The sequence below is a fragment of the Perca fluviatilis genome, chromosome 17 (genome assembly GCF_010015445.1).
Source record: "Perca fluviatilis chromosome 17, GENO_Pfluv_1.0, whole genome shotgun sequence".
NCBI lineage: Eukaryota > Metazoa > Chordata > Actinopteri > Perciformes > Percidae > Perca > Perca fluviatilis.
In genome coordinates, this window is record NC_053128.1 from 22,138,512 (window position 1) to 22,254,143 (window position 115,632).

Consider the following 115,632-nt stretch of genomic DNA (forward strand, 5'->3'; position numbering starts at 1 on the left):
TTCCTCTCCCTCTCTCTTTCTCTCTCCGTCCCTCCATCCCCTCCCTCTCTTCCAGCCAGCTCCACCACAAAGCCCCACCCACAGCATGAGAAGACAGGGAGAGGGATATGATCTAACCACACTCCCAGAGATATTACCTCAGCAGCCACCCCCTACACACAAACATACACTCCTACCTTCCCCTCTGTCATACCCATACACTCCACTCCCCCTCTCCTCCCCCCCCCCCACCCCCACCCAGCCTTCCCTTCCCTTGCCTTGCTCCTGATTTCCTCCTCGTCCTCCACTCCCTACAACACTGCTGCCAGGCCGTAATGTTTTTCTTAGCCTCTCCTACACAGTTTTCACACAGCGTCCCTCTCCCTCAACATACAGCAACATCCCACACATCCTGGGCCCAGCTGACCCACTGAGAGAAGAGGTGGGAGAGCTTTGGGTAGGCAATAACGCCATCATTGAGGGACAGGCAGTGTGGCATTTTCACTAAATAGACTACTGACTAAGATTTTTAATCAGCAGGAAATGTGAACAAGATTCCATGCTTGTTCACTTTGCTTTCAATGAATGAAAAAAAGTGGGCTTTCACTAAGCGTCTTTTCCAGGTTTGGATCCCTATGGTTGTTTTTGCTCTGCTTATTGCGTGCTGTTTTTGCAGCAGTCTCGTCAAGGCCATGATGATGCGGGGTTGACAGGATGTGGTGTAGGATTCATTCCTCTCCATAGAGAGACAGACAGCTTTAAAGGTTAAGGTGTCTGTTTTCAGCAGGCCTCAATATCTGTCATCCGTCTGTTGTAGTTTTCTCAGTAGGGTCCTTTAATCGAAACAGGAACATGTTAGCTAGCTTGCTAGCATTTGCTAATTAGCACAAACACAAAGTACAGCTGAGTCAGTGGACAAAGTGAAACTTTAACTTGATGATTGCGTTATATGAAGTTAAGCTAACTGCGTGTCAATCACTGCTCATGCACATGCATTCATTATCCCTTGTGGGGGGAGGGGCTTAGGAGACCGTTTTGGGTTTTAGCGGAAAGGGGGGAGGGCTGAGAATTTGTCGATGTTCAAATTTTTTGGCTAAGTCCTGGATCTTCACAATCCTACCTACAGCACTTTTAAATCATGGAACTGATCTTGTCTACCTGATTTGTAAATGTACTGCATTTACATAGTGTCTTTCTACCTTACAAAGCGCGTTACAATTTGCCTCTCATTCACCCCTTTACTCACACATTCATGCAGCTGCCATTCAAAGCAGAGCATCGGGAGCAACGAGTTTCAGTGTCTTGCTTAAGGATACGTCGATATGCTGAGCCGGAGATTGAGCCACCAACCTTTGTCTTGACACTGGCAATCCATCCAATTATTGTTGAGATAACTCAGTCTGGACCACCAGGTAGACCAACCAATCAACAAACAGATGGACTTCCATCCATAGCCCCACACTTTAAAATATATTTTTTTTTATCTCGCTACACAAAAGATTGTGGGGTTCCAAGTAAACTGAAACTAATTGAGATGTCACAAATCTGCATTTCTTCCTCTACTGACATATGTTGCCAAGTTTCAACACTGAGTGGTAACATACCAGATCTAATGGAGTTAAAACATGTTGTATAATATTTTCATATTATGCAGCACACAGTGCTGGTTTATCAGAGGTCAGCATCCAACTCAGCTGTCAAATTAACCACTGGCCAAAAACTACAGCCAGGAGTAATGTATTAAAATTATTTTTATTTATATTTAGACTCCAAAAATGTGATGTTTGGCTCTCCAAACAAAAGTGCATGGTGTTGACCTTGGATCCACGAAGCAGCCCATTTGAGAGGCTGATTTTATCAACTTGTTATTCTAAAGTGGGAGCATACCAAACAAAAACAAAAGTCATTATTTGTATTTCTTTCAATGTTTTGTCATTATAAATCACCTTTTTCCTGAATTATTTATTCCCCCATTATTTCAATTTGGTTTTGCACGTATTTGGTGTTTGTGATAGAGTGAGTCACTATCCACACATTCTTTACCTAAAATACTCTGACTGTACTGTACATACTATAGGTAGGGCAACCTCAGGCCCCAGGGGAATGTAACAGAGAGAGAGAGAGAGAGAGAAGGATACAGCACTCCTTCATGATACCTGTTTACTTTTTTAAAGATTGCGCCAGACATGTGGGACAATATAAAAGTATATACAGTGAATGATAATAATCCCCCTGGTCTATCAATATCCACATAATCATTATAGCCAGCAGTAGAGGATTTTGGGTTTTGCAGTTCAGAGCAGCTAAAATAGCCTTGCGTCTGGTGGAGCATCTGACTACAGGGACCAGGGGAGCTCGAGAAGCGTCCTGGCAGGGATGATGAAACCACACGCTGACACAAATGACTGGCCTCGATGCCTTTCATCTCAACAGGGAATCAGAGGCCCTGGTCAGAAACGAGCAGGCCGTTAGAGGCCACAAAAGCACAAGTTATGGGTGTCAAGCCATGCTAGTGAGAAAGAAAAACACACTGCTGAAAGGACAGGAAATGTTTTATTTAAACATCTTCATGGTAGTTTTATTGAAGAAGATACTTGACTTTTATTGGGCAATACTTTGCCTCAGTTGTCCTCAAGTTCATTAAATGGGAGTCCACAAATGAAAATGATTTCATTGTGCATTTCAAATTTTGATTATCTGAATTAGATATGCTGAGAATGAAGGTCGTTATACAAGACATAGTTCAACATTTACACGCATATTTGTTTTCTTGCTTAGTGTTGATGAGAAGATTGATTTGTCTCTAGAATTAAGGTTGAAAAAAAAAGTACTCGATGCTGAAACATGGCCTCAGTTAGTATAATTTATTTTTTTTAAGTTTTAAAGTTATCCCCTTTAAATTTTCCCTGACAGTGTGTGGTCCAACTCTGGAAGCCAGTTTATTGCATGACTGGTGAGAAGTGCAGAGTTAAACAGGACTAACAACTGATAAAGAGGCGATAGTGTGTGTGCAACATGGGAACGTTGTTTGACTTGTGTGCACCCCTGCAGGTGTTTGTGCTTCTGGTATGAGCATGTGCTTTTGCATGTGCACGCTGCCTTGTGCTGGAGCCCCCTCACTGGGCGGCAACAGGGCTGAGGTAACATCACACGCTTCTTTCTTTCTTTTTTTCCCTTTTTTTCTGATAAAATATATATAGCTGGAAGTAAAAAGCTCTCATAACTACTGTGGTTTTTAGTGTTGCCAGGTCAACCTGCCCACTCTACACTCAACAGCACTGGGATGGGATGGGTTGAGCAGGGGAAGAGGTGAGAGAGGAGAAGTGGTAATGATAAAAACAATATGGGGGGAAATGATGGCAGGCAGGTGGTTTAATGGAGAGGGAGGGAGGGAGGGAGGGAGGGAGTGGGATAGAAAGAGAGAGGAAAGATTAGGGGGAAGAGGGATGATGTGATGGGTGTGACGACCCCTGACGAACAGGAGAAATAAAAGGGGGAAAGACACTCAAACAGAGGAAGAGAATCAAAAGAGGAGACAATTGATGCATAAAGGAGAATTATGTTGATGAAGAAGAGACAGAGGATGATAAAGGTTGAGGGGAGATGGATGACGATTAGCTCCTTTTGCTCTTTAACCCTAGTAATTCACTCTGCACTGTAACTGTCAGACAGCGCTGTCCTGGCATACCCTCTATCCACTTATTTTACATGAGATAAAATGTGTGTCACTGTGTGTGTGTCTGTGTGTGTGTGTGTGTAGTTGCCCCGGCCTGCCAGCTGCCAGTGTGTAGCACTCAATCCAGCAAAGGCGAAGCCTAATTACAGACGCATGGCTACAGATTTAGCCGGCATGCTAACCATAACGGAGGAGGCAGCAGGGAGGGGATCGCTTGGAAAAGTCACGGCTGGACGGGAGCTTCACAAGAGCGGACCACAGGGACAAGGGAGGGGGGGTACTCTATTTCAGGATCTGCAGCTCTCATTATTTATCATACAGTAGTACAAGTCTCGGGCAAAAAGGAAGCAACCTACAATTGACTGCACACGTCGTCGCAAATGGCAGAAGCTGAGCTAACCCCCAACCCTCCCACGCCCTCGTACCCGAGTCATGTATGTTGCTATCTACAAACTGTTCAAAACATCAGACAAAACATGCAGCATTTCCCTCATTTTCATGCTCCAACATTGCCATAACTGTAACGCACTTGTCTCCACCGATGTAACAGCTAGTTTGGGCAGGGTGACACAGAAAGCATAATACTCATTACAGGGATGGATTCCTCTCGTGTCTAGCATATACTAAGTGAGATGGAAAGTTTTCCAGGTTGTCAAGCTGAAACTCTCCATGCAAGTGTGTATGTATGTGCAAGTAATCGTATGTATGTGACTGACTGTGTGTGTGTGTGTGTGTGTGTGTGTGTGTGTGTGTGTGTGTGTGTGTGTGTGTGTGTGTGTGTGTGTGTGTGTGTGTGACGGACAGTTTGTGAAACCAGGGAGGGTTGGCAGTTAAACTCTGAGCTCACCCACGACTCTACCACTTCCACCCACAGTGTCCTCTATACAGCTGCTCTCACTGAGCCAAACTCACACTTCATCCTCATCCCTCTCTCTTTTTCTCTTTGTGCTTCTCTCTATCGCTCTCTACCTCCCCTCATCCATCTATCCATCCATCAATTCATCCATCTTTTTTTATTTTACTCCCTTCCCTACATCTAAACTTTCCTTCTCCTTCCTTCCATCTGTCTCTATTTTTCTCCGTTGCTACCCTCTACCCACCTCTTTCAGCATGTTCCTTTTTATGCAATCTCTTACCATTGGCAAGTATTTTGCTTACTATTTCAAACTTTAGGACTTTTGACACAGCCTATCCCTGTACACGGTCTCAGTGTAGGAAGAATTATTTTCTCATATACATGGATCATCCATTTGAGGGTCTACATACGGTATGTCTACTTAAACATGCCAGCTTTTACTGAGATGATGTGAAGACTGATGGCGGGGGGAGCAAAGGTTTGGTAGGTGCACGTGTCTGCAGAGGCACAGTCGCAGTTACATTCAGTCTTAATTAGAGTACAAAGTTACTGTATTTTGAAGACAAGAACTCCATTAAAATCATATTTAGCATCCACTTCAATTACTGTATTAATAATCCATCAGCCTTTTGTACGAAAAGATGATTCAACGATGAAAAAGTCATCCACAAGAACAGAGAAGTTGACTCACAAACAGCTCATACAGTACTCAAAACCAGCTCGGTGTTTGTGCTCTGTTTATCAGGGATTAGTAAACCAGAAGTCACACAGTGTTTCACAATCAGTCTTTCATTGACGAAAAGAGGAAATTGCTCTTAGAGTTGCAAACATTTTCTCTGAGACTCCCCTGAACTCGATCTGCTGACGCAGCTTCAACACTTCCCATCAGCATTATATTAAATGAAGTAACGGCTTGTCCTCCCGAAGCTGCTCAACAAAATTGGCAAAATTGGCTCTTTTTTAGAAATGGCAAGGACAATTGTGGTGATAGTGGTGGGTGCCAATTTAGTTGTGTGCCCTTAAAGCAATTTTCGTCATTTAAAAATAGGCTTAGCTCCCCTTCAACCGGCACACACATAAACACATGCAGACACACTGATGCCGCTTAAAGGTTTACATGGTTTCTAATGGTTTTGTGCTTTGCAGCTAGCAAACTGGAAAATGTTGTCTTACCAAAGTGCAGAAGGTTTTGGCACAAGGACAGAACTGCATTAGACTGATAGTTGTTTATTAATAAACAGGATGCAGGTTTGCATCTTATATACTGTAACAACTTCAATGTCAAAATAGACTTTGTGTTGCGTACTCAGTTAGTAAAAGTCCAGTAAAGCAATATAAAAAAAATACTCCATTACAAGTTAAAGCACTGAATTCAATAGATTGTTATTATGAATGCAACAATGTGTAAACTCTGCAGAGATGCATATTGGATTCATACTCAACACAGTTGAGCCCTTTGGCCTAAATGAAGAGCTGAATTTGTCATGTTACCTTCAAGATAAAAGTGATGGATACAGCACTTGTACTTTTTGTACTTTTATCATTGTAACTTTAAGAGGTATCTGTGTGCTTTCGTTCCTGATGTGATTGCGGTGCATGGGGTGTGGCACATGGACACGGACTATGCCCAAGCCCACCTTTGGATCCAATATCCAATAGATCCATCCAATAGATTTGAAATCCTGTTCAACCAATTATCCAATGAGAGTGTACACCTGATTTAGGTTTACTACTTTTGTCTTTGTCAATTTCAACTCTGATGAAGACACCATGGTGTTGAAATGTTCGTCTGTTTGTACAATTACGTAAAGGCTGCAAATCAGTCTGTGTGCCGCAGTCTCTTCTTTTCCCTTAGAAATGTCTTTGAGCTGAGAGGCGCCTGATTCTGCTGCATGCTGCAGGAAATTGCGTGCAGAACCCTGTTTCAATGTGTAAGCAGCATTTTACTTTTAGCTGGATAAGGTGGAGCACGTTTTAACTACTTTAATATACAGGTAATTTAGCTAGTAGTTAGTATGGTCCAGTGTTGCCCAACCTAGGGTCGGGCCCCTTTAAAGGGTCACAAGACAAATATGATGTGACGATGATTAATGTGGTTAAATGAAGAAAAAAATAATTTCTGACACACAAATCTTAATCTTATTCTGAAAAGTAACTACTAACTAATGCTGTCAGATGAATGTAGTGTAGTAAAAACTGCAATATTTCCCTGAAATGTAGTGGAGTAAAAGTATAAAGTAGCACGCAGTGGAAATTTAACGTAAGTATAATACTTTTTTTTTTTTTAATTAACTTACTGTAGTTACTTACCACAACTGGTAGAGTACTCCACCTACAAGTGAAGATAGCAGGGCAAAAATAGTAATTTTAGGCAAATGAACGATTTATAACTTTTTTCTCATCACTGTGTATATTCTTATATTCTTCAAAGGGCAATCCATTTATGTGCTGATACTCAGTGGCTCATTCACTGTTTGTCATGTATGCTTTGAAGTAATTTGTAGACCTGACTTTTACTGTACATTGCATGTGCTGATCGCACATTAATTCAGTGAAAGAAACCAGTAAGAGGAACTGCAAGGAGTCGTATGCAACATTTAAATGAGGGGTTTTATTTTTAAATATATTAGTCCACAAACACACACAGCCATATTAGATTTGTGTGCTTTGTCTACTTTCTTAGATCCCAAGTGGTGCAAATATGAAGCACAGCAACAGCAAAAATATATGTTTAGATATAAAACTGAAACCAATAAGTTGCAGATAATGAAGATAAGTCTTAACCCCAAATCTCACCTTGAAAAGCAACACCCACCACTGGTTTGAGTTCTACCATGTCAGCAGTGCAGTATGGGAAATGAGGAGTGGGTGGGTGTGTGTGACCCAGCGACCTATCAACATCTCGCTTAGGGCCCAGGCGCACACCATCAACATCTCCCTGCGCTCAGTTCCAGCTCAATCGATCACCCTCATTTTTACATATACAGAAGGAAGTTGCAAGACGTGTGTGAACTGGGGGAGGTGGAAAGGAAACTGCATTGCAGATGGTTGTTGTGTTTCTTGAACGCTCAACAGTTTACTCACCTTCTGGGCTTGTTAGCAGTTTTACACGATGATTTTATGAGTGGTTATGGCTCATTACAGTACATCATATTAAACCTTATGGTTTACATGGTTGAGCGTGTCTGAAAAGCAAGTGTTTTGTTTTTTTACCTAGTGGTCTTCACATTAGAATTCAGTTTGAACATTCAGCAGTGTATTACTAGAAACATGTTGCCCACACATCTAAATTGGATTTGATCTAAAAAGGATAGTAATGATAGTCTAGTTTCATAACTATCTGACATCATCAGGTCTAGGTCATCAGGGAGCTCCATCAACACAAGGTAATTACATGAATCATTTGCTGAAATACGCTGTATCTTTATGTGAAAATTATACTTAAAAACCACAATGTTATAGTTTGCACTGTGGTCATATATGAGAGATATTACTATGCTGTTTTTTTTTCTCCGGGGTGTGCAAGTGTCAGCCTAGTTTTACATTTATTAATTCGCTGTTCTTTATTTTTATTTATAGCGGAACATAATTTTATATATATATATATATATATATATATATATATATATATATATATATATATACACATAATATACACATAATATACTGTACATAATAACAGGAAATAAATACAGTGAAAAGTAATGCTTGTGCTGCGCTAAAGCAGAGTGAAGTGAAATCTCAACTGTGCATCACGGTTATGCTGAAACCCCTAAGATGTTTGCAAAATGATCATCTTTCATGAGGTCATGAGGAGCCAGATCCACTCCCAGCATGCACTGGACAGGTCAACAGTCCATCGCAGGTCTCAAACAAGCGTGTAATCGTCGACTGAGATGCCTGAAGAGGTGCTGACAGTCAGATGTCTTGGAAGTTCTCACTATCACAAAACTGGCACTCAGCAGGGAGGCTCTGTGTTTCCAAAGACGATCCTTCAACCAGAGCAGCAGAGTTCAAGAAGCCTTTTGTAACTGAGTCTGACCTTTTTGTTATACCTGGCTGGAGCAGGGTAAGAAAGCTTCAATACAGTACAGTTAATTACATTGAATTTGACTATGCATGATCTGTGTTTGAGTTCTGCAAGTTGCGTGATGTTTCACCCAGAGGTGGCTGGGTTCTCGGGCTTGACGCACGTAGATAAGAAATGCTCAGAAATGTCGCCCATGAGTCATGAGGGACTGATCAGGTACACACGCAGGTGCACCTTCTCTCAAGCTTGGGCTCAAGAAATTACTAATTATTTTCCACTTTAGTGTCCATTTTATCAAACAGGAAAGTAGTCTTGTTCTAAAAAGTGTTATTCAATTGCATACAATTAACTGTATTGTTAGAAAATCTATAAAAAACTGAACCATGATCTGTGAACATCTTCACACTTTGTAGAAAAGGTAGAATACGTATTTCCCCTATAGAAGCTGAGGTTGAGCCTCGCTCATATCAGGTGTCAGCATCTTGAATAACAAACTGAAAAAGAGAGAGACTCGATGCTCTTTTCGTGACTGTGACCTCGACCGACTCTGATAATGTCATTATCACAGCGGGCTGAACATAACGCACGTACAGTACATGAGATTGGCAAAGGGTGAATCACTTATCTGTTTTCCTAATGCACTATTTACTCTGATTAGGGTGCAAGATAGAATAAAAGACTGTGACATAGTTTTTGTCTTGTGCTCTCTGGTGTCAAAATCTTTTTCATTAGTTGGTGTATTAGACTGCAATGTTAGTGTTTTGCAAGATGTAGCTAATAAATTGGCAATTGGTGTATCATTTCCAAAGTAATATTAATATTAATGCACATTCGCACACATAAGTTAAGCACTAGTGAAATGTTATTTATGAAGAAAATATCTAACATCTAATATCTAACACAAAAGGTTTGAGTAGGTAACTTTGTGCAATTTCCTCATATCGTCCAGTATCTGCAGTGGTAGTGGATTTTCCTACCATTCCTACCGACATTCAGCGTAGGTCTCTTTTATCCATGATCATTCCACGAGCCTTCACTAGGTACTTGTTTGAACCTAAACCATCCTCTTTCCCTAACCAAGTTGTGTTTCTTCCTAAAACTAACCACACCTAAAACTGACATTTACAGCAATTTAACCTTTCATCTTCCAATTACTTTCCATGCTAAAATGGCCATTTACAATTTAGCTGTGTGTCAAAGTTACTTTTTAGATTAGGTGAAAAATGAAAAACCTGAAAAACCTAATCTACGCGGATGCAAAACAATTCTCAAACTCCTCAAACTGCTGAAATAACACATCAAAATGGCTGCGATGGATAACCCTTCCCTGCCTCTGTACTATAAATGATTACCACATACTGTAATCAAACAAATGTAAAAGAATAACATCTGAAATGTAGTCATTTTATGTTTAATTATTGGAAATTCTATTTTTATAGATAAATGTGATAAATCCTGGGAAGTTTGTTAAAACAAATATTATAAATATAGCCATTATTCTCAGGAAGTTATTTAAAAATCCCATGAAATCCTATAACCATTTAAGCGAGTGGAAAATAAGAGACAAAAATGGCAGAAATGCAACAAACAAAAAAATTAGCAGGGTGCATAATGTCTTGAGATTGCCTGTAATGGATAGAGATGATGATTGAAGCATAACCTGTGAAAAGCAGTGGTGTATATGGAGGAGTTGGGACTGGATCTTTGTGCGTGTGTGTGTGTGTGTGTGTGTGTGTGTGTGTGTGTGTGTGTGTGTGTGTGTGTGTGTGTGTGTGTGTGTGTTTTTGTGTGTGTGTTTGTTTGTATGTATGAGAAGAATGAAGAACAGGACGACAAAGGAAGATAGGATTGGGCATCATGGGAAAGAGCAGTGGCTAGTGTACACAGCTGATAGGCTGCGCTTTATATCTTGGGGTGTAATGCCAGAGGTGAAAAATTAACTGGAGAAAAAAGAAAAAAAGTGAAAACTTAGGCTGGCATGTACACCTCTGCCATAGTAAAGATGAAAAAAGACATCGTGGTTTGTTGTATTTAGGTGCACAGCCTGTGCTCCTAGTGTTTGTTTGACATTTACGACCCCTGTGTTGTCTCCCGAGACCGGGCTTTTTCACGGTGTATTCAGGGGGCAGGCAGCTAGCGGATCAAGGAGAGATGCCTACAATTTGAGACAAAAATGAAATCGCGCTGAAACCATGCAGGAACTCATAGTGCACCTTTAATACAGATTCAACTTTACAGTAGTATGTAGGTTATATACTAGAACTTTTCTTTCCCAATTTATGTAAAGTTTGACGCGTAAACATGTTCTAGTATAGTATACCGAAGTGCATTTAATGTTAAATAATGTTTTTATTTTTATTTTGTACATTTGTTACCAGCAGATGCATATTGTTTATTTTAATGTTTGATATATTGTGGCATCTTGTAATCCTATGTGGGATGGACCAAATGTTTTTCATGACAGAGGTAAAAGTAAAAACTAACATACTGACTCTGAAAGGGTCCATCCCGCACGACGGGTACATTTACTTTTGATACTTGAAGTACATTTTTCCGATGATACTTCTGTACTTTTATATAAGTACAATTGTGAATGCAGAACTTTCATTTCTTGGATATTTATTTATTGACGTTGCTTTTAGAAGTCTTATGTGGAACTGCATATACATTACAAATGGTACATACCATGCATATGTTACTGATACGTGTCACTGCTTTCTCTGACAGATTTCACACAATCAGTACAGTAGCTATAAGAAAAGATGACATTCTCATTCAGCCAGATCTATGAGTGACAGGTGAGAGAGTTTTTCCTCAGCTGATCCGAAATTAACTTGAAATCAAACAGAACAATGGTGGCATACTGTAGGTCTGTTCTCCTGTGAGTGTCAGATCCTGCTGAGAAACACAGAATTTAAAAGAGTGTTGCCTAAAAATGACCATTAGTTTAAGGTAAAAACAATCTACCAGTCTTAATGTGTATTTACATGCTGTATACCAGTTAGTCCATACATTCTTCTGGTGCACACATTTCCCCTGTGCCTGCACTGGTCATAGCTGCTGTATTGTGAGGCGCGAAGAAGCTCTAATCAGCTTTTACTTCCTTGGGCATCAGCCTCTGGCCAACGGCACAAAAGGCCACACTGGGACCACCAAAATCCTTCCTGGGCCATTAAATACCACAATACACACACAAACATGCTCGCACGCACATACAAACACCTTCATACACACACACACACACACACACACACACACACACACACACACACACATACACACACACACATTTTGGGATTGCATACTACTGGATCTAGATTTTGATGGGTCGGTCATATTATTTGTTAAATACTTAAAATGGAGGGTATAAAGAAATAAAGCTTTATACTTTTATTTTAACTTTTTTTAATTTTTATAATTGTTTCTTTACTTCCTAATCATTTGATGAAAAAAACTTAAACATTTTTTTTTACTCCTCTGTTCATGTTCCACTGCCTCAATTCATTTTTTTCAGATCCTTGGTTTTCTCTTTTCTTGAGTTTGCTAATTGGTGAGGCTTACTAATGTTTCAGGTTATTATTTATTTAAAAAAAGTGTCTTTTAAAAAAAAAAAGGGATCTAATTTATATAATTATTTTTGTAATTTTTTAAATTATATGGGGAAAATTTGTTTTTGTATGTTATATCCTGCGCAAGCTGATAAAGACCGTCCAAAAACCACCTGCAGATTTTGATGTTTTCATAAAACTGAGATAGCATTTCTTCTTTTTCCGAGAAGATCAGTAGAATACCCAATATGAGTTTTGCTATCTGTTGCGTTTTTGCAGATGGATGTGAAAGGGCTAAAGTTTCTGGGTCAGTACTGCCGGTTGGCTGTGTCAGGCCATCATGAGGTGGGCCTTTCCACTTTGTGTCTGAGATGGCAAAGATGAGAAGAATGTATACAGTATGATGACCCCTTTAGATTAGAAAAGATGGAGTGTGCATTGTGTGTATGTAAGTGTACTTTCCTTATGCTTTGTTGTGTATTTTAAAGTCGAACTGAAGTTCATTTTTGCTAAGAAATCATGGTATGCCGTTTATCCTTGTTTTTGACTGTTTGAAAATTGTAATTTCCATAAAATTGGAAAATGTCTTATTTTATACTTTTTTTTTGTTGCATTGATATCCACAATTTTTGGTTCCAACAAGTGTTGCAATATCTGCTACACACAGCATGTCCTACCCACTCTCAACCACTCTGAATAGCATTATAAAGACCCACTACTTGATTAAGATTTGTCTGATTTGTTAGTAGGACATTTCACTGGTTGCCATGGTGCACATGGAACTAAGATCTGATCAGGGTTATCGCCATGGTGACACATGGCGCTTCCCCTTGGTGTCCTGTAGGATAAAGCCTCACAGTAGGCAACTGATACGTGTGTGTGTGTGTGTGTGTGTGTGCGTGTGTGTGCGTGTGTGTGTGCGCGTGCGTGCGTGCGTGCGTGTGCAGGGGTAGCAGCAACCAGCACTCTCACACACTCTCACCAGCTTTCCTTTACTCTTTCCATGTCCTCATCCCTCCACCCCTCCCCTTGCAATGCCTTTCCTGCCCGCCTGAGAAGCAGAGACATGGCCTGGTGGCGTTGACCTCACCCTCAGACCCCCAGGAGACACTGACCATTAATGCGCTTCCGGCTGTCTCACAGTCCAGCCAGTTATCCCTGTTCAGACTAAAATAGCATCTCACCCCCACATCCTCTGCCTATTAGCAGTCACATATGCCCTTACCACTGTCTCTGTCATTGTTTTATAGGAAGACTGGTCGTAGAGTGTTAATGGCACAGCACAGGCTATACAAAAAGTATTCAGTAAAATCAAACAGGAACAGGAAAGACAGATGTGTGATGGCACTGAATATTCTCAAACACAAAGCTGTATTTTATTTTTATTTTTCTACTCTTTCTCTTAGCTTTGAATAGTTTAATTGTATCTGACTTGTAATCTTTAAATGTTACTATTTAACAGTGTGTTGTATTTTATAAGGTAATACGTTTTTTTATGTAAAATCTGAAAAGTAGTTTTAGCCATGAGATAAATGTGGTTGAGTATAAGTTAGCAAAAAATGTAAACACTATAGTATGACCTAAAAAATGTACTTCAGTTCAGTACAGTACTTATGTAAATGTACTTAGTTACTTTCCAACACAGTGTTTAAATGATGCACACTGAAATCATTTTTAGCACTGACGCAGTGTACACCTCTGTGTTCAGCTGATCTGTCGCTGCTGGACTCTGTTTGACAAATAGAGAGGAGGAGGATGTTATGAAGTAACATGGGAAACAGGGAGGCACAAGAAGCAAGTCAGGACTGAATTATTTTTATAATGTGTCTATCATTGTTGTAGTCGGGACCACATAAACCAAGACCAAGTCATCACCAAGACCAGAGTGTATCGAGACCAGAGCTTCTCCTCCTGTCTCCCGCATTCACTTTCTTGGGAGTGAGTGTAAAGGGGGCAGGGAGAGGGGGGTTTACGGTAACACATTTCAAATTAGATATAAGTGAAGTTATTGGTTGGATTTGCAAGTTTTAACACATAGGCATTAATCAGACAATGCACAGGCAATTAAGGGAAATCCCTGCAGTTGTGTCCTCTTTATCCGAGATCGAGACAAGACCGAGTAAAAATGCGGTTGATTCCAAGACGAGATTGAGACCTTGAAAAATTGGTCTTAAGACCGGTCTTGAGACCAAAACTGATCTCGAGACCAAGACTGATCTTGAGTACTACAACACTGGTGTCTATAGCTAAGTATTTTAGATAGAAATATGTAAATATTCCTAAATCTGCCAGTGTGTTGTTCTTCAGGTGTTGGGACATCTCGTAGGATTCAGGCAACAGGAAACCCTGTTATCACTGTCGAAAAGAAACAAAAAGGTTAGTAAATGTTATGAAGGAGATAAAGATCTTGGACGGATGCACTGAAACGCTGGTTAAGCGTCTGAGTAGTCTTGTGGGGACAGAGGGTACGTTCGTGATCTGCAACAACAATTTCAGCTGGTTGTCTCTAGATATTCTTAGCACAAAGTGACAGAATCCTGTCTGGCTCCATGAGACTATAGTGTCTGTGAAGAGCTGGTTGTTGTATGGAAGCCACAGGTGGTAAAGATACAACAATATGAGGCTGGCAGGAAGGAGTGGTGTCCAGAGTTTCATTATCAAGTCACCTTACAGGGCAGGAGTTATCAGCATGTACAGTAGATGCACCAGAAACTGCTGTGGGAGTTTATTGTGCAAAAAGTTGGGAATTCTGGCAACCCATTTGCTCTATAACATACTGAATTATGTTTGCCCTACACATGGAATATATGCAGGAAAGGACAGTATTATAAAAACATTTCTAGAGTAACAGTGACTACCAAGATAAGTGGTATTTGAAATCATTACATTTTGGGACTGAAAATTAATTAGTAAATTAGTTTTTCTAACCTCTTGCTGTTTTATGTTTTTTTATGCTTTTATTAGCAAGACAGCAGTTTATTTTAGAGCAAACAAAATACGAACCTAGTAGTTAGACTGAGCAGAGAGAGCACACAAGACAAAGAAAAAACTACAGAAAACTATGAAATTGTTTTATCAAAAGTGTCCTCTCACGTTTGCATCCCTACCAGTTTTTACTCATAATGCAGCTACATTTACCTGCTGTACTTTTACTTGAATACCTGATTAACTTTTCTTTTTCTTGTGATCAACTTTTTATTAGCATCTTCAGACATACAAAACAAATTCCACAATGTGTAATATCAGATGGTGCACAGAACAGAGAAACACAAATTGAACAAGAACAAAATCCCCCCCTAATCACTCTCCTCTAATTCTTGCTGATTAACTTTTGCGTGCCACCCCAAATCCTCCCCAAAAATAAATTGAACCAAATCTGTTTATGCATTCACTTCATATAGTCTGTGGCACATTATATTCTGCATTGCAAATGGGGGTGCAAGTAATAAAGCTTATGCAGTGTGAAAAGGCCAATTACTGTAGTGTGTGGTGGCTTGGACTAGAGTGTGCTTGGGCTCCCTCCAGGCTAGAGACAGAGCCTAGTAAACACCTCATCAGCTGATGAGACACACACACATACACACACACAAACACACAGACACACACACACACACACACACACACACACACACACACACACACACACACACACACACACACACACACACAGACACAGTGCTGAAGATTCTCATAGTATGACGATTGTGAAACACACAAAAACACAAGCTCCAACTAACAGTGTACATGTGTGTATAGGCATGCAGAAATGCACATGTTTAGCCTACGTGTGTATGTAAACATAAATGCACATGAGAGGTATTAAAAACATGCATAGATTAGCAGTGTAACACTGTGTATACAAATGATCCAACTATCTGCATATTCACAACAGTAACTTTGCCAGTGGATGAGTGAGGGAAGAGAGGAAAGAAGAGGCGGAGAAAGACATGAGCCGTGTATCCCTCCTTTGTGTATTCTAATACTTTAAATTGTTGCTGCCCGTTTGTCATATCCTGAATAAGGACTTGTTGTGTCTTGTTTTACGCGCTCGCTAGAGTAAAGTGTTTTTCATTTTATTCACCAGGGAAATGATGAAATCTGTAGCTGAGAAAAGCAAATAATGTCAGAGATGAGAAAAAAATTGAGGAGACATGAATAGGAGGGCAGACGGGAAAGGAGAAGAACAGGAGAGACGTGCAGCAGGAGGCCACTTGTGTCACCAGTTGCAGAGGGTCATGGTGGGGGAGGTGAAAATTAAAGCACACGGGCGGCGTCTTGCACCTCGGTCCAGACTGAACCCCCTCCCTTGCCCTTGTGTGTGTGTGTGTGTGTGTGTGTGTGTGTGTGTGTGTGGAGGGGTTTGGGGGTGGGAGTGATGGGTGAGGGATATCTCGGGGGCGTGGACATGCACAGGTGAGTCACTGGTGTAGCTGCTGTCAAACACACTGCATATTTCAGGAGTATCATCATGGGGCGGAGGGGCACTTGAGCATGGGGCGCGCCACCGCCATGTGCGTCCCTATTCGTCGGACAAATTATTCTGATGTCTCTTTGTGTAGAGCAGGGAGTGTGGACTGCAGTTTAGCATAGAAGTGAGACCTGTTGTTTGTGTTGAGAGACAAGCGTGCAAAATAAATTAGTTGTAATCGTGCTTGTAAAACTGCTTTAAAAGACAAAAGAGGGCCGGCCTATTTTTCAGCAGCCACGTTCATATACACGTGAAAATTATGCCACCTTTGGAGCTTGTAGGAAACACATTTAAAATGACATACAGTGTGTTTCAGGATGTTGAAGATACTGTATGTGATGCATGCAGGTTTTGTAGATGTATATGCATTAACAACAATTGAGAGTCTATGGCCGTGCTAGCCGCTCTGAGGCTGTACTACTGCGCTAAATGCTAACATCATCACGCTAAGATCTTCACCACGCTCAATATTTAAGTTTAGCGTGTTAGCATGCCAACATTTGCTAATTAGCACTTAACACAAAGCACAGCTGAGGCTGATGGGATTTTCATTAGTTTTGCAGGTACTTGGTCTTAAACCAAATATTGATATTGGACAAATTGAACATTTTGACCTGATGATAGCGCTAGATGAAAAATCAGGGGATCACACAATTTATTACAAATCATCCGGTGGGGAAACATGAATGTCAGTACAACATGTCATGGCAATCCATCCAATTGTACATACATAGTACATGTCATACAAAAAAACAACATATACAGTAGTATATTATATGTAGTATAATGTTGAATTATAAGGGGTATGAAGAGGCCCATAATCACACAACACAAAAAGTACAGAAATTGCACAATTTACAATATATGCGTATTTTAGTGAGCAAGTTTCAATTTGTGATAAGCATTTTACAGACAAAAAGTAAAATGTAAATATAATAAATAAATATTTAGCAATAAGGCTAAAGTGTGTGTGTGTGTGTGTGTGTGTGTGTGTGTGTTTGTTTCACATCCTATCTTGACCTATGTGACTCAGCATGGGTTTTTGTGGTCATTTAATCGGGATGCCCTAGCACATAAACCATAATCATCTCCCTTTCCATGTCTCAACATTAAAGGCCACTCATTTTTTCTACCATGTAATAATAGGGAACTTCCAATTCATGCCTTACAACGGCTTGTAACTTTGTACAAATCACATGCCCATCAAAAAGCTGGTGTTTCTCCGCTGGTGTTTATTTCACTTGCTTTGGAAGCTGCAAAAAAATTTTTGAAAAGAATTTTAAAAAGAAAACAGAATTCTAAAAGATTGTCTATACATTTGGTTTGTTTGGTTTGTTAAGTTAGTGAGTTGGCATGGATATCAAAAGGAAGTAAAATTGAAATCGAGAGGGAGAAAGGGACAGATAAAAACAGAGACGATGAAGGTCAGTGTTGTAGACAGGAGTGACAGGACACGAATCTCTGAGAAACACTCCAAATAAAGCAGCAGGAGGAGAGGGAGGAGGGAGTAATCTCTCTGCCTCGCCAGAGGAGAGGAGGGTGGGGAGAGCTTGGTCCTTACAGCACAAACACACACACACGCACGTGCACACACATGCACATAGATGCGTTTCCATGCAAACAACTTGGCCATGCCGGGCGGTTAGGTGGGAGGATGTAAGGGAGAGGGCTACACCCTTGGGTGAAGCTTTGTTGTGTGACACATAGACAGCCCACCCTAGCTTTCCCACCCCTATATTTGGCCTTGAATACAATTGCAGGTTTGAGAGTGACAAATCGGATTGCAGGCAGGCAGACTCAGACGCGGACAAGGGCAAAATTACATGAGTGGAAGGGAAAGCCACTGTAGTGGGGTGGCTGTTTTGCAATAATATTATAGATAAGAAAGTTATTGTTCAGCACACAGTGAAAACTATTTTTAGGTAATTTATTAAGCTTTAAAAATATAAGCACTGTGTGTAGTTCGAGGGAACTGGTCACTGTAATCAATAGTGAATAAGAGAGTGTTTTCATTCTGTGTTCATCCAGTGATAGGTTGTTTTTCTGTCCATTCTGTTAAGCTGCTATCCAACCAGTGCATGCTGGGATAGGCTGCAGATGCCTGAGACATTAAGAAATATGAATAAACACATTTAGGTTAATGTCATTTATCTCTGTGGCTACAAATCAACTTGTTTTATATTTCTTTGTTCATTTGTGGTCCTTGGTCATGTTTAAATTTAATTTTGGTGTCTAAATTTGACAAATCCACTATGAGCTACTTGATTATTAGACTTGATTTTCATTTTTAGATTATGTAGTGGCTTAAGAACTCTCCAGAGCCACTTATATGCCGTATGATTTCAATGCACAAACAATAAGTTAAGAACAAAGATCCATTTCTAAAGCAAACTCTGTCCCTACTAGCAGACTAATAGCCAATAGTAAAAATCTTGGGGGTGTCAACAAAATAACCACGGGAGTAAACAACTAATGTATGTAAATAACAATACCATACATAATGTAGGTAGGCTATCTCATACTAATAAAACAAATACATGGTAAACATAAATGTAAAGACAACATAAGAAACTCAGTGAGTGGTTCTACAGATCTGAAAACAATTGATTCAGAGATTATTAATTTGTGAAACCTTTAAAAATATATATACAATCAAGTTTCTGAAAATGCATAGCTTGAAACAAAAATTTTAAAATAGAATAAAATAAAACTATATTTCAGTCAGGAATACTCTCGTCATAGAGTTAACCATTTATTGCAACAAATGGAAATAAAGTTATGCTTGGCGCTGATGGCTCTGCTATTGATAATGTTCCCTGGACCAGCCAAGCAGCATGCTAAGCTGAAACAGGGAGTGCTATGCAGAAACCACATTGGGTATAAAAGAGTGGGCTAAAAGAAATACATTGAAAACCATTTAAAACTTTAATTCATGTTAGGACTCTGAACTAGAAAGGTGGAGGCAAAGCGTTGCCAGCAGCAGCAGTGAAAGTAGTGTCAGTAGCAGGGACCAGTGAGGAGGGAGTCATATTTAAAAGGGCTGCCTTAAAGTGAGAATGGTTGTGATTGGTGTGTGCCTGCTAGGAATGATAATTCAATCAGCGAGAGTATGACTTCCGTGTCCTGCGTGACCTAACGCTAAGCTTAATGAATTCAGATAGATGGTTTTCAAAATAAGATATTTCAATGCCATACTTGAATTTGAGTAGGCTACATGTCACAGTTAGTATCCAGCTGCTTATAAGATTCAGGTGCTTACAGCCTTTCTTTGCTTCCATCTTCGATAATATATCTTGTCCTATTTCCATTCTTCTTTTATTTAAAGGGGAAAAAATTGTTTGCATTCTGAATATGAAACTAAATTCCATGTCATTGATTTGTTTTTGCAGCATAAACAGACATACAAAAACAAATGTCTCTCTAACCAGATTTGACAAATAAAAGGGCTATAAAAAGCAACAATGATTAAACCCTGTATACAAAATTAGAACAGAAAAAAACAACACACACACACACACCAAGGATTTCTGTCCTGCAGCCATGTTTGTCCATGCATTGTTTTTTGCTTATTTATCTAGCCTTGTGTTAAACATTTTATCCATGTGTGTACATATGAATGTACAGTACGTGCGTGCTTGTGCTGTGTGTGTGTGTGTGTGTTGTGTGTGTGTGTGTGTGTTAGGGTAATTATACAGTAGTGGACTGGTGGTGGGACAGTAAATCAACTGTAGGATGACTTGGATTGGTCTGCTTTGCCGGCAGCACTCCTTGCCCTAACCGGTCATCAGGGAGGGATACACTCTTAGAATAAATACAATGTGTGTGTGTGTGTGTGTGTGTGTGTGTGTGTGTGTGTGTGTGTGTGTGTGTGTGTGTGTGTGTGTGTGTGTGTGTGTGTGTGTGTGTGTGTGTGCATTTAGTATGGGCGTGTCTGTGCATGAATGTATTCATATGTTGGTTGTGTGTCAGCAGAGTTCCTCACCCAAACAGGTCATGAAAAAGGGACTCTGACTGCTGCCTTTCCACCGCAGCGGCCACTCAGCCTGCAGCCGCACAGCTAGCTGCAATTAAAAACACTCTCCACAAACCCAGAGTAAAAGAAATATTTCAGTGCGTCATTCACAATCTAAAAGCATTTCTCAAATTGTATGAGATGGCCCTTCCTACAGAAGTGTAGTTTGTTACAGCATATATTTTTTTGGTTGTAATCTTAAAGGGTTACAAAATTACAAAAAAAGAACAACAGCATATTTCCAGCAGTGCAAATAGTTTTGGTTGTATTTGTCCAGAATGTTGAGATAATGTGTTCAGTGGTGGAAGGTAATTTAATTTAGTAAAATAAGCAATCTCACAATGCCAAAATACTCCATTACAAGTAAAACTCCTGCATTTATAATCATACATAATATCAGAAATATTACAGAAGTATCAGTCAAGTCATTCGAACTATTGTATTTTATACAGTTTGGAGGTTTATTCTTTAAAGTGACATATTTTATGGTAAAATCTATTTACATAATATACAAAGTAGTAACAAAAGCTTTGAAATATACTATATGTAGTGGAGAAAAAAGTATCATCTTTCTCTCTGAAATGTAGTGAAGTAGAATAATATATTTTTTATTTTTAATATTCTTTGTACATTGACAAGTATACAGTATATGTGGCCTTATTTATAGCCGATGAATGTGTTTGTATGTGTGTGTATTCGTGAGGATGATGAAACTGCCACTTCTGCCAACACACGAAACGTGACTGACTACAAAACTAAAAAATCTGAAACACAGGCATGTTCCAGCATGAGTCACACACATACACATACACACGCATTCATGCACACACGCAGGCACACACACACACACACACACACACACACACACACAGACACACAAACACACACACAGACTGTCGAAATAATTGGAACCAGCGATTATTGGCATTAAACACTAATCAGCTTGCACATTGTGTCAGTGTGTGTTGTTTACCTCTTCCTTTTCAAAGAATAAATGTGAAACTTGGATGCATAATACATATTGCAACATTGTGGGTCTTTTTGTACCACTTGTTCACAATGAAAAGAAACCCACACCCTGTCCCTGTTGCACACACAGCCCATAAAGCACCATGCCTTTCTATATGGGGGTGGTTGACTGAAGCCACCACACACACACACACACACAAAAACACGCGTGCAAGTTTATTAGCACACAAAAATGTTGTGATGTGCACTTGCTCACATCTTTAGCCACAGCTACAGTGCAGCCCCTTTGCCATGACGACCACAGGCCAACCGCAGAAGCACACGTACATACACACACACACACACACACACACACACACACACACACACTTCTTTCTCTCCAGGGCTGTCATTAGGGGTCTAATGATGCCTCACAGGTGCTTCAATACTTCACGCTTTGTCCAGACTTCGATAATAGCAGCCACGTCTCTTGTATGGAACCCCAAAGTGTCAATATGAAATAAATTAGTAACAAATGATTACATAAATGTTTGAATACATCGTGTAAAATGTTTTTTTGTTAATCAAGTTATATAGGAGTTCATTTGTATTTCAGAATACCCTTTTTTGAAAGTCATAATGGCATAACACTTTTATTTCATAATCTAAGCAAGCTTGATAGCTGCTAACGGATTTAGTCAGTTAGTTCTTGATAGCTAGAGCAACAAAAATGTTAAAGTGATTCTGAATCAATTATCTAGCTGCTGCTGTAAATAATCTCACGGTTGACAGAAACTAACATGCCCTTGTATTTACTTAGCTTATCAAGGCTGGCAAGGTTGTGTGCTTGGTTATTACTCTGCAGTGTTGACGTCAGCAGCTAACATTAGCTGGTTATTCTGTGAGGTAGCCTACTTCTGTTACATTTTGAAGATGACCCTTAGAGAAAGACATAATTATGTGAAGCTCAAAAAGACCTGTGGTCACTCTAGCCAACAGGAGCTAGCAAACGCTGCTAACACTGGCTCATGGTGGCTTTAACATTGAACACTCCAACTCTTAGGTGTATTTATTTGTTTTTGATAAACCCAGCATACAGTGCTAAGTGTGAAGGATTCCAGGTTGTGTTATTGCACCACTGCGACACAACAGAAATCAGTGCATATAAAAAATAGAAAATAAATTCAACTCAATTCAAAACTCCTCATTTGTTGAAGAGACATCGTTATCGACAAGCTTGTATTTCTTACATTGACGCAGGGGCGGTTTTAAAAATAACTCTTTAATAAAGAGATATGCAAGTGAATACCATAGCAACTCACCTGAGTGAGCCATCTGATGACGATGCTTTATTTACAACTTTTAGTTGCTTTAGTTAAAAAATTCAGCCCACATTAAACAGTTTATCTACTCTTAAAAAAATGATAGAGCGAATTAGATAGATTGCAGCATTGTTTAAAGATAAAGTGATGTGATGTTTCAGCATCGGCTGACTGGATCCACAAAATTTAGAAAATACAAAATAAATAAACAAATGTATATTTTGATCTTTTATTGTACATTTAATTTGAGCTTTTCAGCTTTATGTTCAGTTCTGCTAATTGCATGAATTAACTTCACTGTTATGACCACAGTAACTGCTTAAGCTAAGTAACGTTACTGTACTTTTTCGCCTTTTACCTATTTATTTTTTTAATTAAAAATGAAAAGATTTAACTTCATTAGCTACAATACAACATATAACATTCACATGCATATTTTTGAGAAGTCTAGAAAATAAATGTTTCAGCATCTGTGAGAACTGCATTAAAATGATTGCAGCCATGACACACACACACACACACACACACACACACACACACTCACGCACACACACAACACAACACATACAGAAAAAGTGAGGATTTTTAATTAAAAAAAGGTCCAAAGGAGCCCACAGTCTCTAAGCCTTGTGTGGGATGTAGTTTGGCTGGGCATGAACGCAGTATAACCAGACACACTCCTTTCATTTTCCCCTCCCAGACACACACACACACACACACACACACACACACACACACACACACACACACACACACACACATACACACACACACACACAAACAGATGTTATGTTGGATAATTTCAACACTGCTCTGACCTGAAGGTACCTCATGCTATCATTCTGTGCACTGTACAGTTCAGACAAGGTCAGTTAGTGGGATGAGATTTCTGTTTTAACACCCCTAGTTGGAGTCCTCCTGCTCAACACACACACACACACACACACACACACAGGGAAAGGAGTCGATGTGAAACCATGTAGCCACATCGCGCAAGGTAATATGCATGGGAAAGCAAGTTTCTTGCTGTTGTTAAAAGCTACTTTTTTATCAAAACAGAAGACGGCGTACCAGGCCTCGTTCATATCAGCAAACAGGGAGCAGGCAACCCAGAAAACGAGCAAACAGTGTATGAGATGTATTTGTATCGACTTGACATTTGTAAGATAGACACAGTTTACAAGCTACATTGCTGATCATTTATACAGTGTGAAATTGTGTTAGGTTTCAATTTAAATTTAGGTTTTAGCAAAATGAACAAATATCATAGCGTGCTTCACAAAGGAGGTCAAATACACATTTAAATTGGAGCATTGTTACACGGAGCTATAAATACCATTTTTATTTTTTTTTACTTTCCTTTTGTCTCCAAATGGCTGAAATTACTTTAGCACTTACTCATGTCCAGACAGCAATAATGCCACTACTACATAGCTCATAAATGAGAAAGACTAGACTAGATTAAACTGCCGAGCCCATTGACACTGGGGAGATGGTATAATGTATAATCCCTGAAGACTGACTTATAATAACAGGAAACATGTCATCGACATCTGTTACAAATGTTCATACCAAAAAGTTAAATAAAATTTAAACAAAAACAGGACATTGTTTTGGGTCGTGTCTGTTTTTGAAAAGTGGTTACATGAGAATACAGATCTGGAAGGTTTTTATGGTTAAGTACACACTTTTAGTCTTCTTGACACAGAGCATGTAGCAGGGTCACAATACTGTAAGACGCAAGTTAGCATGTTTTTTTGTGTTTATGTTTATATATTTTTAATTATCAATTAGTATCTTATTTGCTAGATATAGTTATAGTGCAAAATGACTTTAGGCTTGTAGTGACCCTGATAGAACATTTATATGACTGAAATGGTCTGTTTCTCTGTGTCTGTTTTCAGTTGCAGCTTTGTTGTGACATAAACTAAACTATCCTTTCTCTCCACTGTACAATATTTGGAGGCTCTGGCTTTTTTATAATATAGACTTTGATATTTTTTTGTTATTAAAAACAAAATGAACAGATAACTTAAATCATCATTTAGAATGTTAGGTAGGATATCAAGAATAAAATCTGTTAGGTTCAAAGTCAAATTAATCTCTTTTTGAACAGTTTGACAATACTGTACAGTAGGAGTTTTGGGCACCCTGAAATCAGTAAAGTCCCTACCAAGCCAGAAGCCCTCCAACATAAGTCAGATGAATCATTATATGTTGACATAAGATGAGGACTACACATAACATCTTTCTGTGAGAGAATATTTCTTCTCACATCAAACTATCAAACTATTGTTGAAGGTCACAATAGTCCCTCCCTCCCTCCCTCCCTCCCTTCTTCCTTTCTCTCAGTTTGGCCTCCTCTACCTATCACTGTCCCTGTGGCTCTCTGTGAACCCCTCCCTCTTCGTCCCTCTCTACTTTCTGACACTCTATGTGTCGCTGTTGAACTTCCTTCTGTGTTCCATCTGCCCTTTTCCCACCTCTCCCACTCCCTTCCAGCAGACCCACCTACTCAACGGGTGCTCACCATACAGGCAGGCGGGCACACACACGGCCCGGAGCTGTCAACGCACTCCTCAGACGGTCCACGCTCTACTGCAGTTCAACAGCAGGGGGAGTGTCAGGCTGCAGGGGAGAGGACGGAGGGGGGGTTGAGAGCAGAGCGGCCCTTGGTCCCTGGAGAGGAAAGCTGAAGGACGAAGTAAGTTGAGTTTGATCTGTTTGTTTTGTCTGAGTTATTAGAAATGCACCCCCTCTTTTCTGCACAAACAAGCCTGTAAATGACCCAAAATACCCCAAATAAAACATTTGATAGTTGCATGTTCACAATTGTGAGAATTTACTGCTTTTCTTGATAAACACTTACAGCAAATTCATATAATTGGCTTTTGGACTGTTGGTCGGACAGAACAAGACTGTGTTCTAGAATATTATTGCCGTTTTATCTTTTTTCCTGACATTTGATGACATATGAGGCCGATCAATCATTGATAAATCAAAAAATCTGTGATATTGGGATCTAAAAATGATTAACACAGATATACTTGTGAGGCTTTGTGCTTTCATATGATTTATAGTTTGACACGGTTGAGTGAGGATTCATCACAAAGGTAACAAACTCCCCCTCCCAGTATTCAGACTCCTGCTTGTTGATAAAGTTTGTGGGGGGAAAATGTGAAATAAAAAATAACACATCTATTTTGATGTTTTATTGTTTTTTACCACAAAATTGAATACATGTCTGACAGTCTCAACAAAATGATCATATTGTTTTATCACAGTACTTGCAGGGATATTGTGTTACAGTAGATTGCATTAGTTGAGTATTTTGTGATTTTCTTTCCACCCCCTGTACTGTATATGTTACATTAGATCTTACAGCAGAGTATAATGGTACTGCTTAGTGTACAACAATCCTATGATCTGTCTACTGCCCCCACCTGCTGGTTAGAAATCATGTTTTTGTTACTTAACAAATTGAACCTTGGCCAATCTCAGTGTGTTTATTTATTTGTCTGTGTGTGTGTGTGTGTGTGTGTGTGTGTGTGTGTGTGTGTGTGTGTGTGTGTGTGTGTGTGTGTGTGTGTGTGTGTGTGTGTGTGTGTGTCTGTGTGTGTTTTACACAAAGAGATGTTCAGTCACTTCCACCCACTTAGTTTCTCTCTATCTAGTTCACAGTGATCTTTCTCCCACATCTATCTCTTGCACCCATTTGACCTAATAATAAAGGAGCAGAACTACTGGGGCCACTGGCCTAATGAACTTCACATACTGACAAGCACAAATAATCAGCCGCCCTGTTATAAAACCCACAAGTACAGTAATAACAGTTTGCTGGCCAGTGTTGTTTATATCACACCGTTACTCTCACAAGCCACAGGAGGGGAGAGTCTGTGACCTTAAGAGCTGTGGGTCCTGCACTGTCTAATTCCATGTTTATGGTTTTGCCTTTTATAACACACACAGACGGAGCTGCCCTGGCCACAAGCACATGGAAATATCATCATGCTCCCTCTCCACTGCTAATTGGTGCCTTGGTACCATCCCTCTGGTGAGGATTCAGCTTGGTGCAGGGCGACCTGAGGAGCAATTTCAGCCTTCGCTTCTCTTCCTCTTTCTTTTGCGCCACAGAATTTACTTTACTGCTGTCAAACCAACATTGAAATGGATATTAATAAGAGCAAAGTTCACTTTGACAAAACTGACAAAGTTACGTTGTTTGTATGTTTATATGTAAGTTCATATATATTACGGTTGGCACTGCCTATAAAAAAGCGTGAGTCATTATACTTTAAGATTTGTGTGACCTTGCTCGCTCACACAATACATTTCTGACTAAACACATCCAACAACATCCTCTGTGGGTGTCATTAATATCAGTAAATACACATGAAGTGAAAATAATGTTTATGGAATAGTTTTTGTGAATAACTTTTCAAAGTATTGTGTGCACTGCAACATTTTTAGAACATTGAATAGTTTCCTTGGTAACAGTGCAAAGTACTTTGACTCTTACCAACTTGTACACCTTAGCTTCACACAAGCCTCAAATCTGCAGTACTCTTTCATTTAAAACACATGTAACATTTAGAAGACAGAGAGCAAATTGTTTTACTGTATTACTGTATAAGTTCTATTTTTGGGGCATTTTTCCTCAGCTCACAAACAGTGAGTGCAAATTTCAGAATGGCTTTTTTTCTTTTGACACACAAAAGAAAAAAAGCTATAGGTGAGCTCGTATGAGAAGAGATGACAGGGAATGGAGCAGCTGCACAGAGAAAACGCACAGCAGTATGGGAGGGAAACGGAGGGATGAATGGCTTGTGGTGCTGAGGGTGATGTGGAGAGGACAACAAAGTAATTATGGGACGACTATGGATGGATATAGAACTGGGCGAGGGTGGGAGGAGGAAAGGGAGACTGAGAAAAAGAAGAAGAAGAAGAAGAGTGTGGGGGGTGTTGTAACCTGCTCTCCATCACGCCATGATAGTTAATTAGCCTCTGACTGTTCTGGCGAACATATTTTGTAGCCATCTGGAGAAGGGGGCTTTACTTCATCTGTCTATATTGTGTGTCATTCTATCTATCTGTTTTCTATGTGTGTCATGTTTACGTGCAGGTCTATCTGTCAGTCAATCTGTCTGAGCTTCATCTTCCAGCTTTCTACCATATTGACTAAGGACCCTGCCCTGTGGTATTAAATATATACACATCCACAGACTCACACACAAGTACTCGAAAACCAAGACAGTGGAGCAGTCTATTCTCCAACTGCACTTTTCTCACCATCCACAAGGGGTCATGATTACATTGAAAAGATTCTTCAGCAGGTTTCAACTGTGAGCTGCAGTCATATGTCATTAATTTCACTTCGTTTGTTGATTCATTTGTTTTTACAATTCCGTGAGAGGCATTAGGCCATGATTTTAGGGTTGAGAAATATGAATGAAACAATTCTGTTAACATTTCTCAATGTGAACTATTCCCAACATGTTTTTTAAAGTGCTTATTTTAAGAAAAGTCAGATGCACATGAAACATGCTCAAATTTACATTCACTCTGTATGTAACACCTCACATCCATTATATACCTGCTGTGTTTTATTAGCCAGCTACTCCATGACCAGTTAATTACTTAACTAACAACAAATTGATCTACATTTTAGGGAGAGAAGACGGGAAATTATTCACTAACATTTTACCTGTGGGACTGGATTCAAACACGTTACAAGCACTGCAAAAAAGTGGCAAATAAAGAAAAGTATAATCACAAGTTAGTGATCAAAATATACCAACAAAAGCTGCTATTGGTGACATCACCCATAAGGACAAAACAAGTGAAAATAACAAAATGTGATTATTAGGAACATTAAAACAGCTAACCTTTGAAAGAACTTCAACTGAGCAAGCAGTTTACTGTCACATCCGGGACTGCCATCTTGCATATTCTGCTGTTCATGCTTCAATATTTGGGTTGGTCGCGGGTGATATGTATAAATACTGCTTGCATTGTTTTTTGACTTGAATTGCTCTTTTTGGTTTGTATTTCATTATTTCTTATTTTTATTGGCCTACTACAATTTTTATTTTTTACCTTTCTCTATTTATCTGTACTTATTTCTGTCCTTGTGCTGCTGCAACACCTGAATTTCCCCTCCGTGGATTAATAAAGGCATATCTAATTTTGTTCTCATATTTTCTAATTTTAGAATGTAGACAAATGTTTTCCAAAATATCTATTTTGTTATTTTGTTGGTGTTGATACTCTTGTAATTTATTTCTATTAAAAGTGGTTAGATGTTTGGGTCAACACTTTAGAAGTGTGTGTTCAGTATTGTCAATCTGTCATTTTTTATAACCTCACCATAAATAAGAGGGTCATATCTGTTTTTTACATCACTGTAATAAATAGATTTTTTGGGCTATCCAGTGGTGGAAGAAGTACTCAGATCTTGTACTTGAGTAAAAGTAGCAAATACAAAGTGTAGATATATTTCATCAATAATATTACATCATTATTTATTTGTTGATTATATTTTGTATTAATAATCTGAATCTACAAAGTAACTGAAAACTTAAGTAAGTACCAAATAAATGTAGTGAAATGAAAAGTACACTATTTGCTTGGGTAATGTAGTGGAGTACAACTACTCCACTACATTTCACATCCAAATATTGTACTGTACAAGTAAAGAAGCATGAAATGTAAATAAACTGTAATATCCCATAATCCACCACTGGGCACTAGGCTACCAACATGGATTTTCATCACAATCGTATGTGAGGTTTATGTAGGCTAGTTTTTTTTTCTAAATAAAAATGTAGATTAAGAATGTTGTGGTCATTTTTTATTTAATTTTAGTTTAGTTTTTCAACTGGTGCTGTATCAAAACTGTCACACTGTATGCCAGGCAGGGAGGGGGTAGTGTGACACCAGTTATTAATCAGGTATCTTCTCAAGCAATACTTAATACTGAACTCCTTTTCCCACAATGCTTCACTCTTGAGTGCACGTGTCAACGCTGCCAGCAAACCGGACTGAGCGTCACATTCCTGCATTCCTTTTTCCTCAGACGTCGGAGATCTAGCTACCACTAGATAGCTAGCTAATCCTCTTCTCCACTTTTCTTTGTGATAAAACACACCCATGACACGGCGGATTTGATCTCAGGAGGTGATCCCGGGTTCACCAGGAGTCAAAATCTCTCTTCGGGTGAGGATTTATCTCATCTTAAGCCGTTGAAGGTGTCTGTGGGTCGGAGTGCTATAATGTTAACCGTTAACAGTTTTATAAAATACGCTGGATTTGATGCGAGTTGTCGCTGTGAGTGACGTGGTTGTGGTTTGGCCTCCACTGGCAGACCTGTTGCTATAGCTCAGTTGGCGGAGGGTGGTTTAAATTCGCAACGTGTTGCCTGTTGTTTACTGTTGTACTTAAAAGCTAGCTGATGCTAGCCCCGGCTGGTTAGCCGCAAAGCTTGCGTCACCATTGTTACCGGTGATACGCGGGCAGACACGCCAGGGCGTGGAGGCGCTTCCAGATGTGTCTGTTACTTTGACAGGGACATTGCGGTGCAGTGAGTTGGATAACGTTGTCAATAACGTCCTGTCAAAGTACAGCACTTAGCTAACGGGTACAAACAGTGCTAGCATCCCACCAAGCATGGGCGTGGTTATAGGAGTGCATAATAGAAGAAACAAATGTAGGCGTTAATGTAATGATGGAATCGTTATGGTCAGTTGTTAAGATCACCTTCATAATCAGTTTGGTTTCAGTAACATTATACTGACAAGAGGACATGATCGTCCATTCAAAATGTTAGATGTCAGTGTGTCCTCCTGCAAAGGAGCTGAGCGTGCTGCAGATCAGCAGCCTGTCTCAGCTGTTGACTCTAACAACAAAGAGTGGATCGCAGCTGCTGCAGGACCGAGTGAAATCACGGATATACCTTGAACTTATATGTAACGTAGGATCTGTCATTTCTTGTGAAAACTGAAGCAGTTAGGAAGATACAAACCGATGTTTAACTAGGTAGTTGGTTTGCATACTGTTTGATTAATAAGAACCGGATGGGACAAACCTGAACCATGTTGAATGTGTGCTGGCATTATCTTGTCCTTGCCACCTAACAATCAATACAAATATTTGTCATACTCATACGTCGTAACTGAAACTAAGTGGTCTATCCTATAGGAATCCTGACTGTTGCGTGTATATACTTCAGTTTGCTCTTAACATTCCTGAGATTCCTGCTGTTCCGAGACTGATTGGATCAGAGTGACTTTAGTGAGCTAAATAAATGTTTGCGTGTTTCTACAAGTCGCACAACTGTAGTGATGGGCATTCCGGCTATTTTCGTGAGCCGGCTCGTTTGACTCAGCTCACTGAAAAGATTCTAATTCTAATTAAATTATTAAATGAAATCATACTCACAATGTCTCACAATTTCTTTAAAAATGCATTGATTTGTTATGAAAAAAGAATACTATTAAACATTTGCATTTAAATTACAACTTTGTAATGTATAGAAACGACATTCAAAACAAATAAAATCTGAACAACATAATAGAACCCATATTAAAGAAAAATAAATAACTGAAAGGATTAAACTGGTCCCTCTTTTTCTCTCTGTTTTGTTTTCAGAGCTGTTTTTCCTCTCCTCTGTCCTCTCCTCAGAGTTTGTGTGTCTGTGTGTGTGTGTGTGTCTGTGTGTGTGTGTGTGTGTCTGTGTCTGTGTGAGAGATGGCTCGGCCCCTCCCTCATGCCGTATAATTGGTTGACACCTTGTGTATGATTGACAGGAACAGAATGTGAGGCTGATCAGACAGTCGAAACTAATGTGTGCCTATAGTGCCTATAGTCGGCTCTTCGGATATGCGAGCCAGCTCCCGTCGTTCACCTACAAGAGCCGGCTCTTAGAGCCGACTCATTCGCGAACGACCCATCACTACACAACGGAGACCTTACTGACTTGAATGTGACAGGGTTTGACACAATTCGATGCTAAAATTTATCTTAAACAGAAAGCATTTTCAGTAGAGAATGGATTAGGAAATTGCTAATCAAATTTATCCAATCCTGCCCAAGTTGCCCACATTACTGTGGTGCCTCAGCTAGAGGCATATGCTAATAAATAAATTGTAAGTCCGGTTCACCCCGTGTCTGTAGTCATTGTCAAGAGATATTTAACTTGGCTTAGTGCTGTCATCCAAAGTCTACCCAGAGTCCCAGACTGTCATTTGTCAAGTTTTTTCTTTTACCTTTTTGTGAACATGGTACAGTCACATGTAGATGGTTTAAAATATATTTTATGAATTGAATATCATTAGATAGAATGTAATCATAGCCATATTTAGATCTTACATAGGCCCAGACATACTTCACCAAAGTTCCAATATGGAGACTGACGATTATGACTTAAAAAAACTTCCAGTGCTTGAATATAGGCCTATGCTATAAGGAAATTTTAGGGTGTGTCTGTGTATGGATATACAGTAAGCACCTCATGGCTGCACAATATATAGAACTTATCCACATGTGAATTAATCATAGCTTTTATTCTAACTTTGTAATTTCATGTTGGTGGCAGAAATGGCATGTGAAATGGAAGTAGCATTTTGATTAGGGTCCTCCTTTCCCATTAATATAATGATAATCTGTTATTTTAGGCTTTGAAATAGCTGGTGGCTTATCATATAGCCTTTTCATTTTTTAGGACTTTTCATCGCTGCAACGGTCCAATTTAGCATACTCACTTAGCATACTGATAATTTACTATTGAGCATTGAAATACAAAGACTAAGATCGTGCTGTCTCAGTAATAGAACAAATGTATTTATTATTAGTATTGTTGATGTTTAAAGGTAAACTATAATGCTTTTCTTTATTTTTTTTGTCATATGTATAGTGTCAGATGTTCATGTTAAACTTGGCCAAAGCTTCAAATAATGAGGTAAAGGTAGTTGAAAGAAATCCCTGTGAGCAAAACTTCAGATTCCCACTGAAGGCCCTGGTTTTGACAGTTTTTTTTTCTATGATTGGTCATCTGCTCCAGGCAGGCTACTTTTTATTTTGTTTTAAGGCTAACGTTACTACAGTGTTTACATTGTCAGATGAAGCTATATGCTAAGTCAGGCAAACGCTGTAATCTTGGCTGCCAATGTTGTTAATTTCTCCCCAAATTTGCAGTAGCAGTTAGATTTGTGGCATGTGGCAACTGGATGTGACACTTAAAAATCTAACACCCTCTCCAAATTTGGGTCACATTACTACTGAAACATGTCCGGTTGGGTAGTATTTGGTTTAAAAGCCTTTGTCTGCAATTTTTTATGGTAGAAAGTAATGCTATATTCTATTACAATCCATTTCTAACTACAAGTAGGCTAGCTGCTTGCTAACGCCAGGGAAAGCTGTAATCTTGGCTGGAAATGTTGTTAATTTCTCCCCAATTTCAGGTCACATTACTGTCCGGTTGTGTAATATTTTGTTTAGAAGCCTTTTATTGGTGTTTTGACACAGTAAAAAGTCGCGCTATATACTCCGTTGCACTGTACAGAGACGGCAACAGCGAAGCATTGATAGGGAGATGCGGAAACGCTGATCAATCGGAGAAGGCTGGGCCTTTTCGGGAGGGGGGGCTCAAAGAGAAAGAAGCTCCAACAGAGCGTCTCAGACAGAGGGTGAATACAGCTGCAGCAGCCATGGGCAGTATGAAAAAGAATTAAGTGTTTTTTGAACATTAAAGTATGTAAGCATGTTCTAGTAGAAACCCAAAATACAAATATAAACATGAAAATGCTATATAATAGGGCTCCTTTAAACTTGGCCTGAAAATACAGCTTCATTTTGATCATCTAAGCAGAGTCAGTGCAGTGTCATCACCCCAATGATCTGCAGTCCCAGCACATACAACTGCGATGTGGTGAGTGATTGAGGTGGTGAACTCCGCCCTCAGAGGTCAAACAGTGTTAGAAAAGGAAAAAAACAAAGTAACAGTAACACATAATAATGCCAGGGCTTCATGTGAGTAGCAGCATGGACCTGTATGCCTCATGTTAAAGCTAATGCTAAGAAATGGGGTAGTGTTTTAAAATATGTGGACTAGCACGCACACAGCTGCATGTTATGGAGAGAGTAAGAGTAGCCTGCAGTAAACTGGAACACCCTGACTCAGCCTGCTTAGCTCAAATGTAGCCTCATTTTAGTGGGAACTGCTGCTTATTACATTACCTGAAATGTATGGATGAGTGAGTGGGAAAAGACAATGAAGAGAGGGAGATCACGCGGGTCATGATTAAGGGGAGCCATACAGTAAGAGAGAGATAGCAGGTGGTGGCTTAAAGATAAGAGCAGAAGGCCTTTAGCTTAATGCAGGAATGAAGAGTAGTTCTCTAGCAAATTACATAGGCTCTATTTTTTGGAAACAGGACTATTGTCAAAGTCTTTCTACGGCCGACCTTTTTGTTCACAGAGTTGCTGGTTTTGTCATCATCTCATGTTTAACCCTGACCAATAATTGCTGCAGCTCTGTTGTCGACTAACCTTTGTTGTCTCTCTTTTCGCTTTTGTTGTCGTTCAGCTTTGAGGCCTCAGAACTTCTACCTACACTCCATACATGTTGTCAAGCCGGTGAGCTGAATTACACACCCTCACTTGTTTGCCAGGACTCTGTATTTGTGTGTGTGTGTGGATCCGGACAGAATAGCATTGTTGGCCTACAGTCCCACAGTACTCCACATCCCTAATGCTCTCCCATTAGGTCACTACAGGGGCATAGGGGGACAATGGGGCTATTGTTTTAGGTGTACACACACATACCCTTGGACCCCCCTCTGTGGCATGTGCAGGCTATCTTCTACTGGTTTGTTCTTCTAGATTCAGGTCATTCCGCTCAAACTGTATGAGTAAACACATTTACTTACAGCAGCTTGTTACAGTGAATGGGAGACAAGTGACTCATTTTGAAGGCTACTATTGCTCTCCTAGCTGAGTTTTGCTTGTATTATACTGTATGTGTACCGCCTACTCTTGGAGCTGTGCTAAAAAGGCTGGTTTTGTGAAAGAGGAGTAAACACCATAGAAAATTGGGCATCTGCAGTCACACACCTGCTGAAATTTAAACAAAACTTTGGAAAGGTTCTTTTTTCCGCTGTGGCACTTAATTTTCCATACAGCCAACCTTCATGCATCCATATAAACACATAGTGTACATTATATAAATAAAGTCACAGCAGCTCTTTTTTTTCTTTTTGCAAATCGTGCAGCAAAATCTCTTGTTTCTCCATCTAACCTCTCAAAAATAGACTATGCAAAATTATAATTAAACCCAAGTGCTAGTTTGTTGCCAGCCAGTCAGTAGTAGACCAGATTAGGCGAATTAGCAGCTCTCGCTGCATGTGGTGAGAACATGGACTTGGACTCCCACTGGGGAGACTAGGTCTCATGTTCTGCTCTGTTTGGGTTGTGTGGATTATGGTTCTTACTGGTTGTTGTGTAACCATATCAAAGGCTGCAATTCACTGGTAGCTCAGTGCTTGTTTTACTATGCCGTGATACAACCAGTAGGATTTGTTAAAAGACTACTGTGGACCCCAGGGTATAATGGTTTACGTAGTTGTTATGCTTTATGTTGCAGTTTCATGCGGATTAGGTATGAAATTTGGGAATATTCTTCTAATATTGTACTGAAATCAGTACATTTTGAGAAATAAGTGTGACCCCAATTAGGGTTGTGCTTGTACCACTTGGTGATACGTATTCAACACCTCTCATTCAGTGGTCCTGGGAATGTGCAAATTCACCATATTACCATGCCTTCTGAACTACACTGTTTAGTTTTAAAAGTAAAGATAACTTCATAATTTGAAAGTATTTTTTTCCCTTTTACATGCATGTATCAGACAAGATCAGTTGAGCAGGGAGGGACATTGCACAATATATCATGATCACAATTGTTTCTCTTTGCATGTAATCAATCTACTATCGGCTGTTCGCTGATTTATCCTATCATCAAGTGTGGATGGTGTAGATTGGCATTTGTCTCGTCTTCTCAAACAAAGAAACAGTGTGCTGTCCAGTGCCATGCTGTGTCTGTCTGGCCAGTTCAGTATCAGTTTGGATGGCGCTGGGCTCCGAGCAGTCTTCAGCTTGGTTTTACTGTAGTACATGCTGCTTTGCATTTTACTGTCTGGATCTTTCTCTGCTGGTGGCCTGTAGTGTCACTGGCTGTGACAGGTATCCTAGTTTTTTAGTCCACCATTCATTTGACTCAATTACCTTCTCTGTATTTCCTTTGCCTGGTTTTCTGACCTCTGAATCCCTGCTCACATCTCTGAATAGTTCAGCAGCTCAAATACACACAGCTGCCAGTTTCTTAAGTACACAGATCTAAAACTAATGCAACAGCCTTGCAATAAATCCTGTCATGAAGTAGGGCTGAGCGATACGGAGAAAATCAAATGTCACAATATTTTTGACCCAATACCTCAATGTCGATATTCTAGGGTTGACAATTCACACTTTCACAAAATATTTTTACAATTTAGATTTTTGATATATAATCATCAGTAATGTGGATTTAATGACTAAGTGGGTAAAGGCAAATAATAGAACAGCTAGAACAGTCTGGTAAGTTCACAAAATGACATCATTTTACTGTAATGCAGCTTGTAAAACCAGGAAAAGACAGCACTTACACACCATATTACAATATCCAAAATCTAAGACATCTAGTCTCATATCACGATATCGACATAATATTGATATATTGCCCAGCCTTATCATGAAGTTTATAATGTTTAGTCTTTGTTGAAACAGTTTATAGAGAGGTGATGACTCAAATGTATGGTTATTGTGGCTGCTACGGTTATAGCGCTCTTTTTAATTATACTGTGTTCAACTTACTAGAACATACATAAGGTTTTAACACAAACAAACTACTCTATTTAATAAGCATGGAGAAGATGACATGGTGTTGCCTGAACAAGAAATTTTAGAAGAATATAAGTAAACCTTGATGTGTGTGAAGTGTGTTGGATACTCTCAGGGGCCATCCACACGGAGACGCTTTTTGATCCAAACGAATCCTGTAAACGCGCTGCCTGAAAACGCACTTTTTTTTAAACCTGGTCCCAGGGTGAAAAAAATTGAAAACTGCTCCCTTTTGGCTTCGTTTGGATGGTGAAACCGCATACGTTCGTATCAATGATGTCATCGCCACACCCCTCTTTTACACCCTCTCTTACCCACGGCCACTGACACACACGACTGCGGTGAAGCTAAGCGAGCATATCCCATCTCCATGGTCAAACTAGCTCACTTCATCTAAATACTTTGTCTCTGCTCCCTGACACGTCCCTCTGCCGGTCCTAGATTCTACACAAGATATATTGCTAACGTTATGTAGCTAACGTTAAACATCGCTAAAGTAGCTGACCACTCCAGCAGCGACATAATGTTAACGTTAGCTGCTATGGTTAGCGGTTTATAAAGTGGAAGTAGACAATTTATCATCTAGCTAGCTAATCTGTCTGCTTATCAACTCCTTGAACGGATTATAGTAACTTTTACCACAGCTTATTGTAGAAAGGCTACTTCAAGAAAAACGTGTAGATTATCAAAAAGACATTGGATCATTGATGTTTGTTTGACTGCCGATGTTAGCTAGCCCAGCGTGCTGCAATCATGTCCGATGGCAGACAGAATTGAAAAATAAAAAGCAATCCAACAGCACATTATACAGTGTAAACAAAGACAAGTTTTCTTGCGGCGACCTTTATAAAATGAGCAGTGGTGAAAGTTATTATAGTCCATGGATGTATTAAGAGAACGTTGTAGTCTAGTCATGTTATGATGGGGAAGTGGAAGTGACTATGCTCTTCATCTCCATTTTTGGGTGAATTTCTGTAGCAGAAATTCCACAGGCCTGGAATATGAAGTAGCGCGTTGAGTCATTTACAAATGGATTCGTTTGGATGCAACAGGGAAGACGGGTAAAAAAAAAAGATCGTTTTGGTACGTGTGGACGATGCCAGTTCTTTTAGCCACAGCAGCACAACAATGAAGCTAAAAGTGTGGCAGGCAGTTTGTTGGAACAGCTGGTAGAATTGAGGGAGGGAGAGCGAAAGGGTGGAGACAGGAAGGAGCAGGGGGAAGTCAGGATATGTGGGACTGAAAGATGTAGTTTGAGAAGGGGAAGGAGCGTGGGACACAGACAAAGATAGAAAGGGGGGTGGGGGGTCTCATACTCTGCCATGTTACTACAAACAGGCCAATGCTACAACCCACAGACAACCCACATGACATTTTTTTTCAGTGCAATCAATCAATGCCCACTGCAACAAACTGCTTCATCAGGCGCGACAATTGTCAGTCTGACCGACTCTCTTTCTTGGTCAGCACTAAATATTTTTGGGTTTTGGAGTGATGATTGGACTAAACAAGGAATTGGGCAATGGGAAATTGTGATGGGCTTTTATCTATTTTTAACTATCTATCACCGATTTAGCATTGCACTTCTATAGCTTTTGTTGGACTCCCAATGGGGCAGTTAAAAAAAAAATAAATAAATAAATAAAGGTATCTAAATCGATGCAGCAGAACCAGGATTGTAATCTTTTTTTTATTCCACACACTCTTCCTCCTTGTCAAAAAAAACCTGGCATCCAAAATACGGTCAGAGATTCGGGTGTGTTTTGCTAGTAGCTACATTATGCATTATACTGTTAGACTCCAGCAGAGATGAGGAGCGGGCTGCAAAGGTCTGGTAACCTCACTTCTTTCTAGCTCCTTACTCCCAGATTGTTTTCATTTTCAAACTTCTGTCCCAATGACTTAAGTTATGCAACTTAAAGGGCTTTATACATCTTTTTCTACACATGCTGTAGTACCCCCAAGACCTGTAAAAAGGCTTTGATGTGTAAAATTGGTGCACAATAATCAAGAGATCAATCAATAATGAAAACAATTGTTTATTTGCAGCCCTAACTCATTCTGTGTGTGAGTGTGGAGGGCTAGGCTCAGAATTTATTTGGGCCTACTGCTAAGTTAAAATGCAAACCGTTTTTATGAATGCTTATGCTTCCCGTCATCATTTGCATCATTGCCTTTTGTAATGTGAGAGCCCATATCATTGCTTTGTCTTAAAGTCTTGTGTATGTGAGATGCCTTGCGACGCTATTTGTGCTCCTGATCTTGCAGAGCCAGTTTCTCTGTTCATTCAAAGATCAGAAGTCCACCAGCCTGCTATCTTTATCTTTGTTTTTCTATGCCTGGGTGAGATGAAATCTTTGCTTTAGTCACAACCACAACCTCTGCTTCTCTCTTGCACCCTAAATGGATGAGGGTAGTTTGTGTTGTTGACTCTCATATGAGCATATTTGTGCCACCTTAGGAATATTATAATGTAAAGGTAAAACTTGTTTCTCCTCCACCTGAAGAACATTGATGTTATTGTTGTTAAGCTGAAAGATAACCCCACTGTGGAAGCAAAGCAAATGTAACCACCACTTCTTTAAAAGCAGATTTGGAGTGGTAATAAAACACAGCAGCATAGAAAGAGATTTGAGTCATGTCCAAGATAAAGACACAGAACCAGTGTTTACTTTGGATATTAACACTGATGTTATTCGGGGGTGACTATAATGTTACAAGCCTTGTGATTTATTGGTCTTGCTACACAGTAAGCACATGAACTACTATGAAAGTAATCACACATATGCAGAAATACAAATAAGTCATAGCTACAAAAAGAAGGAGAACGCGATGAGTTGTATTAACAGATGGGTCAATAGCTATTGGCAGCCGCTTCCCCTCGGGCAGTAATTCTATACTACATGTCAAGGACAAGAGTAGGACATCTGACTGAGCTGCAACCATTACCAAAATGCATCGAACCTAGTGCTGCAAACTGCCAGACTACAATTACTGAATGCTTCTTCATTCATTTAAACTGTGTAGTAATTAATGGAACTCTGCTATATTCACAACAGAACAGTTGAAATTTTGAACTGAGATGAAAATCCAAGGCCAATGCCTCTACAACCTTACCTCACATATAATTTTGTATTATATCGATATATGAGGCAACAGTAGGAATAATTAAGTGGTGCAAATGTAAGTGCTTGTACTTGTATGTGTGTGCCTATACATGTACAGCATGTGCAAGCACGTATACAGTAGCCTATGAGGGTCATGCATCAGATGTGCTGTACGCTGTTGTAATTTCCTGAGGGTAAGAAATGTCTGCAAGGCAGCTGGTCCGAGCACTGATGCCTCTTTAGCCTTCTGGCTACAAATCAGTCAATTTCAACTCAAACATCCATGAAGACTCAACTCATTCTCAACATCCTGCTGGAAACTGACGAAAGCACAGAGGTCATCCAGCTCGCTGTCCGACTCCTGCACACCGGCTAGCAGGATGCCCAGCAGAGAAGTCGCATTCAGTGTTCAATTCCTCCATGCTTGGCCCGGTGCCCCCTCTGATGTAGAGATGGAAATGGACGTAGAGATGGTCTTGCTAGTCCACGTAGTCTGGATCGTAACCATAGGTCGTAGCTGATAGCCAGCTTCACTTTTTCCTGTGTTAACTCTGATGTTTACATTTGAAAACCTTGACAGACCAGGCCAGCAGAATTAACATGCGACTGGTGAGTCCCCTTCCCTGATGAGGGACTCGTAGTCATGAGATGGCTGCAGAGATGGTCTTGCTAGCTTAAACTCATCTTCTCCACCTTTTCTTCGTGTTTACATTTGAAAACTTGGATCGGCCAGCTGGATAGCTAGCCCAGGTTAGCAGAGTCGGCAGAAGACGCAAGTTGATCGCCCGTTCCTGATGAGTGACTCATAGCCAAATGCCATCACTGTTCAACGTCAACCACATAAAGCACAACTAATGTTTGTAAAAAATCTCCAGGCTAATCAAAGCCTCGGTATTAATGTACGGTTAGATTACACTACTGACATGTGAGGATTAGACTCTGATACTACAGTAGGTCAGATTAGGACATGTTGACACTACTACATAGTATGCAGAGATTAAAGCATTAGTCCTAAATGTACATAAACAAAAGCAGCAGGTAGTGACGAGTACAGAGACTCACCATCCTTAAGCAAGAGGTTCAGGTTCCGGTTCCAGTCTCTTGCTCAACAGGGGTGCTGTCCTATAGTTGGCCCTGAGGTCTGATCCTCTAATTGGGCATTTCCCTCTTGGTAATGCTTGTCAATACTAACTCAGTAGCTGTTATTGGTAGTCAAAAAAGATGAATTATTTTGTATGTTGAAATAGTTGGTGTGATCTCAGTCTTTACTGTGTTATGTTGTTGTTTGATAAGTTACCCCACAGTGCAGCAGTAGGTGAGTTGAGATGTGATGTAAAATAGACTAAAGAGAGTATTTAGGATAAAGCACTCCTCATGGAATTAGGTAGCCCCATAGCCCAGAACCAAAACAATAGGTTTGAACTTTGTGTGACTGACTGGTCACTGCAAATGCACAGGGTTCCCCAGTGAGTCCCCAGGGTTCAGCAGATACCATTCTGCGTGCCCCAGGGCAATAAATCCTATTTGCATGGCTGGTGATCAAGCCATGATGTAAAGGAGCTTAGTAGCAATAGACAGCCAGGCAGAAAGCTGCTTCCCTGTTGGCCACGGGACACACACACACACACACACACACACACACACACACACACACACACACACACACACAGACACACAAGACAGACACACAAGACAGACAGCAAGGAAGAGGTGGAAAAACAAATGGGTAAATGGACATGGAGAGGTGAATGAATGCTGATGCCACAGAGAGTTTGGACAAAGACATTTGCAGTGATGAATCAGAGGTTTTTCAAAAGGTGGATTTGATGTAATCGGAGTGAAACAACAACCTGGGCCTGCTGTAGAGTCCACTGTAGGGCAGTCTTGCTGTTGGACACTGTGGGAACAAGGAGTGCATACATGTAGATGTTTGTTGACAGCAGTGAGGTTATGTGCCTTCTTTGAGTGTTGGGAAGTTGCGGGGGATCAAGGTGAGAGAAATGCATATTGTTATTGCTGGTACTACTTAGTGCTGCAACTAACTGTTATTCTCATTTTGAAATATTATGACATATAATATATTATACATAATATGACATATTTTCCTCTTCCTATATCTTTTCAAATAGTTTTTTATCGAGCCAACAGTCTGAAAACCCAAATACATTCAGTTTACTGTCATATATGGTAAACAAAAGTATAAAACCATCACATTTCAGAAGCTGGATCTGGAGAATATTTGGTGTTTTTGCTTCACAAATGATTAAAACCATTAACTGAGTATTAAAATAGTTGGAAATAAATTGTTGTCAAATGTATTATTCGCTTCAGCTGTACTATCACTATACTCAGCATGTTGTTGATATTCATGTCGTTGTTTTCATGTTGGTCTTATTGTACACACAAGCCAGCCTTCTAATCACAGGATGTATGCTCTAGATAGATAGATAGATTGATTGATTGATTGATTGATTGATTGATTGATTGATTATTAGCCACACGACATGGAAGCTCCTTGTTGAGTTTTTAGCTTACTCCTCTCTCTGTATCTTTCTCTTCCTCTATCCACAGGTCACTTTCCTCCTTCCCTTCCCCTCCTCCCCTTCCAACCGTCACAGCACTGGTTGTCATGGAGAATTCTTCAGTTGCGTCTGCATCGTCTGAGGCTGGAAGCACACGCTCACAAGAGATAGAAGAGCTGGAGCGTTTCATCGACAGCTATGTGCTGGAGTACCAGGTGCAGGGGCTTCTGGGAGACAAGGCAGATGGAGACTTGGACTTGGACAACGGTGTCAAGGTGCCACAGGTCAGAGCCTTATTACATGAATGGATGGCATTCTCTAAATAGTCCTGTATCTGTTAGCAGTAGTGGTTATTTGTAGTAGTGTCTCTGGCTTGGGTCTTCCAAAACGTGCTGGTGGGATACAGACTGCATCAAAACGGCTGCCTCTACTGTTGTAATTAATGCAAATGGAGACAAATGTGGAGGTACATCCACCAAACACTGCAGCTGGAATAAAAACACCAGATAAACTTACTGTGTTTGTTACTTTTACTTTACATTTGTGTTTGTTTATGTTTTTTGTTTACATGTAAACAAACCCCCCCCCTTTCAGAAATGATAGTACCTTCTCCCCACCATTTCTCTCCACCAGTGGACAGATGACTGTAACAATAAGAAAGATGGCAGCTGGACGTCTTCACGGGGGAGAGGCTCAACCAAGCCAGTAAGTGTGTGTGTGTGTGTGTGTTTTTAAGGGTTCTGCTTATTTCACAGCTTTGGGGATAATGTTGAAAAGCTAGCAAGATTTGGAAGTAGCATTTTCTCGGGGCTCTGTCTAACCCGCAATTTTACTTCATGTGTCATTCACCGGTAAGCAAACCCCTAATATTATCATACCGAATGTTTAAAACAAACGTGACTGCTGTTAGCAATGCGGCGACGAAACGCATTGAGCTCAGGCTCGCACACGGGAGGGGTAGAGTACACGCTGCGGGGCAAGGAGGCATTTCATTGGTTCTTTCCAAGCAGACCGCAAGGCAGTGATTGGTGATAGGTGGGCGTTTTTACAGGAGAACAGCAGCTACAGATGACCGATCTTTATCACTCCTTTTTCAGAGCCCATTATAAAGACCATTTCCAACAATATATATATAAAAATAAAGTGTATATTGCCAACCCTGCCTTTTAATTAATGCATTGAATAATCATTCACAGTCTAGTTTTGCATAGCATATTCATATGCTACTCAAGGGCTATAGTGGAATAATATGTTTGGGTCAGCTGTATCCTACCATCGATCACAAGGGCCGTAATGAAAGGAAAGATGGACCCCAGTCTGATATTGGCTTAAAAAAACTTAGTTTGAGCTTAACAGGTTCTCTGCCTTCTCAGAATTAGTTCCCTCCATAACCTGACTCCCAGGCCTGCTCGGCCTTGTTTTCTCCCATAAACAAGTGCAAAATATGCATAAACACTATTTTAGAATATTAGAGGTGACTAAACAGCGTTTACGTGTGTTGACCCTCCACTACAGCTCTAATTCTACGGCCACTTCCACGTTGATGTTGTCTCCTGTGCTCGTATAGACCCTCATGGTTACTGGAGCATCGCTTTGATTATTAAAGTGTAGGTGTGCTCTGCTCTGAGTTCTCTATGTTCAGGTTAGTCTTTCCCTCTCTGTCTGCTGCTCAAGTGAATGATTAGAGGAGACTAACACGAGCCGTAAGCGGTCCATAACTCTTTTGCTTGCTTGTGGTTGCCGGAGACAAAGTATGCTCTTAATGAATAACATGAGATACTGTGAGGCTAGAGCCAGTAATTTAATAATTCTACATTAATTAAGTGTGTGTGTGTGTGTGTGTGTGTGTGTGTGTGTGTGTGTGTGTGTGTGTGTGTGTGTGTGCTCTGCTCGTATGGGATATAGAGTATTATTGCTCATTGGTATGATTCACCAGGAAGTGAGTGGGGAAGCAGCATGGGTGATAGTTTCAAAGAGAACAGAGATATAGAAGTAAAAAAGGGACTAATATTTAATTGTCAGTATATCGATACATCAAATTCCTGTCACTGTATTTTGAGTGCAGCATAAATAGGGAGTTGATTTTTCCCCTTTAGCTTCTGGAAGTAAAATGTCCAAGACTTGGCAATGAAACTAGAGTTTTGATGCCCTCGTGGTATATTCTCCCACGCAGAATATACCGAAACTCCAAAACAACTACCAACAATCAGAAACAATTCAGCAATAACCAAAATAAACATTATGATATAGAAATAGGAGCTGTTATCTCAGCTCAACAAGTGCAGTGCTGTGCTGTTCTCTGTGTTGAATGTTTTGTTAAGCAATATAATACAATACAGGTTGCTGTTACACAAAACAAGTGTAAAAGCAGGTGAAATGGCACACTGGCCTCACGTGACAAAAACTATACAGTTCATTTCATTTGTGTGTAAGGACAATGCACATTAAAGGCATTTCTGTATATGGACACCTACCTCTGCCCAGCTGCTATGGACTTTGATTCAGTTTTGCTCAAATATAAAACTGTTGCTGACTTATTTTGTTGTAGCTGTGGTTTCTTCGGTGTTCCCCACCGTGATTAACTTTGACAGAAAAGTAAACACATAATTTTGAATAAAACAGAATACCTTTTTCAAATTTCATTCCCTTTCTCATCTCTGCAGGACGAGTGGGAACACAGCAGTAATGGCAGTACAGGTTCCCGGCCCAGTTCAGGGTCTAGACCAGGATCTGGCTCACGCTCCGGCAGCAGAGGCAGAAACAACCAGTTCACAGGCCCTGCCAAGGTACAGTGTGTGTGTTTGTGTGTTTGTCTGCTGTCTTAGTGCCACCACATTCCAGTGTTCCTAATCAGTGTTACAATGTATGTATGTGGAGTTGGAATGTCATGGGCAGGCAAGGAGGGTCTAATGACAGACGCTAGGGCTGGGCCATAGGAAGAAAATCAGATATCACGATATTTTTGACCAAATACCTTGATATCGATATTGCGGTGATATTCTAGGGTTGACAATTGGTGCTTTAACAAAATATCTTCACACTTAGATTTTAGATAAATAATCATCAGTAATGTGGGCATAATGTCTAAGTGGGGAAAAGGCAAATAATAGATAGCTAGAACAGTCTGGTAAGTTCAGAAAAGTACATCACTTTACTGTAATGCAGCCTTTAAAACCAGTAAAAGACAACACTTATGTCATATTACGATATCTAAAATCTAAGACGATATTTACTCTCATATCACGATGTCGATATAATATGGATATATTGCCCAGCCCTAACAGACAGTATTGAGTTGCATTATGGGAAGTGTAAGATCCAACATTTTTAGGGCTGACCCATACTGGGGACTTAAAGTCCAGATATCTCTGCCTCTAATTTGATCATTCTCTTTTAAGTTTCCTAACTTTCTGGAAGTGCGGTACTAAGTTTGTGGGATACACAATAAATACACTGAAGGACAACTGTAGGTGCATAGATACCATACATATATTAATTTCTTTCTAAAAAAATAATACATGCCTTCTAAAAAAAAATCATAGTTATTTTTAATAAAAAAAAGATGCACCGGTTTATAAATGTTAAATACAAGCTAAGTGAGCTTGGTATGTGATGGTTTGGCAAAAAAGTGTTTTGTAGTCATCCTGAAAATATTTTCCTTGTGTGTTGTCGGGACAGAATGGGAACATGGGCTCCTTTGACATCCTGGGGACAGACATATGGGCTGCCAACACAATGGACTCACGCGGGTAGGTCCCTCTCTGTTTAAAAATATCTAATATGTTGTACTGCCTACTGGGTCTGAATTCCAGCCTTAGTTTCTGGAGGCTCATATGACACACACTGAGACTTTTGCCTTTTTTCTTCTCATGCTTTGTAACAGTCTTTTCATTGTCTTTGACTTCCTTCTTACAGCTCTATTTCTTAATTTGAGGTCTGCTGTTTCCTAAATATTGATTAGCTTTCTCCCGTTAAGCCTGAGACGTATTTTTCCAGCTTTTGTCTTAAAGGCCCAGATCACTGCTGACATTGGTTGTGGGTATAAAATAATAGATATACACAAGAAATGCTATAAGGGACATCATATTCAAAAAGCTCAGTCAGCTCTGTCACTTCATCCCAAACTAACTAAGCTACACTGCTGAACTGAGTTTGTGCTGATAAGTATTTTGTTTCAGTGTTTGGAGGCTGGAGGCTCGACTGATTCCTCTGAAAACATTGTTAAAATTATATTAATATTAACTTAGAAAGGAGGAGAAAAAAGGAAATGAGTGAGGCATAAATCAGTTTAACTGGAGGGAGAACTGGTTGCCATGGTAACAGCTGCACGGCAGCCTCAGCTACCTGAGTTCCGGCCACGTTGGCACATCTGAGCACACAGTGAAGGAGCAGTGGATGATGTAAGCAGTTCTCCCTCCATGCAGACAGATGTAGTGTAGTATAGATTGAATATTGGATACAAACTGACAGTGATCACCTTGGTTAGGAGTCATTTCTGCCTTTATTAAAGCTGTGTGAAAGCAACAACCTTACAATGAAAAATGTTGCTGTTGCTTAGAGTCTTAAAACAGAGAATGTTGTTTGAAACTTCAGTTTTAACTCTGTTGCTTGGCTCAGCCTTGAGTCCCTGAGCAAGACGTTTATCGGTGGCACCGTTGTGAGGCACTGGTTATGGTTAGGGTTAAGGTTAAGGTTAGGTGCCTTGAAGGCAGCGGTCGCAGCGCTTCCTGGAAGGAGCAGTTGGAGGCAAAAACTACCATGGAGTGAGCAAGACACTGGATCCCAAACTGCTCCAGATGTGCATGCACAGAATGGGTAAAATAGTAAGTCTCTTTGGACAAAGGTGTCAGCCAAATGGAACTTATGTTATCTGATAAAATATTATAATAAGCAGTAGCACAGATACATATTTCAAAGATTTGAAGTTCGGAGAAAGAGAAATTTGCAGAAAGGTTTAAATGCCTTTTTATGCATTTTTTTTATTTTTTTAAATGTCTTGTCAGACAGCCTCACCTAGTGGTGACCAAAGTCTATTGTAGCACCATGTGGTCAGTGATTGATAAAATTCTTTTATTAAATGTAGCTGCACTCTAATAACTCACCACCCCACAGTCTCTCTTGTACTCATGCTCTCCATGTGTTTTTATTTTTACTTTTTTTAGTACTATCATGTAGCACTTTGGGATTTTACGTAAATATAAAGTGCATTACAAATTAACTGTATTATTATTATTATTATTATTATTATTATTATTATCACTATGACCGTTAAGCATTATATTCAACTTCTGTTCCTGCAAGTCTATTTCTGGGCATATAAAACCATCTTTAAACACATAATCTGAAATGAGTTGTGTTTAATGTAATTCAGAGTATTTATTAGAAGGATAAACCCTTTGAGATGAATCCTCTCATTTTCGAGGGGGTCCTTAAGACAAATATACAAAAAATATAAAACACAAAATACATTTACACATACACAGAGCACTTCCAAGCTTAACTACTCCCAACACCAACTGACTCCCCCCATAAACAATACTAAAAATGTGAAAGTAAAATATATACAAGTAAATACACAATACGTTTGCATACATCCCAATTGTGCTGCTATTTACAGTATATACCACGAACAGCTGCCAACACATTAAGGAGAAAAAAAGGGAAGCTAAGAAGAAAAGAAAAGAATCAACAAGAATCCTGTGTCATGTCAAATTAGAAGCAAGTGCAGGTTGATTGTAGATAATTAAAGACAGCCTTTAAAAAAAACAAATTAAGGTAATGGATCTAAGTGAGCCATTGTTCAATCAAGGTGTTCCAATCAGATGGCACTTTAAATTTAAAGGCACATCGCCCAGTTTCTATGGAGATTCTGGGAACAAAGAAAAAGGGGTACTTAGTGTGTCTAATTAAAAGCAAATCGGTAGCAAGAACAAATTCCATGTTAGATAGCTATCTTGTACTGCTCAGAAACTTCATTACCTGTTCAGATAAAGCCAGGTTAATGCAAAAAAAAAAAAAAGTGTCCGTGTTGAATTGATGATTATGAAAATTGAAAGCCCTGAAAATCTATTTCCGCATTCAGCTTCTTACTATGAATGATGGGATCCTATATGAACACATACTTTTCTGCCAAAGTTGCATCAGTTTGGGTTATTGAGCACAAGACATTTCTGTATTTGTGTTTTGTGTGTGCCCGCACAGTCCGGATGATGCAGATTAGCAGACTGTTATACTTCTAACATTGTCTTTTTCCTCCCTTTTTTAAATTTGATTACTTTATGTTATAGAAAAAATTATTCAGATTTTGAAACCAGGTTTTCAGGGGCTTTAAGATTGACTTCCTTCCTGTGTAAAATGTCGAAGCAGCTTGTACTCTTGTACATCTCTCAGCTCTTTCCATGTGCATGTGCATGGATCCTGGCTGTCTCTAACCTACAATCTTTCTCGTTGTCTCCTGGTTGTAGAGGTGCAGGTTGGGACGTGCAGCCAGAGAAGCTGGACTTCAGCCATTTCCACAGGAAACATTTAAGAGGAACGCCAAAACACCTACCACACATTGACAGAGAGGGGTAAGTTGGGTGGGGGGGTCCTGCTGGTGCTTCCCTGCTCTGTCTCAGAATTGTTTTGATTATTCAATATTGTCTCAGTAATGTTATTTGGATTGTCCTCTGTCACTAATTAAGCACATTTATGTCCCCCTTTAATCCATGATGATGGTTACATCCTTTCTTTCAGGATGAACAAAAACATGTTCGAGGAAGATGACGGCATAGACATGAACGACATAGAGAAGTTTCTACCCCATCTGCGTTCTGTAAGTCACTGTTTTTTTATTGTTTTTTTTTTGTAAAACTAAATACTCTTACCATGTAAGATTATCTTAATATACAAATGTGGGTACTACACAAGCAACATTATGTAGTTTTGGAAAACAGTTCTTCTACACTCATGTGACACAGTGAACAGCAGACAGAAAGTCTCTCACCAAGATTACAACCTAACAATCTATTAGTTGTTAGAGAGCGACCCCTGTTGGCAGAATGGAAAAATAACAGGTGTACCAACCAGAGCAGTGGTGCTGTAGTCAGGTCTATAGTAAAATCACCAGAATATGAAACCTCATTTCAGGAAAGAAGAAAATTCATGTAGGGTCAGTTTTTCTGTTGAAGAACAATTAATACATGTGGATCAGTCTGTACAGATTAACATTTACGTTATAAATGAGACTGGTTGATTATAAATAAACATTTGGTGACACCTGCTGGTTAGTTGCTGAAGTAAGCTGTAACTGACATGAAAAGTGCATCAATATCTTACACTGACACCTGGTGGTTAAATGTATGTACAACATTTACACATCGAGCCAATAATGTCCACAGAAAAGTGAAGTAGGTTGTTTCTGAGGCAGTGGCTTTTTATCTGTGGGTTTAAAACCTCTTCAACAGCGTTTAAGCTCAACTTAATTAAAGTCTTATTAGAAAAACAATTTCCTAATTTATTTATAAGGTAACCTTATAAGGTAAGGTTTTTTAACATGCATGTGTCTGGCATTGGCATAAGTCAAGAATTTTAATTTTATTTATTTTTTGATTTAACCTTTATTTAACCAGGTAACAGGTTCTCATTTGCAACGGCAACCTGGCCAAGAAAACCATAAGCGTAAAAGACAGCATACAGTTTCACATTCAGTACAATACAAGAATACAGAATACAATAGCTACTAGGCTAAGGTGCATAGAGTTATAAAGTGATGGTTTGGGGACGAGTATTTTTATCTTCTAAGTTAACATTGTCAGCAGTTATGCGAAAGTGGTTATCAAGGCTAATAGGTTTATGCATGCTCATGCTGATGGATTTGAAAGTTTGTTGTAAGTACACCAGAAGTTTATGTAATTAACTATTGCCTGCTCTCTTCTCTCCCGCTTGTTGTTGTTTAGATGTAGTGCATAGGACGTCTACAAATTACAACAACGAGAAGAGATGCAAAAAAAAATATTTTTTAATTTAACTTTTTTTTTTAAGTAAGTGCTGTAGTATAACTAGCAGGAGACAAGTAATAATTGAGGTAAGTTTGGAGACATTACCTTATTTAATCATTAAATTAATAAATATTTTTGTTGTATCTCTTTTCGGTGTAGTAATTTGTAGACAGCCCTAAGCACTCGTCTAACTGCAGGTAGCAGCAGCAGAAACAGAGAGCTGAAGAGAGCAGGTAAGTGTTCATAAACTTCTGGTGTACTTACAAACTTTCCAATCCATCGTTTTAAGAGAGCATAACCTATTAGTACTACTGTAGACGCTTTGGTATCATTTCGGGCATTATTAGTGGGGTAACTTACAAGATACAAATGTGGGTCCATTAGCCCCTGCGCTAAGCTATTCAGCTGATAATGCTACCCTAGCTAACTCTCCCAATGTTCGACCCAGGTGAAAAAAGCTTCTGGGGGGGTGTTTGGCTCGAGGTCATGGTGCAAAGGACCCTAGGGTGAATTACTCCGAACCATCACTTTAAGTAGACATTACAAAGTGTAAGTAAGTCGATGGATATGCGAAAGTGATATGGTAATAACACAATATACATGAATAGACAGTCCATATCACTGCTGAGATGTAGTGAAGAGTCAATCTACAGTTAGTGCAAATAGTGGTCTAGGTAGTGATGTAGATCCTAATATGTAGAATAAATATGTAGAATAAATTTAGCAGCTGTGTATACCAATTTCAAGGTTGTTTTCCAATCTGATTTGTGATTCAGTGGGGTGGCAGAGTTCACTCTCGGTCGCCGATGTCACCCTCCTCTCTTCCTTCCCTGCTCTCTGAGCCAAAATGTCTTCCATCTTTCATAAAGTTTGAGCTACAGTGTCTTCCTCTTTCCTTCCCCTCTTGGCTTCTGTAGCCGAGCTGCGGTTTGCCTCTCATAGTGTTTCAGACAAGATGGGCCAAGTTGTGCTACCAAAATGGTTTCCTCATTATATAGCTCCCGAGCCAAAATTGCTGTTTCCGTTCATTCAGTTAGGGCCAAAAGAAAGATGGGGTCAACTGCATTTGTCTGGTGAGCTTGGGATCGGATATGTGTGGGCACTGGGACAAAGCAAGGTCATAGACACAGAGCTGGGGGTGATTGCCACATTTTCTCTCCCTCACATTCCTTAGCTGTTTCTGACTTCAGCCATCCTCACACAGTCTCTCTTAAACCCTCTGTCTGTGCTGGGAATCATGCCCTGGGATCTTTCAAGTTTATCCCAAAGCTCTACCAGGCGGAGTCATGCAGCGGTGATGCCAGGCCACTGATTTACATTTAGATTTAGTTTTTTTCTTGTTCTAATGGGACTTTTCACTGACAATACCCTCCTTGGTCTGGGATTGCCCCCAAGACAACTGTAAGGGGAACTTAAGTTTCCATTTCCCACTTCCAGAGGCCGCACTGTGACATAAAACACTGAAACCTCAATCACTGCAACTTCAGTTGAATTGAAGTTGAGTGGTTTGCAGTCAAGATTATGGAGAAGTTATTATTTTTTGTTTTGTGTCAAATGTCTAAAGTTGTTAACCAGTATTGATATCAAATTGAGAATTTTTTTTATTAAATGTGCAGCAGTGTTTATATAGGAAAACAATATTATTAAATTGGGACTCTGTGGTAAATGTCTCTGGAAGTGTGTGTGTGTGTGTGTGTGTGTGTGTGTGTGTGTGTGTGTGTGTGTGTGTGTGTGTGTGTGTGTGTGTGTGTGTGTGTGTGTGTGTGTGTGTGTGTGTGTGTGTGTGTGTGTGTGTGTGTGTGTGTGTGTGTGTGTGTGTGTTGGGGTGCCTTTCTGCTGCCACTTTCAGTTTTGTTACGCATCTGGGGATTTTTATTGGTTGCTATTAAAACATGACTTGTTTGCTCGTAGCAGTGGTGAAAATATAACACAGTCAATTTACTCAAGCACTGTACTGAACAAATTTGAGGTACTTTCTTTCATTTATTCATTTTTATTACCATTGTATGCTTTCCTACAACCATTATCTCACAGCATTAGTAACTGGTTACTTTACAGAGTAAGATTTTACATAACATTCTAAATAATATACCACCTCTCAATTAAATGCATATAATCAACTAAAGTAGGATGTTTGGGGCCTAAAGAGGTTAAATGATCCAATAATTTACAAAAGAACATTGGAAAATTACATTTGTGTATCACAACTTCATTCTTCTTCTTTTCAACCACATTAATCATCTCTAGACCCCTTAAATGTATCCTGTGACCACTGGACTAAACTACCTTACTCTATATAAAGTAGTTAAAACCAGCTCCACCTCGACAGACTACTACTGTAAAATCTTACATTGATTAGTCGAATAATGTAATATATCATAAATCAGTCACATGGCACGTTTAACTGCAGGACCACTACTAATAAATTGTTATACTTTAAGTACATTTAGCTGTCTATACTTCAGTACTTTTATACTTCGCGGTGGAGTATTTTTACATTGTTGTATTTGTACTGCTTCCAACACTGGCTCGTGGTCAAAGCTTTTTACATGTGCACTGTATATTTTTACAGTTTTTTTTCCCCCAAAGAAGATAATATTTGTTAATCATAAACATTATCATCCGGGCAAAAACGGCACGTCTCTTTTCTTTTGTCACCACCTTCTGTTACTGTTTGGCAGGGCTGCATCATCCAAAGTCACCATCTACGTTTCACACTTCCTGCCAACATTCACCTCCCCTTTCCAGGAGTCGGAATAGACTTACAAATAGCCCTTGGATGTGGAAAACATCTCGTTTGTGTGTGTGGGCGTGTGAGTAACTGTGAGAAAGGGCTTCCTCCTTTTGCCCTGGGTTTCTGCTGCACCTTTACTGGCCTCTCTGGAATGTCAACCTGCACATACAATAACTCTGCCTTCACGTCCAGCGTCAGGTTGTAATTACTCAAGCATTCAGGGGTCAGAGAGCCAGTATTTGATCTGTGGATTCATGCCAGGTATCACATGGATTCTGGATAACATCAAACAGCAATAGTGCACAATTTAAAATGTTATTGAATAATACAAATTTAGTTTATTTATATAATACTTTTTAAAAACAATGTTCCAAAAATAATTTACTCAAAATGAACAATTAAAACGATACAGTAGAAAATTTCAATAAAAAACAAAAAAAAACAAAGATACAGTAATAGGATAACATAAAGTAGCAGTAAAGTAAACGAGTCAGAAAACCAGTACCACAGAAATAAACATTCTAAGATACAAAAATCTAAGATGATCATATAAAACATTATGGGATCAAGATAAAAAAAACTAATTATTAAGAAATGTTGATAGACCAGGGCGTTCCAGAGCAGAAGCATGAATAATTTTTATTTCATTTAACCATCACAGTCAACATCAGCTTGTTAGAAACGGCATACATTAGTTCTTACTGTTTTAGTACAATAATGTCAGAGTTTACCAATGATGTTAAACATTTTTTAATGAATATAAAATGTGTACCAGACATTATCCTCACAATTTGCATGAAGGCCAGTTGTAGTCTTAACATTTTTATTATGTGAAAAAACACATGATGTTACAGATATTAAATGATGAAACATGTAGTATACACAATAACACACATATTTCTGATTAATAAAAAATGTAAAGATTCATTTAGTCTTTAAACTTTAAACAAATTGTGAAAAATGCCCACCATGATTTACTGAAGCCTAAGGTGACATAAAAAAAAAAAAATTCTCTGACCAACAATCTTAGACTAAATATATTTATTTTTAGAGATATAGAGAAATCAGAATATCCTAAGCTTGGAGAAGCTGGAAACAACAAATGTTTTGTGTTTTTAGCTTGAAATGACTCAAAATATGTATTGAGTCTTCACCCTCTCAAAAGTACAGAATTAAACTGGCAAATTTAAGCAATACTTTCCCCTGGAGATTTTTTTATATCCCCTTCACCGTTCCCTCCTTCATGACACATACTGTACAGCACTCAATCTCACTCCCATGGTGTTTGGCATCATCAACATGATCATGTCAGCACGATCCTCGGTATGACAGCCATAACTCATGTGTGTGGGTACATGTGGGTGTTCTTACTGTACCTGAATAATATCAGCAAACGTCTGCTTATCCACACATCCACAGCTTTTTGTTGGAGTATGTGTTAAAGGTGATGCACACACATCTCTCTTGACCCATTTTGATAACATTTTGTATTTGATCATAACACTCTCACCTGTGGGAGTTTTCTCCTCTGAAATAGAGTGGGTGCTTCTGTTTCTGTATGACTGTTTTGACCTGATGTTCTTTCCCGTGAGGTAATTTATTGGCTGCCAAGATCATGTCAGCTTGTTGTTGCCAGGAGTCCAGGCAGTATCCATGAGGGACAACCTCAGCTTGGTTGTAGCTGAAAGCAATGTTGTTTACAGCATATGGTGTGTTAAAGGAATAGTTCGACATTTTGGTAAAATACGCCTATTCACTTTCTTGCCAAGTGTTAGATTGAAAATGGATACCTCTCTCATATCTGTATACTAAATCTAATGCTTCAGCCAGCAGCTTGTTAGCTGAGCTTAGCATAAAGACTGGAAGTAGGGGGAAACAGCTAGCCTGGCTCTGTCCAAACGTAGAAATAGCTGTTTTCGTACAGAGAAACCAACAAGAAATAACGTCTTTATTAGTGAGCTGGGAAGTGAGTTTTTTAAGCTTTGGATAGAGTTAGGCTAGCTGTTTCCCCCTGCGTCCAGCTTTATGCTAAACTAAGATAGCCATAGTTTGCCTGTAGCATCATATTTACTGTACAGACTCATCTTAACTCTCAGCAAGAAAGCGAAAACGCGTATTTCACAAAATGTTAAACCATCCCTTTTACACGGCAATGCTAAACCAGTTTTCCAGTGATGTAATTTGAGTTGTAGCAGGATACAAGTATATACTATACATTTTAAATTGTGTGTTGCTTCCACACTGTCAGTGACAAGGGGCACCAGAGGAGGAACAGAAGGTTAAGGGTAGACTGAGCAGAGAGGGAGAAAGCGGCTAGTCATTTAGGAGACATCCGGTCTCTGGTCCGTGAACAAAGTCGTTCAGCAGGGGAACAAAGCAGGAGTCTGGAGCTGAGATATCACAGACTGGTTGGCCCCTCCGCCTGGAAGTGTACGTGCTGCAGAGCAGGACTCCAGTTGAGAAGGGACATTGGGGGCGGGTGGGCTTTTTGGGCGGTCTGTCTCTCAGCTGTCAGTTTGTCTGAGCGATGTATTCCACTCATAGTATTTACTCACACATTTACTGTTCCTGTATGTTTCTGTTCATCTCAAACACACTCATTTGTCTTCTGCACGTCTCTTCTATCATCTTTTACCTCGTCTCCCTTTGGTTCTTCCTATTTGCTGTTTCCTTTTTCCTGTTCTCTTCTGACCACCATCATTATGCTCCATACCCCCTCCCTCCTCTTCTCATTTTCGTCCGTCACTCCTCCCCTCCATCCTTCAAAATGTTGGTGGGCAGCAGAACAATATCCATGGGGTCATGATGGCCGGCAGCCCCCTCCCTGTGGTCTCTTCCTGCTATTGTTCCTGGTCCTACTGCTGCTTGGCTCTTACACTCTATTAACCGCACACATACTGGCTTAATCACCACTGTAAACTGTAATGTTCTGCTCTGGCCTCAATCATGGGAGAAACACTTGAGAATATACATAAGCTTTTATGTAAGGGTACCTTGGGAATTTGTAATTCATTCCACAGAGGTTTTCAATAATAGTGCACGAGTGACTTCCTCTGTTAAATTTATCACATCTGAATGACATGCATATGTACACATGATTAATAAGATTAACCAAAGTTTTCTATTATAAGTGCATAATAATGAAATGCACATTATAAAACAGTTGGGGAATAACAAGGCTGAAAAGAAGGATAACTGAATTTCATTCCCATTTGTTCTCCAACCTCCCCTCTTTGAACTGATTTATATATTTTGCATATTACTGCTCTGCTAAATCCCAAGAAACAAGGTAACCTCCAGCCTGTGCCATAATTAAATTCATTTTCTATCCCTAGTATGTGTTCATGATAGGTTCAGTGCTGCCCACAGTGTCAATTTATGGTGATAATATAGTTGTAAAATCCCTGTACGGAGCAGCCAAAATGTCCTCACAAGAATAGGGGTCATAAATAGTCGATCTTCACAAATGTAATGCAAACCCGACCACACACAAAAGCATCAGGTTTGATCCTGCAGAGAAGATGAGGTGACTGTCAATGTAATGTAACACAGAGATCATATATGATTGTTTTTGTCTGTGTCTATAACAGAGCTATAAGTATGTTAAACCTGCCGCTGCACATGATTATACACATGATTATATTTCTATAGGGTCACTTGATCGCACAGTGGCTCCATCTCCTCCTGTAGCTCAACCCCCAAGTTCTTTGATGTGCCTGTCTATCTGTCGGTGGTCTGCTGTGGCTCCGGCCTCAGATCACTTATTAAATGAGACACGGATGTCAGGACCTCACATCTTTTCCTCTTATCACCGGTCACCCACCATACCTGACTGTGGCAGCTTTAAACCTATTCTTTTGGCACATTTGGCAGGTATCAGCTGCAGAGTAAGTTACATGAAAGGCCTAAAGTAGGGATCATGAAACATGGAGCAAATCTTTAGCTACAGGAAAAACAATTCTTAATCCTAAATGTTAACTTGGTTTCTGACATTAGAGAGCTAGACTCTCACAGGATCACAGCAGACGTGTGTCAGTGCCAATATCTATGGTGTAGCACGTCCTGTCCCTTAATTCTCATTGTAGGAATCCACATTTCTTTCATTAGTTAATGTTAATTATTAGATGGATAGATAGAAGATACTTTATTCATCCCCGCTGGGAAATTTGACAATTATTATTATGAATAAAAAGAAAGCGATCACCCAAAAAATTTTAACAGAATTTATTACAGTCCCCCGTACTGCTGATGAATCCTAAAATGTCACTTTTAATGATTTTAAATTCAACACAGTTCAGATTTGAGTCGTTACTGGGAACAAAATCAGAGAGTGTAACATGTAAGGTAAATTCTGCTTTAGTACACTCAAATGCAAGCAAAGCATGGTGGCGATATTTACTAAAGAATCTGTTTTGACCTGCACTCAAAATTGCAGCAATTAAATATTTTGTAGCACACCGATTTGCTAGTTTTTCGGATAAACCTTTCAAAAAATTTAGACAATGACCAGATCTACACAGTCAGAAGTATAGTAGAGAATTGAAAATGTTTTCACTTGGTGCAGCTTTAAATTGCCTTTTAAAACACTTATAGTTATTGATATATGCAGCTCTGTTTAATAATACATGAAATACATTTTATCACAGTTACAAACATATAAAGAAAACAGAATAGCTAAAGCTAATTTTCATATGCACACAGAAAATAGGAAAACAAATCTGAGGTTGCATAAATGCCACGTTATTCCTTCAGCCTTGGTAATTGGGCAAAATGTCCAAATTAGTTCAGCCTAAGTATTTCTGCTTCCCTCTCAGAATTTTACGTGCTTGCTATCTTGTATTTACAGTCTTTCTTGTTTTCATACTTGCAGTCTCTCTCTTCTGCTCTCAACAAGCTGTCCTGTAATGCCACCCCTGGGGCAGTTTCAAATTTATTGCTTTTGGCCGAGGGCCCTCGCAACATAAATAAGCTGAGAGAAACAATGGATGGGCTGAATGAGCATCATACCAGAATTGTCGCACACTAGAAGGGGCAGGAAGAGGTGCACTTCATTTTCTATGCTATTGCAGAGAAAGTTCTATAATCGTTATTCAACATTTCTATTCATCACATTTCCATATCTGTTCGCTTTTCTCATTTCCTTACTTTCCTTCCTTGTTACTTATCCCCCTTTCACACTAAAGCAACGTCATTGTTATGAATGGATCGACAATAGTATCTGACCCAGGTCAATGACCCTTCTGGCAAAACCCTCGGAAAAACATTAAACCTTTTAAATATTACCGGGGTAAGTCATAAAACTTTAAAAGCTAAATCATACATTACTTTCAAAGAAGACATGTTGTTGCTTAGGGGCTACGTGGTGACGTGGAGTGATTGTAAAAAGGACTCATCTTCTCTGTTAGCAGCCCACGTAGCCTCTCCCAGTGATTTGATCCCTGGAATGCTATGCAGTGTGTCAACTTCCTCTCAAGGCAGACACGCACACCCAAGCACATAACACACTGCACACACAAAACCCACACCCCAATCAAGGTTGTAAAATTTGTGTACGATTTGTGTTTTAGTTTTGTTGAGCTGTTGGCACACTGTGTGACTGAAGGCTTGCTGTTGCGACTTGCTCTTGATGCTCATGCTTTACAGAAACGCAAGGCTCCACCTGTTTGCAAAATAGACACACAAATACATTTCCAGACAGACACTATTGCAGTACACCTTGTTTAGTTATTTTTAGTAATGTTTTGTTTAGTTATTCAAACGCTTTTGCTGTTGTGGTCCATGTCTAAAACATCTATTTAATACGAAATAGTTGTACTATAACTAAAGTTGCCACCTTTTAGCATGGGCTTTGGTTAGAAGAAATCACTTTTTAGCCCTGCCTTCAAAATTAGAAAGAATCTTCTAACTAACTCTTCTGATAACTAACACCACCCACTACTTCATCCCCAACTATGTCAAGGATATAATAGACCTGGATGAAAAAAAATGAAATGTATTCAACTGTCAGGAATCTGAAGTCATTCATCATTAGTTGTAAATCCCTCAACAAGCACATGCAAAGCTTCTCCCTCTGTGTTGACAGCTGTAGTCATTTTCTTCTTGCATTTTTATTCTGTTCTTCTCATCCAGCTTTTAGTGAATCACGCTGTCAAAACTGTCTTTTTTTTTTTTCCAACAAAAAACATCAACATCCATCCCCTTTCATCTACTCTTTAATCTCCTATATGGCCTTTCCTTTCAGACTCTTCCAGGATCCTGCCTGGCAATGGCCATTCAAATACGTGCAAACACACATCGTTGGTAGATTACTTTGTAGCGCTAACATGGTAATTCCATTGTTTACCTTGTAAGTGTTGAGATTTAGGATAAAATCATAGTGGTGTGACAACTTTCTAGCTTTATAAAATATTGATGGATTGCCTCAAACCCACTTTTTTTCCTGATTTTTACAAATTCGTAATTAGATAAACAACGACTACCTTCCCTAGTGCACCTAATAGTACCCAAATGGATTCTTTGTTTTCTGTGGATCCTTTGTCTAGGGGGTTGATATTGTATATCTAGAACTATATTTCCAATGAATTTGATACCTCCCTAAATTTTCTGAAATCTGCTTGCGAGGACAACTTGAGCATTGGCTTAACGGAGGAACAGTGGATGGGGGCACAGAGGAGTGTGCACTCGGTGTCTATATGTGCCAGGCATTGTCTGATACAGTTCAGGGTGTTGCATCGTCTCCATCTTTCAAAGGTCAAGCTATCTAAAATGTACCCTAATATAAATCCTCTGTGACCAGTTTAGGATATTTCCTGCCCCTACTGGGCACATCTTCTGGTTGGGCCCAAAGTTATCCAGTTTCTGGGACTCAAAATGTAAAACTTTGTCTAATATTCTGGGACACATGGTTAAACCTGGAGTACCTGGCGAGGACAGTTCTCTTACACGACACACTCTTTCGGTAGCAAGATTCATAACCCTTCTAGTGTGCAAATTAATTCTGCTGAAAACTGAAAACCGGCACAACCTCTCACTTTCACTTACTGATCAAAGACGTTATGCAGCACCTAAAACTGGAAAAACTCAGATTTACATTCAGTGGTTCCTTTGAAACATTTTGTAAGCCTTGGCAACCCTTCATTGATATTGTTGAAGCTAGGCAATAAATATCCCCTTGCCTCTTACTTTAACTCCTAGCTATAATAACTACCTGAGGTGTGATGTCAATAAGTATGTGGAGCAACTTTGATTATTATCTAATCTGATTATCTATCATACAGGACCTATTTTGTTTGTGTCTGTGTATGTGAATGTTTTTGCTAAACTATTTTTGTAATATTTTATAGAATTTGAATGCAATATGTTTGCTCTCTAAAATACCAATAAACAGACGTTTAAAAATAAAAAATAATCCTGATTAATGCTTGTAGATCTATGAGCTGCTTTAAATTACATTTTATATTCTCTGTAGCTGTAACAACACCACACCAATGCTGCCCTATTTTCAGTCTGAATACTACATGGGACTAAAGACAGATCAAAGCCCCCTTCTGTTTCACTCTCCTCATCCACGTTAGCAACTCAGATGTTCCAGCCTTGTTTAAGAATGTACTCAAAATACACCTTTACTGGTCTCTTAATCTTTATAGTCTTTATTCTTACAAACATAAACAACCATTGACAAAATCGCTTCCTCAGTTGGTTTCTATCTGCTCTGTCTTTCACACTTACACAGCCAGCCCCCCCTCGCAGTCCTTGTCACGTCCACAGCGTCTGCCTGCCGCGAGGTGAGGGGTCGTCTGGCTGGGGACCAAGACAGCACACGCCTCTCTTTGATCTTCCCCGCACTGGCTGCTACCTGCAGATAGAACACACACACACACACACACACACACACACACACACACACACACACACACACACACACACACACACACACACACAGCTCTCCCTTTCAGCCACAGAGGCAACTCTACATCTCTCGCTTCTCTGTTCCTGTTGGATGCATTACAAACTGTGCACACAGCTGTGGGTCTGTGGATTTTTTGGATGTAGATTTGAACAATTGAAAAGAAGCCATTTACTCATTTACAGCAAAGATCTAAGAAATTGTGATGGGGAAAATACTACAAGTTAGTGTGTGTGTGTGTGTGTGTGTGTGTGTGTGTGTGTGTGTGTGTATATTGTGTCATCTGGTTACCATTTGAAGGCAGAATTACAACTAATGATATCCTAGAGGAAAACTACAGTAGCTAAACATGCAACAGTTCTGCTGTTTTCTTTCTTTTTCTTTCTCCACCTACTTTTCCTCCCTGTCAGATCATTCTAGCGGAAAGTCGTTGAAGTCTGGAAAAAAACCTGAATTTCGTAGATATTAATACATTGGGGTTTATACGTAAAGTCTCTGGTCAAAGTAAAGCTTTGTACTACTAGACAGTTTTAGTGTCTGTTTGACTGCCTTTTTTTTGGATATTATTGTGCCCCCCCGCACACACTTTCTGCCTCACATCTGGATTCAATCAGAATCCAACAATCCCCCAGCAGCCTCTCTGAGAGAGAAGTAGGTTAGAGCACTAGTGTCAAATATCAAGCAAACTCATTAGAATATCTGCAACATCTATGTGTTTCTGGAAATGTTAGTTAAATTTAATGTTAATTTTATCTCTGCGTGTTTGTGTTCATGCAGAACTGTGACGATGCTGTACAGGTATGATCTACACATGAATGCTGTCCTTGTGGATAAATAAAATACTGCCTTAAGCCATTACAGCACCACAGAACAGTTTACAACCATTTTCTATAACGCTCCTTATTTTTTTTCTCTTTCTTTCTTTCCTTCCTATATGTAACTGTAAGCCTCAGTGAAAACAAATCTGACTTTTTCTTGCTTTGACTGTACAAAAAGCTGTTGTTACTACTAGATACAAATAGAGTGCTGTGGGGGTAAAAAAGGATTTTAATTATCTAAATATGCATTATGACTGCTTCTAGATCCAGTGAAAAAAGGATTGGATAATTATGTCATTGAAATGGGATCAACAATGTACTGGTCATGAGACAAATTCAAATCAGATCAAATTCTTTGGTTCATTTTTTTGTTACACTTTTAGCAAGAATACAAAAAAGAAGAAGTGAACTGTAACAAGAGCAAAAACTGTTCACAGAGCCCCTCCTCCTTACCGACTTTGGTCACCTTCTTGCACAATGCATTGGGTTGGGAGTTTGGGGAAATTTGGGGCTTTTTGTTTTGCATCAGCCTGCAACTATTTGCTACACGCATCTCTGACTGACAGTAATGCTAAATGGCACAAACTCTAGCATCCGCTACTTATGCAGTTTACAGTATCTGCTGATGTCTCAGACTCCCTATGCATAGCAGTTAGACAACACACACATACATAGTCACACACATGCATGCACCATCACAACATCGCTGGTCCTAGGCCACCTGTAACGATGGTAACTGCTGCACATGGTGATGCTGAGCAAAAGGAGCAAGTGTGCCGTTCAGTTTACTTACCTGTATAACTAATTTTGATCGGACTTTTCTAGTTTTAATATCATTAAATATAGTTCCTATACCTAAGAATTCCCGTCGCTTGCGTTGCTTGACAACATCTAGTTTTAAATAGGAAGCAGTACGTTTCCCAAGGCTGTGCCATGGGTTTTTAAATGCTGAGAAATGTTTAAATCAGGAGAGAAAGGAATTTCACGAATTCCTTTAAGTCTTGAATAAAGAACAGCGCTGCATCCAGCCACAGTTTTTCCAGCAGAGATGAGATAATGTTACGCAGCTTTCTCTTACACACACCGCTGCCTCTCTTTCTTCCTTCCTCTATCTGTCATAGACACACACACAGACACGTTTGCTCTTTATTAAATAATGGATTCATTGTTAAAGTAATTTATGAAGAAAAAAGGACCACAATAACATTTGCTGGTTGCAGCAACTAAAAGTTGAGAATTTGCTGCTTTTCCATGTTTTATATAATTGTGAACTGAATATCTTCAAATTTTGGTCGATTGGTCAAACAAAGCAAGACATTTGAAGATAATACATACAGATAAATTAGGAAATTATGATTGTTTTAAAACTTGTTTCTGACATTTAAAAATGATCAATTAAACCAATCAACAAAAGAACTGAAAATTAAAATTATCATTAGTTGCAGCCCTAATTACTATGTCTGTCTCTGTCCCCCTCACATTCTTACATGCAACTTCTCTTAACTTTCTGTGCAGTAAATAAGACGCAATTTTGTACAAACAAACATTTTCTTAAGAGGTCTGGCATTGACAAATGGCTTCCATTTAAAAAAGAAAAAAAGCTAGCACTTTATGTACTTTTGCATGTACAGTGGTGAGGAATTCAGTAGGAATTCGGATACTTTCCACAAAGTGATCTGTATTGCTGGTTTTGACAGGAGCTGTCTCTTATTCTATGATTTGTCCCTAACAGGTCTTCCCACCCCTTCCTAATGAGGCTGAGATTGCACACACCAAAAAGCTCTTCCGACGCAGGAGGAATGACCGACGGTAATGACGCATGCAAGCTCACACACACACACACACACACACACACACACACACACACACACACACACACACACACACACACACACACACACACACACACACACACACACACACACACACACACACACACGTATTTCAGTGAGAGGGAATGTTTTTTCTGTTGATGTCAGATGTCGGTGCACAGCCAGTGTATAGCCTTAACATCTCTCCCCAGCCAAAGCAATGTCAAGACAGGAATGCAGGCTCCACACTTCACTGCAGACAGGAAAAAGAAAAAGAAAAAACACTGAGGAGACATTCAAGGTTTTTTTCATGTTTACTAGGTCACTCACCAAAAATTAAGCAAATTATTCAGTCTCCTGTGTTTGCCTACAATGCTCGAGCCATGGATTACTCATCATGCTTTGCAACATTTAACCTATGGTCCTGTCCCCAAATTCTTAATTTTGTATTGGCACATCTGCTCTAATTGTATACACTCTGAAATCAAATTTCACCCGAGTCTGACTTCAATGAAACCACGTCCTTAAGAGAAGAAAAAAAAAAACATCTCGTTCTTTCGCTCCCTGCCCTGATGTCACTGGAAAACTGTTCTTCAGTTGCTAAGAGACAGGCAAAGAGAAAATATTTGGGTTGTATTTGTGGTTAAAAAAAGAGGAAATTTTAGCTATACCAAACAGATAAAGGCACTTTCATCCTTGTTTTTAAGTACAGAGAGTAATTGGTTCTGTCCAGAGCTATTGTGTTTATGTGCAATGGGCGCAGCGCAGGCCTGGCAATAAGAAAAGAACAAACATATAAACTTGGGCCAACAACAGTTTGCTTAGGTTTCAGTGTATTTCTTTGGGAACTGCAAGTGGCCATCCTGTTTTCTTGTACGCTTCTAAGCACAATTTGTCAGTGCTTTACAGTTTGTATTTGAGGGGAAGTTTCACACAAGTATGTGTTTTTGTCTGTTGTATGCATGTGTGTGTGCACCCTTTAGCAACTAGACATAACCTGAACTTAAGAGTGTGGCCCGAAAGTCTGAGGCTGCTGTTTGTTTTGTATTATGTTATATGAACTGAAACTTTGACGTTTCACCAAACAGACAAACAGGCTGGTGGAAATATTCCTGTGGATGCTTCACTTATGTCACCGCTGATGACTTGGACCACTCTGTTACACAGAGGCATGGCTTGCATTAAAGCATACTGCTTTCCTGCCACAGGCCACAGAATTTTGATATGGATGTCCCATTGGACTATAATGTGAACCCAACATTAGAATTTCATTAGCGTTCATCTCTTATGTAGGGCTGCATGATATGAGATTATTTTGACTGATATTGCGATTTTGATATGATTCACGATATTGGAGGGAATGATCATTTTTGTATTATTATTCTCATTTTCATTTAAAAAAAAAAAAAAATTAGGATTATAGTGTGATTTTTGCGAGGATCTGCACCAAACAGATTTTTCTTAAGTCTGTAGGATATGATTTGTAGGCCGGGACGTCTCTGCAGCACCACAATACTTGATTCAGAATGGTTTGACACATATATTGCCTGTAACAAATATTGCACCCCCCCTGCAATTTGGGTAATGCACTAGTCTGTATTGCGATTTCGATAAAATTGCAATTAATTGTGCAGCCCTACTCTTATGTGGTTATATTTTGGGGTAATATTAACCGACTGGGGAGAGCCTATTGACCTCATGCCTCCTTAAACCAAAGAGAGGCATTATACAGGTTTGCCAAATATATTTGCACTGCAGAGATGGAGAAAGCAGGATGATGGGTGGGGATAGAAAAACAAATCAAAGGAGAGATAAGGTTGAGGATAAGAAGACTGGACACACATGAAAAGGGGATCAGTACAACTTTATTAGAAGACTGAATAGAAGATAAATTAAGCTTTGCCTGTTCTCACAATGCTAGCTAAATGATTCATAGAAGAGTTCTGCTTAACAGGAGCTCTGCGGGAATCTTGGATTTATTTTTATACAATACGTAACAATTAGAAAGACACAGGGGAATGACAAGTGAGGAGAGTTGAATAGAATACAACTTTATTTTCCACGAAGTACTAAAATACAATATACACAATATAAGAGAAACACCTTTTTAGGGGAAAAAAGATTAACATGTAATCTCTAAGCATCGAGCAAATTGCCTGTAGAATGAATGACTTCTTATTGTGTTCTCTGTAGCCAGAAGCATCCTATAGTGCCTACCAGAGTCAATGTGGAAAGGTTAGTAAGATAAGGTCAGATGTCATCATATACGGTAGTTAGAATGCATTTACACACATTTACAATGACCCAGGAAAAAATATAATGTGAAAGGCTAATCACGAAGGGACCCTGCTTCAGAGCAGAGTAAAAAAGGTAGTAAGTGTGGAAACTGGTTATTGTAGTAGAGAATTGCCAGTTTACGGTTGACTGTCCTTTATAAAGCTTAGCATGTTTGCGCATCAAATACATTAACTGCATGTTTGTCTATCAAACATGCTAATCCTCTTAAGTCGACATTGTCTTGTGTTTACGTTCCCCAACGGAACACAACAAATGGCCTGTGGCAATGAATATTCATCGTAATGAGAAGCCACACGGATAATGTTATATTTGCGTTATATTTTGTTTGTATTGTATGTGATGTGTCAACATAGCTGGGAGAAGAAAAGTAAATGGCGAAATATGGAGATTTGACTAAATGTGCAAAGCGTGAGGGTTGTATTTGAATAAAGAGAAACGGAGTGAGACTGTGAGATTGAGTAAAGGAAAAGTGTAGGCTGGCTGTGGTAGCAAAGAAAAGAAAGGGGAGGTAGTGCATGTGTTTCTACTTTAGTATGCACGTCAAGCAGGGCTGAAATTAGTTGTGATTTACTGGAATGTGCTGCTTACCGCTCTCTCATCCAAAACAGAAAAGGGGCAAAGAAGAAACTAATATGCTCCTTCTTCTTTTCTTTTAACTCTGTTTTTAAGATGATCTGTTTATTTTACACATTGAGAATTTATGCTAGAACAGACTTACAATTAAAGACAATTTTATAAAGTGATAAGCTGAACAAACAAGAACTTAAGTGGGAGCTGTTGAGAGGGATACTTCTTTAAAGAGTTTGTGTGGCACTAAACGTCAGCACATTCAGTGCATTTACATGCAGTTTAAAAAAACTATTATTTTCGGGTTAAGGCAATACCCCGATTTCTCAAACGCCATGTAAACACCTTACCCCGGTTATAATCGGAGTTCTCATAAACCGGTTAACAGAGGTAGAGAACTACTTCAGTAACTGGGGGATTCATGTATACACCTTAACCGGGCTATGATCGGTTTAAGCGTCTGCGCATGCTTCAACTGCACCTCCTCACTCCCCTGCAGTGGTTTTTGAACCGGACATACTCGGTCAGCGCGCTGGGAGTCGTAGTCGTTGCTGTTTTTATAGTGGTGTGTATATATACTGCAAAATTTGGTGTCGATCCAATACCAAGTAAATACAGGGCCTGTATCGCCGATAAGATACCGATACTTTTTAATAATTAAGGTGGATGGGGCGTCCTCTAGCTCACCCAGTAACCGCGTTCGCCCCATGTTGGCTAAGTCCTGCAGCGGCGCGGGTTTGAAACTGACCCGCTGCCCTTTGCTGCGTGTCATCCCCCATCTCTCTCCCCCTTTCCAGTCTAGCTAATAATAATTAAGGTGGATGCATCATCAAATTGCTAAATCGTGATTGCGGTCCCCCGCCAGGAACCAAGACACCGCGGAAGACTCGCGGTTGCGGTTACATTCGGTCTCGACATACTATTTACACACTCGTACTGACCGACACTAGCGGACTGGCCACGGTTACATTCGGTAGCCTGGTGAGCGGTCTCCTCATGACAGTCACTACCATGTAGCAACATTCACTTCTAACATTTAACTCAACATAACTACCAAGATAACATTACGTGTATTTGTATGTGATATAATACTTTCCCCTTGGTAATGTAGCCTATGAATTTCCATTAACACAATTCTAAAATGCACGAGACATAATAAGGCTTCTGCTATCGGTTGATAACTCAAACTTGCCGAGAACCTAGACACCCGTGATTACATAGACTCATGCATTAGGCACGGTTATGGTCTTTTCAGTAGCCTGGTGCACGGTCTCATGGTGACAGCCTACCTATCACGTAACAAACATTTAACTTAACATAACTACTAAGATAACATGACGTTCATTTGTATGTGATATCCATCTGTAATGTAGTCTATGAATTTGTATGTACACAATCATCTAAGATGCACGAGAAATAAAGGCTTCTGGGATCGGTTGATAACTCAAACTTGCCGAGAACCTAGGCACCCGTTTGAATATAGACTCATGCAGTACCCTCAGTTACGGTCCTTGCGGTCTCGTTCAGTAGCCTCGTGCACGGTCTCCTTGTGACAGCCTAGCCTAGCTACCACGTAGCAACATTCACTTCTCTAACATTTAACTTAACATATCTACCAAGATAACATGACTTGTATTTGTATGTGATGTACTGTACTTCTCCATCCATGTGTGAATTGCCATGAACAAAATCCTCTAAGATGCACCAGAAACAATTAAGGCTCGGCAAGTTTAATAACTCAAACTTGCCGAGAACCAAGACACCGCTTGATTACATTAGACTCGAGTGGGCCGGCCGGTTGCACGGTTACATTCGGTCTCGTTCAGTAGCCTGGTGCGCGGTTTAGGTAGCTCATTTCCTGATTGATTCTACCACCACCACTCCAGTTGAGACGCTAATGAGCTAGATTACTACACACACAGTAGCAGAAGAATACCAGCTACACACACAACGGCACGAATGAAGTAAAAGAAAAAAACAGGAGTGAGTCGGTTCATTGACGTGTGGCACTCGAGTCTCCGGTTCAGTGACAAGAGTCGGGTTAATTAACCGGCTCTTCGGTCAGTTCATCAACACTACCGGAGGTAGAGTTACTCCATCATTCTTCCCTGCTCATGTATACAGGGAGAACTGGCATAACCCGGTTATTCACTTAACCGGGGTAAGCCCATACCCTGGTTACTGCTGTGCATGTGAACGCACTGATGAAGTACCAATTCTGATCCGTTTTTATCAAACATGCATTTAGTAAAAGTACACAGCAGGTCTGCTTGTTTTTTCTGAGCTGGTTATGAACCGCCTGCTATTCTGCTTCTGGCCACGATGACTCAAAGTTATTGACTGCAATCTCCAATTTATGCATACATGTATGGGCACACATTCCGTATGTTCCTGAGATTTTGAATCTTAAAACTAGTTCAAAACAGAGTAAATGTTCAGTCAGGCAGCCAAAACCGGTCTTCTCACAGTCCATTAAACCAGTGTGTTTTGTGGCCCGTATGAAGCTTTGGCTGTGTTATTGACTGTCTGGCCTGCAGGCTTCTCTTCCCCCCCGGGCCAATCAATTTGCTCGTCTGGGTCGACCAATGGGTTCACGAGTTCTCCATCCACATACATCCACAGCAACAGCCATGATCAATAATCAGTATCCTACCTCCTCCCATGATTATATCTGCCAATTCATTTTCACCTTTTTAGTAACCACTTCCTGTAGTTCTATGCATGTTATTACATAGTTATCAACCTGTAGTTTTTTTTTTGTTTCCCTCTCTGCTTCCCTTCCTTTTTTCCTCCCCCCTTTTTTAATAATAATCTCCTGTCTTCTCCTTTTACACTATCTTCAAAAATTCCCCGCCGTTATCTCCAAATTTTTCTTCCACTTTACTCCACTCTTCCATCCTTTCACCCGCCTGCATTGTCGCACACCCTCCTCTCCTGCTTTTAGAGCGGTTGATCAGTTCACCCGAGACGAGTTAACCATTCTTCTGCCTTCGGGCCCCGGGGGAAAGCGCCAAGTCTCAGCCAGGTTAGTGACAACATAAGCCAGATCCTGCACACAAAATGGGACCTGGATACATTTCCACATTTGACACATGTATTCTACTCGACAAAGCCTCAGCATCCAACGGTAATGTAATGTCATTTTATTTACACGGGGACAATGCACAATTGAACATTAACCTTGTATAAGAACAAGGAGAGATGCATTGCACCACATTGTAGCACAAGTGCTATTTTCTGCCCGTAGTCCCTGGGCAGGTAGGAAAAACAATAAATATTCAAGGGGCAGCTGATAATGAATGAGACAAGGGGCTTTTCTTTCATTAAATACAGAGGCTTGCAAAAGTATTTATACCCCTTGAACTTTTCCATATTTTGTCACGTTACAACCACAAACGTAAATGTATTTTATTGGGATTTTATGTGATAGACCAACACAAAGTGGCGCATAATTGTAAAGTGAAAGGAAAATGATACATGGTTTTCAAATTTTTTTTTTACAAATAAAAAAACTGAAAGTGTGGCGTGCAAAAGTATTCAGCCCCCCTGAGTCAATACTTTGTAGAACCACCTTTCGCTGCAATTACAGCTGCAAGTCTTTTGGGGTATGTCTCTACCAGCTTTGCACATCTAGAGACTGACATTTTTGCCCATTCTTGTTGCAAAATAGCTCAAGCTCAGTCATTGGATGGAAAGTTTTCAAGTCTTGCCAGAGCTTCTCAATTGGATTTAGGTCTGGACTTTGACTGGGCCATTCTAACACATGAATATGCTTTGATCTAAACCCTTCCATTGTAGCTCTGGCTGTATGTTTAGGGTCGTTGTCCTGCTGGAAGGTGAACACCCGCCCCAGTCTCAAGTCTTTTGCAGACTCTAACAGGTTTTCTTCTAAGATTGCCCTGTATTTGGCTCCATCCATCTTCCCATCAACTCTGACCAGCTTCCCTGTCCCTGCTGAAGAAAAGCATCCCCACAGCATGATGCTGCCACCACGTTTCACAGTGGGGATGGTGTGTTCAGGGTGATGTGCAGTGTTATTTTTCCGCAACACATAGCGTTTTGCATTTAGGCCAAAAACTTCAATTTTGGTCTCATCTGACCAGAGCACCTTCCTCCCAACATGACATCATGACTGCGTAAACATACACGCCCACTTTCTTAAGCCAAGTGGTGTGTCATCTATACGCATTTTGACCTATCCGCGTGTATGTCTACGCTGTATACAGCGGACGTAAACATACACACCACTGGGCGTGTTATCGCCAAAACATACACGCCACTTTCTAAAGCCATGTGGCGTGTTATCCGTACGCATTTTAAGCGCCGGATATAGCGTACAGATTGGGTTTAGGAAAAGATCAACCGGTTGGGTTTAGTAAAAGAAGAAAGCTACGGTTGGGTTTAGGAAACGTGACACTAGGGACACGATCCCCGCTCTCCTGAGTGAAAGTCCTCTGTTTTACCCATCCACCACCCCAACCAACCTCCCTACGTGGATTTTCGCCCTTTCATACTACTCGCTACGGCGTAAATTAACATGCAATTGTAAGGTAATGGGAGTCAATGGATGCCAAACGGCGTTGATAAACACGCTAAAAAGCGAGTATGTGTCTAGATAACACGCCAAAAATGGCATATGAAATTGGCGTGTCATGCATACTCCCCTCATGAGATCAGTCTGTTCCTCCACGTTTGCTGTGTCCCCCACATGGCTTGTGGCAAACTGCAAACAGGACTTCTTATGGCTTTGTTTCAACAATGGCTTTGTTCTTGCCACTCTTCCATAAAGGCCCGATTTGTGGAGTGCACAGCTAATAGTTGTCCTGTGGACATATTCTCCCACCTGAGCTGTGGATCTCTGCAGCTCCTCCAGAGTTACCATGGGCTGCTTCTCTGATCAATGCTCTCCTTGCCCGGCGTGTCAGTTTAGGTGGATGGCCATGTTTGCAATTGTGCCATACTCTTTCTATTTTCGAATGATGGATTGAACAGTGATCCGCGAGATGTTCAAAGCTTGGGATATTTTCTTATAACCTAACCCTGCTTTCAACTTCTCCACAACTTCATCCCCGACCTGTCTGGTATGTTCCCTGGGCTTCATGATGCTGTTTGTTCACTAATGTTCACTTTAACAAACCTCTGAGGCCTTCACAGAACAGCTGTATTTATACGGACATTAGATTATACACAGGTTGACGCTATTTACTAATTAGGTGACTTCTGAAGGCAGTTGGTTGCACTGGACTTTATTTAGGGCTATCAGAGTAAAGGGGGCTGAATACTTTTGCACGCCACACTTTTCAGTTTTTTATTTGTAAAATAATTATAATTTTCCTTCCACTTCACAATTATGTATAAAATCATATCACTTAAAATCCCAATGAAATACATTTACGTTTTGTGGTTGTAACGTGACAAAATGTAAAAAATTTCAAGGGGTATGAATACTTTTGCAAGCCTCTGTATTTGAATAGCTGAGAAGATAGGATTTCAAAAATGGGACCCAGCCAGGCAACATCAAGCAATTCTTTAAATCAGATTAATACCATAATGTGACAGACTCATCACCTCAACCAAAACAAAAAAATAGTACTTTCTCATTTGATTAGATGATTGATTGGGCCAGGGAAGATGTAACAAGAAATTGCGAGATGAAATTTCATCAGTGGCCCCATCATTTATCCTTAATGCAAACATCTCCCTGGATGGCTGTTCCGACACTCAAGCTGCTGCAGAGCTCAGAGTCATTAAAAATGATTAACATTTTATTACCGTCTCACTTTCACCTCTCCGCATCACCAGTAGATCAGGAGAAGGGCTTATTAGAGCTGAGCCTAAACTAACAGCTAACGTAAAGATCAAATTGATCGTCAGATGAGTGAATGTGTGTGTTAGAGAGAGAGACCTGTGTCTCTGAGAAGTCTATGGCTTTGCAAAAGATTATAAAATCTCACCCTCTGCAGTCATTAAATGAGATCTCACGATTTCTGTCAGTCAATGTTAAGCTATTATACTTTAGTTTATGATTAGGTAGAGTGTTATTTAAAAAATGAAAACCTTAATAAGCAGCTTTATAGAAATTTAAAAGTTTTCTGTAGAAAAGAAAAATACAGACAAGCATGCTGATGTGCGTGCCTGACAAGAGGGTGTTCCCTGATCATTGTGTGCTGTAGAAGAGCTCAGTTTTTGTGTCGGGCTGATGAACATGCGACTAAGAAAGGCGCTGAGGATATTTGCATAGATTTGGAGGCAGGCTGTTGGGTAGAGGAGAGAGTCAGAAGATGAACTGTCTGTCAACTCCCTGAGAGAGTGGAGCAGAGGGGCCAAGCGAGACATAGACTAAATGAACCACACACAAAAAAGACTATAAATACCCTTGGACACATTTACTTTCTCTGTGCTTCTACCAGCGCACACACACATTCATATATACAGACAGATGACAATTTAAAGAAAAAACAACCAGGGCTTCAACTAACTTACTTACTATCTTCTGATTATTTTCTCAATTGATTCATCATTTAGTCAATGAAATGTCAAATTATTGGGAAAATAATGCTCATAACTATTTCTTAAATATATTACTTTGCACAGCCGAGCCAACAGTCCAAAACCCTTAACCCCTTTTTTTTTTTGCCCAAATCAATCCGTAGGGAGTGTCATTTTGATCAAACCAACATACTTTTTAGTTGACACAGAAGCTGCAGTAGCAGTTGCTAGGATTAGTTAACCTTTTTTCACAACGATATCAAAGAAACATGTAGGATTTCACAATTATTTTCATTATCGATTGATCTGGCAATTATTTTCAAAAATGCCCAAATTCTTAAAGTCCAAGTTGACTTGATCATCAAATATCCTGTTTTGTCAGACCAACAGTCCAGTCTCTCCCAAAGAGATTAAATGTATTAGACAAAGAAAAGCTGCAAATTCTTACATTTGAAACCATCAATCGTTTGGCATTTTTTGCTTTAAAAATTATTACTATTACTAATTCAATTCAATTATAAAGAAGTGGTTGCAGATTCCATTATTGTTGATCAGGTCTCAACGACTGAAATGTTTGAGTCCTTTTCCATTTTCTACCACTTTTTTTTTTTAAAATCCTTTAATTTTCTGCAAAGGTCAGTTCACTTAAATTTTGCGGGCAAAATAAAATCCGTTATCTCTGCCATATATCAGTGCAGTCTTTCTGCTAAAATTTGTTTGACTTGCACAAAGGAATATAACTTCTTTTAAGCTCAAAGAAAATTTCCAAGGTTGTTGTTACATTAATTTATTTGGGGTGGAAAGAACATTTTTACAAAGTAGGTTTAATTATTACGTGTGATGGTAAACATATTTCTTTTTCACAAGGTAGAATAGTAGAATAATGTGTTTTTGTAATGCAGTCTCAAAAATGACTGAATTAAAAGTTTGCTGAATTTAAAAAGTGTGAGGAAAGGTTTTTGTGAGGATCGATGAAAACCCACATTGCAGTATTGGCATTGATGAACTGGTACAATGTTCAATAACCTTGCTTTTCTTTGCTCTTCAAACCAGCCTCCACAAGGCTTACACAGCCTGGTGGATGGCACAGCTTTTTGCTTTGTGTATATTTTTTTTGTATTCTCTCTATTAAAGAAACCTTGTCCCTAGTATGTCAAGAAGGAGAAAAGCTTGACTGCAAGGAGTTCTTGTGCATTTGTTTAAACTTACCAGGGACCTTGTCACTGAGTCCATATGCAAGCAGAACAAAGTTTTTATTTTTCAGCTTTCTGCTTGAGGCTATGCTTTTAGATTACTAAATAGTCAACGTTTGTACTTTTGCTATGAATCTCACTCTGTGATGCACAGTACTGTAGTTGTGGCTGGTTGGTGTGTGTTTATGTGCACATTCACTAAAGTCATGTTTCAAGTGAAGTACTCCATGTCCAGTGGCGTTCAGTCCTGATTGTTGAAATCTCTTTGTGAAGATGGACAGGTCTGCCAACACATACGGCTCAACATTAAACATTTATATGTACTATAATTAATTAAATCACACTCAAATACTGTAGCTGGCTGTCCATTTAAAACATAAGTCTGGATTTTTTTTTTTCTTCATAAGTTTTTGATGGTTTATATAATTTGTTGCGTTTAAACCAGTTATGTCTGTCAACATGCCCTACCACTTCATGTTGGCATTTATGCAATTTGTTACAGCTCAGCCCAGTTTCTTTAAATGTTTTTTTTTGTTTGTTTGTTTGTTTTTGTTTCGTTTCACAATACATGTGTCCGGGATGATCGGGGGGGGGGACCAAAAAACATACAAAAAACAGCAAGTCATGCAAAGACACGAGATGCTTTCTATGAGATTTTGGCAACTACCACATTCCAACTGCTGTCTCTAGTTGGTAAAATGAAGTGAATGAAACAGACAAGTTTGGCTAACCTGGTCTTTCAGTCACTTACCTTTCATCTTTTGACTGTTTGAGTGTCTTAACATAAAATTGATTGTTTCATTAACCTTGATTGACAACCTGTTAATTATATACATCCTTATGGCCAAAAGATGCAAATTCCCCTCATCTGCCTGCACAATTTCATGGTGTAAAAAGCACTTATAGGGCCCTATCTTGCACTCAGCGCAATTGCCTTTGTAAACCGCCGCATGTATCATTCCTATTTTGCACCCCACGCACAGCGGACTTTTCCCTCTAGACGCACGCCGGTAAATTAGGGAATGTATTTGCGCTCCCGGGGGCGGTTCAGCGAAAAGAGGAGGCGTGTTCCGGCGCAAACGGTACGTGGTGCTATTTTGCAGTTTCAGAAAACAATTCCGCCTCTGACCAGGAAAAACCTGGTCTAAAGTCAGTGGCGCTAGTCTAAAGTCAGTAGCACGTTATTCAGATGCTATTTTAGGGACGAATGCTTGGCCATAATGTAGCGTGTGCACAACGCGCATACACTTCTCTCATCTACAGCAGTTCACATTTTTGAAAACCATACATAATTACAGAGAAATATATTACTGAAAATGCGCTTCATGTGTTTAGATGGATCAGGAGGCATTTTACAGTACAATCCTCAAAAAGTCGCAGCATTCTTTGTGGATTGTTGTGTTTTACACATTTCCATGAATCATGGATGTGTTGATGACATAAATGAGGAAATATTAGAGGACTTAAGGAGACGTGATGTTGAACTACGGTGGGATTGGACACTCCGGCGGAATCTGGTCCTGGAGTAATGCGCGATGCGCTCCTGATGGAGCGGGTGGACGGAGATGGAGTGGGGGGGAGGAGGAAGGGGCACAACAGGAGCAGGTGGTGCGTTTGGAGGCCCACGCTCCATTGCTGCAGCAATCCTCTCCAGACTTGAGGAGATGCGCCCGAGAGGCCGCAGCAACATCGCCACCCGGACAAGACGGGCATTTATTACTTTGCCGCATCCCGGACAGCTCCCGCTGGCGTGCGCCAGGCAAATTCGCCGTCATAATAGCAATCCGCCATGGAACAAGCGCGCCTGCTCTTAAAGGGAATGTGAGATGACGCTCTGATTGGTTATTTTCACGTTACGCCCAAACCACACCTAGCTACTTCAGACCAACCCATTTGAGATTTGCGTCGGGCGCAAGACTCATTTATCCCGCCGGTATAATAGCAACAGCGCCCGAGATCTGCCCACAAAGCTAATCGCGTTTTGCGTTTCACACTTGCGTTTCAGATCGTTAAAATAGGGCCCATAGAGTTGAATGTATCTCACCAAAGGTGTGCTGGTTGAGTTTGTGCTGGTTCACAGGCTGAAGCTGATAATAGGTTTCCTCCACGATGCCAGGGTGACTAATCCCCTGGACCATATGTCAGCGGCTTGTCAGCCCAGAGCCAGTACAGCAAAAGGACACAGCTATGCAGGACAGGAAAACAGACATACTGTGCATCCACATGTAAGCAGTCATTGGGCTTTAGCATTTTTTTTTCTTTAAAGATCGTATCAGTAGATGACAGGTTACAGTTTGTCTGGTTGTGAATTGTCATAGTACTTATAGAAGAGCACTGGTTAGTCACTGTGACTAGATGAGGAGTTGAAGATAGGAGTAGAAGATAAAACAGAAAATGGAACCTTTTCGCAAAACTAACGACAAGTTTTAAGGGGGGACAGAGGGGCAGGGAGGAGGCGTAGATGACACACTTGCCAGTGTGAAACTGAGGAGTGGTCAGAGTGAAGCAGAGCAGTTTCAGGTACAAGCCAGCTGCTGCTACATCACAATGAAGCTAACTGGAGCCTGCTTTAATTCCAGGAGACAGCAGCGGCCTGAGGGATGCGGAGGAGGGAAGAACCAACCTCAGTTGATACAACAACAGTCACCACAGCACCAGAGGGATCAAACGCAACAACTGTCTCCAAACCAACCGCAGCAGAATTTAATAGAACTGGGAGATAACAGAAACAGCAGTGCTGGTCGGCCACCTCGCCAGTATCAAGGAGGACATGGGCAGCGCCAAGGAGGACCCCCGCACCACGGATACAGCCAGAACCGCCGTTGGCACCACAATCAGAAAGGTCAGGGGCATGGACAGACAAATGCAGCAGGTGATAGAGTTCCCCCAAGAACAGCCAAAGACAAAGAGACTGAGAATGTAAAACCGGGTGACGAGCAGATCAGATCACCTCAAGACTGCAACAGTAAGAGTCCCAATGAATCACCCAGACCTGAGTCGACACCCAATACAAATGCTTTCCCACATCTGACAGTTAAAAGAGAATCTCCCCACCCACCAGGAAGTGGAAAGGCAAACGAGGGCCAGTCGGAGCAGCCCAAAATCAGCTTGCTGCAGTCGTCAAAGGAGAGGCTGAGGAGGAGACTAAAGGACAAGGTACTGAAAAGCTGCTTAGTGTCTGTCCATCAGTATTAAGGCAATCAGGACTAATGTTCATGTGTACACACACGCGCTACAATTTAGTCGTATAATTACTTTCATTATGTTCACGAACACACATGCACTGTCATTAATATATAGACACTTAGACACAGTTTTCTTACACTGCCTTGCTTTAGTCATTCGCTTACTTAGTTATTTAGCATTCGGATTGACACATTCAGACTGGTAGGGAGGGGAGTACATGTTCTCACTAAGCAGGTAAAGAAACTAAAGTGGCATTAACGTAACAGTTTTTTGATGTTTTCCACTGTGTGAACTAAACTGGCGAGTCAGCTGCTGCTCTCAGCTTCCTCTTCCTCCTCTAACTCATTACCACCAGTGGTGGTTTGATTTGACAGCATGAGACTCCCCAGCAGGCAGCAAGGCAGGAATTAATAAACGGCGACCTCAGTGAATCAATGTATCCAGTCTTGAAGCCAGATTTTGCTTGATTAGGGTGTACTGAACTCCAGCAAATAATAGATTTATTTTGCAACTTACAATTTTGCAACGCATTTTTTCATAGTTTACCGTTGGCATATAACTTTCCAGATATATTTAAACCCTGAGTTCATGTAAATTTGGTCAATATATTATATGACGTGCTTTCTTAGTAACATGGTAATATTCATACAGATCACTAAACCAAAATAGACCTAGCATATAGCACGTCATAAACCATCTATTGGGTTTGGGAAGTCATGTTGATAATGTTATGTGCTATTTGTCATGCAGGTGCATACATTAATACAGTGATTCCCAACCAGGGGTACTTGTAATCAATTAATTTGAAGAAAAAAAGCCAACAGAAATTATGATTTTTATTTTGAAAAATATCTGCATATAGTGGAGTCAGCTATAACACCAAAAACACATGTTGCAATTCAGTGTGAACACATTTTAGCAGTGAAGTGAAAAAAGATTAATTAATTAATTAATTAATTAATTAATTAATTAAAGCAACGATTGAAATATTAAGCTAAAACTGTCTAAATAGATAAAGGTAATGGATAAATAAATAAATGGTTAAGACCCCCTTCTCTTCTGCTACGCTAAAGGATAGTAGCACAAATGCAAACTTCACCAAACCGACCTAAACGTTGACCGTTCAGTTAATGTTAATCTGTCACGGTCTATACCCTTGCTTTTTTAACTAGTACAGTCACTGAACAAAACCTCCTATGTTGTAGTCAAACCTACAGTATGTTGAAATTGAATATCGTCACCCACCACTCATGTTCTTTTTCCATCTCCTGCCTCAGGAAGAGGCACGTGTGGAGGCGGCAGGCTCCGGATCGCAGAGCATGGATCGGCTGGTGGACCTTCTCAATAGCATGAGGAGCAACAGCAGCGGTGTGGAGCAGCGGCTGGCCTCCTTCATGGAGGAGGCGCAGTGCTCGGCGCGGTCCGAGGAAACCCTGGCTCAGGTGGTCAGCACCATCTACTTCAAGGCCGTGTCGGACCGGAGCTTCGCCGCCACGGCCGCCAAGCTCTGCGACAAGATGGCGCTGTTCATGGTTGAGGGGACCAAGTTCAGATCGCTGCTCCTCAACATGTTGCAGGTGAGAACGCTGGAAAGGGATTTGGTTAGTTGCAGGTGCTGCTTTAAGCTTTTCTCTCCAATATTTTTTTCCCCACTACTGACATAACTCAGACTTCAGTATAACAAACACGGACCTGCCTTGCTTTTTTAAATGAACACCCCTAACTTCCCAATTAGTTGATTTTAGTTGATGGATTTGTTGACTGTAGATGCTGAACTAGTATAGTTACCTCTCAGAAAGATACAGTTTGAGAAAGATACAGCTGTAGGATAAATATTAGAGCCCGGACATGGTAGCATGGTATTTATGGGCCAATAAGTACCAACGAATTGGGGAACAGAAATGCCCAAAATACACTCAGTTGCCATTTAAATAAGGTACACCTAGGTATAAAACTAATGCAGTCTAATAATGCAGGCCTTCAATAAATCCTACCTTTCTACTTATACTAAAGTGAAGGACTTAAGTACTTTTTCCACCACTGCTTTGTTGCTGTAGGAGACTGGCTACTTATCTGTGCAGTAAGCGGTTATCGTGTTAATGAGCTGACAGCGCAGCTACACTATGGTTAAAAAATGAACACTGTTATATGTCTCTACTCCCATCTGTGCAGCACCACTGTTATCTCAGTGGATCATGTTAACTTCAGTTTTGAATTAGAAAAAAAGGGTTTGTCTGTAAATACTTTTATGCACTTAGATATTTTGTGCTGTATGTCACATTCTGATGCTTGCTTTCCAAAATAAATTTGTATTTCATAGCTCCATTACAGCTTGATGTGGGATCTTCCAAGGAACTAATACTAGTCTGAAAAAGTTGATTTAAAATAAAGTCACATTAAGTTCTGAAATGCAAAGTTGATCAACAGAAAATGATTCAGTTTTGATATTGAATCGTTTGTCTTTTGTCAAGCAAAAAGATTAAACATGCTCTCGTTCCAGCTTCTTGAGGATTTGCTGCTTTTCTCTGTTTGTATGTACAGTATGTGTTACTGTAAACAAGATCTCAAATTGCCCTTTTAAAGATTCTTCTAAGCTACCAGCGCTTGCTAATAGAATGTTATTTTGGCAAACCAGTAATTTTTTATACTGTATGTTTTAACAAAATCCTCCCTGTAATTTAATTAGCTTCATTCACCCTTAGTTTTATGAGGAAGCCCTTTCAGGTGGAAACCAACTGTGTGTGTGATGTTGTAAATGTCAGTGGGCAAAGTAGCTAATCTAAACACCCAGGGGAGAGAGGCCTGTCCCCTCCTTCACCCTCCATCCCTTCACTTAACTGCACAGTTCCAGTCTTGCACCCATGATGAAAACATGCTCTCAGCCGTTATATATTTCACTGCCTCTCTCCCCCTCCTCGTCTCTCATGAGCTCTCTATTACATTGCTACCCCGTCTTATCGCCTCCCCTCACCCAGAACGACACGGGCCAGTGCCTCGCTGCTTCTCCCTGCACACTTCCCCTCTCTCTCTCTTTCTAACCATGCTCCTCCCTTTCACCCCTTCCTCCATCCTGAGAGTCAGACAAGCCTCGCCAGAGCGGCAGTCTAGAAGTAGGCAAACGAGACGTACATGCTGTCTTCAAAAGACATTCAATGTCTAAATGTTAGCCCACCTGCTGCCTTTTTTCCCTTCCCTTCACTCCTACTCCTGTTTCCTTCTCCTGCAGAAGCTCTTTTCAACTGCACTCCTACACTTTTCTTTTTTTCTCTCCTCCCTTCTGTTTTTGTGTTTTTCCATTAAATCACCTCTTTCTTTAGATGTTGAGATTTTGTGACTGACCCAGCAGTAAGAATCCCACCTTAATCCTTTTTTTTTTGATTAATTCCCCCCTTTTTCACAGCTGTGTGGTCACCTGCTCCTCTTTTATTTCTCACTTTAATCCCCACTTCCCAGCCAGCGTGGACCCCCTCCTCGTCTTTGACATTTTGGCTTTTTTGCTTTAAAACATTTTAAATGTCACAAGTGGGCTTATGAAGGTTGTCATTAATGATGTTGCTTCCAGACCCCTGGATCTCAATATGGGGGCAATTAGTCTGTAACCGCTCTGTGTATAAAGAGAGAGGCATCAAGGTTTGTTGTTGCTTTCATTAAACGTAGTCAGACTTAGTTACCTATGAAAGATTCTACCTATTTACAGCTGAGAGGAGCATGTGGCCTTTTGTTTAACTAGCTGATGCTGTTGGCACCATCCTCATCATCTTCTTTTCTTAAATAAGCTGCTGTTGCTAACGCTTCAGTCATCTGTTTTTTGTCTGCTCTGTGATGTGTGTATCCTGCCATTTTGCTGGCTTGTTGTGCGAGTGTCAAATAATGTGGCGATGTACTTGGAGGTGTATGAGAGGTTTGTGTAGTTGTTTTTGAGTTTGGGTGTGGTATGTTTGTTTTTGACTGTGTGAGTGAGTTTTATTTTTTGGATCCATTCAAGGCTGCGTATTCTGTGTATGTCTGTGTACAAGCAGGCCTTCAGTGCAGTTGTACGAGTCGGTGAGAATATACTTTAAGCCGCTCATGTTTCTAGTGTACTCCAGTAACAGGCAGTACACTCTGGAAAAGCAGAGTGAGTTGCTCTTAATAAAGTTTCAGTTTAACCTGCTGTATAACATCTTCACAAGTGCGCATTACGCATTAACCCATATTAACCCCAACACTTTTACAGCACTGACACAGTTCACTACCCTTCACTTTTAAACCAAATTAACATATTCTCCTCTACTTCTGGCAGATAAAAGAAATTCATGAATTTGTTAAATGTGTTTTTCAACTGCTTTTTGGCTTTAAGTACTTTAAGCTGCCAAGTTAATACTTGTGCCACCTACAAAAACTCCCATCTGGGCGATCGCAGAGATGTTAATGGTGATTACCACCACTGCTGATGAATTTATGAAACACTTAACTATCCACCTACCTACTGCCTACTTAGAACTTGTATTACACATTTACAAAAGCTGGATGGCCTGTCATGTTTCAGTGTATTTTCCAAACTTAATATGCATCTGTATTTGTTTTTCTTCCCTATCTTCACCTCCCCACAGAGGGACTTTGCCTGCCGAGAGGAGCTCCAGCAGTCCGATGTGGAGAGGTGGTTAGGTTTCATCACCTTCTTGTGTGAGGTGTTTGGCACCATGAGGAGCAGCTCTGCAGAGCCATTCAGGGTGCTGGTGTGTCCAATCTACACCTGCCTACGAGAGGTCTGTATCCAGATCTACAGCTTCTTTATCAATAAGTATGTCAATTAGCAATTGATTAGTCCTGGCTCAACAATGTAAACTGCTGGGATAAAGCCTGACGCGCCGGATGTTCCTCTCCTCTCGCTGTCTCCGCTATCTGGGCTTAGCGCCATCCAGGACGGTTGTGATTGGTTTAAAGAAACACAAACAAGCCAGAGCATTTTCCCCACCTATCCCAGAATAAGTAGGTGGTGTAGCCAGACCATTCTGCAGCGGGATAGATCTAACAATGCAAAACTACCAATTGATCAACCCCATCCACGTGTTCCAGTTAGCGGGAAGCATCTAGCTGCGTCTGTACATCTTGTCTACTCAGATCAATACGTGCACTAAGTTTCCTGTTTTTGGCCAGACCTAGTCTAGACTCGAGACACCACAGCAGGGTTTGGTTAGTGGTGTAAACAGTCAGGACACCCTCAGTTCCAGGAAAATGTGTGACCCACGGTTCATTTCTCATCAACTGGTCATGCTCTCTTACACACACTCCCTTGGTCACTATGGAAACCATATAGGGTAGCCACAGCCGACTCGCCGCGATACAGAAGTGGTTAACGACAGATGGAATATTGAAAGGGGAAGCGAGTGAGGGTGGGAGCGAGAAAGAGAGAAGAGGTGAGAGGAAGCGGAGGAGACTGTGGTCAGGTTGACAGTTACTGCAGTTTACTGATGGCACAACAGGTAGAAGAGAAAGGAGAGGAGAGATGACACAATCTGGGAGTGAAAAACAGTTTAAATGCGTAGTTTGAGAGGTATAGAAGAAATAATGGCAGGTTTGATTCACGTGTCAGGTAGTTTCACCGCCCACGTTCACACCTCTGGCACTTAACACGCACCTCGCAAACAAACAACAATCAACACACAATGAATGCCATCCACACCCTTTCTGAGCCATGCCCAGGACATTATCTCAACTTGTTAAGAGGGCTCCGCGACATGCCCGAGGGTGTGTAACACACCTCCATATTCCAGCATCAGCAGTGTCACATTTAGCCTGATGGTGCTTGGGGTCATAACACACCGATGCGTGTGTGTGTGTGTGTGTGTGCGTGTGCTTGTGTGTGTGTGTGTGTGTGTGTGTGTGACTTGTATCTCCATTTCCAAGAGCCATTGTTTCTGGTTTCTCTCCAGCTGCTGTTTTGTCTACCCTTCGTAACATGTAGTTGTCGATTCCAGCTACAAGCCTTGTGCCATAATGTGCGCTCGCCTGTATGTGTTTGCAGAGGAAAGTAGATGGGCCTGTACGTTTGTGTGGCAGTGCATTTTGCAGCGGCTGTCTTCTGTAGTTGTAGCCTGCAGAACAGGATTAGGTAACAACTGAGGTGTGTTAGGAAGTGTGTTTGAGTATACATGACAGCTGTACATATAGACAGAGCAAGTCAGTGAGTGGTGATCTCATCCATTCATGACTCACAAGCCAATAGTGTTTTTTTAAATGCCACAATCCTCATAGATACACTAAGTTAGATAATCCTCGACTATGTGTGCACTGGAGCACACCTTCAAATAAATAACTTATTTACCATGCTCACTTAACAAAAGACAACCATCAAACTTTTTTTTTTATTAAGGATCAGTCCTGCACAGCCAAATGGTCATGGGAAATCAGAAGGCAGGTAGCAGGACACTCGCTTTAACATATAAAACCATCTTTTACTGAAGCCAAGACCTGCACGTGGCCCACAGATGCCTTCGACAGGGTATTGGTTTGCAGTGGCACGCTGCAGAAGCCATGCACATACACTATGTCTGGTGGTGACCTCAGGAGCTATTTATATTGTGCCTTGGTTTCCTTCTTTGAAAGTCAGCAATGTGCCCTCTTAGTCTTAGACAATCAACTCAGAAATTGCAGTATACATACATTCATTTGAAAAGAACTTAAATATTTTTTAGCATCAAGCAATTGTAAGTGGTTTTGTTTGTAGGCCTTTTTGTTAAGCAGTTAGTAAAGTACAGAAATAGGGTAATATTATGTAATGTAACTAAGGGAAGTTCTGTTCCTGACGCTAGACCTGCTGTTGCTATGCAACTATTGGAAACCCAGTTAAAGTTGAAGTAGTTATAAAAAAAAAATGTGAGCACTGTGTGTCATTAGTACCCAGATGAAACATGTTTTTCTCTCAGCACTCATACATCGTTTACTTTTTTTTTAGCCAGCAGTATGATGACAGGTTTCAAAATATACAAATATATATACATGCGTTTGAGTAATGAAGTCAAATCGATGGACAGATGAAGCCTCACCAGAATAGACCTCACTGGGTCATTCAAGGAGTTGTCATGTTGAATGCATTTCTTCCATTCAGGGCTACAAGACGATTACAGCTGTCCTAGTTTTTCTTGCTTTTTATGTTCCTGATCAAATGTCTTTTGAATGTGTATACTGTAAATGGAAATCCCACAGAATCCCAAGGTTTCCCTGTGCAGAGAGCTTTGTTTCTTGATGAAGTAACTAACCAGAGATCTGTCTGTTTTCAGCTTCAGCAGAGAGACTTTGTGTGTGATAACTAGTCCACAGAAACAGTTTTTTTCTGAAGCGGATCTGGTAATATGGAGCGATTTAATGTCTGTTATGGTGTAAGAGTGACAAAGGACAGACAGGGAAAAGAAAGCTATCGCAGTGTATAGGAGAGCTGATTATAAATGAGTATAGATCAGACCATTTTAAACGTATTGAGCAAAAACTTCCCCCTGCCCTCCCCAGAGAGCTCATTATGAGCTAATCCTGCTTGTCACATAGCTCTCCTACTCTGGGAACGACAAGACTTTAGTTCTCACATCAAACAGCCACACTGTCACCACACCCGTCTAAGCATACTGAGGAGCTGACGTCTGCGCAACTGCTGGGCCTGAATGATAGGTGGAATACCATTAAGCTTACGGCGTGGAAATAACAGGCCAGCTCGCATTGAGTGTGGTTCGCAGCATCAGATGGAGGTGATCCTTCCCTCCATGATCTCACTTATTTTTTTCATAACTTTGTGCTTGTACCCTGCAGTTCTTATTTTGCTCATTGTGCAGCAGGTCTACGCTCCCAAAGTTTAATTAGACATCACTCCAGCAAAAACACTCTTGTCCCTTCCTCCCTGTTACTTCCTTTCCCTCCTTCAGGTTAATCAAAGTAGCACTTTGGAAACAGACTTGTGAGAAGTAAAAAAAAAAAAAGTATTTCACCAAATTCCTTTCTGCTGTAATCTGACACTAGATCTTCACAGTCTAGCATGTGAGGCTCCCCGTCGTTATACCTTCCCCTGTCACCATTGCTCTCTGCATTGTTTGAAAATGCCAGTTATATGCCCATCTGTGCATGGGGCCGGGGGTGGAAAGCCAGCTAGCATGTTTACCAGCTATACGATTTGTTTTTGGCCACTTGCAGTGTGCACAAAGCCAGCCTTGATGTCTGATGGTTAGCTAGCTTGCCAGGATGAAAGCCTGGTGTGTTGTCTTCCAAGATTTAAAATGTTAATGTAGAAAATATTTACAATCTGGATTAGGTCTTTTTCTTTTTTTCCTTCTCTTGTGAACTGATTAACACACACAAACACTTGCATTTGCTTAATCTCCCCATGTGGTCTACATCCAAATACATATATTTATATCTCTGCCAGGCCTTGAAAGGATTTGCTCACTCACTTTTTTTGTGCAGCTCTTTGCTTTGCAGTGTCCCAGTATAGTCACATAGTGTCTGTTCTTGTACCTTTTAGCTGTTGGAGTCCACAGATGTTAAGGAAGATGCAGTCCTTTGCTGTTCCATGGAGGTATGGTACCCCTACGCACTCACGCACAGTTAATACTTGTCTCTGTTTGAAGCAAAAGGCTGATTTGAAATTTTAAAGCCAGGCAACAAAATTACATGCAGTAGAACATCTACACAAATCAGAAACAAATTCTAACAGACCTATTGAAGCCCATAAAACCCATGTTATATTTGAATGCACAGTACAGTCTCAAGTATGTACAATCTCAAGCACATATCTTTGATATTCTATGGCAGTCTTCTGAAGGTTATGAATAATAAAGTAGTGCACGTGAATTTGGGCAGAACTATGGATTTAATCAGATTTGGGTCTTTGTAGAAGACCCAAACAGAAAGAGCTAAGACAGGTGATCTCTGGTTGGCAAACAGTTCCCATACTCACAAACACATCATTTGCAGCCTTGATTACTTATCAGCAGGCTTTCTCTCTCTCTCTCTCTCTCTAGCTTACTCACGCACGCACACTGCTGTCTGACTGCATCCACAGTAACAAGGTGCCAGACGTTGTGTCTTGCAGGGACACACACACACTTTCTCTGACCTCCTGTCTCCTCACTTCCTCCCTCTTATCAGCTGCAGAGCATGGGGCGTCTCCTGGAGGAGCAGCTCCCAGAGATGATGACAGAGCTTCTAGCAGCCGTCAGGGACAAGATGCTTAGTCCGGTCGAATCTCAGCTGACCCGCTCTCTCCTCATGGAGGTCATCGAGCTGCATGCACACCGCTGGAGCCCCTTGGAGGCCCTCACCACCCAATACTACAACCGTACCATCCAAAAGCTCACCACCACTGCCTAGGGGCCAGCTCCCTCATGAGGAAAGAAGACAGGCCCCCCTGACGCCCCAAGGAAACATTTTCCAGTGAGCATCAATCTGCTCTTCTAGTTTTACCAAAACACAAGAATTTAATAATAACCTCACTCGCTAATCTAATTAATCTACATGCTTTACGTGGATATTGAACTTAATTGTGCAATTTGCTAATTTCTACCGCAAACACAGCGTACACTATCCACCAAACCGATAGCCCTGAGACATCAAGGCAACACTACATGTGGCGTTGAAACAATGAAAAGCAGATTTGACAGACATTTGAGAAAACAGCAACGTATGTATGGCCAGTAGGGGCGTGCTCGGCTACACAGAGTCCAGGAGCTGGGCCGCTGAGCGATAAAGGAGGGAACAGACGAGAGAGGGGTCACACAGGGGAGAGGAGCAGCCCGCCCGTAGGGAATAGAGAGATCTGTACCCAAAGATGAATGGAAGAGGGAGGGGGAGGTCAGGGTAGTCCATGTCAGTCTCTTCATTGTGTTCATTTGCCCACCACCCTCCCCTACCCTACTGTCTCTTTCTCCACCCCCTCCTCGGTCTCTCAGTCAGCCCCTGGGGTCTGTGTGGCTGATAAAAGAGAGAGGAGGCGGCAGGGAGTAGACATGGTGCTGTCTGTCTGGGCCGTCTGCCCCGCCGGGCCAGGGACCAGGTCAAAGGGCCTCGCTCCCCAGCTCCCACAGCTCCTCCTCGCCTTTGTCTCCCCCACTCCACACCCCCCAGCTGGAAGCCTTTTTGTGGGGATGAGACAGCGGGCCTGCTGGGCCAGACTGGGCTGAGGATAAGGATCAGGATGGCTAGAGTAGGGTGGCAGATGGCTGCTTGAGCCCATATGAGACGACACACCCCTCTGGCACCCCAGCTCCCTGCTCCCCGAGCTCGGGCCGGCGTCATCAATAGAAGCAGTAGGAATATTGCAGTTAGGGGGGTTGGAGCATTAGAAAAGCATTAAAACAAACACTGCTGTCTGATAATTCTTTTGTTTTTGTCCTACAGGGGAAGGTCTCTTTTCCTCTGTTAAGCCGTGCATGTACATGCTTTGTTGTCATCTTTGATATGTTATTATATTATTTTTTTAAGCATTTAGTGTTTTTATTGTTGGTTCATTTTGAAGTCTTGTTTTTATGATAAAATGTATGTATGAGGTATTAGTGGTAGGCCTTATTGCACAGGTTTGATTTGTTTTGCACTGTTTTGCTTTAAAATTTAAAAAAAAGCAAACGTTTGAATTTGAATCAGTGCTTGTGGATTAATATTAAAAATCTCAATAGTGAGACAAATGGTTGAGCATAGTAAGGGATTTTAGGACGTTTTAATGGACTAGTGGCCTTGTCATTTATCCATCTTTATAAGAGCTCTCTTGTTTCGAGGCCTTCAGGGCCTGTGGCAGCAGAGGGCATGCTGAGGACTAAACAGTTGGACTTATTCACATTCTGTTGCTGGAGAAAAAATGCATTTGAAGAGGAAAATAGTGATGTGATAACAAAAAAAAAAGCATGGCACACAGAGAAACAGAAGTGAAATGCTTCTTAAAGATTTCTCCTACTCAAGCCTATCTTTGCAGTGGACATTTTGCAAGTGTTTAATATAACCTGTGTATTTGAAGATGACAATGACGAAAAGAAGAAATCCTATTGTATGACCTCATTAGCTTCATGTGACCCTTATTCCAGCTAACGTGTGTACTATGATTTTGACGTACCAAGCCAATCATGTACCATTTGTAAATGGGCTCTATATATATAATCTGCATACAATATATTTACAAGTATTTAAAATCATTGGAATATAGGTTGATCACGCAACAGAGATGTTAAACACAGAAAGACTGTGGTTGTGTGGCTAGAGTTTGGCCTTCCCATGCATTTCTATCAGGAAGTAGCTCTTTGTTTGGGAGTAGTCACACACACAAATACATGCACATATGCACATGCATACACATACTTAGTTTCCCATTGAATCTCTGTGGGCAGTTTTGTTTTTATATTATTTTCTCTGTCTTGCATCAAGAATTAAAAACCCTGTGTGGTAGAAACCCACTCCAGAAGATTAGTTAGAGGAGAAGGGTGATTTAAAGCTCACAATTGTTTTTGGAGTTGCAGCCTAATCGTCTATTAAGTGTGTGTCTGCTTAAGAAGTGGTGTTTTATTGTTTTTTTTTCTGTCTTTTGTTGTAATTTTGTTTCTAGGTTCCTGTTTAAATTATATTTAGCTCCTTTTATATATACTTTCCCATCTGTTGGGTTTTTAAGACATCTGAAACATTTGTGATACTTAGCTTGCTGTGTAAGTGTGGTATTACCATGTTTTAGTTCAGAAAAATACCCATCAGTGCATTTTCATTATGCAAAGAGCGACTCGCTCTAACAGCAGATGGGGGCAGGTGGAGGCTTCCCCACCTTGCGTGCCCTTAGACCCCTCTGCTCAGGTCACATGACTCACTCGACAATTGAATGAGACACCCCATTAATTAGCATATTCTCATGAATATTGGAAAACAAGGCTCTGGTCAGCAAACTGACAAGCTGTAGATTTGGCAATAGTGGGTCATCTTGTGAGCTCTTGTTTTGTTTTTCTAAGCAACTGAAAAATAAACTAACATGGAAAAAATGATTTGATGGAACAAACTGGTGTGTTTTTTTATTTCTGCTCACTTCACATGAAAGTCAGTGTGATACCATGAAGATAATCAGACATTACAAAAGAAACAATGGTGTGCACACTGTTTCCTCTGCCATTACCAGCTAGACTGCGTAACTAATCTTTGCACCACAGTAGGTTATTATATACTAACAATTCATACACGCGCAAACTGGAACTCCTCATTTACATGTCTTCGCCTTTACATGGTCACACATTAAAGAGACCACACTTCAGAATTTTAACAACTGTGTGTTGCAGCACGTCCTTGGCCAGTGATTTGCATTTGGTTAGCCCTGACACTTGCCTGGGGCTCCCCAACTCTGGGCGTCCCAACGGGAGCTCTCGGTGCGAGGTTTCCTCCCCGCTGAGGGCCCCGTCCCTAGAACCTATAGGACGTCCTTTAGCACTCGTCCACATCAATCAACATAATCCCATGCACACTTTAAATTTGCCATCAACACCATGAGAAGCTTTGTTTTCTTATTCTCAGTTTTGTCCTTGACAGAGATGGATTTATGACGATGGGTTTTGTTTCACAAACGAATAACAGGAGTAACCGTCTTTTAAACACAAACTGGGACAATAGGGAAGATAGACCACTACAGTAATAGACCAACTCATGCAGCAAAAGCAGCGTAAAGAAAAAGAAAGCTTAAGCTGCTGTAGTGGAAGAATAGAGGGAGAAAATTAATAAGTGGGAAGAAATGGTGACAGACAAAGTGAAATAAATGTAGGAGGAGATGAAGTGAGAAAACGTATAGCTATATATATATAGAAATGACTGGATCTTGGGACAGTATGGGGGAGCCTATTGAGGTATACATGCAAATAGTGGAAGAAAGTGAAAGTTAGTATCACGGTTAATTTGGTGCTGTGCAGTTAAAACAGTTGAACAGGCATCCTAGCCCCGAGGGATAATGTTTTGTTGGCTGGCTGGCTGTGGTGCTGGAGACTAAACTGGTAAGATACAGTAGCTGTGTCTCCAATTTAGAATCAGATCACCTTACAACAAGATGGTGTTATTTGTCTGCGAGCAAAGTGACACAATGAGCGAAAAAAAATTTGGAGGCCATATGGATTGATGTAGGCTGTTTATTATTAAGTTTCGGATTTAGGATGGACTGAAATAATTGATCAAATCAAAAGAAAATTAACTATTTGGACAATCAATTATATATCATTATATCATTTCAAACAAAACTGGTTTCAGCATCTCAAATGTGAGAAGTTTTGCTTGTCTTTGTTACATATGACAGTAACTGGTCTAAATACTACAATACCCACGAGTCTTGGCTGCTGTTGCTATGGAGAAGACGCCAATCAGAGGCGTGAATCAAAGCATTTCGCCCTTGAATTCGTGAATAAAACTCAGTCCAAAATTATCCAAAATCCAAAAAAGGGAATTGACATAAAGCTGAAGATTGTATTATCTGTTTTACCAACACTTTGATCTTTAGCTTCAGCTTGCCGTTAGCGGCGCACATAACAGTATTTTACATTTTGTGATTGGATACTTCTTGCCAAAATGAATCTTGTGAGTCGTTAACTTCTAAACTGAGTTCTTAAGTATTCAGGGTTGACCCTTCAACTTTTTATCAAAGAATCAGATATATAATACAGGTGTTCATTGACGTTTTAATATTATTTTGACATTTCATAGACTAAACAATGAATTGCTTCATCGAGAAAATTATAAACGGATTAATTGATAATAAAAACAATCGTTAACTGTATCTCTAATACGGAATACAGGGGTCAATTTGATCATGTGTGGCTCATGGTGTTGTATCATGACAGGAGGTTGGCCTACTTTCTCTGTTGGCATGGATGGATGAATGGATTTGTGTGCATATGTGTGTGCAGGCTGAGTCACACCACTACCGTCCATTGTTTGAGCCAGACAAAAGCAGGCTGCATCTCAGCTGGCCTTCATGACGAACCAAAGACGAGGAGAGAGGATGCTCGCAATAAGATAACTGCTTATACACTCACCACACACTCTACCACAAGCTTGAACAACACAAGCACCAGCAGATCCTTTGTTGAAGTATCTCCTTGTGGATGTGTCTCATATCTTCATTTGTCTGATGGCTCACACATTGTTTTTTTAGACCTTTACTTTTTTTGTTTTTGCCCTCCCGTCTGCACAGTGCAAGTCTCTCTGTGTTTGATTAGCACACAAACAAACTAGAGGAGAATACTGCAGAATCTATTCTGTTTGGTCCGAGGGTTACAGAGACCAGATATTGTTTAAAACAAAGTGGAGATAAAACACACAGAAGCATCCCCAGATGTTTTCGTACAGTATGTTTGCTGTGGGAGAAATCAATAACTGTGGGCTACGAAGTGGTTTTAGCTCACTCTCTTGACCTTTCCATCTCAGCAGCAGCACTGCGCGATAGTTTATTCTACTGCCCAAAAAACAGATTCTATCACAACTATATTTGGATTCAGACATTTTAGATGTATTAAGCACAATTTCTTTATGCATGCTTCTAAATTAAAACTGTGTGTCATTTCCACTTATATACCTTCACATGTTGCCATGTACCCTGTATGGAATACCACATTTCATTGTTTTCATTGTTAATAAAATACATTTACAGTGTAAAACTGAGCCTGACATTATCTGTTGTCCTGGCTAAAGTAAGCCAAAATGTTTCAAGGATTTATTATCTCTCAGAGAATTTTTTGTATTTGGCTTCTCTGTAGGTTGTGTCTATGCAGTAGTGTTGTTGGTGTTGCTAACTTTGTGTGTTGTTTATTGCCCCCAACCTCAAACAATGAAGTGAAAAGATAAAAAAAGAGCTACTTTTCTCCAAATTAGAGACTGACAGGAAGCAGGATGTAACATAACGTAGATATTGATGTTGCTCAATAAAACATCAGAATATAAAGAAATGGTACAAAGTTAATGACCAGCACACACAAACATAAACACAAACTTTTTCAAAATTGAGTTTTTTCAATGAAAAGTAAAACGCGATCTCAACCAGAGCGGAAACTGGAAAGCTGAATTCCTGCTTCCTGGACTGGCGGTGGAGGAAATGATGTCATGACCTGCTGACTTCCTGAATGAACTGTTTCAGTGCCCCTTTTGGTGGAGCACCTACTGAGTCAGTAAATCAACGACATTATAATAAAAAGTCATAGTAGCGTATGTTGAAAAAAAAGTCATAAAAAGGTTATAGTATGTCAAAAATTCATTGAAAAGTCATAGTATAGTATGTCGAAAAAAAAGGCATAAAAAAGTCATAGAATAGTATGTCGAAAATAACTCATAGAATGCAATAAAAAGTTAAAGTCATAAAAAAGTCAGAGTAGCATATGTCACAAATTCATTAAAATGTCATAGTGAAATATGAAATAAAAAGTCATAAAAAGGTCATTGTATAGCATGTCAAAAATTAATTAAAAAGTCATAGCATAGTATGTCAAAAATTCATTAAAAAGTCATAGTATGGCGAGAAAAAAGTCATAAAAAGGTCATTAAAATGTCATAGTAGAGTATATTGGAAAAAAAAGTCATAGTAGAGTATGTCGTAACAAATAGTATGTCAAAAATGTATTAAAAGTCCTAGTATAGTATGTTGAAAAAAAGTCATAGTATAGTAGGTTTAAAAAAAAGTCCTAAAAAGGTCAGTATAGTATGTTGAAAAAAGTAATATAAAAAGCCATAGTATACATGTCGAAAAAGAATAGTACAGTATGTCAAAAAGTCATAAAAAAGTCATAGTATAGTAAGTTGAAATAAGTCATAAAAAGGTCATAGTATAGTATGTCAAAAATTCATTAAAAAGTCATGTCGAAAAAAGTCAGTATAATATGTCGAAATTTTTTTTTAAAAGTCATAGTATAGTAAATCAAAAAGTCATAGTATAGTATGTCGTAACAAGTTATAAAAAGGTCATAGTATAGTATGTCAAAAATTCATTAAAAAGTCAGTTTAGTATGTCATTAAAATGTCATAGTAGAGCATATTGAATTAAAAGTCATAGAGTATGTCGAAAAAAAGTCATAGTATGGTATGTCATAAAAAGTCATAGCATAGTATGTCGAAAAAGTCATAAAAAGGTCATAGTATAGTATGTCAAAAAGTCATAATAAGTCATAGTATAATATGTCAAGTTTATAAAAAAGTCATAGTATGGTATGTCATAAAAAGTCATAGCATAGTATGGTAAAAAAGTAAAAAAAAAAAAAAAGTTAAAAAGTCATAAAAAGGTCAGAGTAGCGTATGTCACAAATTCATTAAAATGTCATAAAAAAATAGTAGAGTATATTGAAAAAAAAAAGTCAGTATAGTATGTCGAAAATAACTCATAGTATAGTATGAAATAAAAAGTCATAAAAAGGTCATCGTATAACATGTCAAAAATTAATTAAAAAGTCATAGCAAAGCATGTCAAAAATTCATTAAAGATTCATAGTATGTTGGAAAAAAGTCATAAAAAGGTCATAGTATAGTATGTCAAAAATTCATTAAAAAGTCATGTCGAAAAAAGTCATAGTATAATATGTCGAAAAATGTCATAGTATAGTATGTCGAAAAATTTATTAAAAAGTCATAGTACAGTAAATCAAAAAAAGTCATAGTATAGTATGTCGTAACAAGTTATAAAAGGTCATAGTATAGTATGTCAAATTCATTAAAAAGTCAGTGTAGTATGTCATTAAAACGTCATAGTAGAGCATATTGAATTAAAAGTCATAGTAGAGTATGTCGAAAAAAAGTCATAGTATGGTATGTCATAAAAAGTCATAGCATAGTATGTCAAAAAAAGTCATAAAAAGTAATAGTACAGCATGTTTAAAAAAAAGTAATAAAAAGGTCATAGTATAGCATGTCACCAATTCATGAAAAGGTCATAGTACAGTATGTCGAAAAAAGTCATAGTATGGTATGTTGAAAAATGTATTAAAAAGTCATAGTAAATCGAAAAAAAGTAATAGTATAGTATGTCGTAACAAGTTATAAAAAGGTCATAGTATAGTATGTCAAAAAAAAAATCAGTATGGTATGTCAAAAAGTCATCGTATAGTATGTCGAAAAATTCATTAAAAAGTCATAGTATAGTATGTCGAAAAATTCATTAAAAAGTCATAGTATAGTATGTCGAAAAAAAGTAGGCAAATTTTCGCTAACTAGTGCATGATGAAGGCATGTTGGATGGGTGAAATTAGAAAGCTAACGTTAGCTAACGAGCAGCAGTCGGCCGTTTGGTCACTACGCTCCCAGTGTAGGCAGACTCATTTGCCGAGGGAACAGCTGACAGCCCGGGAGAGGCACTGTCTGGTTAACAAGTTTTTAGCTGTGACTGTCCTTCCTTTGCTGTACCGGGGTTGCTGCGTTTTGGCTGCTGTCTGTGGATTTCTTCATGCGCCTTTCCAATGTTTCATGCGTAGGTGTTTTGGGAGCGGCGATGTTGTGCGTTATTTGGGGTCCTTACCGCCACGGGACAGGTCGGCATTGTGGGTTGGGCGTGTGGCTCGGCTTGGGTCACCTTCTTTTGGCTGGGGGTGCTGCCGAGCAGTGCTTTTTCTGCTCGCAAGTTCCATTTTCACTTTCTCACAGCCTACTGCATTGAACGGTCCACTTACATTACGTCGACCAGCAGAGCATGCGCAGTGCAAGCGTAGGGTTTGGTGGAAAAACCAAACCCCGTCAAAAAGCCCAATATTCATCCGAATCCGAACCCGAGTCCTGGATTCAGTGTATCCCATAAAAAGCCATAGTTACATGTCGAAATAGAATAGTACAGTATGTCAAAAAGTCATAAAAAAGTCATAGTATAGTAAGTTGAAATAAGTCATAAAAAGGTCACAGTATAGTATGTCAAAAATGTATTAAAAAAGTCATAGTATACTATGTCGAAAAAAAAGTCATTGTATAGTATGTTGAAAAAAAGTCCTAAAAAGGTCATAGTATAGTATGTCAAAAATGTATTAAAAGTCCTAGTATAGTATGTTGAAAAAAAGTCATAGTATAGTAGGTTTAAAAAAAAAGTCCTAAAAAGGTCAGTATAGTATGTTGAAAAAAGTAATATAAAAAGCCATAGTATACATGTCGAAAAAGAATAGTACAGTATGTCAAAAAGTCATAAAAAAGTCATAGTATAGTAAGTTGAAATAAGTCATAAAAAGGTCATAGTATAGTATGTCAAAAATGTATTAAAAATGTCATAGTATACTATGTCGAAAAAAAGTCATTGTATAGTATGTTGAAAAAAAAGTCATAAAAAGGTCATAGTATAGTATGTCAAAAATGTATTAAAAAAGTCATAGTATACTATGTCGAAAAAAAAGTCATTGTATAGTATGTTGAAAAAAAGTCCTAAAAAGGTCATAGTATAGTATGTCAAAAATGTATTAAAAGTCCTAGTATAGTATGTTGAAAAAAAGTCATAGTATAGTAGGTTTAAAAATAAAAGTCCTAAAAAGGTCAGTATAGTATGTTGAAAAAAGTAATATAAAAAGCCATAGTATACATGTCGAAAAAGAATAGTACAGTATGTCAAAAAGTCATAAAAAAAGTCATAGTATAGTAAGTTGAAATAAGTCATAAAAAGGTCATAGTATAGTATGTCAAAAATGTATTAAAAATGTCATAGTATACTATGTCGAAAAAAAGTCATTGTATAGTATGTAGAAAAAAAAGTCAAAAAAGGTCATAGTATAGTATGTCAAAAATGTATTAAAAGTCATAGTATAGTATGTTGAAAAAAGTCATAGTATAGTATGTTGGAAAAAAAGTCATAGTATAGTAGGTTTAAAAAAAAAAAAAGTCCTAAAAAAGGTCATAAAAAAGGCATAGTATACTATGTCGAAAAATAATAGTATAGTATGTTGAAAAGTCATAAAAAGTCATAGTATAGTAAGTTGAAATAAGTCATAAAAAGGTCATAGTATAGTATGTCAAAAATGTATTAAAAAAGTCATAGTATACTATGTCGAAAAAAAAGTCATTGTATAGTATGTTGAAAAAAAGTCCTAAAACGGTCATAGTATAGTATGTCAAAAATGTATTAAAAGTCCTAGTATAGTATGTTGAAAAAAAGTCATAGTATAGTAGGTTTAAAAAAAAAATCCTAAAAAAGGTCAGTATAGTATGTTGAAAAAAGTAATAAAAAAAGGCATAGTATACTATGTCGAAAAATAATAGTATAGTATGTTGAAAAGTCATAAAAAGTCAGTGTGGCGGGGTTAGCTCAGTTGGTAGAGCAGGCGCACATATATAGAGGTTTACTCCTCGACGCAGTGGCCGCGGGTTCCACTCCAAAAAAAAGTCATAGTATAGTATGTTGAAAAAAAAGTCAAAAAGGTCATAGTATATCAAAAATCCCTTAAAAAGTCATAGTATAGTACGTCGAAAATTAATTAAAAAGTCATAGTATAGTATGTAGGGTTGCCCGATATTGACAAAATGTGATATTGCGATATTGATTATGAATATTGCAATATCTATATTATTTTCGATATTTTTAAACGTGTAAAATTACAAAAAGTTACGGGAAAATGCATCAAAATAGATTCATAACAAATTAAACAAATTTTCTTACAACACAAAGTTTATTTCAACTGACGGTAATATTGGACTGGTCCAACATGAATAAATAAATAAGGACCATGTCTACAGAACAGGACATGTTTTACTGGTTGTACAGTATAAAATATATAAACAAAGAGAACAGGACACAACTTTTCTTTCGCTTCTCTGATTCGTTATGTTTTGTTGTCTCTATCAATTTCTTCACTTACACTGTCACTCTGTTGAAATATGCACACACGTGGTACGCTCCTTAGGGTTTGTCATGTAGTGGACCCGTGCGTTCACGTGCACTAACGTGCAAGTAGCACAGTAACTGGTCAATGAAACATGATCATTATAGCATTTCAAGCGGGCTCTAAATCAAACACAACTAAGCCACACAGCCAACGGACAGGACACAGCGCTCCACAATATAAACAAAATATTGTATACTTATTGCGACACTTTCGATATATTGTGATAACGATATTGAGTCGATATATCTTGCACCCCTAGATATAATATTGCGCAACGTGATATTGCGATAACGATATTGAGTTTATATATCTTGCACCCCTAATAGTATGTCATAAAAAGTCATCATGTAGTATGTCGAAAAAGTCATAAAAAGGTCATAGTATGTCGAAAATTCATTAAAAAGTCATAGTATAGTATGTCGACAAAAACTAATAAAAAAGTAATAGTACAGTATGTTGAAAAAAGTAATAACAAGGTCATAGTATAGTATGTCACGAATTCATGAAAAAGTCATAGTATAGTATGTCGAAAAGTCATAATGAAAGTCATAGGTATGTCATAAAAAGTCATAGTATAGTATGTCATAATGAAGTCAAAGTATAATATGTCATAAAAAATGTCATAAAAAGTCATAGTATAGTATGTCATAAAAAAGTCAGTATAGTAGGTCATAAAAATGTGTATTTATACAGTATGGACAGAGAGAAAAATTGCCATTTATGTACTTTTTGATGTACTAAAATACAAACAGGAACCAAGTGACTCAGGGATATGTTCTAATTAAAAATTCTGCAATATAATATACATACATTTTATCAACAATAGTGTATCTGAGCTGATCACCAGCCGTTTCATCCAAATGAATGCATAACACAAAACATTTTCTTTTTCTTTCTGCAGAAATGTGAATTGCACACTTTCATGTATGCCAGTGACAGGTCTTGAAACAGCTTGCTTTTAGGTGTGGAAACATGACGTCTTTGTTGTTCAGGAGCATGTGTGCCCTACTGCAGTGGCCTGGCTGAGAAGTGTGCTGCAGTAGGCTTTTCTCACTTTGTTGCTGCCAGCAGCAACACACATACGCTGCCAACTTCAACAGACGGATATTCATACAGGGAGAGGAGAACCAAGGTGTGTGTGTGTGTGTGTGTGTGTGTGTCATTTTCAAACCTGACCAGCCACCCAGAAGTGTGTCCCTTTGTGGCTGACAAGCCAGCGTGAGGAAAGCTTCCGTTGTGAGCTGCACTCAGTGGCTGATTACTCATGCAGAAATTAATATTGCATAAAGACATGCATGCTAGGTAACTCTGGCTGTTGCCCTTGACGTAGGCACTGGCATTACAACTGGAGTTGGTCCGGGGGGGGGGGGGGGGGGGGAAGGAAAAAGGGATAAAAGAGGGAGGAAAGAAAAAGTAAATATAAAAAAAAAAAAAAAAAAAAAAAAAAAAAAAAAAAATAAAATTATATATAATAAAAAATTTTTTTTATAAAAAAAAAAAAAAAAAAAAAAAAAAAAAGAAAAAAAAAAAAAAGGAGGGGGGGGGGGGGGGGGGGGAGGGGGGGGAAAAAAAAAAAAAAAAAAAAAAAAAATTGTGGGGGGGGGGGGGCGGGGGGGGCATTAAAAGAAGAAAACACCAAAAAAAAGAACCCCCTTTTTGCAACACAAACTGAACTTCTGTGACAAATAGTCAGAAAGTTCTGTGGTGAGAGAGAAACAAAGACAGAAAAGGAGAGAAGTACAGAGAACTTAAAAGAAAGGAATAAAAACACTTAGAGGTATTTTAAGGTCTTTGGACAGCTTATCAAAGAAAGCAGTAAAGCACAAAAACAGCAAGAATTTAAGTGTGTCTTCACCAAAACTACTGCATCGGTCTTCCCTCTCCTGCTTTTACAGACCCACTGACCTGCATGCCAGCAGTCCTTTGATTTGTGAGGTGGCATGCTGTGCAAGGCATATTCCCAGTATGCTGGATATATACACACATAAAAGAGCTCAGCGCACAGCCAGTGCAAGGTACTGCTTTGTCTGTGTCCATGCAGACTCCATACATACACTAAACACATTCGCAACAAACACTTTAACTGAATACACCATCTACACAACCTGCTTCTCACAACCCCCTCCATGTACAGGGCATAAACAAGTCTTAATAACAAAATCTGGGTTTTAAGGATCAATGTATTAACACAAAATGTCAGCAGAACTGTATAATAATATCATTCATATTTTATAGAATGAACAGTGTTGATAATGAAGCCCAGAGTTTGGAAATGGACTGCATTTATCTAGCACCTTTCTACCGTACCGGACAAAGCAACATACAAACAGATACACATAGATACACCGATGGTGGTAGAGCCGCTATGCAAGTTGCTGGCTTGCACATGAGGAGCAAGTTGGGGTTCACTGTCTTGCTCAAGACAGGAGGAATCAAACTGCCAACCTTGTGTGTTATTTTGTGTCTCTGGTGCTTCCACACGCACAAACTTGGAAAAAAAACATCCATGCTGTTTTGAGTGAGATACGGGTTTCTGAATGTGTCCTGCCTTCAGTCTCTGGGTGAGCGGTTCAAAATCTGCAGGGCTTTCTACGTCAGTAGCCGAGACGAGGTGGCTAACCGTAGCATGCTAGCGCTAGCATGCTAGATCGTTCTCAACGGCAAAACACTGCTACAACACACACTATTTCACCATAATCTACAAAAGAAATACTTACATGTCCCTGTTCTGCAGGTATTCCACGCAAAGTTGGAAGGGTGTAGGGTGACCAAACGTCCTCTTTTGCCCGGACATGTCCACTTTTTACCCCGGGGCGTCCGGGGGGGTTTTATAAATTCATGAAAATGTCCGTTTTTCACTGTTTTTCATGGGACCATTAAGCGTGTACTTAAATTGACCCGTGCTTTTCACACAATACTACGGTACTTTGTTGTGTGACGTAATTCCCGAGAGGCTGCTTTGTGGGCGGCTCTGCGACACACACATACACAGGGACCCGAGCAGACAGCGGAGCAGCATTGCACACAAAATGCTGAAGCGTCTCCTGCTAACGATTTCCCACCGTGGTCAGAAAACACAGGGGAGACACTTTGTTTCTCGCACTATGACTCTAGAGTCGTACTCGCTATCCGTCACTCTCACTTCTCCCTCGCTCTATCACCCACTCCCCACACACACACACACCGCCAGCTAGACGCACACACCTGCGCACAAGTATAAACATCAGGCCACTTACGTAGGCTACGGTGAAAGCTCTGCGTGGAGCCTGTGCACAACCATAAAACAAGACTAGTGCAGCTTCACAGTTGAACAGCAAAAATTTCCCGCGCGCCAGTACCCGGTTCGGGATGAGACAAGTGGGGGGGAGAGTGCACGGTGGTACAAAGCTGGCACATATGTTTCAGTGTCTTTATTATTTATCTTATTACATTGAAAAGGTATTAAGAGATATTTTGTTGAAGAAGGGTTTTCTAACACAGAAGAGGTCATATTTAGAACATTATTTCATATTATTTATGTATTTTAAAAGAGAGCTATTATTTTGTTACAGGTTGTTACAGATTTTATTTTATTTTATTCCAGAAGTTATTTTTGCACCATTGAGGCATAATAAAGCATGTTCATTAACGTCTGAGAAGCCTGTCTGGATTTGTCTCGAGGCCGGGCCGAGTGTCCTCTTTTTTGGAAATCAAAATATGGTCACCCTAGAAGTGCGCCCTCGTTTAGAAGAAGTCTCCCGGCTAATCCTGCCTTGTACTAACTGCAGTTGTAGAAACAAACAGCTATCTGATGTGATCCTTACCTAGCTCCTGCGCATGTCCGCCTCCCAACAAAGATGGGATAGAAGTGCGATGTCTCACTCTGTAGTTAAAACAGAGATCTGAACACACAGGGTGAAAAGAGGAGCTGCAGCAATGTGCAGTACAACAAAAATATGGTGTTTTTTGAAAATTAAACCATGTAAACCTATTCTGGTACAACCTCTAAATACAATTATGAACCTGAAATGAGCATAATATGGGCACTTTAAAGGACCATCAGCTCTACCTCCTGAGCCACCCACCTTGTAGGCCTGAAGCTGCATTAAGACATATCAATTGACATAGAGCCATGTTTATAGTGCCAAGTGTGAAGATCAAGATCAAGTGGGAAGTCACTGACATTTCAGGAGCTACAACAAGGTATTAAAAGAAGTCAGCATAACCTGACGTGCCTAATAATGGCCAAGGATGATTCAGAGGGTTAGGCAGTGGCAATGCTACGAATGTTGGGGGTGAATGGTGTAGGAGGGGGTGAGAAAAAGAGATGTTGTGTTCAAGTATTTTGTTTTGTTTTTTTTTTTGTTGGTGTTTGTTTTTTTTTTGTGTGTTTTTGACTTGTGAATATGTTATGTTCCCTTCTGTCTCTCCCATTTCCACTAAGGTGTATTTATTTTAATTTTGTATTTCATCATGTTGTTACAATTCCTTTGCTTGGAAACAACTTCTAGTGCGCCCTACTATTTTTTCTTTACCCTTGTTTCCTCATTTCTTTCATCTATATATGTATTTCCATTTCATTATTATATCCTTCATTATTCATTTTTTAGTTTTTTTACTTTTCCACCATCCTTTAAAAAGTGGTGTTCTTTCTCTTCCACCCCCCCCCCCTGCTTCCTTTTCCTTCCTCTTGTCCTTTATCCTTAATGTGTGTACATTTCATTTTTTTATTTATCTATATCCACTCCCTCTTTCTTCCATATTTTTTTTAAGCTATTTATTCCATTTTGCTCCTTCTTTAAATCTTCCATAGGTTTTCTTTACATTGCACAGAGGTTTCTTTATTCTGTATTTTCTTCTCTCGCTGCTTTCCTACCCACTGTAGTCTACTGTCCACCTTCATTCAAGTCAGAGTCCTATGTAGGTGTTTCTTTCCTTGTCCCAGGGTGAAAAGGTATCACTAAAAAGTGTATATTCATATTTGGTTTCTGTCTTGGTCCATGTGGTCCACTGTGTCTATAATATGTCCTTTATGCCGTTCTATTTTATTTAGTTAAACCAATACCTGTTTTCTGATCACCTCTTCATCAATGCTTTTGTTTTAGTGGTTGGTTTCAAGTCTGTGTGTCCATCTGTTTCGTCCAATGTCAAGTCGGTCATGTCTGTTTTGGTCCTCATCTCAGGTCCTCCATGTGGGTTTAAGTCCATCTGGGGTCTTCCACTGCCCCTATCCTAAGTCCCAATCCACTTGTTTGGGTATCCATTCAACACAGAGATGTGGGTCATGTGTGTGTGTGTGCTGTGCTTTTGTGTGTAAAGTGTGTGGGTTGTTATCATGTGTGTGTGTGTGTCTGTGCTGTCGGTTCTCTTCATCTTGTCCGTTCTTCCTGTGTGGGGTTTTCTTGTCTCCACACACGTTGTCTAGTCTGCTGTGGTCCTGGTCTCCATCTCCATTGGTGTGGGCTCTGTCTCTTTCTGGTTTGTGTCTCTCTGTCTCTCTCTCTCTCTCTCTGTGTCTGTCTCTCTCTCTCTCTCTCTCTCTCTATGTCTCTATGTGTGTGTGTCTATCTCTCTCTCATCTCATATATGTATATGTATATATTTTACACACATATCACATATTACATATGTATGTGTATATATGTATGTATGTGGATTTTGGGATTCTTTCGGGACTTCCTAAACATAATCCTCCTCACTCCCTGGATGGATCAGCTGTAGGTTGTTCACTTTAATCGTGTACCAATCAAGAGCAGCAAGGAATCTCGAGCCAATCACTGCACGACATCCCTGTTTTAAACCTGTCTCTCTCTCTCTCTGCTGCTCAGTTGTCATTTCAGGATAGGAGCACTACCCTCCTCCCCCCCTGCTCCTCCGGTCTTCGCCCCTCACGGCTCCTGGGTCCTCTTCCAGCAGGCCTCTCCCGGCGGCCTTCAGCGTTGGTCTTCGGGCTCCTCACGCCACCATCAGTGTCTAGACTCCATCGGGGGGTTCATACTTCGGCCCTAACCCTTTTAATTAATTAGACTTGTCTTAATTAGACATGTATAATTCACTTTGATTACGACATGAGGAAGACAGAGCTAAGTTACTGTTTTTTATTTGTTTGTATTTTATTGAACCTCACCCATGAAGGTGCAAATATAGGTGGTACAAATAGAAAATAAAAAACACTCAAATGAATTATATATATATATATATATATACACACACACACAGACACACACACACACTGTATATAAAATTCTACTGTAATAGCACACAGAATAGTTTTTACATGATAAATATCTTAAACAAAAACCTAAAGCTCATGAAATAAGAGGCTAATTGTTTGAAGAAAATACATATGGCCTCTACAAGACAAGTTTAATATTTTTCTGACAATGTTGCTACACTGAGTTTATTGTATTTTGACGGAAATATATTGCGTCTGAATAAGAAATCTGTTAATACAATGTTGCGTGGACAGGATCGGCAAAATAAATGCATTAACGAAATAAGTCGTTTGCACTTTACAATGTTGATTAGTTAGGCTATTTAAATATAAATTAATGACCTAACTACTTTCGGCGGAAGTACTTTTCAGCAGTTTGCACAATTTGATTTCGTATTTTCTGCGTGCATTTCCTGTCCTGACAGTGGAGGTGTCCTGACAGTGGAGCCTGCACCAGAATAGACTCCACAGTGGAGGTCTGCAGCTAGACACTCTGGAACAAGGCTCATGCTTCCATGCGCGAAAGGGTCACAGAATGGTTGGTATAAAAAAAATAAATAAATAAGACGTGAATCAAAAGTTATTGCCTACGGGAAATTGTAGACGTCATGACAGCGCTCTGGAACACCATCATCAAAATACTCAATACATTAAATGTTTATTCAGGAGATATAGTGGTATCTGTTTGTAGTGGTGGAGTCCATCATTCAGAATCAGATTGCCTGGATTCACAGAAAAACTGCACAATTTTATCTCATTGATAACTCACTGTTTACCATTTGCTCTCTTTACACTGTAGCAGACCTCTATTAGGTTAATAAAAACTGCTTTACACAAAAGCGTTAAACTGCCGAAACACAGGGCGTCTTTTATTGTGATATTGACAGTGCCTGATGAAGACCATTGCTGGATTGTAGTCTATATCCTTCGCGTTCCACTTCCGTGATTGCTCTGGTGCTGCAGGAAATTCCACCGGATGCATGCATTTTCCATTTCCTTCCACTTTCTTTGTGTTGGAATTTTTAATTTGGTGGCTTTATGACTATTGTTGACTACTCCTCAGATCTCTGTATGGTAAATTGAGACAGCTAGCTAGACTATCTGTCTAATCTGAGTTTTCTCTCGCACAACTATTTTGAAGCGGCTCTGTGCGGAGTTTAGCACCGCCCATGGCGATTCTGATTGGTTTAAAGAAATGCTATTAAACCAAAGCACGTTTCCTCCTTCAGTGCGCTTTGGAGAAGGGTCTGGCAAAGCGAGACTAGCTGGATTGAAACATTGCTCTATTAAATTACATTTTCTAGAAGATATCAGTACAGTGTGCAGATCTTAGAGATGAGATTGTTGGTGGACATCATAGATATCGAAAGAAACCAAGTTACAATGACGTATATGCCGATCATATCAAATTTTTTGCCCTGATACAGTTTGTTTGACAACAGGAACCCAGCGGTCTGTTAATGTAAACTGTGATACAAATTGTTTTGACATTCAGTGTGGACAGAAAACTATGAAAGATCTATCAATACGAACATAACACCATTCCACCAAACCAAACGTCTGTTTACCAGAGGCTTCCTGCTGACATTTTGATCCTTTCCCTGTGTGCCACTCTAAACTCACATGACAAAAACCGCCCTGATGCCTTTTGGGAAACCCAGACAACTCTGGCTGTCCAAAATCTGACTTCATCTGACTGACTCTGTCTCATATCCTCCCAAACAAACACTACACACTGTCCCTGGAGCCCAGCAACTGAAGCTCACCTGTAACACTCTCTCTACAGCGAAGGGTCACGACAGCCACTCAGACACACACCTCGACTGTCTTTGTCTGATGTCAGTGGGTGGTCAGTGGGTCACCCTGTTAGTCATGTGGTGCCCAAACCGTAGCCAGTCCAGGGGGGTGGCCAGCTTGGCGACAGCTATCTGGCTATGTTGCTCCCTGGCAGTGAATGCTCCATTGTGTCGATAAAAAAAAAAAAAAAAAAAAAAAAAGTGCTCCTACAGAGCAGAGATCCACAACACACACACAATTTCTTTTCTCCCTTTTTCTCTGTATCTCTGTTTATGAATTCCTTTCTTTCTCTGTCTCTGAGAGAAACAAAACGTAGCTTTTTCTCTGTCCCTCCCCATATGAAGGTGGAGCAGACAGTTCATCGTAATGTGTCTCTCTTTTTAGCACCATGTTTTCAGTACCAGGGCACTCGTCGACAATGGTGAAGAAAATTATTTTTCTCCTCTGATTTCATTTTCATGGTGTTGAGCTGAAGAAAATAACAGCACATTTTCAACAAGCAACAATCCCCTCCACTAAACCAATGTTAAAAATGAGATTTGTAGTGAAGCATCGAATTTCCATTACAGCATCTTTATGAGTCCCAGGGGTAACGATGTATATTACTGCTCCTTTATGACAATAATAACATGCCTAATGAGAACAGATATGATACACACTCTATATGGCCTGGTACTCCTCTTATTAGAGCCACACTTCTCATTAAATATATACCTTTTTTGACATTGAGCCGTGAGTGAAATGCCAATACAATATATATGATAATTACATTTATGGGCTGGAGCATCTCTCACCTCTTTAAAGTCATTCATTATCCATCTCCTTATGTCTCCTATCTCTGCATCTACAGTATGCATGTGTGTACGAGGAGAGTGTGAGTAGGAGTGTGAGTACGCTGGTAAATGCTTCACTTAATGTAATCTGTACGAAACACAGACGTAATATTTCAGTCTGGCCTCTACCCTACCAAAAGTATCCTGTAGATGAGTGGGTGTTTCAATTGTGTGTGTGTGTGTGTGTGTGTGTGTGTGTGTGTGTGTGTGTGTGTGTGTGTGTAAGAGCCTCCATGGCTGCACTTCAGACACGAGGCCCGCAGACAAAGGACCATTCATCAACCCATTCAGCTGATCGCGAGGCATCTCTGGAGACACTGGGGCTGACGCCGAGATTGGTGGCACCGGGCGCTACAATAGTGACATTATTTGGCGTCAGCAGAGCTATACACCACGCTTCTTGGAAGAATGACTCAAGGCCCCCAGCTCTGAATGCTGAAAACACACACACACAAACCGACGTGCATGAGTGTAGGATGTGTTTGTGAATCTGTGGTGTGGTTGGGTTTGTGAATCAGTGGTATGTGTGTGTGTGTTGTACAAACTCGTTGAAAGAAAGTAAAAAACTGCCATTTGGAAAGTGTGTACAGTCGTGATGGTGATGTGTGTTTCTCTTCCCAGGAGCAGTAGGTGTTTAGAGGCATGTTGTCTTGGCAACGGCATATTTCCCATCTCACTTAAGGTGATCGGCTCGGTTCTCACCTCTTCGCACATTCTCACAAACACTCATTATTATTTTACAGTGCGCCGGTGAAGAGCATGTTCTCCTCAGCCATTCACAGCCTCGGTGTGTTTCCGATGTCAACATGCTTACAAAACTCTGCAACTCTCACGTTTGTTATCAGTCACAAAATTAAGCCATGATTTTGAAATAGCTGTTGTAGAAAAGGTAACTCTTTACAATAAGGTGCACAAAATCCCAGAAAGCTAATGAGAAAGGATTACAAGGGGACAAAAAAAATAATGCACAAAGTGACCATGGCGACATGTTGCAGACAGCCCAAACTAATTGCTTTGTAATTGCTTTGGAAAATTGTCAATGACTTACCCTTTTATCGATCAATTTGAACTGTAAAACCTCATATGAGGACTATCTCATATATTGACAAACCCTTTAGAGAATCAGATAGACTTGATGGATTTTTTAAAACTGATTTGTTTATTATTGATACGTTGTGCTGCGCTAGTTAAGGTGAGCCAATATTGGACTTGATTGCTCATTATCATTGTACCTCCCCAGACGGATTGATTAAGTTATTGATTGGTCACTATAAGAACACAACCATTGTTCTATAACATCTCCTCTGGCATGTGTTTTGTCTTCTTATAATGGCCGATGCTATTGATCTAAATTATTAATAAAGCACACACACTTACACATGTGCATTTTAACAACAAGGTCTAGGCATGTGGTGAGATGGGGGGATGGTAAAGGAGGTCGAAAGACGAGGAATGAGGGGATGTTGATGAATGGAGGGTGAAAAAATAAAAAAGAATAGCAGACGACAGGTTCACTCGTGATCTCCATGAGTCAGAGAAGGAGAGATAAGGACTACTTACTTTCATGAATGTGGTACTTTAATCCACCTTTTGCTCCTGTGTGTATTTGCAGTGGTCTAACGTGCGTGGGGAGTGACTGCCTGGTCAGTAATTACACTCTAGTTTGTCTTAACACTCACCTCAGAGCCAAGGGAAACACCAAAGTGTCAGAATTAACATACAGGTGTAAAAACCTGTTCTGCCCTTTCAGCCACAGGCTTGGCTGATAGATCCATGTCAACACACATAACTGCAGGCTTCCTAACAGAGGCCAAGGTGTATTTGAGTGTGCATTTAGAAACCTTTGAAAGTAAGCTGACTGAGAGGTGACCTTAAATCAAAAGACACACACTTATATGCCAGATGCAGAAGCAGGGAAATCAAGTGCCACTATTTTTTTTCTCTTTGTAAATAGGACCATACTGATGTTTTTGGCCATTAACTATAAATGTGTTTACTTTAAATCGCTGCCGAACATTTTCGAAAAGCATCCATCGAATTTTTTACTGACCATTTTAAAAACACAGTCCTTGTGTTAATAAAATTGGCATTTCTCTAAACATGAGAAATGTTTTATAAACCAAATAATTGATGAATGAATTGAGAAAATAATATGCAGATTAAGTGATACTGAAAATAGTCACTAGTGACAGCCCTTGCTAATAGAGTGATGGATCTTCAATGTGTATTGAGCACAACAGAAACCAGTGGCTGTCTGGAAAGCAGAAAACTAATCTTATAACCTATAGCATGCTTTGTAAAAAGGCAAAAATGCAACTCACGCTTGACTTGTACTTAACAGGCTAAAACTTGCAATACCACAGGTGTGGTCCATTGTAAAAAATCTGTATGAATTTCAACTGAAAATTGAGTTTTAGATATTTAATCTGACACACAAGTTTCTTCAAATGGAATATATAGTCAAAGATTTTAAATTTTAAATGTTTTTGCCAAGCATCAACTTTCCTTTTAGATGTATTAGACTTTTAAACTTTTGGTAGGAGCTTATCAAATACACCCAAATGTAATCATTGAGAGCAAAGATGGAGCCCAAGCCTCACCCTTATGGTGAGAATTTGGAAGACGGGGGGGATCTGTTTACGACGTTGGTGATGAGCTTAGAGATGCTGCCTTTTGGAGGTTAGGTTTCACGTAGTTATGATGTTATGAGAACAGGTGAGGGAGGAGGGTGGTGAGAGGAGAGAAGATTGAATTTAAAAGAAGTGAAGTGTGAAATGTTAGATTGAGACGAGGGAGAACTATTTCCCTTAATGACCGAGACAGACATGATGGAGAAAAGGGAGACAACCATAAATATCCTCAGTCAGTCAAGTTGGTATACACAACCTTCTTCACTCCTTTTCTTCAGTCTATCACCCTCACAAAAACACACAGACAAAACCAAAACACTAAACTCTACATTTGCATAAAGTCATGGACTTCCTTGCAATATGAGCTTTCAAGCGTGTGTGTGTGTGTGTGTGTGTGTGTGTGTGTGTGTGTGTGTGTGTGTGTGTGTGTGTGTGTGTGTGTGTGTGTGTGTGTGTGTCTGTGTGTGTCTGTCTGTCTGTCTGTCTCCTTCACCCCTATTCTGCCCTGCGGCTTCCTGTTGACGAGCAAAGCAAGAAAAGCAAAATGAAAAACCTGTGAGGCAGAATGCGAGAGACACGTTGGATGAACTGTTAACTTCCTCAACCCACCCCCATTCGTCTCACCCACAGTCACTGCATTCTGCTCTTTGTCCCAGCTCTCTCCCCTATCTTTTTCTCTACTCCTCCCCCCACCTCTCTGACTCCCCTCTATTCAGCCTCTTTCCTCTCAGTCACTGCCTTTGACCTCGGCACCAGTATAAAAGCTAACCTTATACGTCAGTGGAAGGTCACTTGCAAACAGGGAGGTCAAGGAGTGGTTGCGTTCGTGCCCCGGGGTGCTGCTTCTTTCCCAAAGGACTGTGGGGGTTTGGGATGTTCAGCTTATAAAACATATCTACAGCTGTATGCTTCCAAGAGTTCTATATCGTGCTGAATAAGGATCTACCATAACAAAATAATTCATATATTTGGAAGAAATGTCATTTCTAGTTTAAGGCATGAATGGCAGAAAATAAAGAGTCAGATTCACATTTGTAGCTGATGTGTTCAGTGTTTGTGATTTACAGCATCTATATCCAAATAAAAATGCTAGCAGTCTTTTCTGCCCACAGGGAGTGGATATTTCCTACTATATCTACATATTATAAGACAGCTTGTCATGACTGTTATATTTCACATAGAATAATCATCTTAACTTAATTTTCTGAATTATTCTCATTCTTTTTTCTTTCCTCGTGTCTCTGGGGTGTACGTGTGTGTGTGTCCATTGATGGTCTGCCTCATAAACTGATCTGTCTTCCTCAGAGCAGTGTGACAAGTCCCTCTGTGTCTCACAATAGACAACATAGACACCCCCCACACACACACACACACACACACACACACACACAGATGGGCTTGTGTCCCCCATCGCCAGACAAATTAAGTTTGGGCCTCCAGATTAATATTCAGGCAAAGCACTGGCTCTATATAATTGAATCATGGTGCCATGAGTGTACAACAGGGGCTACTTTAGATGCAGCCACCATGTGCACATGCACACGCACACACGCACACACACACACACACACACACACATCAACACTTGGCTGCCAGCTGCGCTGGGTATCCTGTCTGCTGGTTGGGGGCAGGTCATGAATACAGAATCGCAGTTCTCTCTGCACCACACATTGTTTTATGGTGGATTTTACCTTCCCCTCTCTACTGATATTTAACGACTACATTATGAAATAAAAAAATATAAAAATAAACATTACAAAAATTCACATATATTTTAACAATATTTGTTAGGGCTGCTCAATTATGAAAAAAAAAAAAATCATAACCACGATTATTTTGGTCAATATTGATATTTAACACAATTACTAATTGTCTTTGAAAAGATTTTGCAATTATTGAACTTAAAAAACAGTTAAAACACCTTGAACTGTGAAATTTCCCTTAATACTTTTCCTATTTGAACTTTTTTTTTTACAAAATAAGAGTTTACTTGCAAAACGTAATGTGCAAAAGAATCGTTTTTCTCGATTATTCTGTTGTGATCATTAGGAGCCAAAATCGTAATTGTGATTAAAATTCAGATTAATTGAACAGCCCTAATATTTATGTCATTGTGAGGCATGCCAGCAAAAAATGAAAAAATAAAATCTTAATCAAGCCAATTTGGTGCTGCTTATTAGAGCTATGCTGAAATTAACCACATATATATTAGCAAATATTGACTTAATGTGGATAGCTTTAGATAAACACATTTAGCTCATTATTTTGTTAATCAGGGTGTTTAAGTCAATAAAAGCATTGCATTCAGTTCCCTCAAAAACAAGCCCTTAGAAGGTATTAAAAAGTATTTAATTTTTTCTCTTGCCTACCTTAGGCAGTAATATTAGTTATATAATGTTTTTGATTTTAAACCAATGTTACACATCTATTAACTAAAAGTGTGATCACAGTGGATTGTTTTCGCAGGAGGCTGTTCCATCCTTTTCGTTTCGATCAGCACCATCACACTATAGTAAACACTGTCACTACAGGAAGCTTCATTGTCTAAAAAATGGGCAAGTTTTGATTTTAGCAAAAAAAAAATCATAATCTTTAATTGGTTAATCCATCAATTGTATGCCACTTATCCATTAATTAATTATACCATGTGGAATTATTGTTATGTATTGAAATATATGAAATACTATAATAAAAATATTGTTGTTTTCCATCATTATTTCATACTTTGGATGCTATTATTGTGAAAAAGGTAATCAATTGCATTCTATGTTTAAAAAAAGTTTTTAAAAGTCTTATATTTAACTTATTGAACTCTGAAGAAACCCTGGCATATGTTATGGGTTTATAGATAGATAGATAGATAGATAGATAGATAGATAGATAGATAGATAGATAATACTTTATTTCGCAGCCAGGTACTTAAATACAGTTACAACATAAAACACTACTATTAATACAGTACAATACATTAAAATACAATACAGTCACAATACAATACAAATTCACTTAAAAAGAAGGGATACAAACACAATTACAGTAGAACTGCATAATAAATAAGGTGCAGAGAGGACCTAAGGCAAATATATTAATGGGGTTTTACACAATATTTGCGTCCAACCACCAGCATGCAGTTGTTGTAAACATAAATCTAAAAAAAAACAAGTATGGTTTGTGCTATACTGCTTTTCTCTTCTGGCAGGTAACTGCTCCTTTAGTCCCCCATCACCGCATCACCCGCATAGACATTTTAGCAGCAGACATCAGCATTATGTTATATTCAATAATCGGGGCATTGTGACATGTGAACAGGGTTCACTGGGGAGGGAGGCCTGAGAAACACAGAAGACACCTTCTGTGGTGCATGGTAGTTGTGGCTTAAAAAGGTTCAGCTAAACCTAGCCCTGATTGCTGCAGTTCACCTTTATTGCACAAGGAACCAGCTGGCTAGAGGAAGTCCAATTATAGGATTCACCGCTTCAGTTAATGTCCTGGCATTAATACTGTAATCATGCTACCTTACTTTAAAAAAAATCTTCAAATAAACTTAAAATCTTCACTTGAACCTGTGATGTGTTCATGTGTGCTGTTCACATATGCTGTGTATAACGAGTGTATGCTATAGGTTAAAAGGTATCAAATATTGAAGTTTCCTTTTAATAAGGATTTCTTTTTGATTAAGTATGCTTTTTGAATGGAAGTTTCATGTTTTTTTTCCTTTTTCAAGAAACAATTTGCAGAAACATTCTTAGTGCTGTAAACAACCTTTAAAGCTACATTAAATTCAACATTATCTCCAGGAAAAAAAAAATCCAGATTGTCTAATCTGTAGACACAATAGTGCGGAGACTCAACAATGGTTAAGGGGCTCATTTTCTTCAAAAGCACGTTTGGTTTTAATATTTAACTGGGAGGGTTAGTTAGGCCCCTCAGTGAAAAGCAATTTGGTCCCATAGGGAACAACCAGGTGCTTCAGGGAATTACTATTGGATTTTCAAATACAGCATGTACCTGTCACCCAACAATCAATCTGGTCAGTCACGTATGTCAAGACGGTCAGAAAAGCGTCTTTCTTAAAGATACAATATATAATATTTCTGCATTAAATTGTCTAAAAACGACTATATCTATGTAAAAATCTGTAATTTTAATCAATAACACGGAACATGTCGTTTGGTCACCTATCAATGGCGTCATATAACCTTTGACCCCTCTATTTACTCTAACTTCCGCCAAAACACGGGAAACACCAGATGATACGTTAGAGTAGCTGTAGCAGTAACTGTAACACTTTTTTCTGCATAATTATTTAATTAATTGCAACACAGTAGAGACCTAATTTATCGACATTATATTTCAATCCAGCTTACAACAATGTGCTACATTGACAAGTGGCTCGTGCTAATGCTTGGTGTCTAAATCGTACTGTAACGTTATATGGTTGCAATGTTCAACACGCTCATAAAGTTATTTTTAGTATGATTGTTTTGACCATAGTTACCAGCGCTGGGCTAACCCACCAGTAAATTCACCACACAACATTAGCTGTATGGGTAGTCAACTAATATAATACTAAGTTAGCCAGCCACTACAGCAACCCGAACCCAGCCAGCACAAACTCCAGAGCCGGGTGCTAACGACGCTAACAGCAATAACAGAAAGTGTAATGATCTGTCAGGGAACAGACCATTTTGCCCCGCAGATGCCGCCCACCACCGGCGAAGTAAGTCTGCTATTGGCGGGAAGTAACGTTACAACAAACCCCTTTCCCCCTGGTGCTGAAAAACATCTGAGAGGGGACATGGACATGTAGAATATATTGTGATATTGTGGTTTTTGCTGCTGGCTAATGTTAGCTTGCTTGCTCGCTAACTGGTCAGCTGCTACCACAAATTTAATTTCATTAGAATGACATGACATGAATAAACGTTAAAAAATATGTATCCTAATAATAGAACAGTGCTAGTCTGCTCAGCTAGCTGCTAGCCTGCACACTCATCTCTCACCCCTCAAACACACACTCACACACATGCACACTCACACCTCCACAGTCTCCTCTGCTTCCTGTTCTCTCACAGTCTGTCGCCCTCACAAGTTGTGGTGCAGGGAAGAGGTGGCATGGACACACCCGCACACACTCACCACTTCATTTCTCACTAGGCTTTTTCTGTCGCTCCCACTGCACCATCTCCTCCTCTCTTGTCTCTCACATTTTCAGTCACACTTAGGGTTCAGTTGTGGGTTAGCTGGCACAGTCGTCACATATTGAGTTTAAAGTTGACTATTCGTCCGATTTCTATGTTGGTTTTCATCGGTGCTGGCATATTTCGTTAGGGTTTTACATGATGTAAGAGGCAAACAATGTTTCGTTTTTCAATACTCTTTGACTGCAATAACTGCCAATTATTGTCTCTTTCACAAAGAAAAACAGATTGAGGGAAAATACCTTGCATCAATGAAGTGGTAATGATTCCCTATCTGCACCTTTCTGGTAATTGAATGGCTCCTCTTGAGATCTTTTGTGCCAAAATGAGCAGAGAGGACACAAGAGACAAGTGAAGGTACCAATCGTGTCATTTTGGCACAAACACCGCCATTGCTTCTCCAACTATTTTAAACCAAGTCTCAGCACAGACAGTAAGACATGCTAACGAAAGCTGTGAAAACAGCTTTACTTAGCAAAGACGCTCCCACGTACAGCTCTCCAATTTCACATTAATGCTTCCCTTTGTCCGATTTGATATAAATTCTTCAACCACTAGACACGACTACATACACATCAATGGGCGATTAAGGCCATAATGCCAGTGAGGCTGAGTCTGTTCTATGGTAGAGGGGTATCTGTCATCCACAGCTGTCTGTATGCTATGTGAGACTCATCACTTTCAGGTGATTAAATCCCCAGAGTCATCTTATCTGAAGGCAGCAGGACAGGTAAGTGCACTCCACTGGCAACCCTTTATTTGAGGGATATCCTGCACAGTTTCAAAGAGCCGTCCCAATTAAACTCACCACTTCCTATGTGGGTGCCTTGGTTAAGTCTTGCACAATCAGAACCAGACTCAACTTCTACACTAAATTGGTTGGCTTGGTTCTGCACAGCTTAGAAATTATAAGGAGTACAAGAGCGCAAAATATTATGTTCTAGGGGGACACAAATTCACATGGAAGCCAAATGTAGTATGGGTGTGACCCTTTACTGATCATGAGCACTTAAACTTGTTTTTGGGCTATGTTGACATTGACATATCACCTTTTAAGAACTTGTTCACAAACAAAGTTGCTTATTTACTAGTAGTTATAAGCAACGTTATCAGTTTCAGGCCACCTGGTATAGGGTAAACGTACCCATTAAGCCCAGGCACCATTTAAGCCCACTTGCAACTTTGAAGTCAATTTAAAAAAAAAAGAGGTGGCTGTCTTACGCTACTCATTATTTCATCTTATCTAACAAGTTCTTAATTACACATCAGTTTTTGTTGAGAACCATTCACATTTGTCAATGCTGAGATATGCCAGCCTACATCAGTGCAGTCTCAAGGAGGCTCACATAAAGTGTTTTGGGACCCCTCAGAAGGAATCTATTTTCAACAATTTACATCCACTAACTTGGTAAGTACATTCATATTATGGAAATTGAGAGATTAATGATTTGATTGTTGTGTATTATCAAGTAGTTTTTTGCCAATTTGTACTATTTGATTTCATTTGGAAAGATGGGTTTTGCTAGTTAGCGTAGCGAGCTAATCACAAGGTCTAAATATAACCATACTGATAGATACACTGCTGAAGGATTAAAAATGTTAAGTATGTACACTAAATGTTTTCTGATTCATTTTACATCAATCTACAAATTAAGACACAATAAATGGTTTGGGTGGGCTAAATATTTTTTTAAAATGCCTTTTTTTCAAGGTGGGCTTAAATGGTACAGTGAGCTAAAAAGCAGGTTGTGCAAGCCAACTTTGAATGAAAATACCTTGATAATTCTGAAAGTTTGGCAACAGA

General features: G+C 39.7%; 1 protein-coding gene across 6 annotated transcripts; it reads left to right on the plus strand.

Annotated features, from left to right (window-relative positions):
• Positions 1 to 29,866: 29,866 nt before the first annotated feature.
• Positions 29,867 to 89,373, plus strand: ctif (CBP80/20-dependent translation initiation factor). Of its 6 annotated transcripts, XM_039779002.1 has the most exons (17): positions 29,867 to 30,054; positions 34,421 to 34,470; positions 42,450 to 42,684; positions 43,034 to 43,105; positions 45,064 to 45,186; positions 46,079 to 46,149; positions 48,865 to 48,969; positions 49,136 to 49,214; positions 61,797 to 61,817; positions 63,570 to 63,646; positions 69,458 to 69,538; positions 76,775 to 77,160; positions 77,257 to 77,351; positions 78,659 to 78,958; positions 81,974 to 82,129; positions 85,870 to 85,923; positions 86,496 to 89,373. In XM_039779002.1, the coding sequence occupies exons 2-17, from the start codon at positions 34,457 to 34,459 to the stop codon at positions 86,715 to 86,717; spliced, it is 2,091 nt and encodes a 696-aa protein (XP_039634936.1). In that variant the 5' UTR covers positions 29,867 to 30,054; positions 34,421 to 34,456; the 3' UTR covers positions 86,718 to 89,373. The 6 variants fall into 6 exon arrangements, with proteins under 6 accessions (XP_039634936.1, XP_039634932.1, XP_039634934.1 ...); XM_039778998.1 differs by having other exon boundaries at positions 29,868 to 30,054; positions 76,775 to 77,351; XM_039779000.1 differs by lacking the exon at positions 34,421 to 34,470 and having other exon boundaries at positions 29,868 to 30,054; positions 76,775 to 77,351.
• The last annotated feature ends 26,259 nt before the right edge of the window (positions 89,374 to 115,632 follow it).

Coding starts and splice junctions, on each gene's coding strand:
- ctif (XM_039778998.1), top strand. Junction 49,215..61,796: donor TTCTACCCCATCTGCGTTCT/GTAAGTCACTGT, acceptor GTGTTCATGCAG/AACTGTGACGATGCTGTACA. Junction 77,352..78,658: donor GGAGGAGACTAAAGGACAAG/GTACTGAAAAGC, acceptor CTCCTGCCTCAG/GAAGAGGCACGTGTGGAGGC.